General features: G+C 34.6%; 2 protein-coding genes and 1 pseudogene across 3 annotated transcripts; 1 reads left to right on the top strand and 2 right to left on the bottom strand.

Annotated features, from left to right (window-relative positions):
- Nucleotides 1-959: 959 nt before the first annotated feature.
- On the bottom strand, nt 960-99,196 carry ARIH1 (ariadne RBR E3 ubiquitin protein ligase 1). 2 transcript variants are annotated; one of them, XM_039856540.1, is made up of 14 exons: nt 98,523-99,195; nt 63,629-63,696; nt 43,009-43,153; nt 35,973-36,065; nt 35,407-35,462; nt 24,341-24,407; nt 22,917-23,023; nt 20,641-20,683; nt 20,067-20,138; nt 17,197-17,327; nt 13,611-13,668; nt 6,450-6,710; nt 5,359-5,471; nt 3,528-4,359 (listed from the first exon to the last, which is right to left on the bottom strand). In XM_039856540.1, the coding sequence occupies exons 1-14, from the start codon at nt 98,883-98,885 to the stop codon at nt 4,275-4,277; spliced, it is 1,662 nt and encodes a 553-aa protein (XP_039712474.1). In that variant the 5' UTR covers nt 98,886-99,195; the 3' UTR covers nt 3,528-4,274. The 2 variants fall into 2 exon arrangements, with proteins under 2 accessions (XP_039712475.1, XP_039712474.1); XM_039856541.1 differs by lacking the exon at nt 63,629-63,696 and having other exon boundaries at nt 960-4,359; nt 98,523-99,196.
- Nucleotides 99,197-136,496: 37,300 nt separating this feature from the next.
- On the bottom strand, nt 136,497-140,244 carry TMEM202 (transmembrane protein 202). The gene is made up of 5 exons (XM_039856546.1): nt 140,164-140,244; nt 139,673-139,928; nt 138,019-138,168; nt 137,558-137,689; nt 136,497-137,101 (listed from the first exon to the last, which is right to left on the bottom strand). Exons 1-5 carry the CDS (start codon nt 140,242-140,244, stop codon nt 136,830-136,832), a joined length of 891 nt encoding a protein of 296 aa, XP_039712480.1. The 3' UTR covers nt 136,497-136,829.
- A 2,516-nt stretch (nt 140,245-142,760) lies between these two features.
- LOC120597828 (NADH dehydrogenase (ubiquinone) complex I, assembly factor 6-like) lies at nt 142,761-143,322 on the top strand (annotated as a pseudogene).
- The last annotated feature ends 857 nt before the right edge of the window (nt 143,323-144,179 follow it).

Genomic DNA, 144,179 nt, shown 5'->3' on the forward strand with positions numbered 1-144,179 from the left:
CGTTTACTATCAACTATCACATGTGATAGTCTTCTCATGAGGACTGTTCCAATCAGTAAGATGAGGGCTATTCTATCTATGGCTGGTTTCTTGATTAGGCAAAACACAGAGCCACAGTAGTTGCAAACTGCAATAAATTAAAGATTAGAGAAACTATATAGCACTTCCCTAACAAACAGTAGCAGCTACAGGCATTTATATATAGTTTTTGATGTGCTTTAAAAGTATAACACCATAGCCAATAACCACCTTCCCTGGTACTGAATGCTAGGTCATTCTGAAACCAGATTAAGAAAATATACTATGTTAATGGAGTCCCAGGGAGAAGAAATTGTAAAATTTGGGGCAGGTTACTTAACCTCATTGAACCTTTCTTTTATAAAACAGCAATTTTTACACCACTTGCTTTAGGTGGTAATTTAAGTTAAAGTGCTTTAAAAAGTGATAAATTAAGTCTCATAACTATAGATCCAAATAAAACCAAATTACATTGTCCTAAAATATGGACTTGGCTAGACTACCAACGACAAAGATCTCCAACCCAAGACCTTCTTTAAGGCAACTCTCCCTTCATCCCTATGGGAGATACCAGCTTCTAAGAGTAAGCTAAACGGAAGTAATGTAAGTTTTGAGGTTGAGAATGACTTCTAAAATATTTTATCTTTAAGAAATTGACAAAGATCTACTAAGTATCTAACACACATCACTTACAACATAAAGAGCAATCTAAATTCAAAATTCAAGACACAGAAATCGAAAAACTTTCAGAAAATGCTCTAAAGGCTTCATTAACCAAGTTAATTGTTGGGGATAGTCTCATTCACAGTTCTCTGCAAAGAAACTGAACAAAATCTTGACATATAAAGTAGGAAGTGAGTAAGGCACATAATTAAGGTGACTGTTAGGCCACCGGTATGTCTTTTTTTTTTTTTACTATAAAAATAAACATAAGTAACTAATGGAATAACAAAATAAAAGTTTATTTTATTAGAATTAGGAATGTTCTTTCCCTCTGGGCAACCTGAACAGTCCAGTTACAATGAAAATCTAAGAACAGTTATTTCCACAGCAGAGGGTGCTCTATGCACAAAATTACAGGGTTAGGAGCATTTAATCAATTTTACCAATCTGATTGTCTCACCAACCCGCCCCCTCCCATCCCCCAAGTGCTCTATACCGGGATTTGCAGCTAAAAGAATTAGTTACATCAAGTCCTTTTCTCTCTTGTACTAAATTTCAGTTCCTAATCATGGCCGAATCACATTATACACTGCAGATTCAACCATTTCAAATCAAGTCTGTCAATCTTGGATCTGTTATATATATGTGTGTATGTATACACATGTGTATTTAATATATTTATTTAAACACACATAAAACACATACAATCTGGGTCACAGCAAATTACACAGAATTTAGTCTGATGATATTATATGCTACTCAATTTTACCACTGTGGTTTGTGTCCTGAGCTTTGGATCAAAATTTTATTGTAAATAATTTAAAAGTCCATCTATTGCTCAATGAATTATTCAAATGAAGCATGCACTTTTCAAAAGACAATGTAACTGCCCTCAAGAAGACAGGGAGACCCTGGTGCTTACCCTGAATAGAGCCCTCTTGATAGACTTAAGTAAGTGAAATGGGGAAGCTGTCTTACAATATGGCTTGCCTATCCCAGCTGGGGTCACTGAAGCTACTAATAATGAAAGCAATTAACTCAGGGAAATCTGTCAAATATGGAGATAGTTGTTAAAAGCTTGGAAGTAGAAAAGGCCAGTTCACCTTGATCCATACAAATTAGGGAATGCACCCACAACTGCAATACCCTCAGGTAATATGCCAACACTGAATCTAGAAAGCATGTCTAAAAAGTACTCTTCTTCCACGGGTAGGGGCTGATATTACGAAGTGCACACAGTTTTTGGATACTTGTTGCAAGGGAAATGTGTAAAGAGGATTTATGACACTCAAACTTAGATACTGCAGTTAATTGGTTAAGATTTTTTAAAAAACACCACACATACACAAAACATTTTAAGGGAGCCACATATATCTAGATAGCAACTCTGGCTGCTTTTCAAAGTTACCAGGGAAAGGAACTTACTCAAACTAAAAAAAAAAAAAAAAAAAAACCTCCTTAGTTTTGATAAATGCCTTTTAAGATTGATGCACTCATTTAAAATAAAGTCTAATGGATGATGGGGGAAAGAGAATAGAAATAGAAGCAGCAGATACCAAGTTCAGATCTGCACCTGAGGTGACAAGGGAGAGAGAATAAAAGGTACAGGTAAAGTTGATCCTAAAGCGACAAGTGGTTTAAGGAAGCAGCATAATATACTCAGCAAACATTCACTGATTTCTGATGGGAAAAGAACAGTTGCAAGTACATCTCATGTAACAACCTTTTCTAAAAGGAAAAGTAGGGTTGATTCAGCAAAGCCTAACTTAGGCAAAAGGCCAGAGGAAAGTGAACCTACTTCCCAATGGAGTAATAAGATGTACAATGCAAGGGCAGACAAAGCTGCCTCACAAATGGTAAACACTCCCTAGGCGCAAGACATTTAAAGGAAGACAAAGAGGTCCTCAGCCCAAACTGGTATTTAAGATTAAGACCTCTTAATATAGTTGCCTAGTTCACTCTGCACTCCTGTATAAAACTGAAAATTTAGGGATGCTGACCTGTTGAAAAATATCACAGGCAGAATGGCCTAAACAGGTATATAGTTAATAAAACCACCACCATCCTTTACTTTTAACATAGCTCTTAGTAGAAATCTCATAAAAATGGACATCACAGCTAAAATGCATTATTAATTCTCTTATCTGCTGACAATAAAAAAGAAAGTCAGTGATTTCTGTTTAAATGTGCTAGATGGAAATATCATGTTCTAAGGGTGCTTGCCTTCAAACTGGAACCCACAGCAACACATACAAGCAATTTCAGTATCTGCCATTTTAAATTCACAATCTGAAACTAAGTGAATGGCTATTTATTTATATTTATATTTAAAGCAAAAACATTCTATTTGACACCCTAATGTAAAGAAGGGGTGAGAGAAGAGCCATAACTAAAATCTTAAAAGGCTCAAAGCAGCAATTAAAGAAAAAATTTGAAATGTTTCCTCTGGATGTGATAGGGAGCCTAGGAAGCCTTCGCCTGTGTGTGTGACATGGGCAAACGAAGGTGTAAGTAGATGCATGAGGCCACAAAGGGAAATGAGGTTGGGGACTGGGTCATTCTTGAACTGCAGCAACAAAGCTCTTGTTGCAGCCCTTACCAGGCCAGAGCATTTAGTCAGTGCTTGACCTCCCTGGCCCTGATCAAGCACTGGGAATTCAAAGCATGAGGCCCAAGGCCAGCAACAGACATATGAAAACCAGAAAGGGCACAGTAATCTCAGGAAAGGGAAATCAAAGAGCTCTAGATATGTATTCCAGAGGTGCTAAACAGACACCTTTTTTATCCCAACCCTCAACCCTGGAAAGATAAAACTGAAAGAAAATGCACAGCAAATAGACATAATCTTGAAGATTTTTAAAGAATAAATATTTTTTTTGTAATTAAACATTATGCAAACACGTGCCACGCTTGCTTTGTCCATGCATATGCGCTATATACAATTTTGAAAAATACTGTGTTGTCCTCTTGTTTTAAAAGTCATATACAAAGTTGTTTTTTTTTGTTTGTTTTTTGTTTTTTTGTTGTTGAATTCCTCTTGCTGCCTATCCCCTTCCCCGCCCCAAGAATTTTCTTTACAAGGAACTAATTATCAATCACTCATGACCTTGGGGTATGAGAGAAAGAGAGTCAGTCTGTGTGTGTGGGTGTATCTGTATATGTAGGTGAGGAAGGGGAAGAGGTCCTCTACCAAAGTACAACAAAATGGCTAGTTTGGACATGAAAAGCAGTTGTCAAGGACCAGTTTTAAATTTTAACTGTACTACACTTGGGAAAAAGAAAAAGAAAAAAAAGGAGTCAGCTTTGAGAATGAAGCTACGTTACAAGTTAAAGTTGGAGGGCTTTTAGTGTGTCTGTCACACTTTTGTTGGCGGCCTAGAATACTGTTGTACAATGGTTTATCTACCTTTTTTTATTACAATATAATTTACTTAAACTTTCCGTTAACAAAACAGAATTCTGGTACTACAGACCAGCAGTGTCAGAATAGGCTTCATGCCTCCTTGTTTGTGTTTGTTTTGTTTTGTTTGTTTTAATTGCATGAGCACTCTAGATGGTAAAGTTTTCAGAGTTCATTTTATGCAGGGCCATTCTCAGTCCTCAATGTACTCCCACAGATCTTTTTCATAGCCTTCATGCACATGCTGTAACAAAACCCTTCGTCGACTCTCACAGTATCTGTAATTAAAGAGAAAAAAAGGTGTTAGCCTCCACTAATAAAAAAAGAGGAATTTATTTATTTTTTTAAAGGTACTCCTACATTTTATCCAGACTTGGAATTAAGGACTTATTTTTAATAGCACATTTTCAGGTCTTAATATAAAGACACAACAAACTATTTCTAATTTTAAAAAGGTATTTTTCAAAAGTCATAATTCCCACTTTGCGGTACTAATTTTAGAACAATAAAATGTCAGAAATTCCTAAGAGCCTTAGAAATCATCTGATTCAATCTTGCCATTCTACAGATGAGCAAAGTTTCAAGAAGTAATTTCAAGGGTTATTTACTCACATCTTAACACAACGTAGTAGCTATAGTTGGCTGAGGGAAGTAAAAATATTACTTAGGACTAAATCTCCAAGTCTTCCAAATTCCCAAAAGTTTCTACTACTATTAAAAAGATATAAGTATCTGCCAGGAAACAACTTTAGGGGAAAGACCTCCATGTTGAGAAAGCAAATATTTTGCATTTTTAGCTTAAGAGGTAACATATCTTCAGTACTATCTACCCCCTGGGATAAAGTAAGTATCTCCTTAGAAAAAAAAAAATCCAATAAAAATTTTAAAGAAAGACTGGGTAGCTCAATTGTCAACAGCCATGACCCCCAGGATTCCCAGGCTATGACCAGGATCCTAATCGCACCCCTCATCGTAATGGCCATTCACCTGTTTTAGGCTCTTCCTTGCAGGGCAGCAACTAAGTAGAAAAAGCTAAAAGGAAGAAATGAAATCAGCTGGCAGGCCACACGGCTGATTTCCTCTGCTATACTTAACTAGCACCACTATCTGCAATTTATTGTCCAAAGGACAGAAGTAAACTCTGAGAAACATGGCAGCAGCTCAGTTATTGGAAATGTTAAATTCAAGTTTCACTATCACCTGTTATGCCCACTAAGGCATAACAGACCACCAATGGCAGAAACTTTTGCTCAAAAGTTGTTTTTAAGAAGTCTCACCTGTACTTATCTTGTACTTTCTGCTTTATGTCCTGTAGAGAATCTTGTGAAATATCTCGTTCGAGGTAGCCCGAAAGCACCTCTGTGGCATTCTCTAGATCTGCTTGGTTATTCTGTAAATGAAGAACGAATACATAGTAAATACTGGCTTCAAAAGAAAGCTAAAAGATACAACATCTTAGCTGCTTCCTTGTCTACAGACTACTCTCAACACTGATTCCATAATTTTCCCAGGGGGTTTTAACTGCACCTGTAAAGCTCCACTCTGCTTTTGCCTCTAACAACTTGTTCTCTCTTTTCCAGGACAATTTGTTAAATGTCAAAAGAACTAAAGATTTACCCATTAACCTCTGGAAAAACATTAAGGACAATTTGAAAGGACATAAAAAGTCTTCAGCAATCTTCTAGTTCTGAGAACTGCTATTTGCTAAAACCAAAAGGAAAATGAGTAAAAAACAGAAACCCATTCTTGCTTATATCTGGCTGCACTCACTTCCTATAAGAGAACACTGTATGAAAGATTAAAATTTTGTTATCTTTTATTACTTTGGCTAGTTCCGTACATTTACCCATCTAAATTCCCATCTGCTAGTCAGTGTTATCTATCGACATCAATGTTTCGTGCATCTATTTTAAATGAACATCTCTACTTGAAAAACCTTTACTGCTAAAAGCCCCCTTTAGTTATTACTTCTCCACCAAAGGTAACTATAAACTCCTAATGCCATGTATTAGTTTTACCTGAATAAAGGCTTTTATTGAGAACTACGATGTGCCAGGTGCTATATAAACAATATACACGAACTGTTTCACTTAAACCTCATAACATCCTAAAAAAAAGTGATGAAGTCAAGATTCAAATTCAGTGCTGACTGCACAGCCTGCATATTTAATCGCTAGCTGGCTATAACAACATGTTTGAATGTAGTTTAGGAAATATCTAAATCTCATATCTTTCTAATACTACACTTTTAATCCACATTTTCTGAGCAGATTGGAACCTTTAAAACTCTATATATCTTATTTATGAAAGACCAAGTAGTCCTATGACAAAAGGTGGAGTTTTTCTCCCACTCGATAATTATTCCTACCTCAAAGATAATGGACTGGTTATTCTTTTTGAGGTAGAAAGCGAAGACATAAGTGTACATGAGTGTGGCACGACACTGGCAGAGGACATCAACTGCTTTCTTCAGGAACTGCACCTCAATCCAGGACATGTTGTGCTGTTGCATCTCCTCCATTTTCTGTTTCACCTGAGCATACAGTTTGTGCTCAAAGCGTAGACTCTGCATGTGGTTCATATAGCGATTACAGTAGAACAGGTACCTCTGCAGGGCTGCCCTAGATCTCTGTCCCATTAAGAAAAATTAATATCACATTAATTATATATACATAAAAGCTGTTATCAAATTTACTGATGAAGCAGTATAGGAATTTGGCTAAAATCAGGAAAAAACAGACATCTTTTGCTAGCTTTGTTATTATTTAATACTGCTTTGAATATCCTATAGCTGTATTTTCCAATACAGCAGCTATGAGAAACATGTGGCTATTTAAACTAAAATTAAAAATTCAGTTCCTCAGTGCTCAAAAGTCACATGTGGCGAGTAGCTACCAAACTGGACAGTGGTGATAAAGCACATTTCCATCATTACAGAAATTTCTATTAGATATAACAGTCTGCAAAAAGCTGTAATACAAGCAAGAAGCATCAGTGTTTTTTAAAGTATAAAACAACAAAGAGGCAATCAGACATGTAACTTCTGACACACTGCAAAAGTAAGTATACAGTTCTAACAGCTAAGTGTTCTGTGTCCTTCCCACACCCCACCCCATCAAACTCAGTGTAAATTCAAGCATCTAGAATTAACCATCAGCTTCAGGAAACACAGGGATAGAAGAACCTATTTAATGACACAGGGCAGTTGAAAACAGTAAAATTCAGAATGTGGAAAATTCTACAGGACAAAATGACTTTAGTTTCCTCAACAAATAAATGGCAAGGAGGAAAACAAAAGGAAAAAAAGGAAGGGCTTAAAGATTAGAGAAGACTCATGAAATATCAATCAAAGCTACTTTGGGGTTTGGTATGGATCCTGATTTGAATCAACTATTAAAGAAAATTTATGAAATAAATAGGGACATCTGAACACTGGAGAGTTGATAATATTAACAAAGTACTGCTTTCAAAAAACATATAGTTTAATTATAAAATAATACATGTTATAATATATATAAAAACAATGATACATTGCAGTTATATTAATACAGCCTTTTAAAGAAACATGAAGTGTTACCAAAGAAACAATAAGATATCTGGTCTAGATTTGTTTTATATTATCTATCACACTGCAAAAAACATTCACATAGGTATCTCCCATTATACTATAAATCTCTAAAGGAAATACACTTTAAAAAAAGTAATCGTGTTATCTCTAGTACCTAATATGTAGAAAGTGATTAAGAAAAGCTTGTTAAATGCAACCACTATGAAAGGGTTTCTTACCATGTAGGAACATCTTACCACATTTCTTTTCTTTTACTATCCTCTTTCTCTTCCTCTCCTCATGCCTTAAAGCTAACAAACAGCACAGACACTACTAGGCCCTATGGTTGGTCTCTTGCTTAGAAATACTACCTCTGAACCACAGAATTAGCCAATCACATGATCCAGCATCATACGACACTAAAATATCTCAAAAAGCCTACACAAGCCTTGTTATTTCAAGAGTTAGGCAGGTAACAATCAATGCTTACGCATTGGAAAATTATGCCCATTATATCTAATCATTATTAGATTAAATATATTATATATTATACACATTCATAAACTGAAAATTATGCCAATTATATCTAAAAACATAACATGTGGAAAGTAATCTGCCTGACATTCTATCTCCCCCGAAAACACTAATACTTTCAAGCCTGTCAAACTCCCAACATGACATGGAAAACTTAAATTACCATATTAAGACGTATAGTATTAGAAAATTTGATTTAATACGACCAACAATTCTGAAACAGATTCTTACTAAACTACCTCTAAAATTCAACATGAAAGAAAACCTATAAATAAGACCAAGTTTTAAATCAAACACTAGAATCTGGACTGAGAAATGCAATCAGTGACCCGAAAACACTTGGAAAACAAAGAAAAAAACCTGACTGCTTAGAATAGGGGTAAGCAAACTCTGGCTCTCCAGCCAAATCCAGCTGCTGCCTGTTTTTGTAAATAAAGTTAGCTTGGAACAGTCTTACTTGCTCATTTAAGTCTAAAATTTTGCATTACAAGAGCAGGGGCAGAATTGAGTAATTGTTAACAGAGATCACAAAGTCTGCTAAACTGAAAATATTTACTATCTGGCCATTCCCAGAAAAGTGTACCTACTCCTTGTCTAGAAGATAAGAAAATTCAAATATCCACCACTGTCAGCAATGTGACTTAGTATATTAAGTCAAAAACTTTCTACAACACAGGTACTCCTTTCCAAGGCACTCAAAATACCACCAATTTCTTTCTGGACTGTGTGACAATCCTGTACTTTTTAAGACTACAATTCCCTGTAAACACTAGGCCAGAGTACAGAAGTGTTGGAAGTGAGGAAAGTATAAGCCAGATGAATATGCAATGGTGTGCTCTATTCTAGAAGACATGGCTCCCCTGAAATAAACAAAGGCACTCATATGAAATCTTTCCCTGCACACCCACAGAATCAGAAGATTCTAATTTAGTCCAGCAGATGTGAAATACAAAAATAATACATTCTGGCATCTAAAATCTAGACAATAGAAACTACCTTAGAAGCTATGCCCAATAATCCACTGTCTCTACAGATCTCAAAAGAACTCTAGAGAGGGGAAAATATACTGTAGATGATACTTTGTTCATCCCTCTTGTGACCAAATCAAAGTTGTGATACAAACATCAAGCGAACAGCAAGCAAAGTAGCCTGGGAACTAGATGAACAGAAGTCCTACAACTAGGGAGAGAAGAAATTACCCTACAATGGTAGAAGGCAGGAGAGGGCGAAATGAGGTTGCCCCATCTGGACTGGCTGAGTGGGACAGAGAGGTTGCAGATACTTCTTAAAGGGGCCAATATCCATGAGCGGATTTTTCGTGGTGATGGACCTGCTCGCTCTGAGCACTGGCACCCGAATGACTGCTCAGGGAGCACCAGGGACTTACAGGGGCACACTGAGTTGCGGGAGCAAGGGCCAAAGGCAAGGCTCTCTGCCAGGTAGAAGTGCTGGCAGAATCCATTGTTCCTCTTGAGCCCTCCACACTTGTAGTGTGCAGACTCAGTGCTGCTGCCATAGCTGAGACATATCAAACTGGATAACAGAGGTCGCCCCGCCCAGAGGATTCTCTGAAACTCCACCTTCCCAACTCTGTGGCTCCATCCAAGCCACATCCAGGTGTGTCTTCAGCAAGTCCTGTGAAACTTGCTGAACAGCTCCAAGACCCTAACTGGTGGCAGCCGATCTCAGTTTCTGGTGTGGTTTCTTGAGGCAACTATAAGCACACCATCTGTGGATTGCTTACTAAATCTTAACAGGTGGCCCTGGAGGGGTACAGGCTAGGGATAAAGCAGCTGAACCCCTCTCAGGACGGTGCCATTGGAAACCTACTACACCAAGCCGCACTAATAAGACCGAGACTTAGAAGCTTTGCTTTGTACATAGAAACAGATACAGAAAGGCAAAGAAGTAGAAACCATATGAGAGAACAGAACAGACATCCAGAAATAATGGAGTCAAGCAAATTAACAGATGCAGAGTTCAAAACACTGGTTATAAAAATGCTCAATGAACTTAGGAAGTGTAGATGAATTCAGTGAGAACTTTAACAAAGAGAGAAAAAACATAAAAATGGGAAAGGAAATTATAAAAGGGAACCAGTCAGAAATGAAGAACACAACTGAGCTAAAGAGTATACTAGAAGGAATCAACAGAGTGAATAAAGAGGGTCGAACCGCCGATATAGAGGATAGAGAAGCCAAGGACATGCAATCAGAATGGCAAGAAAAAAGAAGCCAAGACTATAATAATAATTTAAGGAGCCTGTGGGACATAGTAAATGTAAAAATATCCATGTCATAGAGGTACCTTAAGGAAAACAAGAAGTTGAAAAGCTATTTGAAGAAAAAATGATGGAAAACTTCCCTAATCTGGTGAAGGAAATAGGCGTACAACCTCAGGTAGCTCATAAAGTCCCAAGAAAGAGGAACCCAAAGAGGCCCACACCAAGACACATCATAATTAAAATGCCAAAGGTTAAATACAAAGAGAATCTTAAAAGCAACAAGAGAAAAGCAGTTAAGGGAGCACCCATAAGATTGGCAGTTGATTTCTCAAAAGAAACTATGCAAGACAGAAGGGCTTGATAAAAAAATATTTGACGTGATGAAAACCCAGGATCTATAATCAAGAATACTTTATCCAGCAAAGCTATCATTTAGAGTTGAAGGACACAGAAAGTTTCCCAGACAGAAATAAGCTAAAGATATTCATCAACACCAAGTCAGTATTATAGGAATTGCTGTTAGAGGGACCTCTTTAAGAAAAAAGAACATGTATCAAAAACATGAATAAAGAATGGTAATAACTACATTCCTATCAACAAGTACCTCAAATGGAAAAGAATGAACTGCTCCAACCAAAAGACAGAGTGTCTGAATGGATAAGAAAACAAGACCCCTACATATGCTGCTTACGAGAGACTCACTTCAGACTAAAAGACAGACACAGACTAAAAGGAAGGTGATGGAAAAAGATATTGCCTTGATGGACCTAAAGGGTATTGCACTGAATGAAATAAGTCAGATAGAGAAAGATATCACATGATTTCACGTACATGAGGAAACTAAAGAACAAAATAAACGACGAGAAAAATGAAAAACTCGTCAATACAAAGACTATTTTGAGGGCTACTAGATGGGAGCGAGGTTGCAGGGGACGGCAAAAAAGGGCAAAGGTATTAAGAAGTACAAATGGATAGTTACAAAATCGACATGGAGATATAAAGTGTAACATAAGGAAAATAGTTAACAATGTCATAATAAATATGTAAGGGAGATAAGGGATACTAGATTTAGTGGGCGATCAGTTTGTGAGTTATATAGCTCTCTAATCACTATGCTATACAACTGAAACTAATATATTTTTGTATGCCAACTATAATTAAAGAAAAGTCATCAAATTATATAACATAAATACGAGCAACGAGCAACTGTCTATTATATTTCAAGAAAGCTAGGGGGAAAAATGGGATTCTACCAGTACTCAAACAAAGTTTGGGTGAGGCCAAGGATAATCCATATATTTTCTCTGTTGGCAAATACTGCATTTGGCTAGATCTAGCAAGACTACTCCTCATTGGATATGTAAAAACTAAAAGCTCACTATAGTAATTAAGAAAAATATAATACAGCATAAGGGAAAAATAATATTTCTCTGTGGACGCAGAAGAATTATCAAAATTACAAAACAGTTTTAGGAAAGTTTATGGTCTCTTCAATATGATTTAAGATAATCATGACTACTTAAAACGGAAGCAGAAAGCCATAAGGGAGAAAAGTCTAAGATAAAACAAAAACAACAGAAGGAGATACAATGACAAACTGAGCTAAATAAAAAACACAACATTAGAATCAAGTCCAAATGGGAGGCTAGGAAAGCATGACTATCACTGTAGAACTTTTATATCAAAATTACATAGGGTGATTTATTTCAAATTAAAGTCTAAGTATTAGACTTGATGTGACTAGGGGTAAGGTTGTGAAATGATGTGGTCTAAAAACATCATGGAATTTAAAAATATTTAAAAATCTGATGATAACCTAAAAAAAAATCAAAAACACTGTGGATCATCTGAATGAACCTATAACTGAAAACCTAAATTTTTATTTCAGGTCTTACATTTGTGAAATGGCTAAAACTGGCACCAAGCAGTATTACTTTACCTATATTAGGTGAATGAGAAAAAAAATAAGTGATGAGAATGTATCAATAATTCTAATCAAATCAAATCAGGAATGACAGTTTGCAATAACTGAGATATAGAAAATTGGTGAGGGAACATGTGGTCATATGGCACTTAATTAAAGAAAAATAAATTACATTAAATTTTAAAAAAACAGCTATAACAGTCTATCAACAATAATTTAATTTCAGCTAACAACTTGTCCGTCAAAATAATTTTAACTCGAGTTTCACTGGTTTTGTACTTCTCTTAGTTTGGCTGTATGGCTGTACAAAAGCCTAAGGGTTTATAGCTGGTTTTATGTTTAAACATATTTAAGTAATAATATAACGAATATAATTTAAATCAACATCGGAAATTGTGGGAATTTTTTTCCCTTTTAAATAAAGGACAACAAATGTTGTGAAAGTCTGTGAAACACAACTCATTATTTATAAATACAAAATATAATTGTCCAGTATTTTAAAAAAATCAGACATAGAACTTTCACTTCTAACAACATGACAGACTAGGTTATATTATATATGTTCTTTTGTATTTATGGCATTTTTAATTAGAAATAAATTTATGGTATTTTAATTTGAAATAAATCTTAAAGGAATGTTAAAAAAATGAAACAAGAAGAAACTGATGTTTTGGATTGCAAGGAAAACCATTTGAAAATATATTTGGGAGAACTGGGGAATTTCAATGTGGAATGGATGAATATAAGGAATTCTAGGAGTCTATAATTATGATAGAATCACCATGCTGAAAAGAATTCATTGTTGAAATCTAATCCACACCTAGTGTTTGAATCTCTTGTTAGTGGTTGTTCCCTATAATGTAATAGAATTCTCTACCTCCTGAGGCAGTACATTCCAAATGAGCTCACCTATAATCATTCGAGCTTCTTGATGAATGAGGTTAAAAAAAATAAAAATAAAAATAAAAAATAAGACTGCATATAAATTATAGCAGAGGTATTTAACAAATATTATTCTCTAGTCTCCTTGCTGGGGAGGGAAAATCTTGACACCACAACTTCTGAAACCTGGAATTGTGCTACATGAGTAGATTAATTAAAAGAAAGCAAACTAACCTATAAATAGAAATGCTCCCAATAAGCATGTTGGGTGGATTCCCTTTCTAAATGACAGATACCCAGTATTCGCTGGAGTATATTTCCACGAATTTCTTAGAATTGAAAACTCTGCTAATTCATTCCCTAATAAACACATAAAGCACAGCCTGTTCAACTGTTACCCCAAAATAGATGTACTTACCTCCTGTGCATCTCTTGCTGCCTTTGCATCATCCTCATTATAGCGGTTACAGTTGTACCTTAAAGTAAAGTAAGAGGATTCCATAAAGCCATAAATCAATGAAAAGGGAACAAACCACAGAATTTTAGCCTGGATTGGAGATTACCTAAGAACCAATATTCTCCTTTATACAGATAAACTGAGGTGTTAAAATACCCAGGGTTCTACCATTATGATAGAATCACCAGGCTAAAAGGAACTCCGTGTTCTTGAATCTAATCTACACCTAGTGCTCGTTTCTCTCTATAATAGTGCATCAGCTCTCTATCTAGTAATAGGGAATACCTCACCTCCTGAAGTACGAGATAGTACATTCTAAATCGCTCACCTATAATCAGTACAACGCTGTCATTCCAGAACTACCATTTACTGACTGCAGTTTAACTCAATTTTTGATGAGCTCACATCACCTCCTAGGCTATTATTTAGGCCAAATAGTCCCAATTTATCCAGAGTTACTTACCTTTTTATCTTCTCTTTCATAAACCAGAGAACCAATAGTTAACAGACTACTATGTAATAGATGCTGTGTTATTTGCTCTATATATTAATACTTGTGCAGTTTATAAAAGTCCCTGAAAACTGAATGATACACAAAACAGGTAACAGAGGAAAACCTGCCCAGAGTGGAGATGATTAAGATTGACATTTCCTTTGCCTTGCTTACTCTATCTCTTCTTTTATGGGAGCATCCATTATGGAAACAGCTGATATTTACTGAGTGCTTACAATCCACTTACTAAGTACTTTGAATATACTATCACATTTAATTCCCTCAACCACCTTATGAAATGTGTATTATTATTATTATCCTCTGAACAGATGAAGACCTAAGTTTTGGGAAGATAAGTAGAATATTCAAGGTTGCAAAACTAGAGTTTCAGAGCTGGGAATTAAATTCATACGTGTCTACCAACTGAGACCCATGCTCTTCACATGCTGTTGTCATGTCTACAGGATCTTTTAACAGTGATCTTCGTAGAACTAAAGAAAAGCTTTTGAGTTTAATTTAAACCTTGTTAAACTTGATCCACTGTTCTAATCTGTCGAGTTCTTCAGGATTTTAATGGTCTATATATTTAATGGGCTATATTCAATAGCCTTCTTTGATGTTACCCCTAAATGCATGTAAGATTCTCATGTTAGTTCAAGAATGTCATCAATAAAACTGACCATAAAAGGAGTATATAATTTATGTGGGGAAAAAAAAAATGATGAGGACAAAGCTTTTCGGCAAATCATTAAAGCATTTCATTAGGAAGACACAAATTCATTTCATTAACTGTACTCCAAGAAATAATCATTCGATTAATTCCAAATATCCCTCCCTGTCTATACTCATAGCCTAGGCCACAAATTCTCAGTCCCCACTGAAATACCTTGCTGATATATATAAAACATTCCCTAATTCATCACCCTAATAATACCATCCTAATAATACCATTGGTTTGTAGAATCAATCACAAAATCTGGAATTACATTTTGTCTGCTACCAGTCTTTGTTACCTCTCTTATCTTCCAAAATTATTCAGAAATAACCAACAATGACTCATCGATCTCAAGTTTTTAAAATAACCTAGACCACAATTCGCCTAGGTCAAGAGTTTTATTAATTCCCCCCCGCCGGTTTGGGTTCTAATCCTCTTAACAATAACTGTGCTTTCAATTAAGCCCAAAGATCACCTTTCCTTGCTCTCTACTGGTAACTATTAATACCTCTTCTTCCTACCTGATATATCCTTTAAATTTTTCCTTTTGAGGCTTTTTTAAAAAAGATATTTATAAGCCTCACCTCATTCTGGGCTTTAATCTGTCAACATTATTAAGAATATTAAAGCCAGGAAAGCAAACAGGGTTCACCTATCCTTTTAACTCAGATGACTGATAGTGCTACTTGGACCACTACTTTGAGGATTCTGAGGCACTTTCAGATTTGAAGAAGAAAGTACAGCATGGTTCATCAGCAATGTTAGTCATGGGTAAAGGCAAGACACAAGCAACATTTCTGACATTCCTGGTCCAAGTCAGTCTGTATTCTTCTGTATCCATCATTTGTTTCACCCTCTTTTCAGTTTTCAATACAGGTCATTTAAAATTTAAGTTGTGATCAGAGATTACCTTACACACAAAAATGTATCTATTTAATAACACTTCTTCTCCATTTCCTCTCCTTCACCAGCCTTCTTTAAAATACACTAGAGTGAATTTAGTTTCTGGGAACACTAATCCTCCAGTTTGCCTTCTTAAAATTCACAGTGTCTGTCTGGCTAAAACCCAAACACCATTCCTTGGCTCTGACAGTTGTAAAATCACTTTCTTCCACTTAACCAATTAGTTTTTACCTGGTTCCTAATTAATTTCAGACAAGTAATCCCTCATACCATTCCTCTAATGAAGTTAATGAAAGTTCCAATGAAACTAAAAGGGAAGGCTTGCCATTGTCTTAAGTTCTGATCCTCACCTTATCTTGAACCTGCAATTTCTTCCCCTCCCATCCACTTCTTACAAAGTAGCCACATTTATGAGATAATGTATATAAGAAACAAAATACATCATCCAAATAAGATTCAATCATGTCACTCCCTTAAAATTCATCTGATGATGTCCATACTACTTTAGGTCCAAGTCTACATTTTCTTTTCCTATTCCCTACAACTTATGAGGGGTCACACACTCAAATGTCAATAGGGGACAAGGCAGGTAACTCAAATTACTGAAACAGGCCATTTGAATATTATAACACTCGGAAATATTTTTACTTTTACTAAGAGGTGTGCTAGTTCCCATTTTTCTCAAAATTCAAGGCATCTTCAGTCTAACTTGCACTTTCCCAAATTGATAAGAATATGCATAGAGCAAAGGTATATTATTCTACTAAATGTGATTAGTACCATCATGATACATGCAAATGCCTTTAAGCTTCAGTCATGGGGAAACACATCAAACTGTAAAGAAAAGGGCCCCATCTAAAGGGCTACTACTAGTCAATTCCAGGTGACTGCTGCCAAGCAGAAATGCAGGCCTGTTCCTATGTTTCAAAGAGAAGCTAAAAATCTGTACTATGTTGATCAATTTTCCAATTTTCAAAGTTTAAGACAAATTTTTTGTCCCATGGTGGGCAAAGTAAGTAAAACACAACTGCACACTGGGTTTTGTCAATAGTCTTTTTGTTTACAACTATTGCCTAGAAAGACATATTAGACGATGCAACTCTTCTCCAAATAAGCCATGTATGTTCACATCATTCTACCTTTGCTCAAGCTGCTCCTTTTGCCCTGAATGTTTTTCCTAACACTTTTTCAACTAATTAACTCTTAAGTCCTCCTTAAAATTCATCTCACTTATTACCTCCTCTGTGAAATATGCCTAATTAATCCTTCTCTCTGGATTATCTTGCATATACTTCTAGCACTGATCATGCACTGTATTCATTTAGCTAGCTCCCAAGTTAGATGGTGATTTCCATGAGGTAGAAACCTTATTCATAATACGCAGCACAATCACATACTTATGTGAACATATTCTTCCCTTCATTTCCCCAACCTACCAGGCAGATCCATGTGGTTCCCAAGGGCCAAGACACACCCAGCAAAACTCTGCTTTACAGTTCTGGTTACGACAGACCATGTGATTACAACCGCCATCCTTCTCAATTGTGACATGGCATTTGGGACATTCCTATGAAGAGAAACTATAAAGTTGGTGTCAATGCTACACTAGGTTGTATTACTACCACTGAGGAAAAGCCAGTTCTAGATTTGGTTTATTTGTAAATACCACATTTATTGTGATTAATACAGGTAAAGCACTTAGAACAGTGTCAAAGAGTACTACTGTAAATGAGCTGTTATCATATTACTGGCTTTTAAAATATACAACATCTTAAGGATCTGTTTTAGTGGAGTTGGAGGACACAAACAATTTAAGTGCTTTTAACTATACATGTAGTAACAATAGTTTTATGGGAGGTAAAAACATTTTGTTCACATAAATATAATATACTCTCTGGTGTCATCTAGAAATAATTATTGAGTACTTCCTGTATCTCACTGTTCTCAGTGTTTTATATGCATTAACTCATAATTTTTAGAGAGGTGCTATTCCTTTTTCCATTTGTCAGATGAATAAACTAAGGGAGAGAAAAATAAGAAAGAAACTAAAACTAGTCCAAGGTCACACAGGTAAGCAAATGATAGCCAGGATTCAAACCCAAGCAATTTGGCCTCAAGAGTCAGGCAAGTAGCTACTGAATTTCTCAATTTTCTTCTGCCAATACCCTTGTCTTAAATTCTTCTCATTGTGGTCCATTTACAACGGTGCTACAGGGATCAAAATTTTCCCCCCCTAGTTTGTAGCATTTTCTTGGTTGCTACTGAGCCAGTTATTACCCTGTAGGCCTATTGTATTTTTCTTTGGAAAAATCGAGAAAATCAAACTTATTCATTATTTGTAATAAAACCATAAATAAGATATAAATCTTATATTTTTGCTGTATTTGTGTTTGATGTCTATAACTCCCACAAGGGGTGGGGGAAGCACTCATATTATTTGCACAATTCGACCTTTGTGAAACAGACTACACTGCACATAAACAATTGTAATTTTAAATATGTCAACATGGCAATTTTTAATTATACATTTTAAATCGAATTTTTGAAGTCACTCACATGAGAAATTTTACATTTTCCCAAAGAAGCAAATTCTAGGCCTAAAATACCTGTTTCACTCTACACTACTTAGTTATAATTAACCAAGTAGTATTAAGCTCTCAATATGGTTAGGATACCATCAACAATCTATAAACCACAATTAATAAATAAAAGCTTCTGAAACCTCTCAAGAGAAAAATGCTTGTTTCACCTCGAAACTACCAAGTAGATAAATTTGTAATTACAAATGGCCATTCTTCCTCAATAATCTACTTTCTAAACAAACTCAAACATATTCAAGCCTGTATTCCCTATTTTAAACATCTTTGGGGGCTGAGTATTTGGGGATTTCTCTAGGTGCGGAAAGAGAGCAAGATTTTAATCAAATGACTTAATGAAAATACAGCTGCCCTATTCTAAATACTAGTTTTATCAAGCATATTTAAGGATTCTGGGGCTTTAATAAACACATTTGGTGGGGAAATCTTCAATTTTTAAAAATGAAAGCTTGGCTAGGAAATTTTTTAAATAACAAAAGTAACCACTTTCTGACATTACATTAGGTTTTCATAAGTGTTATGACTTATGTTTAGCTGATGGTTTTAGAGAGCGCAAAAGTATTTATTTCAACCACACATTCCTCAAAGATGTGGGCATTTGTACTATGTGACAGGACTCACTGTTTCACTGCTAATGCTTTCTGTGATATAGAAATGAATACATGTTTTTTAAACTTTTTGGGTAGAGCAGGGTACTAATGGTATAAAATCAAGTGTTAGCTTTCATCATTTAAGTACCACTTATTCTTATCATTTTGTGACAGTGATAAAAACAGTACAAAGCCATACAACTAACACTGGTCAAACAACTCAATATTCTTTAAAGCACTGTCTTCACATGTGAAAGGCAATACTAAAAATGAATAGAGCATGAATAACCTTATCATTCATCACGCAAGTCACTTCCTATATGGATGGGATATAAGACTGAATTTAATAAAAATTGAGTATTTATACAATCTCCTATTAAGAGACTGGCTGGTACACATTTGATATTCAAATGCTTGCTTATCAATGACAGAAAACAAGGGTACCCAATATTACTAACATTTAAAAGATATTTGTCTAGCATTAAAGAAGTGGTTCGTGGTCATAAAGAGATTAAATTTTGAAACTAGTATCCTGAGCAATGCACTTCAAAAAATAAAAAACAAAAAACAAGGGATACCCACATTACCCCCAAACTTTTATTTCTCAAGAGTCAAGTCTCTTAATAAATCATAGAAGTTTAACATGTTAAAGATATTACATAACAAAGTTACTCAATTATTCTGGTTGAATAATGATCTCAGGAATGATTCCTTAAAAGTTAAACCCTGCAGATTTTTAAAGGCAGAAAACCGAGCGAGGTGGAGTAAACTCTACAATACACTTGTATACTAAAAAACAGCCAAGAACAATATGAAAAAGCATTATATCAAATGCCAGGGTAGAAAAATTATCAGTCTTTTCTTCTATAGGAAGTGTTTTTCTAACTAAACTTCTAGAGTACTGTGCATATTACAGTATAGTATTCAATAAAATAAACTCAAACACTAAAATATAAAAAATTATTAATAGGCAATTATTCTGGAAAAAAACAAAAACCTTAATCAAGAAAAAGGTAAAACAAGGCCCTTAACTAGGTAAATGTAACTGCTTTTGCTAATGCTGATGAAACCTATCCTCATCAGTTCATTACCAAGAGTTTACAGAAGGAAAATACCAACCTTTGTGTTGGCTGCAATCCAATTAGAGGTTTCACTGTCATCATCACACTTTTTAATCCACTTCTTCAACCACTGTTTGAAAACAACAACTGTTAGGGTACAACAAAAGACTTCAGAAGTAGTAGATTACTTCAATACTTAAATGCAATCAAGCTTAAATATAAAAGCCAATGGACATCACTGGGTTTGCCTCCTTTTAAATGGAGGAAATCCTGTAGTTCTCACATCCACTATATACAAAATCCACCAAAGAGGACTTTCTCTGGCTGAAGCTGAATGGGGAACCTAGAGTTTGAGGAGAAGCCCGGCCCCAAGGTGTGTCATTCCCCTCAGCTAATTACAAAGCCTGACAAAGAAGGTGCCTTAACCAGGATTATCTTGATAATATATCAGGAGCTGACTTACTCCTAAGGAATGCTCCCTGAATATTTGGCAATGATCATCTGAAATAAAAAGGGCAAAATAAAATCTGCTATCTACTAATGGAAAAATAACAAAATTGTAGGCCGTAGTTTTCAGTCAAGTCTTAGAAGTGCTCTACTATGTTATTTAAAAATGAAAAGGCCAAACTTACCTTACACTTAACAGGATCATGCCAATTTTCTCCACAGTTAAAGCTGTTAAATGACCAAGAGTTAAAAAAAATTAAGTTCTTCCTACTGTAAGTATGTAAACAAACAAACAATTTTATGCTTTATAGTTCCTCAATATTTTCACCAGTTTATAGTAATTGGCAAATACAAAGGCAGGAACCATGTTTATTTTATTCTACAACAAATTATTTAGAATTTAGTATTAGAACCAGTGTATATGGGGGAGGGAATGTATGAAGAATGACTATAAGCATGAAGACATGCTTATGACAATTTCAATAAATGACTATCTAAGCAGCTACCAAACTGTTAAGACAAAAAAAAAAAAAAAAAATTTAGACCTGTATTTTTCTGATTGTTTTAAAATGTATAGTTGCTGCAACCATTTCTCAGTGAAGCCAGACTGAAATTATTTTCACTAATTTGAACTTAAATTTCAACCAATGCTTCATCAGCATATATTAAATCTTTTACTTAAATGCAGAGGAAAAGTCTGACTTTGTAGGGTAATATATAATTTAGTACTAATAAACTGTAAGCAAAATGCAGGAAACAAAAAGGCCACATCTTTGTTATGATCCAAAAACATGAACCTCAGTCCAGCAGAGATAAATTGTACCAAACAAGGTGTAAACCAAGAATGTGACTAAATATTCTCTAAGAATATAGTAATTGAGAATGCCTTTCTGTTTGCTAGGCACATGGTATATCCATTTGTTTAAAAAGTTTAAACTAAGAATCAACACAAATGTTTATGAAAAAGTAACCATGGAACCATGGCTGATAAATTAGCTAATCGATAATTTAGGAATGCCAAAAATCCTTGGCAAATGAGAGGAACAAAGTGCTATTAATTTAAATGAAGTCAGGATAATGGTTACTTCTGGAAAAGATGATGAGAATTGAGATGGAGAAAGGAACCAAAGGGTTTCAAACCTATCTGTTTTATTTCTTGATAAAAACAAATTACTAATTTTGATCAAGGTGGGTTGTAGCTACATAAGTATTAGTCTCTATGCTTTAGTCTATATTAGAAATATTTCCTATTAAAAATATATTTGAAAGTATGTATGGAATCAGACTCTACCCCCTCTCTACAGAAACAATAATGTATATTTAATAATTACCAAAATAGCATGTATTTTATACATATTTAATGTCTTTGAGTTTACCTGCACTTTCCGGAAATATTTAATGTTAATGATGTGTAAGTCTAATTCTATAGATGTTTGAACAAAAGAAAAGGATGGTATGGAATACCGATAAAATGTCTATTTGCTAGCTCTAGAGCCCGATGGCTTGACTGGCTTCTCATTCCTAAAAGGTCTACGAAGGAATGAAAGATCATCTTAACTCTCTGTCTGGTAAGTCAAATCTAGAATGCAAAGGCTGAAGAATATACAATAAACTCCAAGAACCCAGGTTACCAAGAAAGCTGGGGCCGGAGGAGCCATAGGAAAACTCTTAGTTAAAAAGCTTATCTAATTAACCATGTTTTCTCTTTCCAATTTTGTCTGCACATTTTCATTCCAGGAATAAGATTAAACTTGTCAGAGCAAAGGAAAAAAAATTTTAAAGTCCTAACTGTGTATTTTATTCCTAGAAGAGATAACTTGAAAACATAGCAAGAGTCATAAAGAAATGAAACATTTGATCATTAACAAGTACCAATTTGTTTATGGTTCTATTTCAGGACAATTTGCAAAGGTGCAGGAGAATAATATATGCTCCAACTCAGGAAAGGTGTTTAGATGATACAGAGTAGTTTGAAACAAACTAAGGGATATACATGTAATTTCTCTCTTTGACCATAAAAAGCTCTTCTAAGAATAAGAAAAGTCTTAACTGTATTTTATTCCTACAAGAGATAACTTGAAAACACAGCAAAAGTCATAAAGAAATGAAACATAATATGACAAATTAAGCAGTCAATCACAAAGGAGAAGAGCTGAGTTCTTGTCCCAGATCTACAAGTTTGTTTCCAATTAAGTTCCACTGGAACACACAAGAAAATGTGATTATAGCTGTATTTTTTTCCCATATATAAAATATATCCAAAAGTTAGTGCAAAAAGGAAAGAGGAAAATTATTTAAGATGTGACTTCGAAATCTAATTCTTATTTAAAAGAAATATACATTCATTTAAACCAACACCACCCACCTCGCTACCTGATGTAAAAAAATTTTTCTATTTTACTACCAAGAATAAATAGAAAAGCTATGTGTACTATTCCAATTTAAGAAATCACTTCTTTACCAAAACTGGCGCCCACATTTGCAGCGAACAGGTTTAGCATCAGGATATTGGACTTTAACAACATGGTGGCAATCTGGGGCAGGACACCACTTCAACAGTCGATTGCACTGAAACACAAGTTAGAAAAGAAAAAAATGACAGTAGGTAAATCAAGATGCAAGATTTCCTGGCACACCAAGCAATCATTTATATTGCTTCCCTAACACAAGGGGCAAAGGTGACACAAGCATATAAAAAACCTGCCCCCAATACTTCGTCTTCTATATGAATGCTTTTGAGTGCACTGTTTTTCCAGGATTATAAATCCTTTGAAGGGCTGGTTTTATAAAATATATGAAGAACTTCTTCTTCTATCTTCAAAATTCCACGGAGAAACTTGAAAAATAATTACTCATTATGTGATCAATTTGTTAATTTTCAAGGCAATTTTCAGAGGCACGATAGAAAAATATGCTTCAACTCAAGAAAGGTGTTTAGATGACACAAAATAATTTGAAACAAGCTAAGAGATATACATGTAATGTCTCCCATTGACCATAAAAAGCTCTTTTAAGAACAAAAGCCAGTTCCTAAACTATGACACGGGATGTGTTTTTGTTCTTCAAAAATAAACAACTTTTACAGCATTTTTGTTGTGGAAAAAAACATAGCTTGAAACTCTGCACCAGAATTCAAGTTTATTGACCATTTAAAAAATATATATTATTCCTAAAATATTGTTTTCTAAAAGATCTGACTGTGAGTTTAATTGCTAATAGAAATGAAAATTACTTTCTAGAGTTAAAATATCAAGTTACACTGGATGTTCCTATACAGGGGCTGGCAAACTTCTGTAAAGAGCCAGAAAGAAAAGATTTTTGGCTTTGCAGGCCAGAGTGGCTTCTCTATCAACTGCTCAACATTGTCACTGTAGCATAAAAGCAGTACAGAACAAATGAGCATGTTCTAAAATATCTTTATTTTGGAAAAACAGGTTGGCCATAGTTTGTAGACCTCTGTTCTGACAAAAGACAATCAATGAAAACATATAACTACAGCATTCATTATTAATAAAGTTTACTAGTAATGAAAGCTAAAATAAGCAGAGAGATAGGAGAATTAGAGTGCCAAAAATGATTAAACATGACATCATTAATAATCAGCTATAATTCTCTGCTAGGAATAAAAATAAAGGAAAAATACTATAAAAATAACTTTATTATCAAAGTTCAGGATCTATGAAGAGACATCTTATTGATTTGTCACATTCCTTTGAGAATAAAAGTGTTATGGTATGCTTCATAAATATAGTCCATAACCCATGTTTATGGTAAAGGTGTCTCTTACTGTCGAGAATATTTTTATATAAGAAAAACTAGTATTTCTATTAATAAACAGAATTCTGTTTACTTAAAAAAAGAAAGAAAACAAGAGAACTCACTTACCTCTACAAAGCTATTTGTTATTAAATGCTGATACTTTAATTTAACTTTTGAATCTGTGATCAGGCGCCTGAAAGCAAGAATAAAAATAATTCGGAAGTTTTCAGCCAAGAATATTTTCCATATTTATCTAATAAAATTTCAATGCTATGGCTATAAAACTGTCCTAGATTGAAAATACTAAAATGCACACAGACTATCAACAAATATAACTGTAGTAATCAAAACAGTAATTTCAAAGTTTCTATAGTTTTACTTTGGTAGATGTTTTCCCCATTTATCTTACATTCTAAATATTTTATATTATGATCAAAGGACTTACTAACTATTGCCAAATTTAGGCCCCTTTCAGAGTCTTCTGACCCTGATATTTTGCTTTAAGATTGTAATTCTTAGCCACTTTCCCTCAGATCCATTCTAAAAAATCAGTGTGTGAAGTAAGAGATATTGACAGGAATGTTAAGAAATGGATCCAGGTTTTGCTAACTATAATTTTGAGGGCCTTCTTCTGAGATCTCTTGGTAATTTACCAAAAATGCTTACTGACTGCAATCTGACTTCTCTTCTCCCTCTAGAACACACTATACTTCACGACGATTTCTAGAAAACACAGGAATCCACGAAATTGAAGAACCTTGAAGTTTAAGTTTCATTAACTTAAGCACTAACAAAGCCAGTAAGAACTGTATAAAAAATGCACATAGTCCAACCTCAATAAAATCTTTCAAATAAACAAGAAAGTTTTGTACAATCTGGTCTCACCTAATTTTTGAGCTTCTTATCGCACTTGCTCTCCCTTTCACAAGACCCCACCCTGTCCTGTGTCACTTTCAGTGTACTCCAGTCACATTGGTATTCTTATAAAATAATAAGCACCCCTTTCTCAGAGGCTTTTGTTAGAAAAGAAAAGGGAAGAATATTGTGTGGAGGCTCTAAGGTAGGATAGCTTAGTTTTGAACGCTGGCTTCACAACTTCCTAGCTATGAACTCAGGATGAGTTCTTTGACCTCTCCATTTTTTTCAGTTTACTAATCTGCAAAATGGACAGCAGAAATAGAGTTGTGAGACTAGAATAGTGCCTGGCAAATAGTAAGCACTCAATAAATATTAGATGCTGCTATTACTATTATTTTACTTCTGCTAAAATATAGTGCTACTCAAGGAAGCCTTTTTAGACAATTCCTCACCCCAGTCTAGATGCAGACTCCCTCTCAGTTCTCAATGGCACCTTATAAACCTCTCCTTTATAGAATGTCATAATTTTCATTAGACTGTTGTCAGTATAATCATTTAACATCAGCCTTCCTGCTCCCCTGTCCCCAATTAAACAATAAGCTCCATGAACGGATCTCTTGTATCTAGCAGACTGCCTAGCCTGCAGAAAGTGTTCAATATTTTTTAAATGAGTAAACCTCCATATTTCACAGATGTTGAAACTGAGGTCTAAAAATAGTGTGTTTTGAATGTGGTTCCATAGTGTAGAGCAGTTAGCACGTCTGCTTTACACGCAGAAGGTCCTAGGTTCGTGCCCCAGTGGAGCCACGGTCCACGGTCATGCCACCCTGAACAAGCTTAAGGTCTGATCTCGGAAGCTAAGCAGAGTCGGGCCTGGTTAGTACCTGGATGGGAGACCACCTAGGAAGACCAGGTGTTGTAGACGCAAATAATAATATAAATAATTTTTAAAAATAAAAATTAAAAATAAAAATAGTGTGTTTGGTGAGTCCTCAAAAAGTTAAATGCAGAGTTACCATGACCCAGCAATTCCATTCCTAGGTACATATATACTCAAGAGAATTAAAAACAGGTGTTCAGTAAAAAATATGCACACGAATGTTCATATAACACAAAAGTTTCCACAAAATTGGAAATAACCCAAATATCCAAGAACTGATGAATGGAAAAACAAAATATGGAATATCCATATAATGGAATATTTTTTATCCATCAAAAGGAATAAAGTATTGATATATGCTACAACATGGATGAACTGTGGAAACATTATGTTAAGTGAAAGAAGCCAGAAACAAAAGACCAGATATTTTGACTGTTAAATTAAATATCCAGAATGAGCAAATCTGTACAGAGTGGGTGTCAGGGTCTCTGGGGAGGAGGGAATGGGGAGTGATTTTTTAATGGATCTGGGATTTCTTTTGAGGGTGGTAATAATGTTCTGGAATTGGATAGTGGTGATGATTGTACATTATGAATATACTAAAAGCCACTGAACTGTACTTTAAAAAAGTTAAGGAAAGAATCAGACCCAAAGTCAAATGCGATTCTCAAACACACCTTACTTCTATTATCCATAAATGTGACAAACCCTAATGATTTCTTATAGCTGACTCTAGTCAAAGCAGCTGTCTAAGCCTTGTTTGGACCACCAGGACTGGTGAGAACAAAGGTCAGCCATGTAGCTATTAAGCCAAGATTATTAGGTCTTAGTTATTAGGCCATAGTTTATCTTTTAATACGGAAGAAAAAGAAAGTGATCTCCCATCCTTAAGAATAAGCATCTCAAGAAGGCAAATGTCATCCTGGCCATTAATAAGCTAATTCTCTTGACAAAGACCTGTTTGCCATCAGTGTTGAAAACAGTTATTATGCCAACTCTCATAGAAAAGGCAGTTCTTTATAAAGGTAGACAAAATGACTTCTACTAAATGTCTACTACACATTCTGAGCACAGCATCAGATGCATCTAACCACCTTTGTGTTTTGGGATAGTTCTCCGTTCTTACAAATGAAATAACTGGAGAGCTGTGTTTTGATACCAGGTGACTTTAAATACAAGGGTTTTTTTTTTAGTGCCAGGTACTAATAGTACTATACCTATGCTTACATAGTACCTTGAGCAAATCAAGAGAACTATGCTTCAATTTAGGACTAATGATAAAATATTTTTCTTTAAAAAGTGCCCCTCCCTGACATACAAATTATACTCAAGCATAAAGAAGGAAATAAAAATCACCTGTAACTATACCACTCAGGCAGAAGAACCACTCAGTATGTTTACAGATCTCAACTTTTTCTTTTTTTTTGGCAAACGTATGATACATAATTTAAAATAGACAACTTACTACATATAATTTTATATTTTAGTTTTTTTCACTAACATTATAGACATTTTCCAATGAATGCATTTATATAATTCACAAATCTTTTTAGTGGCTGTATTATAGTCCATCCTCCCCTACTCTTGGACATTTTGGACTGTAGGGTTATGACAATGTGATTAACATCTTTATAAGAAATCTTTGCTCAAATTTCTGGTCATTAAAAATATAATATTTACTATTATCTGAATTCATCTAACCACAATTAAAGGTTAAAATGATTTTAGGATTCATCTTTGGCTCATCTCTTTCTCTTACACCTCATATATAACCCTGACTCTACCTTGAAAATACAACCAAAATCCAACTGTTTCTCACTACTTCCTCTGCTAATATCCTGGATCAAACTACCACCATCTCTCACCAGAACTGTTGTAATAGTCTCCCAATCTCCCTGCTCCAACTTATAGTCTCTTTTTAACACCAGCAGTCAGAGCAATCCTCTTTGGCCATATTGCTCCTCTGCTCAAAATCTTCTAAGGGCTCTAAGAATAAAAACCCAAAAATCTTATAATGGCCTATAAGGTCCTATATAATCAGCTTCATACATCCCTTCTGTGCCTCCCTTCAATCTATAAGTTTACATTTATAGCTCAAAAACATTTTTTAAGTTTAAATTAATAGTTATTAGTGATTTACTCCTGTCTACTATACTTTGTTTTATTAACTAACAAAGCCATTTTATTTATCGTTTCAATGAGAATAGGAAATTATTTCAGTGTGAACTTGAGCGATGATCCCTTAAGCATTTATTTTAAAACAGACAGTACTCTATAGCTTTCATACTAAATTTCCTACCTAGAATATTAAAATAGTGCTTTTCTGTTTCATTGTGGAGAAAGGCTTGGGGCATTCAATTTACTCCACTACGAGACAGATAACTCTAAAATCATGCTATTAAAGCATTATCCATAAACTCTCTGTGGACTGCCTTAAAAAGAAATACAACCTTGGGGTAAGCAAAGATTTCTTAATCATAAATAAAAACTTATTCGCAAAAAATCATTGAAAGAAAAAAAAGAAGCCAAACATTGGGGAAAACAGTTGTGATACATATATCTAAAAAAAGACACACCAGAATATTTAAAGAAGTCTTATGAACTTAATTAACAAAGTAACAAAGTTTTAAGAATGGGCAAGTGTCTTGAATAAAAAGGAAAGCGCTTCACAAAAAGGAATACCCAAATGGGTAATGGAAAGGTGTTCAACATCATTATCCACCAGGGAATTGCAAATTAAAACCACAATGAGATTGCCCTACACATGCACCAGAACAACTAAAATTTAAGAAGCCTAGTGATACAAGTGTGGACAAGAACTAGAATAGTCATACGTAACTGGGAAGAACGTAGGCACAATAACTTTGGAAAACCATCTGGCTATATCTAGTAAAGCTAAAAATCTCACTTAAGAGTGTATACTCAAAAGAAATCAGTGCTTGTCCACCAAAAGACATATATAGAAAATACTCTTTGTAGGTTTTTCATAGTAGTCAAAAAAAAACCCCAAAAAACAACAACAAAAAACGAATCAAAAAACTCCAAATGTTTATCAGGAGAATGAAATAACTACATAGCAATAAGAAAAAAATAAACCCCAAAATATAAGATATATCTGACAACATGCACATCTCAAAGACATTAACTGAAGCAGATACTCATTTTTAAACATGCTACATTACTCCATTTAAATGAAGTTGAAGAACTGGCAAAACAAACTGATGGTGACAGAAGTCAGGACAGGTAGCAGAAGTGAGATGGATATTATCTGGGAAGAGGCATATAACAAACATTCTTGGGTACTGGGAAAGTTCTATGTTCTGATCTGGATGGTTAGTAAAACAAACATAATTTAAAAGCTAATGTACTTTAATTACTTTGCTGAATATATTTTAGAACTTAATAAAAAAGTAAAATAAAAGTCAATACAGAGCAAATTAAGCCTATTATAATTAAATAAGAATGATGTTTTTCCACTGTAAAAGATGCTCTACTACAGCGGTTCCCAACATTTTTGGCACTAGGGACCAGTGCTCCTATGAGAATCTAATGCCTGATGAGCTGAGGTGGAGCTGAGGCGGTAATGCTACTAGCACTGGAGAGTGGCTACAAACACAGATGAAGCCTCACTTGCTCAACTGACGTTCACCTCCTGCTGTGTGGCCTTGTTGCTGACAGGCCACAGACTGGTACCTGTCTGCAGCCCAGGGACTAGGGACTCCTGTTCTACTATACCGAGATTAACTCTCATTTGAAAGTTTAGTTTGTCTTTCTTCAAATGGTACAAACCACGTGAGGGTCTAGACAGCTTCACAACCCTATTCGTGATTTTTAAAATAATACAATGCAAATACTGATTTGGGTGAGTGGAATAGTCTTCTTAGAGCAGACAGACTTAAGAGGACTACATTTACTTCTCTCTGGATCCATTCAACTCCTTGGTTTTATGTAGTATTTATATAGTTATAGTATTATAAAAGTACTAACTTACAATTTTGTGAATAGATCTACTGACAAAATATGAAAGAATGTGTTCCAGAATAAAAAGAATAACTATAAAGTTCACAACATAAAGTATTTATGTATCAGAAAGAAATTAGGAGGTAGAAGAGATAAAGGTGAATGACAGCATAGAGGCACCAATCTCACCTTACACAACAAGGATTTAAGATATACTGCTTCAAGTTGATGGAATGAGAATGAAACAAGGAATAGCACTTAACTTATATTCTCTAATTTAAAACAATCTATTGGGGTGGAGGGAACGACTTCAGCAAGTGGAGAATTAGCCAGCAGAGGTATCCATTATCTATACCAGAATTGTAAGATCCATTTTTAAAAAGATCTTATATATCAATTAAAGCCTTTTAAAAAGCATAATTTTGCTAGAAATAAGTGACAATAAGTTCCTGTCCTTGTCTCTGTTCCTAAAATCCTTATATGAAAATAAATCATACATTTTTAGACATACCTCAAAGTATGTTGAATCAAAACATTATAATACAGATGTGTGCTAATACTATCAATGATTAGTCAATATGAGGCTAAGTATATACAACTTGAAGGTCATTGAAGATTTAATAGATACAAATTTACCTTTATCATCCCTCAAATTACTAGAGAGGCTATATGCAGTAAAATAAATTTAGGCCCTAAACTACATAAAAAACTAACCAATTGCTAGGATGAACAGAAACAGATGAACATTGACTTGATTTCAAGTGAAATAATTTGGAGAAATAATTTTATTAATCTCACAAAAGCATCAGGACAAATTTGAGACCAAGAAAAATTCTCAAAGTATATTGTACTTTTCTGACTTTGCAAATATAATTATATGAAGTCACTGTGTAGTGGAGCCCCACTTAGCCAAAAACCTTGATGGTATCGTGGCACGATTCAACCACTGAAGTTTGCAATCATGGCATATGCTTATGAAAGCAAGGGAGAATAATATATTTCCAGTTATTTATTCAAGGATACATGCTTATTGCATATCTATTCCTAAGGAATAAAAAGCTGAATCCATTGAATCACTAATCTTAAGAATGTAAGAGTCTGAGAAGCATTGAGAGTCAGTGAATAAAGACTTTCAGTGTAGTGTATCCAAGGTTAGAGCCACACATCCTTAATGGAAGCAAGCAAAGAATTCAGTCAACATAAATGGGGTATCTAGGGTCATATAGCTTATGGTCTAAGAAAAAATAAAGACAAGAATATGGACAATCACAAAAGCTAATAGTAAGGGAAATAAGGAGAAATTAAGGAGCATATAGTACATTTGCCCAAACCAAAATGAAAATTTAAACTAAAGCCTAAAGAATGACTAAGAGGATTAGTAGGTTAAGAGAACTGAAGAATAAAACAAGAAGAGAGTATTGCACGTAAGAAAGCCAGGAGACAGTAGAGAAAAAAGTAAACAAAATCAAACTAAAGCAAATGCAAATAACATGCACAATACTTTCAAGAAACCAAGTTCCACATGGCTAGAATAGAGAATGTGAGAAAAGGTGAGGCAGAAGATGAAGCTGCACAGGTGAGCAATATAAGACAATGGAAGCCATTTATAAAGAAGAATTGAAAGGTGATCAAAGTGGGTGTAAAGAAATTACTCAGGAGCCAGTTGCAGATTCCCACGTAAAAGAAGAAGATAACCTGGAACAAGTTAATGGCAGTAGAAACAAAGAAATGGATGGATTTAAGGGTAATTAGAATGTGGAATTAACAGAATTTGTATAAGGATGACTGGGTAATGCAAGAAAAAAATGAATCAGGGATATCATCAAGGTTTCTAATTTAGGCACATCTTTAACACCTAATATGTCATTCTTTGATGGTGAGAAGCAAGAAGAGTGAGTTTGGTGGTGGTGGAAGTAGGAAGGTTAGCCAAGATAAAGCCTGAGGAATATACATATGAAGATGCCTAGGGTGATATATGAGACCCTAGCTCAAAAGAGAGAATTGATCTGGAGATTTATATTTGAGAATTTCCAATAACGCCCACGAATAGCATATAAAGTGTACAGAGAAATAAGAAATAGTGGATTGGACAGAACCCCAAGGAGCAATATTTTAGGAAGAGACAGAAAAAGATGACCTTGCAAAGTAAATTAGAGTAGATCTGGAGTAGACATATAGGGTGGTAGGCTTAGGGGTAGGTGGCTGAGATGAAGGAGATTTTACTGGAAATTAACAAATCAGGGTATTAAAAGGCTAAGACAGTGGTTCTCAAACTTAAGCATGCATCAGAACCACACTGGGAGAGCTTATTATTCATATTGCCAGGCTTCATCACAAAGTTTCTGATTCAGTAAGCTTGGAGCTGGGCTTAAGAATGTGCATTCTTAAGTTCCTAGATGATGCTGATGCTGCTGATTAGGGACATCATTTTGAGAGCTACAGGGTTATGGGATAGAATGAACTATACACATGGGCGCTGAGAAAGAAAAGACTGAGCGAGGTTTAAGTACTATGAATAATTAAGTGGGAGAGACCAAAAACTCAAGTAGATAAAACCACAAAGGAATGTGATATAGCAAGATAACACAAGCCTCAAAGGATCTATGGATTGATGAAGTAAAGGAAAAGACATTTGGGACTAAGGGTGAAAATGACTTCACCTCTTGACCATAAGGTATATAGGGGAAAAAAGCCTAGTGCCAACCTGAGAGGGTTATAGCAAAATATGTCTTCAGGAAAGAACTGGGTTTCAGTTTCAATTCAAGTTCCAAATGAGTTTAATTCAAATTGAAACCAAAAAAAAAATTGTTAATCTATCAAATTGGAAATTAAAAAATGATAATACCATGATTGGGACAGATTATTTCTTTCATACTAAGAAAATTTTGAGCACATTTCAGTTAGTGGACTTTGAGATGAAACATTTACAAAATGCATTCTAATTAACTAACCTTTTAAATTCTAAAAGACATTATTTAAAATAAAGAAAATGGAAGATATATACCAATAGTATATCATAAATAAAGTAAAAAATAAAAATCTCTCTTCCTAACCCCCAACTCCCAGCTTATATATCACTGGGATATATAATATTCTCTTATGAATATTCTCAAAGTTTTCTGTGTCATGTACCAGGCTGCATGCATATCCAAAGAGCTAAAGAAACCCCGAAGAGGATAAACACAGAGAACCACATCTAGGTAATATCATAATCAAAATACCCCAAATCCTAACACAAAGCAAATCTTGAAAGCAGCAAATAGGGGACAACAATATGATTAACAGCTGACTTATTGAAAACAATGGAGGCAAGAAGGCAGTAGAATGACAAAGTGATAAATCTATTGAATGAAAACTCAAGTAGTATGTAAATTTGCAGAAATTGTCGAACTGCATTACAAAAGTTGCAACTGTTTATACTCCCTATTTAATTATATTCTCACTCACTTTAGATATTATCAAATTCTTTAATCCCTACCAATATAAAATGTAAAAAGAACTTTTTAAAAAAGTTGAGAGTATCTAATTTTGATTTACATTTATTTAATTAGGAATAATAGCTAATGTTTACGACCATTTAAATTTCTTTCACTGTAAACTGCTTGTTCATGTCCTCTCCATAGGATTTTCTTACTGATTTGTAATAGCCTTTATGTTATTAACCACATTTGTTTTAGGTGCTGGAAATATTTTCCCCATTTCCCATCTAGTTTCCCCCCAAATAAAATTTCATGAAAAAAGAGCATTCTAACCACATCTCACTGCCCAAATGCTTCCACACTCTAAACTATCCTCCACTATACCACCAAAGTTGTATCTTTAAAATGCAAATGTCATTACCACAGTTTTAACAACCTTCTGTGGCAAAACCCATCAAAAACTGTCAAACTCTTTTCATCCTCATTGCTGATATTCTGCTATTTTGTCCTCCAGCTACCACAGAATACTTAATAGAGAAGTTCATGACCTACTTGGCATCCCTTCTTTAACCAGCATTTCTCTCTCTACTCCCTCAACCCAAATTTTTACCTTTCATATTAATCCTTAGGTAAAGTCTCCCTGAACTCTTCAGGTGAAATACTTTGTTTCTTTCTAACGGTACTTTGTTTCTTTCTAACGGTACTTTGTACATACACTTATAAATAAAACTTAAACTCTGAATTTAGTTATTATGAATTCCTTGGGGAAAGGAAATGTATCCTAATTTTTTTGTTCTCCTGTACATAGTAGGCTCCCAGTAAATGTGGAATGGATGAAAAGATGGTGACTTATACTGATGAAATGTATTGATGAAACTGACATATTGATAAAAGAATACAAGAAAGCATCAAAGTATCGGAGGACAACTGGAAGGATGGTGGTACTTCAAGATGATACATGGCTTATTTTCACCATGTATCAAAACAACAAAAATAACATTTACTGAATAATAGAAACAGTATTAATACAGAGTTGAGAACAACAGTAAATGTATTTTAGTAAACCAAAGTAGATTGAGGTTAAAGTAGAATCAGTGAGCTTTATAAACTGTGCTGGTGGTCAATTTATGGTTTTACTGGGTTAAGAAATTTGCTCATTAAAGCCCATGGGCTGCTTTTACTTTAATACCTTCAAATCTCAATGCTTAAACACAGACATACCTTTCTACATAGGCAATTATCCAGGACTAATAATACAATATGTGGATTGTTCGGGCCCTCAATCTATCTATCCTCCTAGAGTTAAGTCAATTAAGTATTCTGAGGTTATGAAAACGGCACTGACCCAGAATTAAGAACTCTGGAATTTTACCCTAGGTTCAGAGACTAACTAGATTTATTTTGTCAAGATTCTTTCTCCCTTCAAAAGAGAATCTTTCGCAAGAATAGTTAGCCAACAGCCTCCAGCTTCAGTGCCTCTGGGATCCATAGGAGTGTTCCAGTTGAGGCCACATTCTCCTTGGGTAGCACCCAGTGAATGACTGAGCATGGCAGAGGCCATTTCTGCTTGTTGAGGCATTGCTCTACAGTCAATTTATGCGATGGAGCATCCCACAGGGCTGCCAGACGACTCTCACAAATGCATCACAGTCTACGTCTCTTCTTACTGAATCCTTCAGTCTTTCTCTCCTTTAACAGGTGTCAGACCTGCATCGAGGTCTGTCTGCTTCTGCTGCTCCTCTTCTTTACCCTGCACAGATGTTATCCCACAATAAATCTTTTCCCTTTTATCTCTACCTTGGCATCTGTTTCCCAGGACTTCAACTGATACACTGACATATCCTATTTTCTAAATCCAGGGTTTAGTGAAATCTAACTATCATGTATTGCCAAGTTTACCAAAATAGTGACTGAGCATTTAACCAAGTTACAACAGGCTTTTGTGCAACAAAGGAATGTAGATTAGAAAGTCTCTTTAGACTTTAAAAACTTCACCTCCTTTGAGGTGCTGAGCAAAAATTGGGTCAAACCAACTAACCAATATTCAACATGCAGAATCTATCAAAAATACTTACATAACTGTGTTGTCATCCACTAAGATATCACAACCATGAGCAGGACACGAAATAGTCTGAAAAAGATTGAAATTTAAACTATGTCTTCATTCAACAAATATTTACTGAATGCTTACCATCGCCAGGCACTTTGCTAGGTTCTGAGGGTACCTTTACATTTACAGGGTCTTAACCTTTCCCTTTCTATTAAAGGTAACATGTGCATGACTTTTTATCACCATAAGGTAACCATAACTGCTGACCTGAATATTTGGTTTTTCAATATAAAAACTGAAAGGCAAGAAGAGAGAGATCTGAAAAACCTGCTCAAAAAGTTTAGCCTGATATATACAAATGTTAATGCCCACTGAGAAAACATCTGAATTGGATCTTTAACTGGAATGCCACAATGTAAACAGAGAAAAGTCTCAATTATCTTATAGGTGTTTTAATCTAGAAAAAAAGTTCCTATGCAATTCATAATCTAGAATGCTTCTCCTGTCTATATTTGTGCAAGGGTCTAAACATTGTAGGAAAGTCAACAAAAACTAAATTAAAAAAAAAAAAAAAAAAAAAGGCATCTTTACCTGTCCCATGCCTTCCTCCATTATTTTGGTAGTTAAATATTCACTCCAGCACTGCATACAAAACTTATGTCCACATTCAAGGCCAGTGAAATACTGCAACAAAAATACATGAACTTTTAAAAGACATCAGAAAATCACTATGCATAGTGACTCAATAAGGCTCTACTATGTCATAATGGCTAAAATGTCCAAGACTAGATGGGGTCCTAAAATGAACTTTCAGGTGATGAATATAGACATGGAAATACAGTGAACACAAAACATCTAATGAGAAATGCATCTATAGTACATATTTATAGTTTTTAGGATAGATAACATTTTATTAAATATAAGACTATGTCATGTACCAAAAAACATATGAAAAGATGCTCAATATCCTTAGCCATTAGGGAAACGTAAATTAAAACCACAATGAGATACCACTTTACACCCACTAGGACAACTAGAATCAAAAAGAAATAACAACATGTATTGGCAAGCATGTGGAGAAATAAAAACACTCACAATGCTGGTAGGAATGTAAAATGGTGTAGGAACTTCGGAAAACACTCTGGCAGTTTCTCAAAAACTGAACATAGTTAAATTAGATGTACGACTGAAACTTACTGGATTTCGTTAACCAGTATCACTATAAAAAATAATTTTAAAAAAATTGAACATGGATTTACCATATGATCCAGCAAGTCCAACTAAGTACATTCCCAAAGAAATGAACACTTATATCCACACGCAAAGACCTGTACACAAATGTTTACAGTAGCATTATCTGTATTAGCCCCAGAGTGGAAAGAACCCAAAAGTCCATCAACTGACAAACGGATAAACAAAATGTGGAATATCCATATAATGGAATATTATTTAGTCATAAAAAGGAAACAGAGTATCGATACATACTATTTAATGTGAATGAATCTTGAAAACATTATGCTAAGTGAAAGAAGCCAGTCACAAAAGACCATATATTATTTGTTTCCATTTATATGAAAGGTCCAGAATTAGCAAGATTCATAGACAAAGTAGATTAGTGGTTGCCTAGGGCTTGGGAGGAAATGGGAAGTGACTATAAAAGGACACAGGGTTTCTTTTGGGGGTTTTGAAAATATTCTGAAATTAACTGTGGCAACAGCTACACAACTGTGACTATACTAAAAACCACTTTAAATAGTTGAATTGTATGACATGTGAATTGTATCTCAATAAAGATGTTACCAAAAATGTCATTCAAACATAGAACTTCATGGAGCTGCACAGGAAGCTAACCTAGAAATAAAATGTAGCTAACCTAGAAAATAAAATCTTATGGAAACCAAAAGATTTATTCAGATTGCTAAGAATAACAACATCATTTTGGTCTAATCATATATTACTTATATCGTTGGAAATACTATTTATTTGAGGGATGGTTAAATGAAGTATACTATATTCTGTAATGGGATATGAAGTGCTTTAACTTTAGAGAGTCTAGAGGACTGTATTTAAAAACAAACAGTGGTTACCATATTTCAGTTTAAGAATATTTGATATTTACTAAATTATTTTTAAGTGAACAATACAGGCTCATGATAAAAAACATTTAATAGTATGAGTTTATGTTGAAAAATGAGTCTCCCTTACCTCTATCCTTGTCCTCTACTTTTTTACCCAGAAGTAATCACTATTTGCAATACCTTACATATTCTTCCAGCGATGTTCTAATGTACATAGTACACACAGTAAGAGGACCACACTCTATTCTGCATCTTGTGGGGTTTTATTTTAAAAGATTTTAATGTATATTTAGGCTATTTTTTGTCTACTACTGCTACTGCATTGACTATATATACATATCTTTGTGATCAGATAAATATACTTTAGGACAAATCTGTACAAGTAAAATTATAATAGGTATATGTTTATAATTTGACAGATTATCACCAATCTGTTGAAAGAGGTTGTAACAAGTGATACTGTTCAAGACAACTTAGGTTTCTCACCCCCATGTCAACAAAGTATACTAACCATCTCTATGATCTTTGCTAATCGAACACGTGAAAATGAACCAACTTCATTAGTTTTGATTTAAATTTAAGTTTAAACTTCTGAAAAAAAGATTTAAAGCTCTATTTTTTTCCTGTGCACTCTTTTTAACTATTCTGCCCATTTCTCATGGGATTTTTCTTAATGGTTTAGTGTGGATTTTTACTCATTTAGAAAAAATTGGCCATTTGTAAGTACAGAAATTATTTTCTCCCAGTTTTTATTTTGAATATTCACATTTTGTTGCCATGCAGGTCTTTCTTTTGTAGTGAATTGTGTTAGTTTAAAATTTTATGGCTTCTGAATTAGTTAACTTTGATATAAGGAGTTAGGTAAGAATCTAAATTTCTACCTCAGATGGCTACCAAATTGTTCCAACACCATTTACTGAATAAACCACCTTATTTGAAATGCCTTCTCTATCATACACCAAATTCTCCTCATACATATATAACTCTATCCTATTCCTATTCATTTGTTGCTTTTAGGTTTATATCCCACATATAAGTGACATCATATGGTTTTCAACTTTTTCTGTCTGGCTTATTTCGCTTAGCATGATTATCCATCTATGTTGTCACAAATGGCAGTATTTCATTTCTTCTTATGGCTGAATAATATTCCATTGTATATATGTGCCACAGCTTCTTTAGCCAATCATCTATCGTAGGACACTTCGGTTGCTTCCATGTCCTGGCCACTGTGAATAATGCTGCTATGAACATTGGTGTGCAAATACCTTTTCAAATATGAGTTTTCAAGTCTTTGGGGTAAATACAAAGTAGAGGGATTGCTGGATCATATGGTAGGTCAATTCTTAGTTTTTTGAGGAACCTCTGTACTGCTTTCCATAGTGGCTGTACCAATTTGCAGTTACATGCGAGTTCTTATTTCTCTGCACCCTCTCCAACATTTGTTATTACTTGTCCTGTTGATTACAGCCATTCTAACAGGTGTGAAATGGTATCTCATTGTGCTTTTGATTTGCATTTCCCTAATAGCTAGCGATGTTGAACATTTTTTCATGTATTTGTTGGCCATTAACTGTATCCTATTCTACTGCACTGTTTATTCTTTTATTTGGCAGGGCTAATAATTCTTCCCCAACCCCGTCAATTTATTCTTCTTTTCCATTATCTTACAATTATTCTAGCTTTCCAAATATTTGTCATCCTTTTATTTCCCTTAGTATTTAAAGTGTTTTCATACGGATCTTTCACATTTTTTGCCAAGTTTATTCCTAGTTCTTTCATTCTTTTTGTGCCTCTTATGTTTTAAAAATTCCATTATATTCTCTAATTAGCTGTTATTTGAAATATGCTTATGAAATTAGATGTGAATAGTCAGGATTCAAAATTCTACATCAACTACATAAAAAAATGCCCAAAAGCAATGATGAAAGAAAATGTATCAGAGTCCTAAGACTGGTTTTACAAACCAAATGAAATGGAAAATATTTACCAAGTTTAAAATACAGTGTTATTCAGACTGACAATGATTCCAAAGCACTCACAAAACAAGTGAAGGTAAATGTTTGGGAAATCAATATTCTCATCCATTAAAAAAAGATCTGGGGAAAAAAAATTTTTCTCATTACTCCCCCACCAGTGAAGGAGATATGGCAATAAGTAGTTGCCAGATCACTAATGGAGAGCATTTGTTTTTCATGGTTAATGAGAAGGGGCATCTTATAAAAGACAAAATATAAGAGTCATATATCTACAATTCTAAAATGTTTTATTTATAATTTTATTTATTTTTTAACTTTATTTTATTAGTTTCAAGTATACGGTACATTGGTTAGACATTTACATAATTTATAAAACGATCCCCCTAATTGCTCTTTCTCTCCTCTGGCTCTCCACCCAGCCATTACATTAATGCGAATACATTCCCTATGCCATGATCCCTTATCCCCGTGACTATCTAACAACTACTAATTTATACTTCTTTAACGCTTCACCCCATTCTCCCAGCTTGCCAAATAAAAACATACACAGCCTCGTGTGCTTTATTCTTGTAAGAAATCCTTAAGACAGAGATTAAAGATCACAATGGTTACTGAGTGATGACTATCAGTAAAGTAATATCTCTACCTTTGGGACTTCTATACCAAAGCCCATATAAGATAAAAAGATAAAGAAAAAGGTTTTAATTCTTTAAAAGCTTCTTTTCAATAACTTTTCTAATTAAATAGGTAAGACTACACAAGATAAATAAGAAAAATAAATCACACGTGTGTCTAAAAATAAAGCAAAAACTAACCTGTGGTATAAAGACATACCCATTGTGCTCAAGAGTTGTGTCCTTAATACGAAAATATCTAGAGTTTCTTCCTGTCTGTCTCATTTCTCTTTTCCCTCCTTCTCATGTGACATATTTGTTCCATTACTAACTTGTGCTTACCTACTTGGTTCACTGAGCTTTTCCCTGACTCAGGGAATCAGATTATTTATTCATCAAACATATCCCTCTTTATATCATAAAGATGACTAAGAATACACTAAAAATGTATAAAATATTACCTAAAACAGAAATTAATGTTCCTGAAGAAAAACTGAAGGAACAGTAAACACTCTTAAAGGTTTCAATTGCCTCCTCCATTTTAAATACACAGCAACTAATGTCAAATGCACTAAGAATTATCTTTCCTCCATCAGAAGTTCCCCATATAATAATCTCTAAAGTTGAAGCCATTTTCTTTATAGAAACTGAGCAAATAATCAAAATATCAGTTCCCACCTCTGTAAAATGGAATAAGTTAAAAAGGAAGATAGGGTTGAACGTAGATCAGATGTTTTTGGTGTACTCAAAAGAAAAAACATTGAGGTGCCTCAGGGGTAGGGGATGAGGGATAGAATATCCTCACAATCTTTAACTTTGCTTTTATCTAATTAACAAATCTTATTCTTCGAAAATATAAATTATTTACTTCATAAAAATGAGCTATTGTAGCCCGAGCTATATTTCCTAGTAGAATGAGGAGTTAGTACATCTAGATCTTATTGCTTTGTTTGAAACAACATTATTATAAAGTTACTAACTGTTGCCCTAGAGTAGGGGTGGGATGGAAAAATATATGAACTTAAAAAGTGCTCCAAAGTCTCAGGTAATTGTTTTTAAAGAAGAGACCACCAGGACAAGTTAACTCCAAAGTGTTACATAAACCAAGCTATCAGAAGTATTTAGTAAAAAAAAAAAAAAGCCTGTTGTCACACTGCACTGTATAAAGCTAAAGTTGCTTTTTATAAGAGTAATAAATGTATTGAAGATATACATTATTAAAAGGTAAGTATCAGTGTTTGAAGAGAGTAGTAGAAATGGAAACATGGGAGTTATAGAAGTATAAAGAAATCACTCATTCAATTAATAATGTTTCACTGAAGAATCTTAGGTAACATTCTTTCTGAATAAGGCATTTTACTTATTTGCCGAGCTAACCTGTATAGTGCCTGTTGTGTTGACTGAATGAACAGTGGGTTTTCCATCATCAGTTACAAATGCAAGGAAAACTGACACTGCAAATCTCCAGTCATGATTTTCAATTCTAATCTGCTGAGACTGTTAGACAATAACAATGGCACTGAGAAAGTTACAGGGGATATTTGTAAGCAGCTGGTTTCAGTACACAAATTACATTTAAGATTTAAACCAAGGAGGAGCTGGCTATAATAGAGCAAGAGGAGAAATGCCAAAAAGTATGGCAAGGAAGCCTTTTAAACCTGGGACTGGGTCTTAGTATTATTACCTCTTACCTCACAGACATTTATAAACTATAAACACCATATAAATGTCAACTGGCAAAGAGAATGTTAAAGATAGATAATAAAATGGTCAAAACATGAATTTAATGTATTTTTAACAGCAGTGCTAATTGATTCTTTTAAATACTCAAGTTATGATTGTGATTTCAAGAGGGGGAACAGATAAAATTCTTAGGCTGAAAAAATTTGAAAGACTATCTTATTAAACCCAGTTGGAAGATTAAAAGAAAAACTGAGACCCAGTGAGTTTAAATGATTTACTACCCAGAGTCAAATAGCTAGTGTTAGAGCTATGACCAAAAATTTGGAATTTGGAAATTCAATTCAGCACAGTATCGACTACAGTAACTCACTGATTTTTCTGTTTCTCTAAGAGAACCTAATTCTTTTAAAGCTCTTTTCTAAGCTCTTGTACATGTGAACAAATTAGTTCCCTTCAAATGGGCCTCTTTAGAGATATACATATAATTTTCTAAGATAAATAATGAAAAACATCCAATATGTTAAAATATGTTAAAATGACAAACTTGGTATATGGTAATTGACAGAAAGAGCTGCTTAACAATTAAATCAGAGAATCTGAACAAGGTACTTATAATTATTGTAGAATTGAGTTATTTCTTAGATATCTGAAAAAAATCTTGAGGTAAATTCCAAGTAACTAAACATGTCTATGCCACAAATATAATTTTCCTATGGTTACTAATAAAGTAACACCTTCATAGGAAGGTTATGTTTATTTAAGCCTAAAATTTCTTTACTAGACATGCCAAAGTAAATCATCTAAATTCTACAGGTTTCAAAAGAGATATTTTCACTGTTACCAATCTCCACTAGAATGGATCTGTATAAATAAAAATATTGTTATGAAGAATCCTGAAAGCTCCCTAGTGAAATAATATTAAAGACATTTTACAAGAGTTTGATATATATTTTTTTAAAAAACAATTTTAAATCTATTTTAATTTGGATGAAAAATAATTCTCAATTATACAATTGTCCCACGGTGATAAAATTAACTCGGAAAAGATTTAGATGTTAACGACAACTTGGACAAGTTGCTACTTTAAAAAACATAGGGGAGGAGGGAGACAGAACAGGGTCTTATTCTTTTTCTTTCCTTATCCTTAATATATTGATAGATTACTGCTTTACTACAACCCCAGACTCCTAGGTCTTCCTTTGATTAAATAATGAAAGGTGATTTTTCCCTCTGAAACAGAGTCAGTACTAGCCTTAAACTACCAGATACTCACCGAGTTAGGGTAATTCAAGTAGCAGATCTGACAAGGCATATCCTGTGCTGATGACCTTGTGTTCATCTGGCGTGTTCGAGACTTTTTACTTGGATTAATTACATGACACTCAGCAAAGAGCTTCTCCAGGTTTCCATCAAAGTACCTGTATTATTTAAATAGAAAGGATGAGAGGAGAGCAATAGCACACTGTTAGAGCTCTCCCAAAACCTGATTTTCTATAGGGAAAAGCAATGAACTGAATTAAAATAAACCAAGATTATAACCTTTTTTGCTAAGAGGAAATGAGTTGAATGGAAGTATATATATATATATATATATGCAGATCGAGTTTTTGTTGCTGTTTTGATATATTTTACTTAGTTCTTATTCTGGGAAGTTAAGCTATTAGCATTTCAACAGTACTACAACTAAGTACTATCTCTAGTGGTACCTTATAAAGAGTAATGCTATTTTAAAAGGCTGGATTATATTTTATACAAGTAAATTCATTTTATTAATAATTTTAGTTACACCAGTTTAAATATATTAGCAAGTAAACCACCTACAAAGCATAACTCATCCCACAAATCATTTAAAAAATGAAATTATGCAACTCTCATTTTAGAAAATAGGCTTGCTTTCTAAATATTCATTTGAAATAATTTTTAATTTACTGAGAAAGGGGAGGAAGAAGGAAAAAAGCATATCTTAAAATGTTTCTGTATCAAATAATCTACATATTAGCTTTTCATTAAACATGTTATCTAAATATACAGAAGTAGTTCACTATCTAAAATATCAGGAAGCATGGTATGCCAAGTACTACCTATAGAGTTTCAACTAAACTGCAAAATTCTTGACAGAAGACAGTGGTAAATACTTGATATTTCCCATTAATCCAAATGAGAGACATGATCCTTGGCCTCCTTAAATATCTTAAAAGGGAAAAGCAATAGATTAAAAATTTTTTTTTCGATCTGTGAATCAATATAACCAGCAAAAGTATTAATGCAAAATCTGGTTATTTTTCAACTTGTAAAGACCAGGTTTCTGTAACTACAATGTTCTTTACAAACGGAAGGTTCTCAGGTTAAAAAATAATCAATGCTCAAAGGAGATTTCCAATATTTTTAATAAAGGTCTTGTTCTGGCTTTGTGCCAAAGCACTTACTAGAGCTCCAGAAAAATCACTCGAATGAGAAAAAAATCTAAGATTAATAAATCTCTTTTTATAAATATGTACTTTAACTACAGTATGTTTCAATAAAATGATCAAATTATCAATCAAAATGTCAGCACATTACATAAGGGGAAGTCATATAATGTTAAAGTTGTCCCTAATGGTTCAGTTAATCAAAGAACATGGAGCAGAAAATCAAATGTTTTCCTACAAATTTTATCCTTGAGAAAGCCAGGTTTTATCTGAAAAGTAAAAAGCATATCTCACATCAAACATAAATAGGTAAGCCAATTAAATATCTTTTTTATAAACAAATATTCATGCTCACAAAACAAACTTCTGTCATTTGAAACTTAACTACACAAAAGTAGTGACTCCTAATACTTTGGTAAACATTCTAGACAGCATTCTATCCATACAAAGCAAAAGAGACATGTGCATATAATTTCATAAAAATTATGAAAAAATGACTCTAGATTTATAACCTGCTTTCTTCATTAAACAATATGTAACAGACATCTCCGTCAATGAACATAGGTCTACATTTTTTTTCTTTGTTGTGTGATATTCCACTGCAGGTATGTACTATAATTTACTCAACCAATCTTATACTGAGGAACATTCAGCTGTTCCACATATAATCAATCCTAGACTAAAATCCTGGCCCATCTGACAGGGGAAAAAATATCTAGACTTAACTTGCACTTCTTTATTAGTGAGGCTGAATATATTTTTCTAAGAAGATTTTACTATTATTTCACGAGTTCAGTATGTAAACAGGAATAACAACTCGGTTTCATGGACAGCTTTCATATACCCAATTCTAATTTGTCTTTCACCCCTATTTAATGGTGAAATGCTGGTGTTTAATTGCCACTTCTAATTTATATGTAGGCAAATTATCGTGCAACCTTTTGTGATTTCTAGATTTACCATGGTTTTGAAAGATCTCTATAGCCAAAATTATAAAAATTCTCCCATGATTTAAGTCTTTCTTTTAAACTGTTTCCATTAAAACTGCTGATTCACATGGAAATTATTTTTGTGTAATAAAGCAAGAATTCAATTTTATTTTAAGGCTAACCATTTACTGAAGGGTGTTTCTTCTACTTCTAGGTCTAAATCTCACTTCCTCAAGTAAGTTTTCTTTGACAGCTCCTCCCATCCCAACCCCTACTAGCTAAGATTCCCTTGTGTTACATCCTCATGGTATTTTGTAGTCCTGACAACAATTACATTACTAACTCTGTAATCATGTTTTCTCTGCTAGAATGTAAATCCCATGAAGGTTATTTTATTATTGCTGTACCCCTGTAGTGTCTAGAAGAATCCCTATTTTAATCATTCAATTTATTTCTAAAGAATAACTGATGTAAAGAGTAACTTTTTAAAGATAAATGACAGTAATAAATCTGAATTTATGCTTTAGGCATATTTCTTAAAGATAGCACATACTGAAGTTTACAGCTTTTCGATCCATGCTAGAAGCTACGAAAAAACTTTCAAATACTGTCTTCATGAACAGAATGGGGAGTTTAAGAATACGCTCATATTGCTGGGCATAGTCATCCTAAAAGTCTTTTTCTTTATGCTCCATTTTATGAGAAATGTAAGACTTTAAAATTTGTTTTGCTTTTATTTTTATTTATTACACAATCTATCCCACAATGGCTCTGCTTTTACTAAACAACTTAAAATCAATACTTAAACTTATTTCTTAATTAGCCAACTTTAAATAATACATTGATTGCCCTTATATTAAATAAACCTACACTTAACCCTAGAGTTTTCGTTGGAACTTCTGGGAGCCTTTCAGTTAATTTTAAGTTTATATAATGTTTTCACTAATCAAATTGTTTTTACAATATATAGCTTTTTAAATAATGATAAAAAACACTTTTTGTTTCCTAAACTTGATTATCCTAATTACTTAGACATAATTCAAATGTTTAAATGTACTCAAATACTTGTGTTGGCCAAATCTTCCCCTCCCCCATGTCTTCTCCCAATATTCTCTATATTGACAGCATCCATTTTTTTTCTGATACCTATTGTTATTGAAGTCCATGGTCAAAACAATTTTCCTCTTACTTCAAATCCGTTTTCAACTGGCACATATATAGGTCTCATTCTTGAAGTTTAGTAGTTCTATAGGATTTATCTTAGCATTTAACTTTCTCTTTTGGAATGCCATTCTTAATTACTTCAAGATCCTTTAGTTAGTTATTAAGACCATCCTGCTTGATTTGTACCCAACTCAATTTCTGGTCATTTGTCTCCTGTGTCTACCATCTAATTCCTTCTTTACCCTTTTCCTGTCTCACATGTCTCTATTTTCCATAGTATCTGCTCTATTTCTTGCTGTTGTCAATGTGGTTTTAAATTCTGCAAGTAATAATTTGTCTTTTCATTTTTTTTCTTAGTTCTGTGAGCTTTCCTTTTCACCTTCTTTTACCACTTCATCTTTGATTCCTAATCTCACAGTCTTTTTTAATTTCCTTAAATAGAACAAAGAAATTTTTCCCCCCTAATTATTATTAAGGACTACTATGCTCAAGAACATGAGTGGATTCTTAACACTGTTTACCTGGTCACTATTTGAAAGTTCACTTAGTTTGTTGGCTTTTATGTACGTCCTTGCTTGTGAAAAACAAGCCAAAATGAAGAGAGATTGATTCAGTGTGTAGCGCTGCAATTCAAACACCCTGTTTAATGAGTTAACACAAATTCTCTCTGCTTCATTGACTTTGGTAAACAGTTGCAAAGCTTATCCTGGGACATTACTTCCCTCCATTCAGGCACCCTTTGCCCATCCTTTTGAGAAAACCATATTGATGAAAATAAAAACAGAATGCCACTGTGGTTCTTCCCTCAATTCAGCCCTTCCTCAGTGGGAGAAGGGCAGAATTAGTTTCCTAATCCCATCTCTCAGATGGCTTTGATTTCTCTAGATTAAGATTGTTAGAAGGGCAATTTGAGAAGATTCTCAAGTAGAGACTAGGGTTCTTTCTGTTCAGTTAGTATGTGCAAAAGAAATATAGTTAAGCAAATTAGCACTTAATCAGCCAACTTTCCAGAATATTTAGAGCTTAATTTTTCATTTTATTTTACTGCTAGACACAACAAGACAAATAATATAAATTAAATTACACGGCAGGAACAGTTACAGCCTAAAAATTATGGTTGTGGAGAGAAGAGACGTGGCTGAAAGGGTATATCACCACTTAGTGTTTCTTTCTGAATTCTAAATGACTGTAGAATTGCTGTTTGCATCAAAATCAATATTTAATTTTGCCATTAGAAATATATCTTAAAAGCTACTAGGGCTTCATACTTCATAAAAAGACCATTGTTGAAGAAGTACTTATTTTCACAACAGAATCAGAAAAGTAAAAATGTTAAGCTAATTTAAAGTTATACAGTGGGCTTTCCTACTGTATATTTTTAGGTTATCAGAGTTTAATCTTCCTTATAGGTCTTTAATGTTCTCATTACATATTTATACCAAGTTAATAATCTATTGCTATAAGCCTGAGAGGGAGCAAAAACGAACACACATATGAAAGTTTATAAACACACATTATACGCTATACATACATGTATCCATAAATAAACATATATATAACACATACTTTTACTTCTGAATAACCAAATAATTTTTATGTCAACATTTTCAGGTGGCATGTTATGGGTTCCAGACTTCAATTTCAAAAAACAACAAAACTGCCACAATTATTGTATACCTTACTTATAGTTCTGACAAAGCATTAAAAAAGATCTGTGACATCATCTCTTTTAGGTTAGAATTGTCATTTCAACTATATTTTGGACCCATCTGCCTGCTTCTAATGGTATAGTTTTTGCACTTCTAGAAAAGGTATATTTAAAAACCAAAAATGTCAAAGGAGCAAAGAAACAGATTAATTTATAATTCAGATGATTTAAATGAATCATTTGAATAAGAACTGCCATATTTATAAAAAGCAAAAATAATAAGGCATGAAAATGAGTCTTAAAACAGCAAAATAGAACAAGACACCAGACACACTAGGAGAGATTTTCCCCAGTCTTCATATATAGATATTAGTTTGAGCTTAACCCTCTTTCTACAGAAAGAAGCCAGTAGATATAGTACAGTATGGTAATATACACAAGTTATTAAACTATTAAGACTTTTTTTTAAAACTATAATTGTATGACTGATAAAAATTTTAAAAGGGCTCCTGAAGAAGAATATAAATTCTCATGCAAATAAAAGATTCACTGCATCCTTTGTGGTTTTAAAAACTAATTGTTCAAAAGAAGGACTAAAATTATGTAAAATGACTGGCACATATATAAACTCTACAAAATTCTAAAGAACCAAAACTAAGGACATAGGGATGGAAATCTTTTTTTTCTAAGGATGACTTTTGGACCTCATTTAAAAAAAAAAAAGGTCTAATGAGTCTAATGAGGACTTATACAAGTCTATAACCTGCTTTAAAAGTTTTGGGTTTTTATGTTAATCTAAGAAATAAATTTAGTTCACATTTTAATATTAATATATTATATGTGGTATATAGCTAAATAAACATACTGATCATGTATTGTTAAGGAAAAGTAGAATACTTTTTGAGATTAATATAAAATTTTCCCCCTATTGGGGAAAAGGTAACCTAATAATAAAAAAAAATAAAATCTCCTGAGCTTGTTTATTGCTCAGCAAAAGATCACTTATAAAGAAGCTACTAAATACTACTACTTTCAAGTTGTAGTCCAAAAATCTTATTGCATAATTTTTGAGAAACTTTCTGCCATTTGTTTCTCTATACTTTATCTTTTTTGTTTGAGCCACGATGAAAGGAAGTATATTAAGAAAACTAACCACAATGAAACAGAGGTAAGATAACTCCTAGGCTTGAATTAGCAAAATCATGCCATCTTCCAAAAAGGCTCCAACTCCTGTGACAAAAAAAAAAAATTTAAATACAGTTGTCTCTCAGAATCTTAGGTAGAATGGTCCCAGGACCCTCCATGGATATCAAAATCCTCAGATGCTCAAGTCCCTCAAATAAAATAGTGTAGTATTTGCACATAACCTACACACATCCTCCCATGTAGTTTAAATCATCTCTAGGTTACTTATAATGCCTAATACAATGTAAACACTACGGAAATAGGTGTTATTCTGTATTGTTGAGAGAATGACCAGAAAAAAGTCTGTACGTGTTCTGTACAGATGGAACCATCATAGGTCTAAATATATATTTTCCAATTAAAGAAAATATGGTCTCTTCTAGTATATGAAAACAAGTATCCTTTTATTCTTTTGATCATGATGTTTCAGTATATTTAATGGAAGTCTTCAGGTTGTAAATGTTGAGTCTTAAACCAAAATATCTTTAAAATCTAGCTATACTAAAACTAAGATTAAGCAATCAAAATACAAGACAGTATATAATTAAGATCCATTTTTAGTTTCCTTACAGATTAAGCAACTACATGTGGGAATTCTGCTAGCTAGAGGCAATGTTACTGCTCTGAAGGAAGACAGGGACACCTATTTGCAAAAACGATATGCTAAGTATGCAAGAGGTGGAAGGAGGTTCAAATGACTTAACAATGAATGCTAAGTAAGAATACAGAGAGAATAAGGAGATCCAGAAGGCATCATACAAGTTGTTCATGATGTACAGAATTGTACATAATGTCTGGGAGCGCAAGCCCAGAATGAAATATTGATGCTCTCTAAATTTGTGCAAAGACATGTATAGCTCTTGAGGAGCCTGGGGCCTGAACAGTTGAGGACATTCCAACAGAGTGTACAGGAATTAAGTACAGACATAGAGAATGGAGTAAAAGTATGGAAGGATTTCAAAAGTCAGATGGTATTAACTCATGTGGTAGAAACAACTACAAAGGTAGTGATAAAATGAATTGACATGACCAAAGTTAAGTTTAAGACAGATTTGATACTAGAGCCTAGGAAAACAGTGGGGCAACTGTCTTGGCAAAATTTCAGATTTACTTATAAGGTACCAAAGGCACTATTAATCCTACATGTCCAAAAATAAGCTGAAACTTCCCTTAAAAGGTTGTTCCTTTTCCTACATCTATGTATGTGTGTCTTAAAACTGTTTTTTTTTTGGTAATAATTCTGAAAATTTCATAAACATAAATGAACAGCTTACAAATTGTTATAAAGCGAACACCTGAGTATAATAACCAAAACCCAGGACAAGAACACTGCTCGTACTCCAAACATCCCTTCTCAGTTAACAAGCTCTTCTTTCCCCCAAGAGATAATCACGATCCCATTGTTCTTTATAGTTTTATCACCTAAATACGTATCCTTAAGCAATATAGCTTAGTTTTGCCTATTTTGTAATTCATTAAACAGAAACATATAGGAGACAGGTATTTTTTGGATCTGTCCTCCTTTCACTCAATATGATTTTTAAGTTCATCTACGTAGTCACTTAGCTCTATTTATTTTTCATTGCTCAATAGTTATTATATAAATAGACCATAATTATCTATCTACCTGTCTATAGATATTTGGGTTGTTAGTAGTTGGAGTTATTATGCGTCATGCTGCTGTAAACAAGCTTATAGTATACGACTTTCAAATAAGATATGCATATTTCTTTCTATTGGGTATACACCTGGGAGTGGAATTACTAGATCAAAGATATGCATATACATGTTAAGAAAAAAAATAATAAAATTCATTTTTATATTTCTTTCTAAAATCACTTAATATTAACAACTTATCTATAGGCTACTTTGGATTTCTTATGTACACAATTCATATAATCACTGAATATTAACTATTTAGCATCTCTCTTACAACAGTAATACCTTTTCTTTTTTGGTACACTACTGGCTAGGATCATCTACAGTATAATGCTGAACAAAAGTGAAGATAACATATATCCATGACCTGAACTCAATCTAAAAGGTGAATCTTTTCAAAACTTCAACATAAACTGGTATCTCTTACAGACGTTTTTATAGATTTATTAGATTACAGAAAGTTCTCTTTTGTGCCTAGTTTGTTAATAGTTTCTTCTTTAAAATCATGAATGATTATTGATTTTTAGTAACCTCTCCTCTGAGTCTACTTGTTTTTCTCTTTAATTTGTTCCAGTGACCAATCATATTGAAGTGTTTCAGGTTAAACCAATCTAGCATTCCTAAAATAAATCTGAATCGCCCATGCTGGATTATGCATAGCTGAAGTCAATATGCAAATATTTTAGGGTTTGGTTTTTTGTTTGCATCTATATACATGAGAGAAGCTGACATGTAATTTCTTTAGGTTTTGTTATCAAGGTTGTGATAGTCTCATGAAGGTGGGGAATCCCTTTTTTCTATTTTCTAAAAGAATATTAAGGTTAGAGAATATAAGATTGGACTACTGTCTCCTTAAATGTTGGTAGAACTTACCAGTGTACTTATCTGGACTTAGGATTTTTATTTACAGAAATTTTCGCTTTATAGTTATAGCCCATACAGGTTTTCTGTTTCTATTGTCAATTTAGGTAATTGGCAAATTTCTAAAACTTTGTCTATTTCATGTAAAATTTCAAAATCTGACATAGTTATTCACGATGTTTTGTGAATTTTTAATATCTGCAGGATTCAAAGTGACATACTTTTTCATTCCTGATATTGGTTATTTGTGACTGTTTTTTTCTTTATTAATCTCACCACTGTGTCAAACATCTTTTGGATTCTTGATTCCCTCTACTGTTTCTTTTCTATTTTACTAAATTCTGCTGTTATTTCTTCTTGTATTTTCTCTGAACTTATTTTGTAGCTCTTCCTTTGGACATATTTAGTTCATTACTTTCCTTACTTATGCATTTAAGGTTATAAACTACTCTTAAGCATAATTTAGTCTGCATTCCCCATTTTTCTCCCTTAATACCCAAATACTTGTTTAAATAACTGTATTTGAAATTTCAATCAACACTGATAGAACTTAAAATGTTGGCTTAAAAAAATACCAAGGCTAGGTACAATACAAAGTCATTTATATTAAAAGACAGCACTATTTGTGAATACATTTTCCATGAACATAGCATTCTAAGTTGGCATTTATTTTCTTTTAACCTATTAAGGTATCATCCTACTATCACTTCCACTGTTGCTACTGAGAAGCAGATGTTCTCTAGAACAGTATAATATATACTCTACATTTTTTCTCTACATACAGTATATATACACACACACTTTCACTTTTTGAAAGTAATCTTTCTTGTATCTAATTGACTTTACAGTTTTCTCTATCTTTATTTTTACTGTCGTTTCGTAGTTTTACTATGTTGTTTTAAAATGTACATTTCTTTTCAACATATTTCATAACACCTTAAATGCTTTAGTACCTAAATTTCATGATCTTACCAAAAAGTGAAATGGGAAAATTTTCACATAACTCAAAATTTCAATCTTGTTGGGCTGTAAAGGGCTATCAATTGAAAAATACATTAAGATTTCAGACATGTCAAAATGTGAAAAACTACATCTCAGGATCAGTGAAATCATATTATAATACATGGGAACTGTAAGGCTTCTTGAATCTGACACTTTTCTCTTTTACCAGTCTGAAAAATTACCAGCCAATATATTCCGCAAATATTGCCTCTGCCCCATTCTCTCCTGTTTCTAAGATTTAATGAAATCTTCTCATTAAGTCTTCTATATTTCTTAATTTCTCTTGTGTTTTTTTCTCATCTTTTAGTGTACTTTAATTCTAGATGGTGTTTTGATTTTCTAGTACACTAAATCTCTCTTTACCAATGTTCACTCTGCTGTTAAACTAATTCACTAAGTTGATTTCCTTATTTTGTTTAGTTTTAGAAATTCTGTTTCTTTCAAATCTGTATGATAATTCATATTTTCTAGTTCCCTGCTGATACCATATCCATTTTAGACTAGGTCTGACAATTATAATATCTAGAGTCCCAAGTTGGTATGTTTTAATTAGAAAACTAATTTGAGAAAGTAGTTTGAGGCCTTAATGTTCTTTCCCTAGAAAAGATTTACATTTGCTTCTCTCATGTGCCTGGGTACATTAACAGTGTGAGACCATCTTAATCCAAGGTTTGAGATTTTCTGGGCCACCCAGATGACATGATTTTTAATAATTGAGATTTTATTGGTTGTTTTGAGAATAAGTACACATTCAATTTGCATACAATTCTTAATGTACGTACCAAAAACCTAAGTCTAAGTCATGTAGTTGTGATTCCTTTCTAAACAGTTATCCTGGTAAATTTCCAGCTTAAAATTTGGAGGCTAATTTTCCTCAGTAGAATATGAAGTACCAATATCTTCAAATGTTGATATGCCATCAAAGTTCCACTAATTCGCAATATTATATACACTACATAATCGAATTCTCAATCTTTCATAGCACATTAACAAAGTTACTAGGAAAATTGGATTACCATGACAAAGATGTTAAGCAGTACACAAAATTCTGACAGAGAGATCCAAGATCATGTTGTGGTTTTCTTTTAGAAACAATTCTACTGAAAACATAGGAACAGAAGTCATTTAAAACGCTCAACAAATTGGTACAGCCACTGAAAAACAGTATGGAGGTTCCTGAAAAAACTAAGAATTGACCTACCATATGATCCAGCAATTCCGCTACTGGGTATTTACCCCAAAGACTCGAAAGCTCATATCCGAAAAGATATTTGCACACCGATGTTCACAGCAGCGTTATTCACAGTGGCCAGGACATGAAAGCAACTGAAGTGTCCTACGATAGTTGACTGGCTAAAGAAGCTGTGGCAAATATATATAAAATGGAATATTACTCGGCCATAAGAAGAGATGAAATACTGCCAATTGGGACAACATGGATAGAACTCAATCATGCTAAGTGAAATAAGCCAGACAGAAAAAATTGAAAATCACATGATATCACTTATATGTGGGATATAAACCTAAGACCAGAGAGTAGGGGGGATGAGGATGGTGGGAGGTAGATGGAGAAAAAAATTAATTAAAATCATTTCTTCAATAAAAATAAATTTTTAAAAAAACGTTCAAGACATTAAATGAACGAATGACTAACATGCTTGTGTTATATATGGGATATAAGAACTACCTCCATCTATGGAATATTAAGCTAACACCCAAGACAATCAAAGTCTCCCATATTCATTTTTTTATATTATTATATATTTTAATAATACTCATTATTTCCTGGGTGTACCAAAAAATAAACAACCAGCAAATAATTTCACCTCTTAAAAACATTTATACTTTAAAAATGGAGTGAGGTGGAATTCCCTTCCTCTTCAAAATATTTCTAGAGCTACGAAAAAACTCGCATTTATAAAATAGTTGATAGAAACTCTCCACTGAATTGTACAAGAAGGGAGACAGGGACCTCTGATAGACATGGTGTATGACATTAATCAGACTTGGCTTCTTTCTCTCCTGATTCATCAGAGGCTGCACACCTCTGATTTTTAGTTTCTCCATTTTTTGCAGGTAAGTCTTTAGTTTCTTGGTTAGCCACTTCGGCCTGTTTTCCTTTTGCTACCCCTTTCCCTTTTGTTTGTACTTTTTGTCTGATTTATCCTTTCCTGCCACTTTTTTGGGCTTCATTTCTAATTTTACAAGAGCAAGTGTAGTTACAATTTTGCTGATCTCCTAGACTTGTCCTTCACCACTGCCTCAGTGGATACGACCTTCCTCTAGGGCATTGTGGGGGCAGGCCAGGGCGGAAGCTGGGCTGCTTGGCAGCTGCCGCTCCTCTCGCCACCTAAACAACCTACTGGGACCATGACCAGGGTGATGGGAGAACCTCTATCTTCAGTCTTTAGAAGAGCTGGCTGACCTAATCCTCACTCTGGGTGGGCCTAGGACTCCAATTTTTCTTCCCATGCAAAGGGCCAACAAAAAAAATCACAGCTTCGTCTTTTCTGGGTCAGCATACACTTCTAGGACAAAGCAAAGTGGAAGACTTGCTTCATTACTCTAGATTCCCAGATTCTCTTAGGCCTTAATCCTCTAATTCCTATTTTACTAATCCTTTGATGTATAATTTTTAAAAAGATGTTCCAATATTCTACCTACTTAGTGGATAGAATGGTCCGAATTAACAGAAGTTTCAAAAAGACTCCTATATTTTCTTAGTTAAATCTCTACTTTTATCTCTTCTATCTACATTTTGCTTTTAATTAGCTGTCACCATCCTAAGTCAGGCCAACATTTTTTTGACCTGGATTATTAAAATCATTTCCAATTGGTCTTCCTGCCTCCAATGGGCTCATATTGTTACTAGATTCCCTCCCCCTCCCCCTCCCTCCGCCCCCACAGTAATGCTCTTACATCACATTTCTCCATAAAACAGCCTTCAAAGCCTTTCCACTTAACAGGAAAAAAGTCCAAATTAATTTGCTTAGAATTCAAGGTCCTCCATAATGTGCTTCCTATTAAATCCATCCAATCATTTCCCTTCTATTTTTTCATGTATTCCAGCCACTCTAAGTCTCATTTCCATTCAACATATGTTCCTTAAACTTCCTCCACACCAGGAAATGTTTCCTGAACCTGAATTGCTCAGGTTTCTATCTCCCCCTGCCCTTCCAAATACAATCAAATGCCATCTCATCAATAAATCCCTTCCCAATTAAGTCAGAAATAACCTTTAATATACTCCCATAAAGTTTTATCTCTAAGAACCTTGAGGGTAGAAACTGTGTATGATACACTGTTGTGTCTACCTCTTCACCAAACTTCTGCTCAATATCTTACACATAGCTGATATTCGAAAAATCCCTGACATTTATGAAGTAGTCAAGTTGTACAAAGACTAGAGATAACAATGGATAAAATAAAAATACCTTCACATACCAGAAGTTAATTATGAAACAATATATTATTACTAATTTGGCTATCATAGTAACATAGAAATGCTAACTCTAGTACTCACCAAATGGGTATTAATGCTTCAGAATGAAAAATGGAAAGCTATTTTTAACACAGTCTGGAAAAGATTAAAATCTGTCTTCAATATTCTTTGATTACACCAGTCTGTTAAAAGTAGTGAGTTACTGACCACCTACATTTCCCCTTGCCTCAAACATGCCGGTTAATTTATTAACATCCACGTTATACACTAGTAACTAAAATGAGTATTAAAAATTTAATAAAATAGGCCTTTAAGAAAAGAAATACATTGCAGGAGAGAAGATACTGACTTTTTACTTGTTTCCAACCTGAAGAGCTTGATTCTGGGGGTTTTGCCTGTAACTCCTGCCAAACTGAAATCTAATTTACATCCATGCATAATTTCAATATAAGTTCTATTACAGAAAAGAAAAGCTAGAAATGGCTAAATTTAATTAAAATATTTACTTAACACTGATTACATATTAGGAGTTCTGTTAAGTGCTAGGAATGAAAGATGAGTTAGGATAACTCCTGCACAAAGAACTCTAATAGAAATGGTGAAATATTAAATCAAACATATATTAAGATGCAAAGGAATGATTAACTCTTGAGAAATAAGAAAAGCCATCTTAGCCATCTTAGAAGTAAAGCTTAAATTCTGAAAAACAATTAGGAAAAAGGGCAATAGGAAAGGCATCCCAGGCATGGGCCAATGACAGTACAATTTTAAAGATGTTCCCTAGAGCTGCGTAGCTAACAGCCTACTTTGATACCCATAGAAGCCCTGTGTCAGACAAAGAAATCATTTTCAAAGTCGAGGCAACACAAAAATGAATTTGGTAACCACCTTAAAAGTTTTACCTACTAAATATATGAGAATGGAAAGAAAGATATAAAAATAAAGATAAGATGTCAGACAGACAGAGCTGGATTTTTAAGAGTTGTCATAAAAAAGAAAGGGAAAGGACAACACACTTTCCCAGCCTTTCCTGCTGGGAGGATTCATACCTAGCAGGACAGGTTGACCTGACCTAAGGTTTATGAAAAACAAAGTAGTTGAAGAAGGTTCAATGAGAAGTTCACCTATCAATGGGATAAGGAGATATCCAGCTTCCAGAGGCTGCAATAGCAGAAGTACTAGTTGTGTGATCACAGGCCCAATATTGATGATATAAGCTGTGTGGCCTATGCCCAATGGCAACAGCAAGAGCGCTTCCACTAAAATAGTGAGACACAGTGATTTTGGCATTTTCCTGGCTGCACAGCTTTCATGGCTAATTCTCAGTCTTTAATGTCTTTTTCCCTTAAACCTATACAATTTGTTTACAACAGGAAAGGAAAAGAAAGTTCAAGACATGACAGATGAAATAATGGAAAGAACATCTCCCCCAAATGATGATAGGATCAAAGCCCAGACAGAAAGGTTTTGCCTTAAAGTAGGAGACCAGATATAGTCATAGCTGAACTTCTGAATCTCTGATTTGCGTTTTTCTTCATCTGAAGTAGCATGGTAAGAAACTAATGAGTAGAAAAAAGTAATCTATAAAACAGAAGAGAAATTAATCATGGTGTAAAAACACTGAAGGCTGGGTATGGAAGAAACAGTCAAAGGTCTGGAAAGCTGCTATGAGAGATAAAAGAGACTAAAAAGTTAAAATGTTTCCTTCTCCACCAGCCCTTCTTATCCCACACCTCCCTCATCAAAATTTATTTTTAAAAAGACTTTATCACTCATATTTCAGGTCAGGACAAATTTGTTTAAACTGTGAATTAGAAGTCTGGGGGCAAAGAAGAGGAATTATTGGCAAGAATTTACTTATACTTCTATTTTCCTCACTGGTCAGAGGCTCTGGCTCACTAATGAATAAAAGAAAAGAACATTGATATGCCTGGTATGTAGAAATGAGGAAAGAGGATAAGTCAAAATTTAAAATATTTTACAATTTTGACGAAGATAAGATTTATCTTCAAGGATGTTAAAATGAATAGAAATAATACTTGAACACATTCTATTATTATCAAGTGGGAAGCAAGATTTTTTTTAATGCTACATAACAAAAATTACTGGTCATACTGTCTACCTCTTGTGATTCCTGGGATTCTAAATAGTTATAAGATTTTTATACTTCATTTTGTTTATATACATTTAGTATCCTTCATTTTTATACTCAAGAATTGGGAGGTACATAGTGTCACTGAAACTAAGACTCCTTACATTCTGTTTTTGTTTGTTTTTTTTTTCCATTTTCCAAGGGTATTAAGGTGTACGTGTTGGGGGAAGGAACGGAAAGGGGCCCTGGTTTTGGCATTTTTTTTTTAAAGTTCTCAGGTGATTCTAATATACAACCACTTTAACGGTTTATCAGTTGATTCTTGAGTTCCCTAGGTAGGTGATTAATATTATCTACATAAAATTTCTCTTCCTTTCTAATCTTCATACCACTTTTTAAATTTTCCATGTATTATTTTATCAGAACTTTCAGTACATATAAAATGGTGGTGACAGCCAGTAACCTTGTTTGATTTTAATGGGCATGCTTCTGTTTCAACATTAAGTATAACTTTGCTGTAGATTATTAGTTGATACCCTTTATTAGCTGAGAAATTACCTTCTTAGTTTGCTAAAAATTGTTTTTTTCTAAATCATGGATTAATGCACATTATTATTAGATGCATTACTGGCATTTATTATGCTTACATTTTGGTTTCTCTTCATTAACTTGTTAAAAAGTAGAAAATGCTCTAGGTGAGTTATTTTCCCGCCAATGGTGACCTATTCTTCTCTATTCCTAGGAGAAATCCTATTAGACCATAAATCCAATTCAATTATTATTTTATTTATGAATTCAACAGCTATGTTCATAACGAAGATGGTTTTCTTATGTGGTCGTCTTTGTCAAATTTTGTAATCAGGGGTTACTTTGATTTGACTAATATGAATTCATGATCTATATTCTGAAATAACTTACAGTAGGACCAGCAGTCCCTTGAAGGTTTATTAGATAGAACCTGCCCATAAAATCATCTAGTGCTTTCTGGGGAAGAAGTATGTATCTTTTAGTATATTTACTACATTTTTCCATGGTTATTTTTCTACTTCTTCTTGGGGGGCAATTTAGGTAATTTCCATTTCTACACTTTCAAATGTATTGGTAAAAGTGGTATACAGTAATCATTTATAATTTTGAAATAATTTTCCTATCTGTAATTATGCATTATTCCCAGTTTTATTTGTGCCCTTTCCCCCTACTCCCATATTTGCCAAAAGTTTATTACAAGCCCCCTTCGAAATAGACTTTACTTTTTTTTAGAGCAGTTTTAAGCTCACAGCAAAACTGAGCAGAAGGTAGATTATTCTTATATACCCCTATACCCACACTTGCAAAACCTCACCCACTATTAACATCTCCCAACAGTGTGATACATCTGATACAATCAATGAACCTATGTTGATATATCATTATCACCCAAAGCCCATCATTTACATTAGGGTTCATTTTGGTATGGTACATTCTATGGCTTTGGACAAAAATATAGTGACGTTTTTCCACCATAACAATTTTATACAGAATAGTATCACTGCCCTAAAAATCCTTTTGGCTCTGCATATTCACTGCCCTCCACATCGACCCCTGGTAACCACTGTTGTTGTTGTTGTTTTTTTACTGTCCATAGTTTTGCCTTCTCCAGAATGTCACATAGCTGGAATCTTACAGATTGGCTTTTCATTCAGCAATACACATTTAAGGTTCCTCCATGTCTTTTCCTGACTTGAGAGTTCACTTATACTTAGCGTTGAACAACAAATTCCATTGTCTGGAGGAACCAAATTGATTTTTCCATTCACCTACTGAAGGGTATCTTGACTGCTTCCAAGTTTTGACAACTATGAATAAAGCTACTATGAACAACTGTATGCAGGTTTTTGTGTGAACCTAAGTTTTTAATTCATTTGGGTAAATACCAAGAAGGCTGACTGCTGAATTGCATGGTAAAAGTATGTTTAGTTTTGTAAGAAATCACCAAACTGGAAGCTAAATGGCTGTACAATTTTTCATTCCCTACCAGTAATAAATGAGAGTTCCCACTGCTCCACATCCTCATCAGTATTTAGTGGTGTCAGTGTTTTGAATTTTGGTTACTTTAATAGGTGTATAGTAGTATCTTATATTAACCAGCAATAACCTAATTATAAAAGATGTTAGTAACCCTTCATATGCTCATTTGACATCTGTATATCTTTTTTGGTGAGGCATCTATTCAGATTTTTGCCCATTTTTTAATTGGATTGTTTTCCTATTGTTAGATTTTAAGAGTTCTTTGTATGTTAGATTTTAGGAGTTCTTTGTATATTTTGGATAACACTCGTTTATCGGATGTCTTTTGCAAATATTCCCTCCCTGTTTGTGACTTGTCTTCTCATGCCCTTGTTAATTTCTTTTAAAAATCCATTTCAAACAGCTATCTTTTTATTTATGTTTGTTCTTGATTTCATTATGTTGTTTTAAAATATTCCACTCTCTTTGGGTTTATTCTGTATTTTTCTAACTTCCAATTTCAAAGGCTTAGTTTGTTTTCTGCCTCTTTTTCTTTTTATATAAAGATATGAATACTGTAAATTTCCCTGTACGTCTTCACCAGCATTCTATATTTAAAGTTGTTTTCTTTTTTGGTTTCTAAGAGTTATTCGGAAGTGTGAAAATAGAATGTATATATTTATTTTTCTTCAAATTTATTATAACCTAGAATGTGACCAATTTAAAAATAATATACTCTGAAGGGTACCACATACTAATACATATTTTAAATTCTATGCTTATTTACTTATAAACAGACTAAAAGAAAACAGTGTAAGAATAGTTATATGCCAAGAGAGATAATGGAGATAGCACAAACAAAACAACAATAAAGTTTTTAGAATGAATAAAGTCGGATACTGTTGAAATAAAAAATTCGAGATGGCTAAATAGCAGAGTGGATGCAGAGAAAAAGCAAGTTAGTAACAAAAATACCAGAAGTTTTAAATTTTTTCTGGTATATAGTATATTCATATTAGAATAAAATTCCTGATGAGTTAAAAAAAAAAAAAAGTTAGTGAATTAAAGGTAAACCTGAGGAACTTTCACAGACCAGAGTAGAAAGACAAAGATGACAAGTACATAAGTATTTTGAAAAAAATCAGACTTGGAAAAGAGATCCAGAAGTTTCAACATGTGATTAACATTAAAGAAATAACAGCTAAGAATTTCCAAAAACCAAAAACATGAGTTCTCCAACTTAAGGGTCCCAAAGGCTTCGTTTTCAAAACCTATCTCAAAAACTCAGAATATTAAGAATTTCTCTTAGGACACTCAAAAATTTATCACATCTGAAACTTGACTTAAATGACTATATTCTAGAGGGAAAAAACGTTAAATTTGGAGAAAACAATGGGAAGCAAGAAGACATTTTAAAGAAGTTAAACATATTGAATAAAAAAAATATGATCAAATGAAAATTTTAACTATCAAGCTAAAAGAAGAAAGGACAGAGAGGAAAAGTATGCTATAATTTTTGTCTTATGCAAGGCATAGATATAAATACTGCAATTAAATGTTATAAACTTAAAGTTTTAAGGATGCATATACAGATTTTAAGAGTGACCACTAGAAACACTAAAATATTTAACTCTGAAATTATTGTTGGGGGGGAGCGGGAGGAGAGAGGCAGGCAAGAAAACTTGATCAAGGCAAAAAAATAACTGAAGAAAAACATGGTGAATATAAAACACAACTTACAATTGCAGTAATTAAATCTATACATATTAGTTATCATAAAATAAACGGTGGCAGTGCTAATATCAGATAACGTAAGATATGATGTGAAACTCATTAAATGAGACAAAAATAGTGCATAGTGATTTTAAAAACACTAAAGATTTATAGGTACTCTATAACTTCAGAATATATAAAACAAAAATTGAAATTAACAAGAAACTGAAAAGTTCACATACACAAGTTTCCCAGAAGTCATCTACTTTTTAATTCATACTTACCAAAATTAAGCAGAAAATTTATTTGAAAAATGGTTTCAGCAGTGTCAACGGTGTTATAGAACAAAATTCAGAATGTCTTTGGAGAAATACATTAATAAGAAACAAACTGTAAATTACGTCTAATTCATTAGAAGAGTATCACATATAAACAATGAAAACTCTTCCTAACTGGTGTCATAAAATATGCCTGAAAATAAATATTACCAAACTTAAGAAGTATCACTGACTTCAAAAAAGATGGTGAGATCCATGGGGCTAGGTGGTGGGTTGGGGAGGTCACATTATAATCATACTAATTGTAAGGAACACTTTATTCTTCATGAACCCTGCGAAAGCTGTAATAGATAGTATGTGTTTAAGAAATCCCACAAACATGAGTTTGAGTGCTAACTCCTTGTGTAACGAAACTGAGATAAATATATTATGCTCTAAGCCTTAGTTTCCACATCAATTAAGTAGGTATAATAGTTTCTAGTCCAATAAAGCTATCGAGAGGATAAAATGAAATACTGTCTGGCACAGAGGGCTCAAAAATTGATTTATAATTGTCACTGTTCAATTGCAGTTGGGGTACAAGGTGTGAGAAATTGGGTAATATTCTTAGTATTATTTTAATATCTGTTTTACAGAGTACTTTCAATGTTTAAATCCAATGGGAAATATTTTCATTTATGTCTTACATTTGGGTTCTCAGTTCCCAATCACTAGTTGTAATTTTTTATTAAAATGAGGATTGCTAATTTTATTTTATTTTTTCTTTCTAGGATTGCTAATTTTAGACAGAATAAGGCTGAGAGAATAGAGGCTGTCACCCTATCACCTTAACAAGTACTCCAAATTTCCAATCTAAGGAAGAGAAAATGACTAAGAATGTCATTAGTACTGTCATTCTACAATCCCAGTAATTTCTTCCCTTTTAGAACAAGAAACATTTTCAGAGGAAAAATACAAAAAATATCCAAGGTAATAAAATCCTGCACTCAAACCAGAGAACTAGTTCAAACAGCCAATCTGGTGACCAGGATACTCTGATAAACTTTGTTTTTACTGAATGTCATTAATATACCTAACACAGCTTTAAAGGATTATGGGCAAGAAATTTTAAGTAATTAAAAGATCTATCAAGTGCTTCACTAAAACCTACTTTTAATTCTCAGTATTCAAAAGTCTATGTAACCAGAGGATAGGAGGTAGGGGGGGAGGCAGATAGGGTAAAAGAGGCCAATACGTGACGACATTGAAGAATTGAAAATAAATTAATTTTTTAAAAAAGTATAGTAGAAGATATTGAAGCAGAGCCCCATCTCACCTCCAAAATAAAACAAGAAACATTAAGTCTCAGTTCCCTTGACATTAAATTTATTGCAAAATTTACAGATTTATTAAAGCAGATACTGCTTGCACATTGGTTTGTTCACATATCAGTATATAAACCAATGTCCTACTTTCTTCTCATAAATTCTGTTCAATGGACTTTCTGTGTTACTTCTAAATACAAAGCTGATATGATAGTTCCTTACCTTTCCATTAGCTTCTCTTTATCCCAATTGAAGTGGCTAAGGAGTATTCTTGTGATTGTTGCTGGATTCTATAGGGGGAAAAAAAGTCATTTTAAGGTAAGAGCACTTCATTGACATTTAGTGAATTTTTAGGTTGAATTTAAATTTCTGAAACACTCCACCCAAGTTTCCCTTCCTAAGGTATTTCTTTATTTCTCTAAGAAAACACAAAAATTTTAATTATAAGATCAAAACTAATTTAAAATAGTAAGCCACACTAATATGGCAGGATTCTATAGGATTCTAAAGCAGAATTCAAAATAAGACAAAAAGTATTTAAATGAAAAATTACTGTATTAAATCAAGCAGAAATTAAAATGAACTTTTATGCCATTAAGATTTAACAGCTGCCACATCGGCACACTATTAACAGAATTTCAAATACCTTAAGTACTGAATAGTTTAAATGATTCCAAACCATTTTGAGTCCGATGATCGTTCAAAGATATTTAATAAAAATGACAAAATATCTGTACTGAGTAATAATTTATGGAGTGTAATCTTAGGTTATTTCATTTCTGAAAGGACAGACTAATGCCATGAAATAAAAACTTTACTGTCCCATATCATTCGATGCTGTCACAAATATTTCCATTTCCCATGAAATCAGTAAGCTTACCATTTGGGTAAGAATTTTAACTTAAAATGCCATGGTGCCTAAGAGATGAGCTAAGCCTGACTGGTTCAAAGACACCAGAGCTAGTTACAATGTCAGAGTCAGCTTATTTGGATTTCATGGATCATTTTATTATATCAATATTTCAAAAAAAGTTGCTGTGCATAAAACCTTTATTTCACCACAGACTACAGTATCAGTTAACTACTGATTTAGTTAAAAAATAATCCCATATAAAAATCATGTCATTAAAGAAATCTCTACCAGGTTTTCTTAACAATACCACTTGTCACAGGAAAATACACACATATTCATACCCTCAAAAGCCAAAGATGACATGGTAAGTCCTACCCATCTACCTACCACTCCAGGAACAATTTACTAATGCATCTAGTACTCCTAACTTAACCCAGACTTCCTGAAGAATCCTCCTTTAACACAGCACTCTAGACAGACAATCTGCCAGAGTTGTTTAATATGTGAAAAAAAAACCTATTATGTGATCCTCAATTATAATGTTTATTTGTACAGAATATATAAACACGGTCATGCCCAGCTCTTTCTTAGAAATGGGATTCAACAATTTATTAGAAAAAAAAAAAAAGAAAGAAAATTTCCAGAGTATGACAACAGGTTTTCACAATAGGATTTGTCTACCATTTAAATAAAGTTATTCATTTAGATTTAGGCATATGCAAAATAAAGGCAATAATCCTAACAATTAGGAGAATTAAATCTAGCAGTGTTCACTAGAATGGTGTGAGTTACTTTGTAGCACCAGATACACTATATTTTCTCCCACTAGATGGAGTGCTTGGGGGAAAATGATCTAAGAATTGTTAAGTCTCAACTTGCAAAGAAAAAAAGGGAGAGGAGGGCAAATGCCCTCTGACTTGTTGCGAGTGCCTTTTCTGTTTGAGTTCTAACATCAAAAACTGGTCCCAGCCACAGGTTTCCAAACCTGCTGTTAATTCATCAAAAATTACTGCAGTAAGTTGTTTAAAAACCTGGATTTCTAGGTTCCACTCCCATGTTTTTATTTATTAGGTTTGGAAGTATTACAAATGCAATAAGACAAGAAGAAAGGCATAGAGATTAAAAACAACAACAAAAAACCTGCTGTATTTTTATAGACTAGCAATAAATAACTGGAATTTTTTTTAAAGTATCATTTAAAATAGCACCTAAATATGAAATATTTTAGGTATAAATTTAACAAAATATGTGAAGTATCTGCATGCTACAAAATACTGATGAAGGAAAATTTTTAAAACCTAAATAAATGGAGAGATATACCATTTTTGTGGATTTGGAGACTCAATAAAAGTTGTTCCTCAGTATCCACGGGGAACTGGTTGCAAGACCACCCAAAGATACCAAAATCTGAGGATGCCCAAGTCCCTTGGTGTAGAACAATACATACAGCTGGCACTCTGCATTCACAGATTTCCAATCATGGATCAAAAATACTATTTTCAAACCTCAGACGGTTGAATCCTCATATGAAAAACCTACGGATATGATAGGCCAACTATAGTCAAAATATTAATTCTTCCCAAAATGATCTACATAGTCAACACAATACCAATCAAAATCTCAATACAATTTTTCAATAGATGTAAACAAATGATTTTAAAACTTATGGAATAGCAAGGAAACTAAAATAGTCAAAGTAATTTTCAAAAGACCACCACCTGACTTCAAAACATACCGTAAAGCTACAGTACTGGCAAAAGGATAGATACAGAGATCAAAAGAGTAGAAGCCAGAAATAGATCTACATAAATATGGCAAAGTGATTTATTACAAAGATGCTGAAACAATTCAATGGGTTAATTCAAACAGTGGTGAAATAATTAAGACATTCCTGTTTTAAAAATCAATTTTAACCTATACCCCAGACTTCATACAAAATTCAGAACAGATATACCTAAATGTAAAATCTAACACTATAAACCTTCTAGGAGAAAATCTTTGTGACCTTGGGTTAGGCAACCAGCTTTTGGAATGAAAAGACATGCCACAGATGGGGAGAAAATATTTGCAAATCATACATCTGACAAAAAACTTGTACTTAGAACATATATTTTAAAAATCTCTTAAAACCTAACAAGAAGAAAACAAAAAGCCAATTTAAAAAATAAGCAAACAATTTCAACAGACACTTCAAAGAAAATCTACGCAGAGGCATAAAAAAAGTATATGAAAAAATGCTCAATATCATTAGTTATTCGAGATACACAAAAGTGCTATGGAGTATGTGGTGCAACTGAAACTCACACACTGCTGGTAGGAATGCAAACGAGTACAGTCAAAAAGAAAAAGATTAGCAGTTTCTTATAAAGTTAAATATATACTTACTACAACCCCCATACCTCACTATCAGGAACTGACCCAGGTGAAATGAAAACTTATGTTCACCTAAAACCTATAGGAAAATGTTTATTAACAGCTTTATTTATACTTGGCAAATATTGGAAACCAAAATGTTCCATAACTGGGGTATGAAAAACAAACTGTGGTACATATTCATAAAATTAACTACAACTCAGCAATAAAAATACTATTGATACATATAACATATGAATAATCTTAAATGCAAATTTTCTGTGACAGAAGCCAGACTCCAAAAGGCTATGATTCCATTTACATGACAGGATGGAAAAGGCAAAACTATATGGATGGTGTACAAATCTCTGGTTGCCAGTGAGGGTTTGAACAAACGGGGAAGAAAGAGGGACTCTTATAGGGAATAACGATGGAACTGTTTTGTAAGTTGATTGTAGAGGTAGTATACAACTCTAGGCATTTGTCAAAACTCATGGAATTGTATACCCAAAAGAATAAATTTTATTGTATGTAAATTAAAATATAAATGTAAAATATTAAATTATAAAAGTAATCTAACCTGCACTAGAGTACCTACAGTAGGATTTCTGACAGTTAAAAGCATGAATGTCAAAAGGGCAATGCTGAATAGAAAAGAGATGTGAAATTATTTACTCTCAGGCACTTTACATACATTATTATTTCATTTAATCTTCACATCAATACTTAATGCAAAGTAGGTATTATTTACTTTTTACAGATGAGGTTAGAGAGGTTAAGTGACTTGATTCAATATAAAATAGGTAAATAGAATCTGAAGATTAGAGGGAATTTGTAAAAATTTATGCCTGTAGCATCACCTCAAAGATTGTGATTTAATTGCTCTAGGTCAGGGCCTGGTGAAAGGAAAGAATCTACCTATGTGCACTACCAAAATTCATAATTAGTTCAGCGAAAAGGCAATTCAAGCTCTTGGTTAAAAGAAAAAAGAAAAAAGAAAAACTTTCTTCATTCTGTTTTTATTGTGTTCCTCATTTTTTAAAGATACAAACAAACCAAACAAATATAGTTAATGAGCAAAATAACTATTATCAGAAAACTAATACTAGCAGAGGTACATTTAACTTTTAGGACAATAAAGCAACCTATAATCTCATATATCTTCTAGTCATTAGCTCTAAAACAACAGTTTCCCAATTTGGCTACATATTAGAATCTCATGAGGAACTTCAGAAATATCAATACTTGGACTTTGCTACCAGCAATTCTGATTCAATTGTTTATTGTGGAATATGGATATCTGTATTTTCGCCCCAAGTTTTCATCTAAAATTCACCAAATAATAGCAAAATGCAGTCAGAATTAGCAGCTACTATTCTAAACAGTTCCCCGCAATGGGGGCTCTGAAAAGTAAGGTATATATGTAAACTCCCATACGAATATAAAGTATAATATTTTAGTAATCTGAAGAAAATTACAGTCTAGGGTTACAGGAGCAGTGTTTGCTTTGAAAGTTCTCTTTTTGCATTTTTAAAAGGTGGGTGTAAATATGTCAACTGTCCCAGCTGAGGCTTAGAAATCAACGCACTATCAACCACTATCCTTTGGTCAAGTGGTTCTAACTTTGGTATAGCACATTAGAATCATCTGAGCAGGATGTGCAGGACAGACCCAAGCCAAATATATCAGAATTCTGGAGAAGTTAGGGAGATTTCTTAAATCCTAATTAACATACAGAGAAAGGCCTCCAAAGCCTAGCTTTTTATTCATTTCAGTATTTGATGTAAAAAATAATTAAATAGGTTACAGGCTCCATCTCAAAACTCAGTTTGACAATTTTCCTACACAAGAATGGGCTCGTGTTTCTAAGATAGTTTCTATCTAAGCTTAATCTATGAGTTTCTTAAGAGAGCTGCTGATAGCCCAAAATTTATAGACTATTGTTTTGTTATGCCTTCTTAAACATTAGAAACCCAAAAGCCATGAAGTACAAAAACTTCTGTATAGAAATATTTGTAACACCTATAACGAAAGGTAAATAAACAAACATACATGTCAATAAAAAATGGACAGTTTATGAATTCGCACAATTGGCTAAAAATAAGAAAACATTCAATCTCCTTAATATAATGAGTTTTTAATCTACTGCAATGGCTAAGATCTTTAAAAACTGGTAAGATCCAGTGACAAACATTTAGGGAAATGGCCCATAACAAGTTACTGAGATGGCGATTTTGGTGAAAACTTTTGTGAAAGCAGTTTGGTAGAACTGATCAAAACTCTAAATGCAAATGACCTAAGACCTAGAGATTCCACTTCTAGCAACCTACCCAACAAAAATACACAAGAGTAAAAGGGCAGGAATAAGAAATCTGACAATGCAAATTATTTGGAAACATAATAAAGCAAAAATAACCTACGTTTCCCCAAGAGACTATCTATAAATCATGCTGTACTTATACTTAATATAATACAGGAATATCTGCTTTATTGCACTTTGCAGATATTGTTTATTTTACTAATTGAAGGTTTTGTGGCAAGTCTGTGTCAAGCAAGTCATTGGTTCCATTTTTTCCAACAGCATTTGCTCACTTCGTGTTTCTATGCTGCATTTTGGTAATTCTCACAATATTATTATTTTATTTGTTATGGTGATCTGTGATCCATGATCCTTGATGCTACTATTGTAATTGTTTTTGAGATGCCATGAACTGTGCCCACATAAGATGGTAAACTTAATCATAAATGTGTGTGCTCTGACTGCTCCACCAAACCAGCTGTTTCTTCCTCTACCACTTCTCCTTCTTCAGGCTCTCTCTCTCTCCTAGGGCCTTCCTATTCCCTGAGACACAACAATATTAAAATTAAGCCAATTAATACTCCTGCAATGGCCTCTAAGTGTTCAAGTTAAAGAGTTGCAAGTCTTCCACTTTAAATCGAAAGCTAGAAATAATAAAGCTTAGTAAGGAAGGCATGTCAAAAGCCCAGATAGGTTGAAAGCTAGGCCTCTTCTGCCAGTTAGCCAAGTTGTTAATGCAAAGGAAAAGTTCTTAAATGAAATTAAAAGTGCTATTTCAGTGAACATAACAATGATAAGAAAGTGAAAGCCTTATTGCTGATATGGAGAAAGTTTTAGTGGTCTAGATAGAAGCTACGACATTCCCTTAAGTGAAAGCCTTATCCAGAGCGAGGCCCTCTCTTTAATTCCATGAAGGCTGAGAGAGGTGAAGACTCTGCAGAAGAAAGTTTGGAAGTAGCAGAGGCTGGTTTATGAGGTTTAAGGAAAAAAACATCTCCAAAACACAAAAGTGCAAGGTGAAGCAAATGCTGATGTAGACACTGCAACAAGTAATCCAGAAGATCTAGCTAAGATAATGAATGAAAGTGGCTACATCAAACAACAAATTTTCAATGTAGAGGGAACAACCTTATATTAGAAGACGCCATCTAGAATTTTCACAGCTAGACAGAAATCAATGCCTGGCTTCAAAGCTTCAAAGGACAGGCTGACTCTCTTGTTAGAGGCTAATGTAGCTGGTGACTTTAAGTTGAAGTCAAATCTCATTTACTATTCAAAAAATCCTAGGGCCCTTAAGAATTTTACTAAATATACTCTGCCTGTGCTCTATAAATGGAACAACAAAGCCTGGATGAAAGCACATCTGTTTACAACATGGTTTACTGAAAATTTTAAGCCCACTATTCGGATTCACAGCTGAAAAAGAAAAAGATTCCTTTCAAAATATTACTGCTCACTGAAAATGCACCTGGTCATCCAGGAGCTCTGACAAAGATGTACAATGAGATTAATGCTGTTTTCCTACACATGGACTAATTTTGACTTTCGAGTCTTATTATTGAGGAAATACATTTCATAAGGCTATAGCTGTCATAGATAGTGATTCCTCTGATGAATGTAGGCAACGTAAATGAAAGCTTTCTGGAAAAGATTCAACATTCTAGATGCCTTTAAGAACATTCGTGATTCACAGGAACAAGTCGAAAAATCAACATTGACAGGAGTTTAGAAGAAGTTGATTCCAACCCTCATGAGTGACTTTGAGGGGTTCAAGACTTCACTGGGGGAAGTAAAAGCAGATGTGGTGGAAACAGCAAGAAAATTAAAAGTAGGGCCTGAATATGTGACCGAATTGCTGCAATCTCATGATAAAACTGTAAGATGAGTAATTGCTTCTTATGGATAAGAAAACAACGTGGTTTCTTGGAATCTACTCCTGGTGAAGATGCTGTAAAGACTGTTGAAAGACAACAAAGGATTTAGACTATTACATAAACTTAGTTGATAAAGCAGCAATAGGGTTTGAGAGGACTGATTCTAATTTTGAAAGAAGTTCTACTGTGGGTAAAATGATAACAACAAGCACTGCATGCTACAGAGAAATCGTTTGTGGAAGGAAGGGTCAACTGATGTGGCAAATTTCAGTTTGTCTTATTTTAAGAAACTGCTACAGCCACCTAACCTTCAGCAACCACCACCATGATCAGTCAGTCAGCACCCAACAAGGCAAAATCCTCTACCAGAAAAAAGATTATGTCCTGTTAAAGGCTCAGATGATGGCTGGCATTTTTAAGCAATTTTTTTAATTAAGGTATGTTCATTTTTTTTGGACATATGCCATTGTACATCTAATAGACTACAGTACAGTGTACACGTAATGTTATATGCACTGGGAAAACAAAATATTCATAGGACTCCCTTTATTGCAATATTCATTTATTGTGGCGATCTGTAACCAAAACCACAATAGCTCTGAGGCATCTGTATTATGCAGCAATTAAAAAACCAAGGACAAAAGAGATCTGTATGCACTGACATGGAAGGATGAGAGACCAATGAGTAAAAAAAAAAAGTTATTGAGCAGTGTACAACATTCCAGTTACATATTTAAAAAAGGTAAATTTCTACGATATAGTGAATGTGCAATTTAAAAAAAGTTTCAAAGGCTATAAAAGCTGTCCCTGAGAGTTATCCTTGAGGACTGGTTTCAGAGTAGGGTGAAACGGTGGGGTTTTTTTTCTACTTTATGGACATGAATAGAAATTTAAAATATTACTTTTATAATAACTATAAAGAGTAATACAGGCCTTGCTATTCAAAGTGTGATCCACAAAATCACAATCAACTGAGAATTTGTTAGAAATGCTGAATCCTAGGTCCCAACCCACATCTACTGAATCTTCATTTCAATTAGATCACCAAATTCCTGGGTGATTTCCATCCACATTAAAGTTATGTGAGAGCTTCATATACTAAAAGTCACTAAAAGGCTTCAATATAATTAATACTTAGTCAATCACATACAATAAAATAAATTCTTTATGTATCCAAAGTTCATACAGTACCATAGGCAAAATGGAAGAAGAGTACTATCTTGCCACCAAAAGATTCTCTGGACTTGGATCAATCAGGATTTGGTGCAGGTGACAGAAACCACTATCTAAGTATTTTAAACCAAGGCAGAGTTAATAAAAGAAATTAACCGCTAGGAGGACTGAGGAATGGGGCTATAAAACTATGTCTATAGGAAATGATACAACATTACACAACTGAATCATGAGGAGCTCGCCTCAGTCAAATGCTTCCTGATAACACAGAAAGGTGAAGAACAGATGGCACAATGCTGTATTTCTGATACTGCAGAAAAACCTCACATCTTCACAACCCAGCAAAAAGAGGTGGGGCAGAAAAGGGAAGAAAACTGAACTCCTTTCAAATTTCTCACACACACATATATTTGTCAGCTATTTCATATCTAAAACCCTAAATGCAAATAGTTTGAGAAATAAAGTTTCTGGCTTTCTAGCCCAGTAGTACAGACGAGTGCTTAGGAGGGTTGAGGAAGACGATCAGAATTCCCAGATGATTTTAAAGCTATATGCATTTAAAAAGAATCTGTAACTAAACAATACTAATCCTTGAAATTTCCAGTTTTGAATATTTCCTTCTAAGCTGCTCTCAGAAGAAGAGAGAAAGGAAAAATTTTGAGGGTAATTAATGTTTTTGAGAGACTTTCCCATTGAAGATGATTCTTGGAAGATTTGGCAAAAATTTCACTTTCACTCACTACTCTTGGAGATTATTCAAAACAAAATTTAACACTGACAAGTTTTGACCAATTAGCTTTAATTCCATACATCTATGATACTTAATTCCAAATTCTGCTCAGATAAGCATTTGAACTACAAATGTAATTCTGATGTATCAAAACTTGTTAATGAATACACCTAGCCAACTACCCATCAACATCTCAAACAGGGCTTTGCTGTTCTTCACCTGCATTTTAAGAAATTACTTCTATGTCATCTTAAATTTGGAAAGTCAAAGATTTCACCTCTACAGAATGTCAAGTGTTTAATCAGAATTTAATAAAATAAAATGTTTCTGTAACTGTAAGGAAGGATACTAATACTGTGCATAATCATTTGATTTATTCTGTAAAAGTTCAACCTAAACCAATGGGGGTGGAGGATGGAAGGGATATAATTACATAAACAGTAGAAATAATAAATAAGGTAAAAATTCTATTTTACATTAGAAAAACAAACTCAGGATTTAAAATAGCACTTCCCCTACTATATGATTTAGCATCTACTTGACCAAGAGCCAAATCATTTCCAACAAATATAACTTAGTTTTAAACCACCAAGACCCATTCAGGAAAGATTTCCTTAGATCTTAAGTCTCCTGTCCATTCCCTGAAGGAGGGCAGGGGGTGGTGGTGGTATCTTATAAATTAAAAAGGGTAAAAACTAAAAAGGGTGAAAACTAAAAAGCTAAAGCCAAGAACCAGGTAACTTCAATTCCAAACTACTTTGGCATAATGGAGCTAATCTAAACCACGAATGAAGATTCTATATAGATCACCTCATTCTACTTTACTATTTTTGTGGTAGTTCATAATTGTAAGAGATAATTGATGTTATTTAGTAGCCATCTCAGTTATCTATTCATGGTCTCACCTCAGAGTTCCAACTGTCAAGCCCAAAATATTAGTATTCTACACAACTATTGGGGCACACACTGAAAGTGTTCCACCAGTCATAAAACCAAAACATCTGAGTGACTTCAGTGTACTGCCATTTCACTTAACACAACCACTAGCCATCTCTAAATTACCTAGAGATGGTATACAAAAATTAAATTAGTTCTGTAAAGTGAACTGCAATACCATTAAGAAGTCTTGCATGTAGTTACCTCTACCTCTGGAGGCACTTAGAAAAAAAGATACACATACATTCCCAACAACTTCTTAATAATGAATTTTAACAGTAATTGAACTAGCACTTTCTCAAACCATACCTTTTTACTAATATCCTTCCCTTCCCATCATAGCAACTCAAAATAAGTAGCAGGATTCGGATTATCATACTCTGTTTCTACAGTGCACACAATATTGAATATAAACATGAAATTACCTGAAAATCATAGTGCTTATTTAAAAAGTGTGGAAGTTTGATTTAAGTAAATTTGCATCTCACAAACTTTTTTCTTAGAAAAATTCTATAAGAAAGCTATTGTAAGTTTTTTAAAGCCCAAAAAGTAGTCATAAATCCAAATGATCTCGAAATAGACACAAATATACTCCTGTACTATTTTTAAAAAGTTTTATAACCAAGCTGTAACAGGACATGTACATCTTCAGTACATTCATTTGCCAATTATTCTCAAAATACACAGCTCAATGATTAAGAATCACGAAAAAGGAACCCGTGGTATACACAACCGGAATCTTCTTTCATGAAGGCTTATAATAAATTCTTGGACTAAGAACACTTCTATATACATTTACTGAGGGAATTTTACAGAATGAAAGTATGTATCACCTTTGAATAGGGGCTTGAACTAAATTATTTTTAATTTTTTAAAATTTAATGTATGTGTAGTTTCAGAAGTTAATAGTAACCTCCAGTTTAACAAGCTTCTTTGCCATATCTTAGTTACTCATTTCCGGTTCCCAGAGGCAACTATTTTAAATTCTTTTGGCTGTTTCTTTGGTATTTACTTTTATCATAAATGTTTATGTTCAGATATTTACTATCTTTCCATTTAAATATTATATATCACCTTCCTAATGTGAAAGTGAAGATTTAGCACTCCTACATCCACCCTCTCCCCAAACTTTCTTGTACAATCTTTCTCGTTTTTATTTAAGCCTCTATCCATTGTTTTTAACAATCAACAAACAGGGCTTTCAGAAAGAGAGGAGAGGGAAGGAAATTACCAATGCAGTATAAGAAGTTAGTTTCCCAAAGCTTTAAAAGGACACAAGTCTTCCAGATGAGAGTCCGCTAAGGGTCCACCACAATCCATTAGAAGATTCACACATATCTCTCCAGAACACCAAAGATAAAGAGAAAAGGCAGAAACTTAAAAAAAAAAAAAAAGTCATAAAGAAATGAGAACCAGACTGGTATTAGACTTAGTAACAAAGAGTAAAGAAGTCAATATCTTTCATAAACATTCCAATCTAGAGTTTCCCAGCTAGCCAATCTAGCAACCAAATTTAAAGGCAAATTAAAGACACTATCAAGGCCATGACGAAAATATCCTAGGAAAAGTTATGTGGGAGTTAAATTAAGAATGTATCCCAGTAAAATGAGATTAAACCAAGAAAAAAAGACACAGATCTAAGAAGCTGAGGTTCCAGTCCAGGAGAACGGTGATAAAAAGTTCATGGTTGATAGCTTTACAAAAGAAGAACATCCTAATTAGAGAAGAACAGGATAGAGGGCCCCAGGAGGAGCATAAACACAATCCAAATGACCTTGATACCAGAAGCACTATTGTTAGGAAATGTCCAGAACGTGACATTTGGCCCATTTAAAAAAATAATAATCTTAATATACTTATTGGATTGTCACTGAATGAAATTATAACCATAAACACAAACGCTGTTCAATAGCGTCATTTTTAAAATTTAAGCTATGAGCAAATTAAGACTTGGCAAAAGGACTCTGATAACAGAAAAATATAGCTGGCATAAAGTAGGATTCTCAAAGGTAAGAAAAGAGGAAATAAATAATGCCAAAAGGTACTATTAAAGAGAGGTACATTAAAGTTATAAATATAATAATTTGAAGCCATAATACCTCTTTAACATATGCATGTATTACTGTTTTTCTCATTTAAAAAAGTAGAAAGGATTTAAAAAAGCAATTCAGAGAAATGTTAAAACAACCAATAATATTTTATCACACTAATGAAAAATTTAAGACTCTTAATAGTAGTGTTAGCAAGGGTATACAGAAAATGATAGTTCACACACTGCTGGTGTAAAGATAAACTCAATAATCTTTTTTAAAAACAGTCTTATTTATAAAAACTGTAAATGTCTATACCCAAAATCCAGCAAGCCCACTCCCAACGTAAGGTTAGATCTAGAAAGGAAAAGGAAAGGACAAAAAGGAAGGAGACACACAATACAGAATTAACAAAATGTCCAACAGCAGAGAAAATGATAAACTCATATGGCCATATGAGAAAATACTGTACAACTGTTAAATCCACAGTATATTAAAACAAAATAGCAATAAAGTGGAAGTGGAGTAGGAAATGTGAAAGAGCACAAATACAACTCATTTTTCTTCTAAAATCATTTCGGTTGTAGATTATTTATTGACATAAGAAAGCATACGTTTAAAAAAATCAAATCTTAGGAAAAATTTAGATCCAATTAAACAGTTCAAATCTTCAGCACCTTAAGAATCCCTTTTCACAAAGATATAGATTAACCAAATTTTGTAAACCAATATGCATTTTTAAAAAGGAGAAACTGAAAAGTAGAAGTTATTTCTGAAATGTCAACAGTGGCAGAGACAGGATTAGAACAAATATAGGCCTCTAAAATTCAGAACTATTTTGCTTTACATTAAGTTGGACTGCTAGATTTGATCATTTTGAATAAATTATAGATTCATGACTAATATTCATTTCAACATAGTCATACTATAATAGGTAAAAAAAAAATGATTTATGATCTATTTAGACCATGAAATACCTAAAATACATCTGGAAGGAGCTAAGTATGAAATATGAAAGTAAAAAAATTAACCAAAAAAAGTTTCCAAGACAAAAGGGGGAGCCATCTTAAAACACCAAAGCATCTTGTTTTAACACTATTGAATCGAAATACCTCTACTATGGTATACCATGAAACTTCACTACAAACTACGTTTCCACATTCAAAAGGTAGTAAACTAATCTCCTCAATATAGTACAGAGTTTATTAAAGTGTTAACTACTAACATTAGACTTTTGGGCTGATTGAGGCTGTTGTTATTTAAGATACTAGGTTTTACAGTCATTTTGAAAATCCAGCAATCCTCACTGAAAACCAAATACAAACTTTTATCTGCCTTTTCATTGGGAAGCCTTGAGAAGCACTCTATTAACTTATTTGGAAAAACATAGCCCCTTCCTTTTAGAAGCCTAATAGCAAAGAAAATTATGCAAATTATCTATATTCAGCTATCTCTATAATCCCTAACTTTACAACCAATTATGAGTACTATAAACAACCTACTAGCACTTTACACCTTATATATGTCTTCCATTTTATTCAAATGTTTGCATTGTATTGCCTACACTTTTAAAACAAGTCTGTCTGTGACTTAGGTCTTAGGATTCAGCATAAAAAGGCTATTATTGCTCTCATTATAACCCAGCATTTTAAAAAAGCAAGCAAGCAAGCAAGCAAGCCAGGAACTGCTATAATTGCTATCGTTGAGCAAGTAAATGGATACAAATATTTAAATAAAAATCCTTAAGCTTCCTTATAGAAGTTAAAAAACAACCTTGAAACTTAAGATTATATCCATCAAAATATTCTAGAATCAAAAATATAAATAAATATTAACATATAAATATATACATATGGCACATCAATCTATCTTTCCTGCTGCTTCTCCCACAGGTTCACAAATGGGATCTTTTGTCACCACTGTTTCTGAAATCAACCAGGTTTATGAATCGATCAAATATCATCATATCTTACACATTTAAACAATTCTTCTATTATTAAGCACTTTTCAAAAAGATAGTGCCAAATGGCAATTCATTTTGTTGCCTAAGTGCCAAGTAAGTTTCTGGTTTAAAAAAAACAAACTGTGTCCTTTATAAATACATATGTTAAATCTGTCATGTCAGAACAGGCTTTTCCATAAAGATTTACAGGATAAGCATTATGACCTTAAATAATGAAGTACTTGCTGCCAACATGTGTGCGTGCATGTATGTTTAATGGTCCTTTAATGACTTGTCTTTGGAATGATTCTGTCCTACCTTTGCTGCTGCAGCCCGCCTGTCCTTTGCATCACTGAATTCATACTTCTGGAAGTACCCAATATGCACTGTAACAGACAGATGGACAGATCAATGGGCCACAGCGGCAAAGGCCAGATAGACAGACTTGATAAAAATTAAAATCAAGGTATATAAAGGGGAGGGGGGAACCAGAAGAAAACATATCTACCTATATTCTATAGTAAATTAACTGAACTTCACATCTGCAATCCTCCCAATACACATACCCAAATAAACTATTCTTAATTTCCATAATAACATCGACAGTACAAATACAGCAGGCACTTCTGTAATCATGCCACACAATTTCTTCAAATAGAGGTTGCTCTTTTAATATACAAAAAACTATCAAAACTGAAGGCTTCCTATGCCAAAATTAAAAAGTAATTACTACATGCAGAAATTTTCTACTGTAATGCGAAGGTCTATGTAATCAGAAATTACTGAATCAAAGTCATATTTCAGCATTTTACCATTCTACATTTGCCTATCTATGTAAAAATGGTTGCTAGCACCACATCTAAATAACTTTGGGGGCTTAAAATATATTATAGCGCCATTTAGATCTATTTCCGAGAAATAGTAAAACATTCTATATAAAATTATCAACGGTATCTTTAAAAGTTATGTAGAGTCCTCTTGTTGCCTCAAATCCATTCAAGCAAGTATTCAAAAAGTAGCTTCTAAAAGTTATTTTTTAAGAAGCATCTTAGTATCTCAAAATGTTGGCTTGGCTTAAGCTTCATCAAAAGCTTACATCCATGGAAAACCCATTTTAATTTAATCAAATATCTCATTTTGCATGCATCTAAAATACTATAGATCCATGTAACATATTTAAGAAACACTGAGGGAAAATATTTCTCCTTTTATTTCCAGGGGATGGAACCATTTACAAATTTATTACTGTAACCCCTCAAAAACATGAATGGGTATTGAAACATGATAATCAAATGTAATGCAGGATCCGTGACTGAATTCTAAACTAAAAAAAAGAAAAGCTCTAAAAGACATTAATGAACAAAACTGGGGAAGTGTGGATGTGGTATGTATATTAAATTTTCTTCTATCACAACTTTATTGATATAATTCATATACCATAAAATTCACTTTCAAAATGTATAATTCAGTGGTTTTGATTGTACTGAGTTGTGACAGTTGTGTTAACCATTAATTTTAGAACATTTCATCACTCTAAAAAGAAACCCCACATATCCATCAGCGGTCACTTCCCATTCTCCCCTTATTCAACACAGCCTCTGACAACCACTGATCTACTTTTCGTCTCTATGGGTTTGCCTATTTCTGGACATTTCATATAAATGGAATCATAGAGTATGAGGCCTATTATGACTAAGTAATTTCATCATTTGGTTTTACTTATCTAGGAAGGCCAAATTGAGAGCTTGCCATGGACCTCTAATAATCTAATAAGTAGGTTTCACTGAGGTAATGAAGAGCAACTATTAATCCAGGAAGTTAGTGAAATGAAGGCTGCTTAAAACTTAAACTACACTATTATAATACTTATTTTTACAGATGAGGAAAAAGAATTGAAATTAAATAACTGATACAAAGACATACAGATGATAACCAAATGTACTTACAAAAGATGTAATAATGGTAAGACTGAAACTGAACTTAATTCTGTATGATGCCAAAGACTTAACCACTAAACTATTCTGTCTCCTAACAAAATAATTCACCAATTCTCACTGATTCTACCTCCTAATATCTTGAATGCCATACCCTCCTTTCCATTCCTCCCTTGCTAACCTTACCATATATTTCTTGCTCAGATTATCGTAATAGACTTCTCACTATTCTTCCTGCTTCCTCATCTCATTTTGTTCTCATTTATTTTCTATACTGTCAGCAAAGTGGTCTTTCTACACACTAATCTTACATTAATTTAAAAGTTTAAAGTTTCACCTGGCCCAAGGGGCTAACTCCATCTCTCTTAGCACTATGCTAAAGTCTTTCATAAAATGCCTGCTTAGGTCCAGCACCTACCAAACCACTTACCAATTATTTTAGCAATATTCAATTCTTTAGTGTTCATTCAACATATCAGACCATTAATAGCTTCTCCCTTTGTATATTCTAGTCCTCCTCTGTTTGAAATGCCATCTCCAACCCTTTCTGCCTAGTGAGCTACTATTCATTTTTCAAAACCTAGCTTCAGACCCATTTCCAACAGGAGGATTTGTCAATCTCTCCCAGAAGACAGCATTAAACATTCCTTCTCTGATCTTGTAATTCTACTGTTGCACATATTGCTACACTGTAATTTATTTATACATGCCTCCTTAAAGAGCTTTTCAGTATCTATATTCTCCCAGCACTGTAGCAACTAAAGAAATAATAGTTGGTATAAAAAAAAAAAGTCAATTAAGTACTCAACTTATATACTGTGCCCAATTAAACTAAAGTATTATTTTTAAGAACCCATTAACCTCAGAATTGCATAAAATAATTACAACATGATATTTAGGGTCTTAAAATTGGGCAGGGGAGGATGGAGATTCTACATTTAAGAGAAAGGTATTAAGAATGAACATATTAATAATTGTGGTTGCTTCTAAGGGAAGAAACCAGGTAGTTAAGATATTAAGGTGGGAGTTTTTTTACTTTTTAATCTTTTGTACCTTGAATTTAGAGCCAAGAAAATATACATATAGTCAAACAATAACATTTTTTGAATCCTAAAAAAAAAAGTTTATCAACAGTTTAGAATACAAAGGCTATTTAAAACTTTTTTTTTTTATCAGAGATTATTGAGGAGAGCTCAGTTATGTTGGCCTCCGCTTGCAACTTACTGATTTTGGTTACACCGAATAAAGAAAATCCTGATTCACAAAGATAAGTGTGCACTGCAACTTCATATTATTCACTTAAACTGATCCAGAGCTTAATAAAGGTAGTAGAAAACATTTTATTCAGAGCTAACTTGTTAACTGTTTTTATCTTTATAAATGCAGAATCAGAGGAAATATACAGCACTCAAAACCCCAAAACTATTAACACAATAACATCGAGGTGAGTTACCTATTTATTCACTTGTTACAGCAAAACTTCCCAGTGTCTGTGAGGAGGGTATGAACAAATAGATCTGCGTTCGTTCCCCTTGTCTGGCATTTATCTAACTGAACAGGGTGCATGCACATGTGCAGCTGTAGGTTTATAACTTATGTAACTATGCTTGAGCAGACGTGCACAGGTCTGAACCCAAAATACCAGAACAAAATAATCTTCCTAATCAACAATCCACAAGAAGTAAAAAAAAAAGCTTTATTCTGGATTATGTACACATACAAAAAAAAGTGTTAGCCTGAATATAGTTTAATACACTGGTAGTCACCAATGTTAAATAATCTTTAAAAGTATAGAAAGGCTATCATGAAGAAGGGTTAAGACTGGGTAGGTTCAAGTAAAAAGCCACAGACAGGTATTAATATATGAAAGAACTCAAAATCAGATCTGTTCAAATATGAAATGTGCTCACCTCTATAAGCATCTATGGGGGTTTAAATTACTATAGAGGTTTTAAGACTAGGCTCAGGGACTACTTTATAGGGAGGTAGTAGTTGGTAAATGATTAATCAGGATAACCTTTTAAGACCCCTTTCATCCTGTTAATTTGATTCTATGCGAAACAAAAATTGTATTGATTCTGATACAAATAAAGATTAGACAAGTTTATGTCATCCTTAATTCTTTAGCTATTGTTTAAATGTTTTATTTTCATTCTTAAGGGTGACTAGAATATTTTTGTGAATTTTAAAGTCCTATTTACACCCCTTTGGCTTTACACCTGGGTAGAACGCAAAAATATAAATCAAGTTTCAGACACCATCATAGGACCCAGCTATAACTAAATTAATGTAATGACTTGAGATGATTACAGAAAACAGATATGATGTTTAAATCTAAAAGTCAGCGTAGTGAATAAAATTATATGATTTCTTCTCAAAGGAATATTATTTCCATATTAAATGACAATCTCAACCCCACTAAGTTTTTGCTTCATACGAACTTAAGTAATGAAAGGTAAAAACATTTCTTTATATGAGTTTAAATGGTACCAGTAATAAGCTCTGAGAACTTCACAAAAGAACAATTTCCTCATTATTTAGCAAAATAAGTAAAGTCAGCCATTCTCTCTTTAAACATATAAAGCATTTGTTATCCAGCATACCCACAACAATTTCACAATACTGTTCTTCCAGAATCTCTCAGTGCTTCTGTCAGAAGAATGGTGGGGCTTTTGTGTACCACTGGTCTCAGTTTGTAATTTCACACATAAATCATGAACAAATTTTACATAATATATACGCATATTATAACACAGGTCAAGTAGTGGAATTATTTTATGCTAAAACTTTGTGTTTTTAAATGCTTACACTGGACTAGAAAATAGTAAATGCTGTAATAGCAGTTTGGGCTTAAATTTTTCTTGCGGATGGTACATTTGCAGGCTAGAAAGTGTAAATGGGGCATGTATTAGACTTCTGCCTCTATTCCTCTCTTATTTAGATTCATAGGTCACAAGTCAAAGCCCATTAACTCTGTACGGGTCAATCTCCTGGGGCACAGAGCTGGATGGAGAAAGGTAGTCAGAAAATACCCAGCTCAAAAGACAATAACATTCATGCTTTATTTCTATTTAATGATATAAAATACTGATTTCTAACCCCAACTATGAAAAGCTAGGCAAGTTATTTAATTCTTCTTAGTCTCAATTTCCTTATCCATAAAACAGTAAAAATGCCATCTACTTCAGAAAGTAGTTGTGATGACTAACATTCCTTTAACTGATTTAAGAGCAAAAAAACCAGTATATTAGAGAATGAGAGAAGAGTTAATTGAGTGAAGTGGACAGAACAGGAATGTGAACAATTTGCAAATGATAAAAATAGGGATAGTACTAAGACTTATTTTTATCGATAATAAAATCAGTAAGAAAACTCACATTTAATTTTGACTATTCAAAGTGTTTATCAGCTATGTTCCAAGAACTGTGCTGGTAAATGGGAATACCAAAATACATACACTGATCCTACTCTTAAGGATTTCAGAGTCTATTTACTGGGAAAGTAAATAACAGATATAAGAGCTTTTTAAAATAAAAGTATTACAAAATTCTTAGACGCACTCATAGGGAAAGATTAAAAAAAGAAATGATGTTTAGGGTGGATCTTGAAGTACGAATAAGTTTACCAGGGGAAAAGCATTTGAAGCAAAGGAAAAAGCCCTACAAAAGTACAGAGAAAAATTTCATAGGGAATATAATTATTTTGCTATTTCAGAATGAGTGTGAAGAAATGGCATATAAGTATATAGGGGTTGAATTATGAAAAGCCTGATTTATCATGCTAAAGAACCTTTTTTCCAAATTTGCATCCTCTTGTAGCCTAGTTACTGGGACCCAGAGCCTCAGAACCCTTATGCTAAGTATGCTCCTCATAAACACCATTTCCTATTCCATTCCTACCTCACTGCTTATTCAGGAATGATCAAAGATCTGGTAAATTTTCTCAGGCCATAAATTAAGATCAAGTATGGCTATATCTGACACTGTCATAAACTGAATAGGATGACCAGTCTGTAAAAAAATACATTCGGAATTCTCTGAAAAATGTGTGGTGACCAAACTATACTACTCACATGGTCCCGTTTTCCATCATTATCGCCTTTGTCATGTTCTTTTGATTTTTCTGATTTTGCCAATGAGAGCCTTCTAATAACTTCTAATCACTTTTAACAAGACTCTACTTATTACACAAAGGTCAGTATGTTCCTTCTTTCCTAAATACCAACTAATCATTCTGGAAGGTAGGGCTTTCCTTAACCAAGCAGCAAAGAGGGGCCAACACACAACAAAAGTGAAACACATCAGGATTAACACTGTGTAAAATAACACTTCAAAAGGCAAACTGGTAAGTGTGGGGCTCTGGGTAATGGCAGCACATACATTAAAATCCTCCACTTTGAGAACCAGGCCAGGGCAAGTCCAGAAACAGGAAATAATTGAGACCAGGCTACACATGGATAAAAGTGGGAATAATGGGTCGTGAGTTACTGCATTTGTAATCAGGTATTTATTTACGTTTCTGCTCCTTCCTAGACTAGGAGCCATGGAACAGAAAGGAATGTTTTCCACCCATCTCTGTACTCCTACCGTCAAGCACATGTCCCATGGGGAGACATGTGGCCATAAAGATTGAGTACAGATATGGCAGAACATGGTGATAAGAAGATGTCTAGTGGTTTTAGGAACACTAAAATCCAAGAGGACCAAGTTCAAGATAGCCAGTGGCATTAGATCAGGTGGAAAGAAAGCTTTGGTCTTTTAGCTTCTTATCTTGAAAGCATTTGTACTAATTATCTTGTCATAACCTGAATTTTATAACTGGAAAAAAAACTTTCAAAGCCATCAAGTCCAAATCTTTTCTTTTGCAAGGGCAGATTCAGACTAGAGACTGATTTAGTCTAAAGTTACATATTTAGTATTATAAATAAGACTAGACTCTAAACCTAGACTGTAAGGTTACAAGAGTTTTATGAAATTTATGAAATGTGAATTAAATAGACAAAGTGACTGTTAGGTACTTAAGAGCTTTATAAATACTTGTCCCACATATGGAAGTTTTAAAATATTGATTTTGGTAAATCTGCTGTACTATGCAAGAGGCGGATGCTCTACTCTCAGTTTGGAGGGCTTTCAAGTTTACTTTTTATTACTCATTAAGCATAACACCATTAAAAAAAAAATTTCATGATTCTGGAACTAAAATCTAGCCTTATAGCCATATCCCTGTATCTTACCTTTCCTTTCACAGGGTATCTGTGGTAACCAGCCTCCAAGATGGCCCCAAATGATCCTTGCCTCCTGGTATCTGTGTAGTCCCCTCCCACGGTGAATAAGGCTGACTTGTGTAGTCAATAGGACATTGCAGAAATCACAAAGTATGACTTCCAAAGTCTAGGTAACAAAGAAATATGTATATATGGCATCTGTCTTGCTTTCTTTGATTACTTGCTCTGGGGGAAGCCAGATAACAGTGAGGACACACTCAAGTTTGGAGAGGCCCATGTGATAAAGAACTGAGGCTTCCTACTGATAGCCATGTGAGTGAGCCATCTTGAAAGCAGTTTTTCAGCACAAACCAATCCTTCAGATAAATGTGGCCTCAGCTGACAGGATGACCACAACCGCCTCGAAGACCCAGTGAGCTAGAACCACCCAGCTATACCACTCAAAACTCTGAAATAATAAATGTGTGTTGTTTTAAGTTTCAAAAAGTCACCTGTTGGGGTAAGCTGTTATGTAGCAATAGATAACTAACAAGTGACTCATCTAAAATCAGAGTCAATAGCTACAATAAAAGGTTATTTTAGTATTGTTTTCAGTATACAAACAAAGAAAACTTAAGTAAAAGAATTTGGCCTAGTCAAAAGTCCAACTAAAGTCTGAAAAGGTTTGGTACAGCAGAAAGAGCTAGTACTTTTAAAGGTCAAAAATACAGAGTTTTAATTACCTCCACCAGTCTTCTCTGAGAAACCATTTCTCAGCTTCTCTAATTTCGACAATTTACTTATCTGTAAATGAAGATAACGCTATTTCTTTGGGATTTCCTAACAAATTAATACCCATGAAAACACCTAACACAGTCCACTAATATCAGTTATTATTACCACTTTTGTCTATGTCTCAGTCTCCCTTACATAAAATGAGTAAATTAGATCTTTTTTTTCCACTCCAACCTGTAATTTTCCCAACTCTCAGATCTCTTACTCCAATCTTTAAAATGTCATACTTTCTAGCTGGAATCCAAGTTCAAAAGCGCATTCTACAGTTCACAAAGTGGTTGCTTGCTCCCATGGAACGCATACTTCTAAAACCCCCAACACATAACCCAGAGACTAAGGATATTCAATGATTTTTTAAAACACTTATTGTCCCCCTTCCAGGTAGGACAGAATAGCTAAGAGGTAGCATTCCTATCTAGAACTAGAAAAGCCAGATACTGTCCAGAAATGATCAATATGAAAGCAGTAGAGAGCTGCTGAGGCAACAAGAACTGGAGGAGCTGGTAATCTTACAACAGAAGTGGCTTTTACCCTGGGGCACTTGCAAGTTCTGAGAACTAGCAGACTGACAATCCACCACAGAGGGGTGCTACTTAGAGGCAGAATAGTAGCGCCACTAAAGATGTTCACTTCCTACTACTTGGAACCTGTGAATGTTATGTGACATGACAAGGGGGGATTAATGTTGCAGATGAAATTAAGGTTGCTAATCAGCTGACCTTAAAAAGAAAGATTATCCTGAATTATCTAGGTCAAAAGAATGTAATCAAAGGGTTTTTTTTAAAGTGGAAGGGAGCAAAAGTGGACATCAGAGATTTGAAGATGCTATGCTGCTGGCTTGAAAATGGAGTAAGGGGCCACAAGTCAAGGAATTTAGGCGGCCTCTAGAAGTCGAAAAGGGAATAGATTCTCCCCTAGAGCCTCTAGAAGGAACACAGCCTGCCAACACTTTGATTTTAGCCTAATGAGATTCACTTTGGACTTTTAACTTTCAAAACTTTAAGATAATAAATTTGTGTTGTTTTAAGTCAGTAAACTTATGGTAACTTATTACAGCAACAAAAGGAAACTAATACTGAGACTTGAAGAGGTATCTCAAAGAATGGTCAGTCTTCCCCTCAAGCATTTTGCTGAATCCTGAGATTGCACGGGCCAAGACTAAAAATCTAAAGGTAAAGCCTCCCAAAAGCAGAGTGGTGGTTCCAGCAGCCTAGGGTAACAATGGTTAAACTCTGGGACCCCCTAAGGGAGGGACTGCTGAGAATATAGTAGGTTCTTAGTTGAAGAATCTAAAGAGCCAACAACAGATTCACAAGATAGACTGAAACTGAACAGGGCTAGAACTCAGTCTTATTGGATTAAGGTGAGCATTTACCACTCTAACCACTAATCAGAAGGAAGTACAAAAATTTCCTCTGGAGGAATCTATCATTATTCAGAATCTCTAAAATAGTTTATACACAATGTATGGCATGCAATTAGAGTATGCCAAATGACAGGAACACATGACTGAAAACTGAGAGGAAAAAAAAGATAGGAAAAAAAGATTAACAGATCATCTGAATACTGCTAGTTAGCTGACAAAGTTAAGTGACAAAACTTTTAGTAAGTGATTAATATGCTGGAAAAAATACAGCAAAAGATGTAAAACATAAAAAAGAAGAAATCACCGGAATATTACCATCTATAAAAAATAAATGGAAACTCTAGAATTGAAATATACAATATCTGAAATTAAGAACTAATTAAGAGGTGTTCAACAGATCAGACACAGAAAACATATTTGAAGACCCAGAGATAAATCAATATAAATTATCCAAACTTAAGCACAGAGAAGAGTATAAGATACACAAAAGAGCAGTGGACACATATGGAACATAAAAACCCGAAAAGATTATAACTGGGTTTCAGAAGGAATAGAAATTAAAAAAAAAAAAAGGATAAAGACATCATCCCCACATATTGAAAAGGATCTGAAAACCCAAAACAAGATAAACACAAAGAAAACCATGATTAGAAACATTAATAATTTTCTTTCAGCCTTTCAAAGACAAAGTAAAAAATCTCACAAGCACCCATATCAAAGACTCATTAGCTTCCTCCTACCAGAAACAATGGAAGCCAGAAAATAATGGAATCTTTAAAGCGCTGAAAGAAAACTACCAACCTAAAATTATATACTAATATTATATACTAATAAAAAATATCCTTTAAAAATGGAAGTGAAATAAAAATATCTGCAATAAAATGTTTACTAAGTGCCTACGATGCGCTAGGTACTGTTTTGGGCAACGGGAGTAGAGCAATGAATAAAATAAAGCCCCTGCTCTCATAGAGCTTTCGTCTTAATCTAAGAAGTCTGAATATAAACAAAACGACAAATGCAATATGTGAGACAGGTATCTTTGCTAGTTCCTCCTTAAAAAAATTAAGCATCCAATCTCATTTCCAATCATCATTCCTCAACTAGTCATATCTTATGATTCATATTTCCTAGATTTTATTTAAGTACGGAACCTAATATTTCTGTTCATACTCCCCACAGCACCTAACATAGCTTATATATAATTATGTTTCTGATTAATCAGTAATAGTTAATTTATAGTTTATAACCCATTGCTAATTTATAGTAAACTCATATAGTGTGGTTAGTCTCATCTCCTGCCTGCAAGCCTACATTACATTTCCTTTATGTTCAGAAATATTTCAGAACATAAGAGTAGCAATTCTCAACCTATATGGTCTCAGAACTCCTTTTCAGCTTAAAAATTGCAGATGCCAGAGAGTTGTGTTTATATGAATTATATCTATCATATATATTAAAACTGAGAATTTAAAAAATATTAATTCATTAAAATAACAGTAGTAAACCCCACTGTTAATACAAAAACATTTTTATGAAAATATATTCTAAAAAATTTAGTGTGAAGAACATAATATTTTACATATCTGAAAGTCTCTGCTATCTGACTAGAAAATAGCAGGATTCTCATATCTGCAGGATTCTCATATTTGTTTCTGCATTCAATCTCTTACACATGTTATTTTGTTTGAAAAATAAAGAAGATATGTAGCTGGAAAAAGACAGAGCACTTTCAGAGCCTTTTCAGAAAACTATGGATGTTATTTTTGATATTACACCAAAATTCAAAAAGTAGTAGTTTCCTAAAGGCTAGTTACAAGGTAGAATTTGAAACCGGAGCAAAGAACTTTTTGTACTCTTATTATATCAAAATCCAGTGGCTTATCTTGTACTTTGAATGGATCATTTACCAATGCATGATTGGGAAATATAACAATTGGTCATTCGGAAAATATTGGTTCCTTATGTTATGCAGATCTTCTAAATGTTAATATAGTTTATTATACAATACGTTATCAGACGTTTTTAAGAACTAGGAAGCTGTCAGTTTCACAGCAGCAGATATGAGCTCTCCAAAACTCTAATTTTCACTTAAAAATTTTAAAAATTTTATCATTAGCAACAAATAACTGTATGCAGTTTCCCGGAAATGACAGGTATATTTCATTCATTTGAAGGAATATTCACCATGTTTATTTGACATTTGTATAAATTACCAGTTTGTCAGCCAATCTTTTGAGTAAGAATGGTGTTCTATCAAACAAACAGTTTGTTCAGCTCACAAATCAAACAACTGCACAAATATTTTTCTTTGAGACAACCACTGTACTTCAGTATGCAGCAGTGCTTTATGCATACCTCCAATTTTGCCACATAAACTATTAAGAAGATGTGTACTTAAAAAGATAGGATATAAAACTAGAAATTTTTACTGCTTTATCCAGGACAGTTAAGTGAAAATGGTATTTTTTACTGAGTGTGTGGCAGTGGAGAATACAACGACTACTAGTATAGCTTGGTGCCACTGATCTGATCTGTGCTAAGTAAGGTTCCTGTGGTTCAACCACCCATTGCTTCTGTACCATCAGTACAAACGACAGCATATTAAAGAAAAGCAAGTAATATCTTAGTATTATCATAAAGCAGTTTTACTTTCATGGACAATATTTTGAAAACTAATGTGTTAGACTGACTCGGTTGTTTTTAACATCATTGTCAGGTTATATAAAGTGCCAGTGAACTACATGCAAATAAAGTTTAATCTAAAAGGGTCACCATATGTTCAGAGACCTTAAAAAGCTTGTCTTCTTGGAATTTAAACACTTTTTTCTTGCCATCTTCCTATATGATTACAGTGGCATTATCTATAAACCGCAAAATAATTAGTGCCAGAAAAAAATCTTGTCTGCTTTCCTTTGGTTCACAGGTAAGGAAAACAAGGCAGTAAGAACAAACTTCAAGTATTTACTGAATTTCTACTATGTCAGAGACTGTGTTAGTGTGCTATATGCTATGGATGAAGAAGATTCAGCTCTCATCCCTCACATCTAGCTAGCTAGAGACACTTAGATATTGGGATGGCTATATTACAACCTCAAACATCGCATGAAGTGCTATGTATAGATAAGGAAGCACTGGAAAGGAAGAGGGGAGGGACCCAGAAAAAAGATATGGTAACATCTGAGTAGGGTCTAAATAGTACATCAGGCAGTAAGGAAGAGAAAGAATTTTCCAAGGACCAGCTTGAGCAAAAATAGGAAGACACAAAGTTGTGTTATAGTAATATATGTTAAGGAATTTTAAGTAGTGCAATGGGTGGTAGGAGAATCAGGAACAACAACAGATGAGACTGAAAAAAGCTGACATGATGGGGAAGTCATGAATGCCCTCTTAAGGAATCTGATGTAGACTTATAATGGGGTAGTGGGGGACAATGAAGTCTTTTTTTAGCAGGAAAATGACTACATTTGTATTTGGCAGTATAGCAGACTACCATACTAGAGGAAAGGAGGCAAAATAAAAGGCCATAGATTAGGATCATTAAGTAAAAAGGTTAGAGATAACAGAAAACAAATTTCAGAGGTAACTTGATTAAGGCTAACTAGATATGGGAAGTGCAAGGGGGAAAAAAAAAGAATAAAAGATGACTTTTAAATTCCAAGAATGATTAACTGGTAAGTCAATCAAAGAAACGCCTTAAGGAGAGAAGGCTGTAAATCTGGGTTTCAAATGGATTTCAGAGAAAAGATCTGTCCAAAATGTCATAAATTTCAATGTATCCACATTAGACATTTTTATGTTTAAGTACCTGCTAAGAATCAAAAAATATTCTCAGTCCCTAGAATATACTTAATCTCTAATTATATATATATATATACACACACACACACACACACACACACACACACACACAATTGTGATTAAGAGAATATATATTATCAAGTAATTGGAGTCAGTTAATATTTGAATTATGACAGTTTCAAAAGAGATATAGCAAACAAGCCTGGGGAGAAGTGACTGTGGGATTATAGCTATTCTTAGCATCGTCTAAACAAATGTCTTAGTACTAAGGAAATGTTACCTAATACTTCATTATCTGCTGTGTTTTCTGCCAAAAAATGTATTAAGTACCAGGTCAATTGTGACACTTCTTTTAAACGGAACATAGCAAAAAAGGAAAATGCTACTGAATAATGTTAACAGCTTTTTAAAAATTAAATCTGAAAACTCCCAGCACAGTATTTAACATTTCTCATTTAAATCCTTACAACCTTTAGTCCTTAATACCAGCATTTTCATTTTTAAAACTGAAAAAAAGGAGGGCTCTAAAAATTTAATCTGTCAGAGCAGCTGCTAGCTCAATAAGAACTCTTATAAGCTGCTTTCTGAGATACCTAACTACCAATCGGGCATCTACTATGCACCACGATACATCAAGTAATGAGACATTATTCAAGATAAAGCCAGATGACCACATATTGTTGGGTGAATGAGAATTTAGGAAAAAAGCAAAAATTTAGAAATAAACTTAAATTATATATGACTGTGGAAATCTGACTATAAAATGTGCTGTTCTTCTGGAACTGACTATTCAACATTGGCCTACATTTTAATTAGCTTGAACAGTTTTGTTTTGCTTTGTTTTAAATACATTCGGCTTTTTAAAACACTGAAAATAAAGCAAGGACTTCCACCACTATCTCTGTGGGCCCCAAACGATCCAGTCATCCCAGTTTAGAAGTATGACCAGAGATCATTCTCTCATCTAATAAGTAATCATCAAATATCAGCCTAAATAAATTTTCATCCTCCTACTTATCCCACCATTTAAAGGTAATAATTAAGCTATTTACAAAGTTACACAGAAACAGTGTCGAGATCAAAAGAAGACCCGAATATATTTTGTCAAGGTCTTACAAAAGTTATGGCCTGTGATAAGGTGCCTATTAAAAGAAAGACAGTATCTAATGTTAAACAGAGAAGTAGGCAATGTGCATAATCAAAAATATAGATTCACTGTCATAAAAGAAATGAAGAAAAGGGGATTAACTTCAGGAAGAAAAATTTTTCCGTCAAGCTTCCAGAACAATAATTACGTTAAAACTTTGTCTTCCTTGCATCCAAAAGGCCACCCTAGGAACAATGCATTTAAGGGAACACGGAAGCAGATTTTAATTCCATTAAAAAAATCAAGAGTTAAACACTGAAATGAGCTACATCACAAAATAGCTCACTGTCATTTATTTTTATTTATGCAGAGATTAAAATGTTAAGAGAGGATTCTTTACAGACATTAGGCAAGAACGGGGGCTCTCAACACTGGCTGTGCATTAAAATAATCCAGGGAAGATTTTTTGCTTAATGACAAAGCCTGGTTCAAACTCCCAGAGACCCATTTTTAGCCTGAGGTGGGACCTAAACACCTGTATTTTTTAAAATCCTCAGGCAAAGAAATCTGAGTAAGATAAGAGCACATTGATGTCAACATATTAGTTGTGATATTATGCCATAGTTTTGCAAGATGCTATCATTGGAGCAAAATCACTCAAGGGTATGTGGGATCTCCCTGCATTATTTCTTGCAACTGCATATGAATCTATATTTCAAAATAAAAAGTGTGATGAAAAAATCCCCAAGTGATTCTGCTTTGTAGCTTAAGTTAAAAAAAAGTAAATCAGTGGACTGGAGAATCTCGTATTTCTGCTAAGAGACTGCAAACTAGTCTTTTAATTTTAGCCACTGAAAGGAATTAGGAATACTTATCATTTAAAGGTATAATAATGCTCTGCAAAGACAAATACAAATAATGTATAGTTAATTCAAAATAAAAAATTCAAACTATGATGCCCTCCCATTAGTATACATATTGACTAGACAGATAAGCATTATACAATAGTTGTCCATTCACCTCTTGACCAAGCAAAACACATATATCAAGGTATGCAGCCTCTATGGGAGCCCCAAGGATCCCTACCTCCTCTTGAGTGTGGGCTGGATTTAGTTACTCATTTACAACAGGTAGAATATGGCAAAGTGATAGGATGTCACTTATGAAATGAAGTTATAAAAAGATAGTGGCTTCCATCTTGGAGGCTCTCTTTCAGACTAATTGCTCTGAAGTAAAGAAGCTATTGTGTTGTAAGTCACTTTATGAAGAAGCCTACATGGCACGTAACTGATGTCTCTGGCCAACGATCAGCCAGTGAAAATCTGAGGCCTGCCAACTGTCACATAAGTGACCTTGAAGGAGATCCCTTCCCAATCAAGCCTTGAGAACTGCAATCCTGGCTTGCTACCTTGGTTGCAGCCTTGTAAGAAGAGACCCTGAGACAGAGGCACCCAGCTAAGCTGCACCCAGAATCGTGACCTACAGAAACTGTGCAATGATAAATGTTTGTTTATAAGCCATTAAGTTTTGGGGTAATATGAGGCTAAAGAGAATTCATGTAGTTACCACAGGTCAAACCCAAAAGAAAGGAATCTAAACTGATGACCTCTGCCTATCCTATTTCATAATATGAAACCTCCAAGCTTCTGCAACTTATCACCAGCAATTTATAAACTCTTCTGCTTTGGCTGACCTCCCTATTAGGTAGGTGCACACCTTCTTCATTCTCACATGGTTCAATTTCTTAGTATGGCTTCCCATTCCTCTTTACTATCCATCTAAATCCTAGTCATCTTCCACATCTGAATACCTATTACTATCCACTTACCACTTACCTACTTACTGATCTAATAGCTTTGAGTGTCTAAATTCAAAGAGAACATGAACTCCTTCAGAATAAATCTTCTCATAGCAACACTTAATACAGTGCTGAGCAGCATTTACAGTATCAACAAGACCTTATATGCCTTCCAGTGTATTAAATAAAGAAACTCACTTATTTTTGTTTTAAAAAAACTTCCCAAGCAGTGGAGAAGGGTGGGAGGAAAAACCATGTGCTCCAACCTAGAACATGAGATGTCCTTAGTCTGGTTTGCACACTTGAAATAACTGAGTAAAGACCACCTTACCTGAAGGATAGCAGTTAATGATGACAAATTCCCTTCAACTCTATGATTTAGCCTAACAAGTGTTGTCCAGACTTTTGAAATTTTCCTGTCATTAGTTTCTTAAACAACTTGCCCTCCATCATTAACCCACTTCTGTAGTAATTCACAACTAGTTGTAACACATGGAGAAACACTGCTGTTAAATTTTAACTGCATCGGTGGTTCTCAAACTTTAGCTTGCATCGGCATCACCTGGAATGCTTGTTAGAACAGACTGCTGAACCCTACCCCCAGAGTTTCTGATTCATAGTACTGCCATAAACAATTCAACAAGAATTAAGGTAATTTACAACTTAGAGCTCATGGAGATCAGCTGGGAAAAGACAGAAGTTCAAAAGTAAATCACACCAAACACTTTAACAGCTTCAAAACACACACCCACAGAGTCTCTCTCTCACCTTCCTCGCCCTTCACCCCACTTTCCACCCAAACAATTGTTCATCTTGATATGCACACTAGAATTCAAATTCTTGGAAACAATGAGCATCTCCAATTAAGGATGTTAAACAAAGCATTAATGTAAAAAAGATCAATCTAACAGTTTAATTCTCGTGTTTTAACTTCCCAAATTAAAAACAAAGAAACAAAACAAAGCCTAACAAAAATTGAAGGTTCTAAGTTATAAATCTCCAGTGAGAAGAAAAGCCAGGGCTCCCAGCCAGTACACAATACACTAGAAAATACTTGCCTCTCAATCTATGCTTGAAATCTCACCTTAGTTCTTTAAATTAAATCTTTTAAATGAATAGGTGAAATAAAATTTAAATTTTCAAATCAACAGCCAACAGAAAATTTCTCCCACTGAGAGTCAGTTATTACTATTGTCTTTAAAGCAGATTACTTAGCATAATAAATCTTATACCAGCAAGACGCCCACCCACCTTTTTATACGTCCTCTCAGACCACTCACATCCAGCCCCATCCATGGTCCTCTCCCTCAGCACATGCTTTAAATTTGGTATTCCTAAGAGGTACTGCCCTCTACTCATTCTCCCTGAGGGTCAAAATCATGACAGTGCATGAACTATGACTATTCTAGTGGTTCAGAACTATCACTGAAGTGGCTAAAAATATATAGATGCTCAGGCTCCAACTCACACTTAACTAATGAATAACAATCTCTGGGAATGGAGCCCAGGGACCTCTATATTCTCCACTTCTATAAGCTCCTAAGGCAAAAACTATGCCCTCTACTTAAATGGTAATTGGAACAAAAGGCATAACTAACATTTGCTGAACACTGTTGTGGAAACAAAATGAGAAGTTTAAACATCCTTCAATTGCAGAATTGTGTAGTGTTTAACAAATTACCTAGCTATTCAGGCAATTACATTAGAAAACTACTTTTTAATATTAGCAATATTAGTTAAATACAGTTGGGTAAGTTAAAGGCTTTAAGCACTTTTCTATCACTGGTATAGGCTGGAATTAAAGAAAATCCTTGATATTAAAAGTTCAAAAAGTAAGCTAGGTAGCCACAAAGGGGTTTAATAAAATAAGACCAAAGTAAACCATAACAAGAAGCCAGAATACCAAGAGTTTTCAAAAACAAAACAAAACACTGTTCACCTATTTGACTACAACTAACCTGCAGATATCTACAAATTAACAGTATTTATCTGTTGTTGCCCAGAATTATTCTCCCAGAAAAGGTAATCAAATTCCCAAGGAAAGATCAACTTGGCCATCTTTTTACATTTGTCTTTTTCTCCTGAAAATTTAGTTTCAAATAGACTAATAACATACCTGATTTCATACTGAAAAGTAGCACGGGGCAGCAGCAGATTTAAATTTTTTAGAATTAACAGTAAGCTCTCTACTGGTTTTTAACTTAATAAACATAAAACTTATCGTCACATTAAACCAACAGTATAAGTGAAAAACCTAGACTGATATTTAAAGCCTATATGAATATAAAGAGGTCCTATAAATCAAGAGAAGATAAATATGCCAAAAGGGGGTGGAGTGAGCAAATGCAAGGGTAATTTACAAAAGAAATACCAATGTCCAATAAATATGTTAAAAGTTCATCCCTTTTTCAAAAGCAAATTCTATAAATGATTACCATTTTATCCCAAGTAAGCACCAATTGGTGGGAGAGAAAACTAGCATAACCTTTCTGAAAACAATATGGTAATGGTTCAAAATGCCTTGAAAATAAGCAAATCCTTTGACTCAGCAATTTCATTTATCCTAAGAAAATAAAACATTCAAAGATTTACCTATGAAGCTATTCCCAAAGAGGTTTATAAAAGCCAGAAACTAGAAAATACAAAGGCCAATAATATCAGACTGACTAAATAAATTAGCTTAGATCTATGATCATGTACGCACTTGAAAAATATTTACTGACAGGAGAAAGTTGAGATTCTTTCTGCTTTTTTCCTACTGGAAACATAAACAGAACATACAGTATGATTCTGTTGTCATTAAAAATAAGTATAGCTCACCCAGAGGGTCTGGAAAGAACTACAGTTCAAATTTTGGTGTATCTCTCTGGGTGGCAGGCTTATTTTGTCCTTTTCTCTTGCCTAAGCAGTTTCTTTCTTACAATGTGCATGTTATTATTACCTGTGTAACTTTTTAAAATCTATTAACATAAATAACCTATAACATTACCAGAACCTACTTTAGATGTGGTAAGTATACCACTTGGAGAAAAGATAGACTAGAATAAATCCTATCTTTTGATTTACTGATATTTCTAAATCTGAACTGTAACAAGGGAAAGTTATTTATACATTCAAGAATTCTTTTTAAATCCTTAAAACAGACTAGAAAAAGTTTTCAAAAATCAAGCATGGAAACATGGTAAAAGTAAGACACCTAAAGAAATCCCTACTATTCTGTAGGTCTTCTTAGTTCAGTTCATCTGAGTTTATTCTCTCTCCCCTAAACTAACAAAGAATGATGTCATATGCATTAGCTCTGTTTATCTCTGTTCCAAAAGTAACATAAAGAACTTGCAAGGTTTAGCCTTCTTGATTAAGACACACCTGAGAGCTGAGAAAGTTGGATGAGATTTAACTACATAAAAACAGATTAGTTAAAAAGTTAAATTATAAATATCCTTTTTAAAGCTAACTGAAATACCAATAAGCCAAGTAATAAGTTTGAAAACATCAAATTTTATACAGCTGCAAATATAGAGAATTCAGTGTTTTACTGTGAATTCTTTTGCTAGTTTCCTCAAAACAAACAAACAAACTCAATTTAGTGGTCTAAGAGGTCAACTGTCATATTTTGGGGATCAGAAAAAGAGCGGTAAAACTTATCTTCCTCCCACAACCCTTCAATTTCCTCCTTAGACTGCATTATCTATATGAAAATTTGAGATTTTCATTGTTTAGTAATAGCAACAGCTATCAGATTTTTTTTTTTTACTATTATTCGAAACACTGTCTTCAAATGGGTCTAAATAGTTCAATTTTCAAAAGTCTGTTAATCATGCAAAGTCAAAGACTAGGCAGTGACACACTGCTAATTTGCCAGCGGCTATTAGCCAACCAATTTTAAGAAGACAAAAATGTAATGACTGAGTGGCAATCGTACTTACTGCTCACGTATAGTTTCCTTCCGTGTAACTAGTGTTCTCTAAAAGTTGCACTGAATTGAGACTTCATTTTCATTCAACTGTACACTTGACCCCAATCATAACTTTTTTCCAAACAAATGGAAACTTTATTTTTAAAAGCTCAAAAATGCAAAATCTGACACACGTGGTTAAAAAATGTGGTTATCAACTTAAACCAAGCCTAAATTACCACGTAGAAATTACCAGAGAAAGGAGTTCAGAAGCAAAAAGCCTCTACTTTCTAACTCACAATAGAGTCTTGTCCAATATTAGACAATAACATTGCGCTCTGTTGTTTTAGCTCCAAGGCTGGGTATGCAATCTGCAGTAACTCTTTCGACAACTTCAAGTCATACGCTACCACCGGGAAGAGTAGGAGTTAGGTCTCAAGCAAATAGTAAAAAGATGCAAGCAGAGCCTCACCATCGGAAAAGAAGGCCCATCAGCACCTCTTCCGAGAAATAGTTCCCCTCCCCCACCTTTAAGTAGGCACTTAAGATCGCCAAGCAGATCCATTTCTTTATTAACGGGTGCCCACTTGGGGCAACCGTACACCAAGCTGCTCTTAGGCCTACTCTACCCCCTTCCAAAAGTGCTCAAGTAAGACCGAACGCTGGGGTAACCCTCTTAGGGGCCCAGTTCTTCCTGCTCTTCTCAAACATCGCCTTCGCCTCCGCCCCGCCCCTGTAGGCGCTCCTTCGGCCAGAGGAAGGACACCGGGCCCGGGGACAGGCAGGCATTGCCCGCAAGGGAAGTCTCCGGCCGCCGGAGGCCTCCGCCATAGCAGGACCTGAAAAGCACCGCCCCCAACGCACCTCGCCACACCGGCTAACCGGCGAACGTCTGCTTTCGACACCCTCTATCCCCAGCAGAGGCAGCGGAGAAGACAAGGCCGGGAGGCACGGGGCTAGGCTGCGCACCAGGCCCAGGCCTGCCCCTTGGGGCCGCTCGAATCTGCTCCCCTGTCTGGCCCGGTCAAGCCAGCACAGCGGCCACCCTCACCTGGATGACCTCGTTGACCTCCCGGATACATTCCACCATGTGCTGCAGAATCTGCTCGGCCGTGAGCACCTCGTAGCGGTAATCCTCCTCCTGCTCGTGCCCCGGCCCGCCGCCACCGCCGCCGCCGCCGCCGCCACCTCCGGGCCCCAGAGCGCTGCCGCCGCCGCCGCCTGTCTCCCCGCACAGCAGTCCGTCCCGCTCCCCGCCGACGCCCAGCCCGGGCTCCACCAGCTCAACCTCGCCCAAATCCAGGTTATCATCGTCCGGCTCGTCCTCATCCTCGTCCTCCTCGGCGCCGCTGTCCTCCTCGCTGCACTCTTCGTCCTCGTCGAACTCGTAGTTGTAGCCCTCGTCCGAGTCCATGGTGCGACGCGCGGAGGCCCGGCGGACGCTGGCCCTGAGGCGGGGAGAGGGCGGGGACGCCGAGGCCCCGGCTCTCGCTCCGGCTCCGGCTGATGTCCGGACGCAGGCCTGGCTCCGGCCCCGCGGGCCGCGGCTCCTCCCCGGGCGCGGCGGTTGGCAGTTGGAGGCTGGCGGCAGCGGGGAGGGAGGGAGGGAGCGAGGGGGCCGCTCGCCGCCCGCCTCAGTCAAACGCGGCTTTGCTCCGGCCTCGGAGAGAAAACAGACCCCAGCGCCACCTCCACGGCCGCTGCTACCGCTACTGAGCCAACAAAGGGGCGTGCGTCACCGCGTCGCGCTGCGTCGTCGCGTCACTACTCCTGGCGTCACCGCGCCCCGCCCCGCCGCCCCTGCGTGAAGTTCAGGGAGACCCCACGGCCCTTCCTGGCCCTGGGAACGCGGTACCTGAACAGTCGTTCTCTCGGTTCTGACGGTGGTCGCTCTATGGGCCAAGACCAGTGAACCTCATGCTTGAGGCAGATAGGGCCTCCTTGGCCCCGCGAGAAGTGCTTCTGGACCGCCCGAGTGGTTTTTGACGCAGGCCATAGGGATCCAGCCCCTTCTCTCAATCTGGTGAAGACTTCCGCTGTTGAACTAAAATTCCTGTTGCTCACGTTACTAAATGGAAATCTGTTTTATGTGGAACCTCTAAACTGTGGCAGGTGAACCTCATTTTAAGTAGTTCGTTTGATTCAGTACGTTTAGTACAGACTGCAGTGGTTTTTAAGTAGCCTATAATGACGTCATTTTAAAGAAGCTTTGCTTGAAAGCTCAACGAGCACCAATTAAGCACTGTGTAAGGGTTATATATATATTTTTTCTTATCTTCATGGATTCACAGTACCTATTTTATACCTTTGGAAAGGGGCTTGACCAAGGCCACAGAATACTTGCCCTATGTTAAACATTGGATGACCTAAAATATCATAAAATGCTTTATAATGCGCAATACGTTTTATATACTAGAGTATATAAAATGCATTTTAATACAACACAGTACAGGCAATAATAAAAATAACTGCGAGGACCAAATATAGCAAAAGATATAGTGTTCTTATGTTTGGAAATATGTAAGCTGAGTATTGACCCATGCTAGGAGTTTAACAAAGATGGCCTCAGGGAATAATAGAAGCAAAGCGCAGTAGGTGTAAAGTAGTTTAGTTTGGGGAACTTAAAGAGTAAGGAGGGTAAATGGCAAGATATCAGGAAAGTTAGGAGCCAGGACAGTAAGAGTATTTTATGCCATCCTAAGAGTGGACTTAAATCTTAGTAGGGCAGGAGGGCCAAAAGAAAAAAAAAAGTGTTCTGAAGGAAGAAGAGGCATAAGAAAGCTCCCTTTTGAGAAAACTTGAAGGATTGGTCAGATTGAAAATCATTTCAAATCTGAATCTCTCTAACTTCTTGTAAACCTTAGTGTTCAACCTACAGGTACCCTTTGGAAATTTTGAAAAGTTAAAAATTCCATTATAATGTATATAACCCTCTATATTGTGAGCTTTTAAATAATCAGATTTCCTAAAATAATCTCAGGATTTGCCGAGTAAAGCTTTTAACATCCATGCTGGTAGGTCTTGGTCTTTTGATTCTGTTTCTATTTAGCAATTCTGAGTTGTTGCCACAACTAGGGTAAGCTAAGGACACTAACAACCCTTTTCTCCATACTCCACCCTCATTGTTATATACCTACAGAAAATCAGCAATACTTATCAATATCCTAAATTCCTTTGCCATTTTTTTTCCATTGTTTGAATGAACCCTACCATTCATATCCTCCCCTTTGGTACTGGAGCAATGACCACTCTTGGAGAAATTCGTACAACAGCATGCATTCTATTCCAGTCAGCAATCACAACGGAATCCTCGACACTACCTAGCAATCCTGTTAAATTTTTCTGAATTATCCTCCCCATCTAGGCGGCTCTTTCAAATCTTCACCAGTTTTCTCAAAACCCCAACCTTGCTTATCCAAATCCTCTCAAAGCAGATGGCTTTACATCACAGAGAAAGTTGAAATCATAAGGATCAATGTGGCAAGCATACTAAGCAATGAAGAGAATGTTAAGGGATATAGTCAGAGAAGGCATATCAAAGCAGGGACCAGTAAGGCTGTGGAGGCCATCCTAAGAATTTTACGTCATTGCAATGGGAAGCATTAAAGGATTTTAAGCAGAAAAATAAAATAATATGATTGGTGTTTAAAAAAAATAACTATGGCTGCTTTTTGGAGAATGGACTATGAGGTTCTATGAAAGCAGGGACCAGTTATGAGGCTATCTCAGTAGTCCAGATGAATAATGATAATAGCTTGGGCTAGAGTTGTGACAGTGGAGATAAGTGGTCAGATTCAGGTATAGTTTGAAAGTAGAGCCAGATTTGCTGATAGCTTGACTGTGGGGTTGATAGAAGAATCAAGGATGCCTATTAGATTTGGGGCTTGAACAACTGGGTGTCATTTACTGAAGCATGTTAAATTTGAGATGAAGTAGAGGTATTGAATAGGTAGTTCTGTATACTAATATACAAAATGAAGATCAGGAGAAGTTAGGGTTGGAGATAGAATTTCACCAGAGTTTATGTCTACAGTGTTAAGGAGCAGCGTAGGCTAAAGGTTAAGAGCTTAGGCTTTGAAGAAGACAGAGCTGAATTTGCCTCTGCTCCTCCAGTTGCTGTCTATAACCTTGAGTAAATTACTGAACCTCCCTGAGCTTCACTTTGGAGGATTATAATTCCTATTCTTATAGGATTCTTTGTGAGCATCAAGTGAAATAATGATTTGAAGCACCTTACACAGTGTCTGGCACATAGTTACCTACTTAAAAAATTAGAACTTTAAAAACATGTCATATGTCACCATGCATATTGTGGGGAAAAAATATAGCCAATTGGATTTATAACCTTTTAATTGATTTTATTTTAATTATGCATGTATGTACATGGTCAATGTCATCCCCATTTTCTAGGGAAAAAAATTGGTCTGCTTTCTCAGAAACTTTCCATTATCTCATGACTTCTTATTTGGCTAATGTCATAGGAAATATCATAATGCTTCTGAATTTTGGGATCTCCTATTCATGGATATCCTTCAAAACCAGATTTTTTTTTTAGCAACATTCATTCCATTGATATTTTTGAAATTATCTTAGAATCAGGTTAGGTTATCATGCTATTTAAGGAAACCAGTATAACAACTTCTCTCTGGCCCCAAATTGGCCAAGGGATAACCCACATACAATGTTTTTCTAAATGACTTGATTGTAAAGGCATTGCCTGTGTTATTGCTTTCTCGGCTATGGTGATTATGGGGTAGAAATATAGTCTGTAAACAACAACAGAACGAGGTCCTTGAAAAAACCGAATAGGCAAGTTAATTCTTCCTTGGTGCCAAAAGAATCACTGTTGGTAATTAGGTACTTCCATTGTCCCCATGTCCAAATAAGGTAAAAAAAAATTAGTACACATTTATTAAATACTCATGGAGCAAAATTTCATAAATATTTTTATGCTCACCAAATGGTTATGAACGAAATTCCAACAGGAAGAATATGCAAGTGCTTTTCAAGTAAATAGAAATTAAAATAGCACTAGAATTTTTCAAGGGCAAACAATAGAACTATAAGTTATGGAAAAGCCTCTCGTAATGGCAGAACACAGAGTGACCAACCATCCCAGTTGTCGCAGAGCACGGATTTCCTTGGATATGGAATTTTCAGTGCTAAAACTGGAAATCGCGGGCAAAATGAAATGGTCACCTTACAATACACCCCACAAAAATTATTATATGATATAAGTAGAACACTGTTTCTAAAACTAAATGGAAAGAATTGCTTTTTGTCATTTTGTTTATAAAGTCTGTTTGAATGCAGTATTTTTTGCTTTTTGAAAAACTATTTTTGTTTTTCCTGTGTTTTATCAGGCAGAAGGTAAAAAAATATAATTTTAATTTTAATATAAATTTAATTTTAAATTAAATTTTAGCAAAAGCGAAAAGAGATACTAAAAAGCTAATTGAGTACTTTACATTTCTTTAAAAACATCTGTCTGTGTACTTCAAATTTTGTTACAAACAATAATTAAGTGTTACATCATTGTTAAGAGGTGGATCTTATCACACCAGTTCTGTGTGATAAATAATAATAAGACTTTGAGAAACTGAGGTTCTATGCCTCATTAGCAGTCTGAGAGAGATGGTAATAATCAAAAATAGAATTCGATTCCTGACTGCAGCCCTTTCTTTAAGATATCCTCTACTATCCTTCTAGAAAACAAGGTCTGTAGACTTTATTATTGAACCTGAGATTTCATACAACTAATTATCCATATTACATGTTAAGGTAATGTTGGAACTAGAAGTGGGGTACATGCCCTCAAACAGACAAAAGTCCAGATTGTCAGCATAAGCGTATGTAATATTTGTTCCTCTTGGAAATATGTAATAAAAATAGAGTAGTGAATAAATAGATGTATTATCCTCTATTCACACAGTAAAGTAATAGTGGACAACTTTTGATACATGACTTCTTGTCCAGAATTGTTTATGAACTGCTTTACATGTTGCTTTCATGAAAAGATAATTTACAATGTTGGATGCATGGTTTGGCACATTCACATGCTGAAGCACTAAACAGAGTTCCCATTTTAAAGAGTTTGAAAGGATAATAAAATAATTAAAATCATTATGTTATATCTAAATGTTATTAAAATGGAATAGTTCCAAAGAGTTATACCATAGTTATCAATTGGTATCTATTTTTACATAAAGCAAAGTCAGGATATGCAGACATTTTTTGTGAACAATAATAAACTGCATGTATAGCTATGAGCTTTAGTTTTCTTCTAGGTGAGTGTATATGGGAGGTTGCAAGTGGAGAGAGTCAGACAGAGGAATGTTGTACAAAGTGGATATTCTTAGCTAACTTTGAGAGGTACTATGGTGTGTCAGTTAGCACCATAGGCTCCACAACTACTATATATAATATTATATAACTTTAAGCAAGTTACCTAACCTCTTAAGAGCCTAGTTCCCATCTAAAAAAATAGGAATAATAATAATAGGATTTTCCTCATTGGATTGTAACAATTAACTGACTTAATGTAAGGGACTCGTTATATCATCATAAGATGCAGAAAATGTACAGTGTTTTGTTTCAGACCTGAGAATATACAAAGATAATTATTCAGTCACTTTTAAAGTAGTGGCCCTTTGAAGATACAGACCATTATTCCATTTGTCAAATTGTCGAAAATGTTGCTATGTTCTTCTGATATGCCTAATTCTTTATTAGTTAATGCAACAGGTTGTTCATTCACCAAGAGTATGTCAGGCTCTGTGCTAGATGTTGAGGAGACGATAAATAAAAGTATTTCAGCTCTCACGATGCTCAGAGACTACTGAGGGAAACAGACATATAAACCATTAATTACATTATAATATAATATGTACTGTAATGAAGTATAATCTGAATGTTAGGGGAGCAAGAAGATAGACATCTCAGTGTAGGAGGCAGACAGAGGTATCATGGAAAGCTTTTTAGAGGAGATGTGGTCAAACTGAGTATTGAAGGAAATATAAATGATGTTCCAGAATGAGGGAGTATATATAAATGTGAAATAATATGGTATATTTGAACTATGTCCTGTTTGGTCAACATGCCTGAAATTTAGGATGTACGTGAGATTATTAAAAATGCCCTTGTTCCTTCTCTGTACACTTCCCATATTCCTTTCCCCTTTCCCATTGTTTATTATCCTCTCTCCCCTTCCTCCTTAGGTAACTTGGCCAAAGCTTCTATAGCCTGCAAATGATAGAGTTAGAAATCGAAGCCCTGATTCATATCTCTGTTTCCAGAGTCTATGTTTCTCCTGCTATCCTTTGAAGATTTTTCACTCTTTTAGTAAAGTTTGTCATTATTTTCTTAAGATTTTTATGAGAGAAGCTATGTCAGGTTACTTGCTTTATTAAACTAATTTTGACTATTGTATCTGGATTATATGGGACAATAGGATGGGTGCAAGGAGGGAAAGATGTGCTCCACATTAATTCAATTAATTATACATTTACTGAATGTAATTGGACAAGAACCATTGTAGTAGGTATTATTGAATATACAAAGCAAACGTGACAACATGGATAAACCTAGAGGGTATTATGCTAAGTGAGATAAGTCAGACAAAGACAAATACCACATGATCTCATTTATATGTAGAATCTAAAGAATGAAACAAACAAAACAGAAATAGACTCATAGATACTGAGAACAAACTGATGATTTACAGATGGGAGGGGGCTTAGGGAACTGAGTGAAAAAGGTGAAGGGATTAAGTACAAATAGGTAGTTACAAAATAGTCATAGGGATGTGAAGTACAGCATAGAGAATACGGACAGGAAAATTGTAATAACTATATATAGTGCCAGGCAGATCAGGGGGATCAGTTCATAAATTATGTAAATGTCTCACCAATGTGTATACACCTGAAACTAATATAAAATAATATTGAATGTCAACTCTATTTAAAAAATAAAAATTAAAAAATAATTTAAAAACTAAAATTAATGGATATGTATGGAAAAAAAGGTTCCCACACAAAAAAGAAAATACAAAGCAGGTTAAATTTCCTACCCTTAAGAAGGTTACAATCTAATACAGAAAATGATACAGGAAGATACTGAATGCAAAATAACTCATCTATAAGGGGGAGGGGGAGGAGGGAGGTAGATGGGGTAAAAGGGTCAAATATGTGGTGACAGAAAGAAATCTAACTATGGGAGGTGGACACACATTATAAATATATATATATGCCTTACTGTTAAAATGTACAGCTGAAACTTACCAGATTTCGTTAACCGATGTCACCATTAAAAAAAAAAAATTAAAATAAAAAACAGCTTATCTACCAGCTATCAGTTAAGATTAATGCTTAGGAAGGTTCTCAGCTTTTTTTTTTTTTTTAATTATCAACCTCCTAAGGAAGCTTTTAGAGCTTTTAATCCTAATCACCTCCACCCATGAAATTTTAATACCACAGATATGCTGTATATTTATGTACTATATGTAGATCTGTGCTTTATACATAAAAAGAGTACTTTTTTTTTTTCACGCACACCCCCAAGAACCAATTTTTACCCCCTTGGGGGCAATATTCCCCATGTTGAGATTGTATATGCTAGGCTAAGCTATCACTTTCAAAGTCTAAGATTGGTAGTCAAATTCTAGTTTCAGAATTTTGGCAAATATCTACCAATGATTAAATGTAATTTAAAATTAAATTTCCTGAGTTAATAATAAAACTCATGGCATTAGGTCAAAAAAACAAATAATTTTGTATATTCATACCTGTGTGGCTGAGTTCAGGATTGCCACATTATGTGTAACAATATAGTCTGTGTGATGGGAAGGGGAGAATGGAAAATAATTTGAAGATATAACCGTGATGTGGTTGAAAGAAAAACTCAAGTTTGATCATTATTTCAACTTTAGCCCACTCTAATCATCTTAAACTCTTCCTGACATTCATAACTTGTACAGAATTATGTGTTTGTCCTCTTCAGTATGTAATTGCTTCTCTATGAATGCTTAATTCACTCACATGTTAATTTGTATACAGGCCAGAAGTATATACCAACCAGAAGATTCACAGAGTATATACATTCATTTTAGTCCTCAATCTAGAACTAAGACTACAAATGCTATGCTAATTTTTATTCTATATAGGCACTCTCTACAAGTCAGTTTATCAAAGTTAAAGTATCCTCCCCAGAAGAAAGTAGAATTCTCCTGGCCTATTTGCCAAGGAACTGAGGAGGATCTCTGGTGAACTGCCTATGAAGAACTGAATCCTTAACAAGGAACTGAAAGCCTTAGTTTAAAATCCTATGAGGAGCTAAATTCTGTCAACAACCTTGTGAGTGAGTTTGGAAGTGAATCTTTCTGCAGTCAAACAGCCCTGCCCAACACCTGAGATCCTTAGACAATGGACCCAGCTAAGCCACACCCAGGTTCTGACCCACAGATACTCTGAGATAATTTTTGTTGTGTGAAATATCTTCTTTTAAATGATCAACTATTCAATAGGTACCAAAATAATTGGTCAGATTCTGCTTAATACACACCACCTTAGAATTTAGAATTTAGCTCTTCTTTATAGCATTGATCAAAGTTGAATAACATCTCTCTGAATTGGTAAATTACATGAGGGAGAAGACTATTCCTGTCCTGTTTATTACTATAGACTACATATATAACTCAGTTTTTGATACTCAGAAGGCATACAAAATACAGTAATAATAGACCTTAATTTGTTTCCTGAATCATTCTTTTAACCGAATTAGATCCTTACCTCATTTCATATATCAAAATAAAATCCAAATAAATTAAATATTTAAGTCTAAAGAAAACAATTTGTAGATGAAATGTTGGTGAATATTTAATTGTCTGGGAGTGGGGAAAGCCTTATCAAGGATGGTACCAATAGCAATATCTATTAAGCAAAAGATTAATAGATTTGACTGCATAATTTGAAGCTCCCTTTTGTAAAAACAACATTATAAATAAAAGACAGACAAACTGGGAAAATATTTGCAACATATGTAACAAAGGGTTATTTATCTTTAATGTATAAAAATCTCATATGAATTAGAAACATACATATGTACATGTATTAATATATTTGGGGATAGACAGAGACATAAACTGAAATACAAATGACCCAAAAGGTCAACTTTATTAGTAATTGAAATGGAAATTAATACGATTCCATTTTCACCTATCAAAATGGTAGGGACTTTATAAAATGCTAATACTAATGGGAAAGAAACAGGAACAGAATGACAACTTCTACGAGTACAATTTGCTACAGCTTTTCTAGAGGACGATTTGTAAGCAAGAAAAATCTTTTGTTTTTTTTTAGTAAGAAAAATCTTAAAATAAGTATACCCTTCAATCCAGAATTAATTCTTCTAGTAACTTAACCTAAGGAAATTTGTACCAAACTCTGCAAAATGTACAAGGAAGGAAATGATTAAACAAATTATAATATAAAAATTAAAAAATTATGCTACCTTTTAAAATGATATTGCAGAAAAATACGAATTGGTCTGGAAAGATGGTCATGGTATGTGGTTAAATGGGGTGGGGGAAGCAGTTATGAAGCAGTGGTAGAGGTTGGTCCTATGGTGTATTGTGTGCACTCGTATGAGCGAGTTAAGGGGCTTTTTAAAACTTTATTATGTTTTCATTTACATATCATAAGGTTCACATTCATTTTAAGTGTACAAGTCAATGGTCGTAAATAAGCTTACAGAGCTATACAACTATCATATTTCAGTTAAAGGGATTTTTTTCTTATTTACCTATATTTTCTTATATTTCTACAATAAGTGTGTATAACTGGTAATTTTTAAAGTTAAATTCTTCCTTTACTACTGACTTCTCCAAAAAAAAGAGGCAAAATATAAAATGCCAAAATAATTATAATGGCAGTTAAAAGGTTTTCCAAAGAACAAAAAAGGTAACAAGCTAATACCCGTTAATTCTTAGAGGGATTGAAGACTCACAGAGATTGAACAACCTGCTTTCAGTTTGTATGTGTGCCTATTTGCAAAAGGGCTTTACTCTTTTATCCCTACCTGCCCTCTTTCTCTCTGAACTTGCTGATCCTCTCAACATATTTCAGCTTAAAGGAATAAGGAGTTTTAGTTCTGGAGCCCTTAAAATTTCTAACTCAACCTTAATTCTTAAAAGTAAATGGAATTAGACTTGATAAACTTAAGGAAAAATGAATTCAAGAAATAAATGGAAACATGGAATTAAAAAAAAAAAGTAATGGAATAGATTTGCTTTTTGAAAGATCAATATGTAATAACCAGTTGTTACAGCTTTGGAAACTATAGGATATGTACCAAGTAAACACTGATTTCTTGGGAAAAACTACAATGATCTTTCACCCTTAAATATCTTATGCCATCATTGAGATATCAGATCTAAAATGCCCTAAAAACAGGGATGAGATTTGAAATTTTCTGAAGTTTTATCCCACTCAAACACATTTTGCTTTACAAAAATAGAAATAGAACATATACCTATGTTTAACTGTTAGTATGTAAGCCAGTACTGGAATAAATATGAAAATATGGGAAAGAGGATGGTAAATGCCAAAGCCCTTCCATGTCAGGAAAAAATAAAATCCAAAGATACGTTTTTCACACGAGGATCACAGAATATTGTGAAATGAAATTCTAGTTATCTCTACTTCAAGCTCTTTATTTTCTGAATGAGAACATTAGAAGGGTTATGGTTTGCCCATAGTGGCATTATTAGCTAGTTAGTGTCAAAAAGCTTAAATCAAAACCCTCATTCTTTTTTCTTAATCTACTGTTTTTTTCTTTTAATTCTTGGTCATATAGGAGGCAGTATAATAGAGGCTCTGGAATCAAAGTGGCTTCAAATCCTGGGTCACCACATAACTAGCTATGTAATATTGGGTAAGTCAATTATTAATCTTTCTGGGTCTCATCTATTAAGTGGAAGAACTAACAGAATTTACTTCTTAGAAGTTAGTAAAGATTGACATATTAATATACAAACTGTTAATACAGTGCCCGGCACATAGTAAGAATTAAATAAACATTAGCTAGTTATTATTCAGCATAAATAAAGTATTTAAATAATAACATGATAGGCAGGAGTGCAACTAAAAAATTGTAGAAAAAAGGGTCAAAGAAGTTGAATTTGTGTGTGGAGGTGGGAAAAATAGAAAAAGGGCATGGGGTGGAGAGGAAAAGTATAAATCAGGAACTAGGATTGAGTTAGAGCAAGATAACTAGATGGAAACTGGACCATAGGAGAATTTTAAATAAACAATGGATTGAAATTTCTGTAGAAGTTTGGGCTGTGATGGAATTGGTAGCCTTAGGGTCTTAGTAGGAATAGGCTTCAAAAACCATGTTTTCTGAGCCAAGGTGTATGTGTATATGAGAGAGAGAGAGAGACACGTGGGGGGTGAGGAGGGGCGGTGGGGAGAGAGACAGAGGGAAAGAGAGAGAGGGCCGGAGAGAGAGACGGGGAGAAAGAGAGACAGACCTTCCTATAAGCATTCATTATATAAGAAAACTAATTCTTTATACTCTTAAAAAGCTAGCCTAAGTATGATGTGGTTTGTAACACCCAATCAAACAGCAGAAAGTTTGGTTCTGGAGTCAGAGCCAAAATAGTTTCAGGTGGTAGCTGCAGGCATACCTGTTTACCATTGGCAAACAAAGAAACTTTTTGTCAAAGTGTTTGTGGTATGGCCTTTTGTCACTGCTTTTTTCAGAGAAACTTGTTCAAAGTTAACAGAACAGTAATAGCACTCCTGAGAGTTCTATGGACCCCATCTAGAACCTTTCTCCTGAGATAACAATATGCATAATCTCTCTTAAACAGCAGCGTATTGGAAATTAGAATTTTTATAATGTGCGCTTGATTCCCCAGAATGTCCAGACAAATAAAATTGACTGGGTTTAGAGCTGGAAAGGACTTTAGAAGTCCCTCATTTACAGAAGAAGAAACTGAGCCTCAACAGAGTAAACTGATTTGCATGTCACCTAAGTGACCAGTAATAGAGCTGGCACTAGAATTGTAATTGCCTAACTTCTAGTGCAATGTTCTTTCTACTCTGATGGATTATTAACTTTATGTATATATAAACTGGTTTTTAAAAAACTGATCTAGGGGTTCCTAAATACTTCCCCAGGAATTGGTGCTAAATTGGCTGTAAAATATTATTAGTAGTGCTTCTTAGAGATACATATCTTGGACTCCATTCCCAGGATTCTGATTCAGTATGGTCAGGATATGGAATCTGTATTGTTAGAAGCTACCCAGTTAATTCTCTTGCTCATCCATGCCTAGGAAGTATTCTCTGGTCCAGCCTTTGATCAGATACAGCAATCTCATCAGTACTTTCAAATAGCTTCTGCTTGAATACCTCCAATATAAAGTCTATTATATAAACAAGTCTTTTACGGCATGATACTGAAATGGAGGAGGATGAGGATGGGGTTTAGGTTCTGTTTTAAACTTTAGAAAACTCTCCTCAGGCTTAGGCAGAGAAACAGGAATTCTCCACATATGAACAATCAATTGGGCACAGATAGTCAGTTCACATAATTTGGGGCTAATTAACAGAAACATGAAAAAAGGCAGAAGATCTGTTGAGTTCAATAGTGGAACCCAGATGGACTTAATGATTCTTTTCCATAAATTAATTCTGTGTCCAAAATCAGTTGAACTCATAGTTTTGGGCACTTAAGAATTCTCTACATACGATTCTTTGAAGCTAACCTAATCCTTAGTTATTGCTCCAGCACCAGGCTTAAGGCAGTCAGCACATAGCATTCTCATGGTGACTCTTATTGGTCTGATCTAATCAAACTGAAGGGAAAGACTTACATTCCATAGTAGGTAAGAGGTTTCCTTTCAACCTGTAAGTGAACAAGGATACATATTACCACTATTGCAGCTGGATATTATCATGTGACCAAGAGGGAATCCACTTGAGGGTGAACCCAACAGATAGAAGGACAGAGCTGTGAGAATTGCATGGAAATGGGGCCAGAACATGGTTGCACTTTACCCAAAGAGACCCTAACCACTAGACTTTCTGTTTTGTGAGATAATAAAATTTCATATTATCTGAGCCTGAGTCAGGCATCATTATGCAGCTGAAAATATTTTAAGTATACGTACATAAAAAATAGCAGGAGATTCAGCCTAACACTTTGTTTCAAAATAAGTATAATGTGACCAGCTCTAAACCCTCAAACCAATAGCAGAATTATATTTAATAATTTAATCAATGAGTATGTGACCTGGAGTCATTGGATCCCTAGCTTTATCACCAACTTTTTGTTTACATGGCAATTGTCCACCCACACAACTATAAACTTTTATTGGGAGGCACAGTCTAAGAAAGGCTTTCTAACCCCATTCAGTAGCTTTGTGTAGTATTTATATTAGTATCTACTTAACAATAGGTAATGGATTTGTATAGGAGATTTATGTATTTATTTAGCACTCACTATGCAAGGACTAAAAGAAAGGTGGGGCCATTGAGGTACAAGTGAAACTTGGGGGCTAATGTCAAGGAAGCAGTAGAAAAAATTGTTTTGAGGAAGAAAAAATAATCAGCCATTCAAGTGCTGCTAAGAGCTCTTTTAGAATGTAAAATGCAGGTGAGTAGGCAAGACATTCACACTGTAAAACAAAGGCACACTATAACACTAAGTTGCATATAGTAAATGTCATGTGAATTTAGTCTGTACGTTATAGCTCTGTGCTACACAAACTGTGGTCCATGGAACAGCAAAAAAAGCATCCCCCAGGAACTGTTAAAATTGCAGAACTTCATAACTCTAGAATCTACTGAATCCGAATTTTTTGTTTTAATAAACTGATGAAGGCTGGCATTTTATAAATTTGACCTGTTGGTATGCAATATGAATTGGAAAGAACAGAGGCTGAAGTAAAGGGACAGGCTTGATATTTTACCACTTCTCTCTTCCTTTTAATTGAAAATTTTTATGTATATATAACTTGTTTTATATACACAATTTATTTTTCATATTCAAAAACATGTGTATATATAGAAGTTATATATATATAATTCCTTTTTTACCTTTAAAACTTTGTATATATTTATATATAATTTGCATAACATGTATGAGTGCTTTATGTTATATAATTCTATAGGTATAATAATACATATAATTCTTTTTTCACCTTTAAAAATTGTGTATTTTTAACACTATTCCCTACTGATTTATGAAGAGATTCCTTATTTTTTTAAACAACTTAATGGTATTTCATTGACTGAATAAATGATTATTTATTTTCAGTATCTATGATAGACATTTAAGTTGTTACAGATTTACTTTTACCAGTGAATGACTACATGTGTAAATCATTTCCCTTATGTATCAATATATCTGTGGAATTAAATTCCAGAAATTGAATTGTTAGGTCAAAAAGAATAAGTACGTTTTAAACATTTCGACTGTTACTGACCAATTGCCCTCAAAAGAGGTAGTACCAATTTACATTTTCCACTCTAAGTGTGTGATATCCAAATTTTTAACATTTACCTATCTGATAGATGAAAAACAGTAGTACCTTGTTGTTGAGGTTGAGCATCTTTTAATGTATCAGGAACCATTTGGATTTCATTTTCTGTGAGCCATCTGTAATTATATGAATTGTCTTTTCACTTTTTTGATGGTACTGTTCGTAGCACAAAAATTGTTAATTTTGACGGTCTAATTTATTTATTTTTTCTTACATCATTTGTGCTTTTGGTGTCATATCTAAGAAGCCATTGTCTAACTCAAGATCACAAAGATATACTCTTAACATTTTCTTCTAAGAGTTTTATAGTTTTACCTCTTATATTAGGTCTATAATTCATTTTGAGTTAATTTTTTTGTATGGTATAAATGTATGGGTTCATTTCCAGACTCTCAGTTCTATTCCATTGATCTATATGTCTATCCTTCTGCCAGTGCCAGACTATCTTGATTACTGTAGATTTGAAGGAAGATTAGAAATTATGAACTGTGAGCCTTCCAATTTTGTTCTTTTTTTCAAGTTGTTTTTGGCTGTTCTAGGTAACTTGTGTTCCATATGAATTTTATAATCAGCTTGTAAATTTCTGAGGAAGAAAAGCAAGCTGGATTTTTAACAGGAATTATGTTGAAACTATAGATCAATTTGGCAAAAATTGCCTTCTAAACAATATTTTCTTTCAATACATGAACATAGACTGTCATTCCATTTATTTACATATTTAATTTCTTTCAACAATGTTTTGTAGTTTACAGCACTTCTTTTGTTGAATTCATCCCTATTTTATTCTTTTTGATGCTGTTGTAAATGAAATTGTTTTCTTAATTTTATTTTCGTAATGTTCATTGCCAGTATACAAAGATACAATTGATTTTTTTGTATTGATCTTTTATCCTGTAACCTTGCAGAGCTCATTTATTAGTTTGATGAATTTTACATATGAATACATCCATGTAATCACCAGCAAGATAACAATATAGTACATTTCCAAGACCCCCATCATTACTGTACTTCCCCAAAGATAACCACTGTTTTCACTTTCATCACTGTTAGTGCCTTTTGCTTGTTCTTTAACTTCGTATAATGCAATCATACCTAGGCAATTTTTCATGTCTGTCTTCTTAACATAATGTTTGTGAGATTCAGCCACGTTTTTGCATGTATCAGTGGTTCTTACTCTTTTATTGCTTTGTAGTGTTCCATCTGTATGAATATACCACAAAATATTGATGTATTTTTCTTTTGGTGGACATTTGAGTTGGTTCTGGTTTGTGGCTATTATGAATAAAACTGCTGCAAACAATCTTGTATGTGAATTTTGGTGAACACATGCATGTATTTCTGTGGAAATCTAGAAATAGGATTGTTCAGTCAGAGAACAACACATACAGAAAAAACCACAAACCAATCTCCTTCTTGATAGTTCAGGTCCTTTGTCAGATATTTTCTCCTAGTTGTGCCTTGGCTTTTTGCCTTCTTAATGGTATCTTTTGATGAACAGAAAAATGGAAGTTATTAATTTTAATGAAATCTAATGTATCCATTTTTCTTTTATTGTTAGCGTTATTTTTGTGTGTGTCCTGTTCACGAAATCTTTGCACACCTTGATATCATGAAGATATTCGCTTATGTTTTCTTCTAGAAGCTTTATTGTATTTAGTTCTATTCAGTTTTATCACACATTTAGCTTCATGCATCCACTAAAACAGTCAAGATGCAGAACAGTTCCGTCACCACAAAGATTCCTTCTGTTGTCCTTTAATCACCACAGCCCTTTCATCCTTCTCCCTCCTCCATTCCTAACCCTTGATAATGACTAATTTTTCTATTTCTAAAATTTTATCCTTTCAAAAATGTTATATAAATAGACTCATTCAGCTTATTAATTTTGAGGTTGTTTTTTACCACTTTAATTCCCTTGAGAGCCATCCAAATTGTTTTATTAATAATTTGTTCCTTTTTATTGCCGGGTAATATTCCATGGTATTCATATGCCACAGTATAATCATTCACTTATTGAAGGACGTTGGATTGTTTTTAGTTTGGGGCTGTTATGAATAAAACTGCTACAATCTTTCATGTACATGTTTTTGTGTGAATATAAGTTTCCATTTCTCTAGGATAAATGCCCTAGAGTGCAATTGCTGTGTCATATGGTAATTACATATTTAAGTTTATAAAAAACCTCCAAGCTATTTTCCAGGGTGGTTGTTTCATTTCACCTTTTCATTCGCAATATATATATGATGTGGTTTCTCTGCCTCTTCAACATCATTTGGGAGTATCCTATATTTTATTTCAGCCATTCTAATGGGTGCATAGTGATATCTGTGTTTTTTTAACTTGCATCTTCCTAATGTCTAATGATGTTGAATATCTTTCTGTGTGCTTATTTGTCACCTATATATCCTCTTTGATAAAAAAAAAACTGTTCATGTGTTTTGTATATTTTCTAATTGGGTCGTTCCATTTGTGTTTTTTTAATTGTTGAATTTTGAGAGTTCTATATTATAGATACTAGTCTTTTGTCATATATGTGGTTTGTAAATATTTTCTCCAAGTCATCTGTGGCTTTTGTTTTTCCTCTTCTTAATGAGGTCTTTCACAGAGCAAAGTTTTTAATTTTTCATGAGATAAAATTTATCAATTTTTTTTTTATTGATGCTTTTGGTGTCAGATCTTAAGAACTCTTTACCTAGCCCTAGGTCCTGAAGAGTTTCTCCTAGTTTCTATCCTAAAAGCTTTATAGTTTTACAGTTTATATTTAAATCTGGGATCCATTTTGAGATAATTTTTGTATAAGGTGTATAATTTAGGTTGAGGTTCAGTTCTTCAGCTACGAGATATCTAATTACTTCAGAACCATTTGTTGAAACGCTATCCTTCTTCACTTAAATTATCTTTGCACTTCAATCCAGTATAGTTGTGTTCATCTATTTCCGTGTCCTATATTTCGATCTATGTATCTATCCCTCCAACGACCCCATACTGCCTTTATTATATAGCTCGGTAGCAAGCCTTAACAGTAGGTAGAGTGATTCCTCCCACATTTTCTTTTTCAGGTTTTATTTTTGTTTATTCTTCAGTATTTTATTATTCTTTACTATTACGAATGTATTTTGTTATACTTTCTAGTTGGTTATATTACTAATTTTAAAATTAGCTGTTGCTTTTTGAATGTCACTCTTTCATCTATATAACTAATGTTTTTTTAAATTGGTTCTGATGGTAAGTTGGGACAGTGAGATGAAGAGGAGGATGGAACAACTGACACTCTTGAATGAGGCATCAGAATGGCTTCTTCCTTAGACCTTATCCAAATGTAGGCCATTTGAACTAGCTTAGCCATTCAGGAAGGCCTAGGGAGAATCCAAAGGCACACCTTGAAGAGGAAAGCAGTGAAACAAATACCCACTCTAAAGACAGAAAAGCTTTAGTAATTTCCCAGAAGAATGAGAAAGAAAATCATCACAGTTCAATTGTGTTTTGTCTTGTCTTCACCTACTGTTGGAAGGGGAAGTTGTGGAACAGTTATGCAAAATACTGCAAAGAGAAAGTGTAACTGAGGAAATTAAATAAACCTCTTTTCTAATACTAGGGGATGGACCATTCCTAAAAACTATAGTTTTAAAAACAATGTTTTTAAATAACTAGTTGAGCCCTTGGATCTCCATAGGGAGACCCAGAGATTATATTGGGAGTAAGGACTGGAGAAAGGTGAAATTTCTGTGTGAAAGAAAATGTGAGAAAAATCGATATTGCTTCAAAATTGAATAGGGCAGAAAAAATTTAAGAAGGACAAAGGAAAGAAGAGAAAAAAGAAAGCCAAGAGTTTATGACATAAGGCAGAATCTAAGGAGGAAAATGCCTGAGGAAGTTTTGTTTTTATTGTGCTTTATACTTTTTAAGAACAAGTTTATTTGTTTGTTTGTTTTAACATCAGTTTATTTTATTTTTTAAATAATTTTTTTATTTTTTCAATTGCAATTGGCATACAATATTATATTAGTTTCAGGTATACAACACAGTGATTAGACATTTATATAATTTACGAAGCGATCACTCCAATAAATCTATCATTCCATTGGGCATCATACATAGTTATTACAATATTATTGACTATATTTCCTATTTGGTAACTATTTTGTAACTACCAACTTGTACTTCTTAATCCTTCCCCCTTTTTCACCTGTTCTCCCAACCTTGCTCCCATCTGGCAACCATCAAAATATAAGAACAAGTTTATTTAAATACAACTTGTAGTTTTATTCTGTTTCCAAAAAAACCTTTAGGAAAGTCAGCTTCACAGAACTTCACAGACTTCAACAAAGACTTGAGTGATTTTTTTTCTCCTAGTTGAAGTCTATGTCATTTCTTCTTTTGCAAGAATGAGCTCATTCTTGTTTTACCACCTCTGAGCACTTTTCTCTTAAGCCCCTAGACTGAATTGGGTGTGCTGTGCCTTTTGTGTGCTATTAAAACTCCTATTAAATGCTATTAAAAAAACAGCCAAACATCTGATGCCTCCATGGTTTTTGGCAAAATTATGGGGGAGTTGAAGTTTGTCTTTATCAATCTCCCACATTTCTTTCTACTCTCTCAGTATCCCTGCCCTCTAGGTAACCAGCCCCTGCATCCTGACTGAAAGCTCTCAAAATTCTCCTGCCTTCTAGACTTTCTATTTACAAAGTTTCTTCTTTCTCCTCTCTCTATTATCAGAGAATCTGCTTAGTAGTTTGGTTATGTAATTATCTGATCAATTTAAGTAATCCTTGAATTAAGATATGACTAAAATTTTAACTATTCTCTTAGAAAATTTGTACTTTAAAACATCTGTCAATTCATATTTACCAGGAGGAATATCTTTTAATGCTTTCTGCCCTGTGCATCCTCCACTGTCTCTTGGTTCCTTATCTAATGTTCAAGAAAGTAAAATATGTAGAATGGAGATGGCATCATTTGTTGAAGCCACTTTTAAAGATGATAAAATTAAGGGCCAGAGAATTTGACTAACTTGTAAGAGGTACAGGCAGACAGCAATAGTAAAATAGTGACTGTTGAAAATAGGTTTTCATGGTTAAGTACTCATATTGCCAAACAAAAAACTAACTTCTGTTTTCAAAGGCCAAGTGGATTTTGTGAAACCATTTAAGGTCTCACCGAATTTCCCTGAGTCTAGATGGTACAGTCTCTCTCAGAGAGTCTGGGTTGTTTTGCCACCTTTTTTCTTCCTTTACTATTCCTGAAAATAGTTCAAAACAGTGGGAATAACCTACATATTTTTCAATGAAATGTCTAAACAAAAAACAAGAAGTGACTTGCCAAAAGTAGCCTTCAAAGTAGAAAAATGAATTTAATTACTCTGACTAGATTAAGTTGCCTACTAAAATAACCTGGGGTTATATAGATCAACAGGGAAAACTTCTCTATTGTTTATCACTGTGGCTGTAAACACCACTAGAGGAAATCTCAGAGTCTAGCTCGTCAATGAAGGATCTTAGACCAAAAAATATTTGTCAAAGGTCAGTCTAACTAATTAGAGGAGTGAGGACCAAAAGTAAGAGTTCGAATTTCCAAACTCAATGCTCTTTCCATTCTACCAAGATGTTTCATTGTGTGGTCATGGAAAACTGGAAAGGCTTGGTGGCCTGGACACCCCATCTATTGCCAGCCTTTCTAGTCACAGCACACAAAACTAATGTGGAAACTTCCTTTAATAAGCTTTCATCAGTATCATGTTATTCTAAAGTTGTTGGTGCCTTTGACCCATACAGATGACTTTCTTTCATCCATAATATTGACTGGTTTAATGAACAAGACATAATTTAGGGAAGGTTCAACAGAGTCATTATACTGTCATCTTCAGGTTACCTCTGATGCTCCTACTATTCTTCATACAGAACCACAAACCATCTTCAACACTGAAGGGAAACCTCTCTGCTAGGCCTTTGTTGTTTTTTTTAAATATATATATATATATATATATATATATATATATATATATATATATATATATCTGCCCTCTGCTACCATTTTAAAGCTAAGATTAATTTTTTCTCTTATCATTATTAGTTGAATCTCTGTCCCCATTATCCCTGTCTTCAGTCATTTTCTTTTCATTACCTTCAAGTCTATCGCTCTGCATATCACTAGTCATATTGCCTATTATCTCTGCCTCAGGTCTTGGCTCAGCTGTGTCCACTGGTTTTATCTCAGCAGCTAAACTTGCCTGAGTTATTAACCCATCCCTTACTACTGATTCATTTCCTATCTCTGGCTCTGTCTGAGTCCATAGGCCTCTGATTCAGCCTGAGTTTCTAGCATTTTGGGGGTCTGTCATACAAATGACTTTCTTTTGGGGTCTTTGGCCCTGTCTACATCTCTGACTGTGTCTGCACCCCTGCCTCTGTTTCAGTTCTTGATTGTCTTTCTGAACTTGACTGCCTTTCTGATGCCTGACTCATCCATGGAGAAACACCTACATTTATCTCAGTTAGACCCATTTCTACTGTGACTAAATTTTCTATCTTGTCCTTGTTGTGGGGATCACACAGAGATTTTGATCCAAAGGAGAAACCTGAGAACTTAGATGATTGAGTCCGGAGAGGAACACTAACAGAAAAAGAAAAGATCAGGGTCAGCATTGTGGATTAGTAATAGATAAAATCTCAAGTCATCAAACACCCTGAAGAATAGCACTGACTTAGTTATAATGGATTAGATTAACAATACATTTCTGAATATCCTGTTTATTATTTTTAGGGGCCTGGGATTAAAAATGTTGATCCCAGCTTTTCTGTAGTAGTGTTTCCCAGGGGTTATGCAAGCCAATTCATTGGGGCATAGGAAGAAATTAATAGTTTCTTTTTGTATTTTTAGCAGATTGTGTTTTAAATTCTATGACAGTATATTTTACAATATAAATGAATATATTAGTGACATAACACGTACTTTATAAATAAGCATGTATCTTTTATAATGCTTGCTAAAAAGTGTTTTACTAATAGAATATGCGATGCAATAATTTGGAGACCACTATTTTAGTTAATTAGTAAAAATATGTACATGGCTTAGAAGGATTAAAGAAGAGTTATACAGGCAATTAAGCAAGATGGGAGAGTGAAGGGCTTCTGTTTTGACTGGAATAAGGTTATCAAAGTAGAGACTATAAATAAGATGGACAGACTAGATAGCTAACTAGCTTTATAGTAATTTTCTGAGTGCTAGAAGAGCCTATACAATTTCTCCACCAGCCCATCTTAGAGACATTTCCATTGGGTTAAGTAATTTGGTAAAGGAAAGAGAAATGGCATAGAAGGGGAAGAAATACAAGGATTCCAACCTCATCATGTTGTACCTGAGATGAAACAGAAGATGGATATGCCCAGATCTGTGTAGGTTTTGCCTCATGGCCCTTTGGTGAGAGAAATGCTGAATCATATAATAATGAGGATGGTGGGGGCAGAGATGAGGAAGAAGGTGCTGGAGTATTTTGAGGTAGCCAGGGGAAGGGGAAAGGGAGAGGCTTGGCTGGAGCAGAGGTGACCTGCCCTTAAAGGAGGCTACACAGGACTAGGGAAGGGACCTAAGGCACAAAGGAGGATAGAATCAGGGCTTATCTTACAGTTAATGGAGTCAGACTAAGGAGCTAACAAGTGGGTGGCTTCACAGACACCAGTAAGGATCTTCTTCCCATCTCCTCATTGACATGTGGGATTCTTTTAACAAGGAAAGAAATAATTTATTCCACAATGAGAGAAAAGATGAAATTATAACTATACCCTTGAGAGGTATATTATGAGGTAACTTACATATTAAGGTGTAAATGACTAATGTTTCTTTTTCTGAGGGAAGTTGTGAGTGCAAAAGGTAAGAAATAGCACAAGGTCATTAGGCGTTAGCATCCAATAATTAAGGGACTGTGGCTTTTAAGTTGTTGGGGGAGTCTAGTCAAGACAAACTTGGGCAAATTTACCCTACTTGGATGAGCTGTCCTTATATGCTTGTCAATCAGGGAAGAAAAGTAGTGGGGTTGTGGGAAAGAAAAAGGAAGAGTGGCGAGCTGTGGGGGATCTGAGCAGATCTACCAAAGGTGGGGGCTCGAGGATTTGGAAAATATACACAGGGTGCCTTTGGTATGTGGCTCCAATAGAGATCAATGTGGCACAAGATCCAGAACCCTGCCAAGAGCCTCTGGTCTTTCAGCACGATGAGCTGAACCCAGTGTAAAGGGGACAGGCAGAGCAGCAGGACCAACATAAAGCCCAAGAGTCAAGCACAGAACATGAAGATGTAACTTAAGGTCCTCTGCAGGAGCTGTCGCTAGTAGGGCGGGATAGCATAGGAGTGGTGTATGCGGTGAGGGAGAATTGGCTGCAGTGAGGAGGGGAGGAGGGCATAAGAAAAGGCATTTCATCTCAGGTGTCTCCATTTCCAGTCAAAGAAGAGACAAGCCCTGGATCTTCTGCTGGGGGAATGCCTCCTGCCTCAATACTTCAGGGTGTTTTTCACCTCTGGCTCCAGAGCTTCCCACTGGTTTTTATTTTTTAATATTAACTTTTTCATAATATATTTCTTTTTCACCTGTTCTGTTTTTTAAAAAATGGAGTAATTTTTGCCTCTCCCCCATGTCACACAAAAGCTGTTTCCTCCAATAGGACCCCATGCTCTCCGCACCCTACAAAAGGCTTCCTCGCCCTGTATGTTGGATAGTCTGAAATGCTGGCATTGCAAACACTGTCAAAGGTCACCACATTTCTTTCCTTTCTTTCTATCTTAGTTTCTGGCTCACTGCTCTTCTCAACTGCTCTAGAACCTAACCTTCTTTGCCTTAACACCCTTTCCTGCCCCCTCTCCCCACCACAGGGAATAGAACACATAGTCAGAACAGAAGTCAGAACACATAATATGGTACAGTGTCACTGTCTTATTTGCTAGATCTGGTCCAATCCCTTTTTCCTGACCAAGTCTCTGCTCAACTCCAGACACTTAGAGACACCTGCCTGCCGAACCTGGATTTCTCACAGATTCACCACAACCAAGAGATCTTTAAGAAATGTAGTCATTCTTTTTCTCTCCATCCTCCACCCCCATCCTGTGCCTTTTTCTTATCTCCCACTAGTCAATCACAATGCAGTCTGCCAGTTCCACCTCTTTAATGTTCTCAAGGCAATCTTGTATTTCTATGTCTACTTCCTTAGAACATTGCTTTGTCATCTTTGTTCTGGATTTCTGCAGTTGTTTTTTACCTCATCTCTCTGCTATAAGGCTTTCTCTCTTTCAGTTTATTCTCCATAAAGTTACCAAGATTGATGGCTCTAAAATACAAATTTGATCGTGTCTCTCCTCTCCTTAAAAGACTTTCATTGCACCCCACTGCCATGAGGTAAAGTTCTAACTTGTTGGCATGAATAGGTTAAACCCAGCAAGAATGGGTTTCTGCTTGCTAACCAACCTCATTCAATCATTCAATACCTCCTCTGAACCAAATGTTGTATTAGGTACTGAGGATGCAGTGATGTGTTGGATATCTTCCATGTGCCCCTCTGGATCCACTCTCTCTCCTTGCTCAAGGAGGCTGACTATTGTGGGCTACATCAATGGGTTCCCCTGCCATTCAACTTCCGATTAGGCTTGACCAATGGCAGGAATGGGCAGAAGATCAGAGACCCAGAAATCAGTGTGTTTATTCACTGGTTCTATCTTTACCAGCTTGCTGAGTTTGCCTGTGTCCCTTTACCTAAGGTGGAACTCCTAACAGGCAGCCCTTTCCTTTGAGCCAGCTTTTTCTGTTCTGGTAACTGCTGCTTTTGCTTAGTGATCAGGCTTATGAGTGGTAATGACTTCCCACTGATGGCTTCCCCAAATCCTTTTCAGTGCAAAGACACTTTGTAAATATTCCCTTAACTCTCCCAGATTAACCAATTCGAGCAAGCCATCTGTTCCTTGCTGCATGTGGTCCTCACCGTCATGGAGAAGAAAGCCTATGACACCCAAGTTAATTCACTCCTTCCTTTTCTCCTCATGTTCCAAACAATTTTATTCTTTTTTGCAGTTTCATAACCCCACCATGGTCTATCCCTAGCACATAGCGAACATGGTATCTATCTTGCACATGCTATCTATCACACATCCCACCTCATCTTTGTTTGGGTTAACATTAGTCAAGATTCATTTCAGTCTAACTTTTTTTGGGAAGCCTTCCCTGAATCCAGCCTTCAGTCCCAAACTTTGTGCTCCTACAGCACTTTGTGTTTACCTCTTTCATAACTTCTATACATAATATTATAATTTGTATTTTCTTCTGTTCCATGAACTCCTTCAGCTGCAAGGACATATCCTATTCAGCTTTGTGTACTCAACATCTACCACAGTGCTTAGAACATAATAATGATTCAAGAAATGTTTCTCGATTACAATTGAAAATTAAAAAGATAAAAAGAAAAAAGTGGACCTGTGGTTTATAGTCTGACATGCAAAGAGCTCGAAAGTAGTCACTCCATTATAACAAGTAAAAAATGAAACAAATGGAAAAATCAGAGTAGTGAGACCACAAGGCAAACCATGGCCCCCCCAAATTGGAGAACTGGAAAGGCAAATACAGAGAATCACAATTTACTAGAGCAGAAACCTCTTCAGGAACCAGTGTAGGGCAGAAAAATCTAAACTGTAATTGAAGAATTGCTGGAGGTTTAGTGTGAATAAGTCTTAGAAATTAAAAATGTGAGAGTACCCAGTCATAGAGAGGTTCCAAGACTCTAGTGAATTTTACTTCCAGCAGGTTCTCTCAATGAATAATCAGAGACAAATCCCCTCATGCTTCTAGCAAAAGGAAGAGAAAAGGAACCAGTTTGAAATATGCAGAGCATTCTGTTTTTCTTAACAAGGCCTTCCTTAAAGAAACTATCTTACCAGAGCCTAAACTTTTGGGGTTTTATCAGAGTTTAACTGACCTGGAGAAAAGACACAACTCCAGCCTGCTCTAACCTTTCATGTGTAGGGAGGGAAAAGCCCAATTCAGCCCACTCTATCCATCTATCCCACCTAAGAGGGTTGGGAGGCCTGAGAAGCACTTGTGAAGTTCACAGTCTAGAGGCATAGGCTCATTAAAACACTGAGACCTAATTACAGGACTATTGTAATTAGTCCTGTAGTAAGCTCTGTTTACTGCAATTTCTTTTACCCGTACATCATGTCCAGCTATCAAGACAAAATTACGAGACATATTAAAAGGCAAAAAATATTGTTTTAAGAGACAGAGCAAGCATCAAAACCAGACTCAGATGTGGTAGGGGTGTTGGAATTACCAGACCAGGAATTTAAAACAACTATGATTAATATGCTAAAGGCTCTGAAGGGTAAAGTACAGAACATGCAAGAACAGATGGGCAATATAAGAAGGGAAATGAAAATTCTAATAAAAAATAAAAAAGAAATGCCATAGATCAAAAATACTGTAACAGAAATGAAGAATGACTGTGATGGGCTTATAAGTAGACTGGACGTGGCTGAGGATAGAATCTTTGAGCTTGAGAATATGTCAATAGACATCTCCAAAATGGAAATCCAAAGAGAAAAATGACTGAAAATATGGAACAGAATAATCAAGAACTGTGGGACACCTGCAGAAAGTGTACCATACACAAAATGGGAATATCAGAAGAAGAAAAAGAAACAGAAAAAATATTTGAAGCAATAATGACCGAGAATCCCCCCAAATTAATATCAGACACCAAATCACACATCCAGGAAATACAGAGAACACCAAGCCAGATAAATGCCAAAGAAGAAAAACTATAGCTAAGCATATCATGTTCAAATGGCAAAAACCAAAAGAAAAGAAAAAATCTTGAAAGAAGCCAAAGGGAAAAAAATCACCTTACCTATAAAGGAGCAAAGTATTACATCTGACCTCTCCCGGAAACCATGCAAGCAAAAAGAGACTGGAGTGAAATATTCAAAGTGTCAAGAGCAAAAAAAAAAAAAATCACCAACCTGAATTCTATACCCTATGAAATTACCTTCAAAGTGAAGGACACGGAAAGTGGATTAGTGGTTACCAAAGGGAAGGGGGAAGGAGGGAGGTAGATAGGGATAAAAGGGGTCAAATATTTGGTGATGGAAGGAAATTTATCTTTGGATAAATCAACCTATTCGATTTTATTAACCAGTGTCACCCCCAATAGTTTTAATAAAAACAAGCAAATACCAAAAAAAAAGTAAAGGGATGGAGAGAGATATACCATGCTAGCACTAATAGAAAGAAAGTAGTAGCTATATTAATTTCAAAAGTGCAGACTTCAGAGAAAGGGAAGTTATGAGGGATAGAGGGGTGTTACATAATGATAAAGGGGTCAGTACTCCAAGAAAACATAAAAATCTTTAAAATGTATGCACCTAATAACATAATATCAAAATACATGAAGCAAATACTGATAGAACTGCGAGAAGGAAACATCAATATCATAGTTAAAGACTTCAACTTCTCTCTATCAGAAATGGACAAATCCAGCAGGCAGGAAATCAGTAAGGACATAGTTGAACTCAACAGTACCATCATCAATCAACTGGATATAATTGACATCTGTAGACAACGTCATCCAGCAGCAGCCAAATACACATTTTTCTCAAGCTCATGTGGAGCATTCACCAAGATAGACCACATTCTGGGCCATAAAACACACCCTAACAAATTTTAAAAGATTGAAATCATACAATGTGTGCTCTCAGACTACAATAGAATTAAACTAGAATTCAATATTAGAAAGTTAACTGGGAAATCCCCAAATACTTGGAGATTAAACAACACATTTCTAAATAACATGTGGATCATGGCAGAAATTGCAAGAGAAATTTAAAAATATTTTGAACTAAATGAAAATGAAAATATAACATCAAAATTTGTGGATGCATTGAAAGCAGAGTTTAGAGGAAAATTTATAACATTGAATGCACATTTTGGTAAAGAAGATCTAAAATCAATAATCTATGCTCTCACTTTAGGAAATCAGAAAAAAGAAGATCAAATTAAGTTCAAAACAAACAGAAGAGGAAATAAAAATTGGAGCAAATATCAATGAAATTGAAAACGGAACTGCTTGAGAAAATCAATAAAATTAAAAGCTGATTCTTCCAAAAGGTCAATAAATTGATAAGTCTCTAGGCCAGGCTAACTAAGAAAAAAAGAAAGAAGACATAAATTATTAACATCAGAAGTGAAAGAAAGAACATCACTACAGATCTCATTAAAGGATAATAAAGGAATATTATGAACAACTCTATGTCCCTAACTTATAACCTAGATGAAACAGACTAATTGCTTAAAAGACACAATCAAGCAAAACTCATACGAGAAATAGACAATCTGAATTATTCTATATCTATTTTAAAACTTGTATCAATAATTGATAACCTTCCAAAACTAAAAGCACCAAGCCCAGATGGGGTCACTGGTTAATTCTGCCATACATTTAAGGAAGAAATTATACCATTTTTTTACAATCTCTTCCAGAAAATAGAAGCAGGGGGAATATTATCTAATTCATTCCATGAAGCAAGAATTACCCTAATACAAAACCAAAGACATCACAAGAAAAAAGCAGACCAATATCTCTTATAAAATAGATGCAAAATCCTCAACAAAATATTAGCAAATTGAATTTAACAATGTATTAAAAGAATTATACACCACAACCAATGGGATTTATGTCAGGTATGAAAGGATGGTTTAACATTAAAAAATCATTTAACGTAATTGATAATGTCAATGGGAGAAAAAAAAACAACAAGAAAAATCACATGATCATATCAATAAATGTAGAAAAAGCATTTGATGAAATCCCACAACTTTTCATGATAAAAACTCTCAGCAAAGTAGGAATAGAGGGGAATTTGCTCAACCTAATTTTTTAAAAATCTACAAGAAAAACCTATAGCTAACATCATACTTAATGGTGAGAAACTAGAAGCTTTCCCACTACAACCAGGAACGAGGTGAGGATGTTCTCTCTCATCTCTCTCACCACTCTTTTTTAATACTGTATTGGAATGCACTAATATAAGAAAAGGAAATAAAAGGTATAGAGATTAGGAATGAAGAAATGTAATTGTCTTTGTTCGCAGGTGACATGATTGTGTAGAAAATGCAAAAGAATCAAAAAAATTCCTGGAAATAATAAGTAATTAGTAAGATTGAAGGATATAAAGTTAATATACAAAAGACAATCACTTTCTTATATACCAGTAATGAACAAGTAGAATTAAAAATTAAAAACAATATCATTTGCATTAACAAGCCCTAGAATGAAATACTTAGGTATAAAGATAGCAGAACATGTGCATGACCTATATAAAGAAAAATATAAAACTCTGATGAAAGAAAATAAAAAACAATTAAATGGAGAGATATTCCAAGTTCATGGATAGGAAGACTCAATATTGTCAAGATATCGATTCTTCCCAACTGATTTATAGATTCAATACAATCCAATCAAAATGCCAGCAAGTTATTTTGTAGGTATCAACAAACTGATTTTAGTGTTTCCATAAAGAGGCAAAAAACCTACAATAGCTAATACAATATTAAAGGAGAAGAACAAAGGACTGACAGTACCCAAATTCAAAACTTCTTATAAAGCTACAGTAATCAAGACAACTGTTATTATAGAAAGAGTAGAGAAATAAATCAACAGAACAGAATAGAGATCCCAGAAATAGACCCCACATAAATATAGTCAACTGATTTTTTGACACAGAACAAAGGCAGGAGCAAAGACAGTCTTTTCAACAAATGGTGCCGGAACAACAGAACATTTTCATGCAAAAAGAAAAAATGAATCTAGACATAGACATTACACCCTTCCCAAAAATTATCTCAAAATGGGGCAAAAACCTAAGCGCAAAACACAAAACTATAAATCTGCTAGAAAATAATATAGAAGAAAATGGGTGACATTGGGGTGTGGCAATGACTTTTCAATGCAACACCAAAAACACAATTCCTTAAAGAAATAATTGATAAATTTGTATTCATTACAATTAAAAACTTCTGGTCTGCAAAGACATGGTCAAAAATAAGAAGACAAGCCACACACAGACTGTGAGAAAATATTTGCGAAGGATACATCTGATAAAGGACTGTTATCCAACATACATGAAGAACTTTTAAAACTAAAAAATTAGAAAACAAAAAACCTGGTTTTAAAATGAGCAAAAGACTTGAAAGTCACTCTGTAGAGAAAAATATGAGACCAGAGGTGCTGCAATGTATAAAACATAAAACAAACAAACAAACAAGTCACTAAACCTTTGAAGAAACAGGAAAATATAATCCATACTCAAAAAAAGCAGTCAAAAGAAACAAACCTCAAGATGACTCAGATGTTGCAATTAGAAGAAAAGGACTTTAAAACAGCCATTATAAATTTCTATAAGGATTTAAAAGAAGATAAGTTCATAATGAATGAACAGATATGTGGTCTCACCAAAGATATAGAAAATATAAAAACAAATCAAATGGAAATTCTGAAACTAAAAAATACAATAGCTAAAATTAAAAATTCACTGTGTGGACTTAGTAGCAGGTTGGAGGCAGTGGGGGAAAAAAGATATGAACTTGAATATAAGTTAATGGAAATTGACAAAGAAAAAAAAATGAAGGAAAGTAGACAGTGTCAGAGTCCAATTGGATGAAAAAAAATGTGTAAGTGGAGTCCTAGAGTGAGCAAGTATGGGGCAGAAAAATTATTTGAAGAAATAATGACTGAAAGCTTACCAATTTTATGAAAGACACTGATGTATGGATCCAAAAAGCTCAAGGAAACCCAAAAAGATAAGTACAAAGAAAACACACCTAAGCATTATAAATTCCTGAATCCAAAAATAAAATCTTGAAAGCAGCCAAAATAAAGCCATATGCCAGAGAGAAACAATGATATATATCTGACTACTTATCAGAAATAGTAGTCAACTATAAGATTTTTAAAAAGAAAGAATGGAGCCTAGGATACAATGGAGTGACTTTAAATATATATATATAAATATAAGTATATAATACAATAAATATATAAATATACATATTTAACATATAACATTATATTAGTTTTAGGTATATAATGCAGTGATTTGGTACTTATATATAGTGAAATAATTACCACAGTAAGTGGAGTTAACATCCATCACCACTTTTTTCCTTGTGATGAGAACTTTAAGATTTACTCTCTCGAAGGGGATTAAGAGGTACAAACTATAGTTATAAATAAGTCACAGAGATATAATGAACAGCATAGAGAATGTAGTCAATAATATCTCAATAACTTTATTCAGTGACGGGTACTAGACTTCTTGTGATGATCACTTTGTAAGATATATAAATGTCAAATCACTATGTTGTACATCTGGAACTAATATAATATTGTATGTCAATTATACTTTAATTAAGAGTTTTACATTCCAGAATAGGGGAAAAAAGATTTACTCTCCTAGTAACTTTCAAATATACAACTCCATATCGTTAATTATAGTCATTATGCTAAACGGTACATTCCCCGGACTCACTTATAACTGGAAGTTTGCACCTTTTGACCACCTTCACCCATTTTTCCTACCCACTATCCTCTGCCTCTGGCAACCACCAGTCTATTCTTGTACCTATAAATAGCTTTTTAAAAGAATTCCACAAAAAATGAGATCATTCAGTATTTGTCTGACTTATTTCACTTAGCATAATGTTATCAAAGTCCATTCATGTTGTCATAAATGGCAGAATTTCCTACTTTTTTATAGCTGAATAATATTCCATATATATACATATACTACATTTTCTTTATCCCTTCGCAATGATCATTTATGTTATTTTCATATCTTAGACATTGTAAATAGTGCTGCAGTGAACATGAGGGTGGAATAACATTCTTTAAAGTGTTTAAAGATAAGACTGTCCACCCAGAATCGTTCAGCAAAATTGTCCTTCAACAGTTAAGGTGAAATAAAGATATTTTCAGATGAAAATTGATAGAATACATTACCAGCAGACCACTAATACAAGAAATATTAAAATTTCTTTAGGCTGAAGAGACATACCACCAAGTGGTAACTCAGATCTATAAGAATAAATGAATATAACTGGAAATTGACATGACTGGTATAATTTAAAACTTCTGGCCATTAAAAGACACTGCTAAGAAAATGAACAAACCGCAAATTAGGAGAAAGATTTGCAAAACATAGATGACAAAGAACTTGTACCTGAAATATATATAGAACTTCTGGAACTAATAATAAAGATAAACAACCTAGTTTTTTAAATGAATAGAAGAATTAATGACAATTTACAAAGAAAGTTATGCAAATGGCTGTGGAAAGGTGCTCTTGAAATCAATAAATGTGAAGGAAATGCAAATTAAAACATTGAGATATTATTTTATGCCCACTGGAAAGGCTAAATTTGAAAGGATCAACAACATGTTGGCAAAGATGTGGAGCAGTTGAAATGATCATATATTGCTGGTGGGAGTGTAAAATGGTACAACTTCAGCAATTTCTTTTAAAGCTAAACATATATGCACACCTTATAACCTATAATTCCTCTCGGTATTTACCCAAGAGCATTGTAAACTTATGTACAGAAAAGGACTTTACAAGAATGTTCACAGCAGCTTCATTCACAATAGCCAAAACCAGAAACAACCCAAATATTCATGACTAGGAAAATGGATAAATAACCTGTGGTTCATGTAATTGAATAACTACTCAGTAAAAAAAAAAGAATAAACTACTGTGCACACAACATGAATGACTCTCATAGATGTTATGTTGAGTGAAAGAGACTGGACACAAAAGAGTATATATTTCCATTTATCTAAATTTCTAGAATAGGGAAAATCGATCTTCATCTTCCTCTACCCGATCTTCAAAAATTTTCTCCTTGTCTACATGAGCTAGCTTTTCCCACTTCTCTGACCTTATCTTATTCTATAGTACTCTGTGATTACTGCTCTCCAGATATACTGGCTTTCTTTTAGTCGTAAGAATGTCCTAAACTTCTCATAAGTGCTGTTCTTCAGACAATGTTTCTTCTCCTAGCCAAACTCTACTCTTCAAATCTTAAATTAAATATTACTTCCTCAGTGAAGCCTTCCCTCACACTCTACTTCAGCCTAGATTAAGTAATCCCTCAATTATACATTCACAATATTCTATACTTTCATTCACTAGTATTTAACACAATTGTAATTAAGTAATTATTTGTTGTATAATAAGCCTCCTTCACTAAATCAGAGAACAAGATATGCATTTGTGTTGTTTATCTGCCAGATATATTGTAGAAACTCAATAAATATTTCTTAAATGAATGAATAAAAGGGAAATGAGATCACAGGAAAACAAACTGGGACCCAGTTCTGAGTAGTGAACCTGACATGGACATCATATATCGATGGGTAAGGCTGTCTCAATGGTCCAAAGATGAGGCAGGCTCTCTCCCTGTAGGAAATAGCAAAGCTTCTCTAGATTTTCTGGTAGAATTTTCTCAGTGGTTATTGAGAAATAACTACTTTTTCTGACTCACCTCCATTACCATTGATGGAAGCTGAACTATGTCTCAAATGGAATCAATACTCTTTCACACTTCATTTTAGGATGTTAGAGCTGATCACAAGATGGGAAAAAAGAGTATTTGGAGCCAGATATTGTATAATGTTGTAGAAAACAATGTTAATTTATATGTATAGAGTGGTTGCAAATGGAATGTCAAGTCAGAAGTAGGAGTAATCTAGTTTCAACCAAGATAGATGGTGTCTATTAGTCAAGAAGAAAACTATAGAGTAGCATTTTGGGGGCAATATACCAGATGCAGTGTTCAAAACACTGGTTACAAGGAACTTAGGGGAAGAGTAGATGAACTCAGTGAGAAATTTAACAAAGAGATTAAAAAAACATAAAGATGGAGATGAATTTTAGGGAGCATTTTTTAGTTCTAAAAATATAAAAAAGTTTTAAAAGTCATTCCTTTTTTATTTAATTCTATTTTAATTTTATCATGGTCAGGAAACACAAGCTAATAGCCTTGAAATTTATTGAAACTTTCTTTCAGACATTTGGTCAAATATTCTAGATATAGCTGAAAACAAAATATTTCTTTGTGTTGAATGTACTATCTATATTTTATCCTATCTATTGAATTTTTTATTTCAATGGCTATATAGTTTTTAAATAATTAAAATTTTTTTCAATTAAAGTTGGTATACAGCATTATATTAGTTTCAGGTGTACAACATAGTTATAGACATTTATATAACTTTAAAATGATCACCCCAATAAGTCTAGTTCCCATCTGACACCATACATAATTATTACAATATTATTGACTATATTCCCTATCACAATGGCTATATTTTTTATTTCCATGATTTTTTAAAACAAGTTTCTTTTATTTAAAATAAAGATAGGGTTTTTAATCTTCTTAAAAATGAAATAGGATTTGGTTTATGCATTCTTAGACGTACAATGAATTACTTTTTTAAAATGATGGCCATCACACTCACCTAGAACATGTTCATTATACCCTTCTAATTTATGCAATAAAGCTCTTGAGATTTTTATTTTCAGTTCTAAGAGTCTAAAAAAGTATTCATCATGTGCATTCTTTTACTATTATTAAATTTATAGGGGTGATTGGCTAATAAAATCATAGGTTTCAAGTGTACAATTCAATAATACGTCATATATGTATTGCATATGTTTGTTTTTAGTTTTTCTTTTCTGTTACATTTGTTTGTTTAAACCTGTGCTAATACCACACTGTTTTGATTACAATAGCTTGACAAGTCCTAACCATATCAGTTAGGGTAAATGTCTCTATCTTATTTTTCAAAATTATCTTGGCTCTTTTGGGTTCACCACCCAAAGTTAAATTTCCTTCCATCACCAAATATTTGGCCCCTTTTACTCCTATCTACCTCCCCCCTCTCTCCCTCCTCTCTGGTAACCACTGAACTATTGTCCGTGTCCATGAATCTCTGCTCATTTGTCATATTTGTATGTTGCTTTTAGTTTTATATCCCACATATGAGTGAAATCATATGGTTCCCAACTTTTTCTGTCTGACTTATTTTCCTTAGCATGATAGTCTCAAGACCCACCATGTTGTCACAAATGGCAGTATTTCATCTTTTCTTATGGTTGAGTAATATTCCATTGTATATATGTACCATAGCTTCTTTATCCAATCATCTATCGAAAAGGGTACTTTGGTTGTTTCTGTGTCTTGGCCACCATGAATAATGCTGCCATGAACATTGGGGTGCATTTATCTTTATGGATAAATGTTTCCAAACTTTGTTGGGTAGATGCCCAGAAGAAGGATTGCTGGGTCATATGGTAATTCTATTTTTATTTTTTTTAAGAACCTCTATACTGTTTTCCACAGTGGCTGTGCCAATTTACCTTCCCACCAGCAGCATATGAGGGTTCCTCTTCCCCCACAACCTCTCCATCACTTGTTATTACTTGTCGACGATAGCCATTTTAACAGGTGAGAGATGGGATCTCATTGAGGTTTTGATTTGCATTTCCCTAATGACCAGTGAAGATGAACATCTTTTCATATGTCTTTTGGCCATTTGTATGTCTTTTTGGAAGAAATGTCTGTTCAGGTCCTCTGCCCATTTTTTTAATTGGATTGTTTGTTTTACTGTTGAGTTGTATGAGTCCTTTGTATATTTTGGATATTAGGCCCTTATCGGAGCTGTTGTCTTCTACCATTCAGATGGTTGCCTCTTTGTCTTATTGGTGGCTTCTTTTGCTGTGCAGAAGCTTTTTAGCTTGATATAGTCCCATTCATTTATTTTTGCTTTTACTTCTCTTCCCTTTGAGGTCAAATTCATAAAATCCTTTCAAAATCCAAGGTCCATGAGTTTAGTACCTATGTTTTCTTCTATGCTATTTATTGTTTCAGGTCTTTATTTCCATGATTTCTAATTGGTTCTTTTTCATTTAAACCTGTTCTTACTTTATTTCTATCTATTTTTGTTTTATAGTTTTTTTGTAATCTATATTCCATCATATATCTCTTTGTACATCCTAAGAATATTTAGTCTTTATCATACTATACTCCAAATAATCTGAAATGAATTTATAGTCTGATTGTTGACTTTGAGTTTTTTCTGAACTTTTTTTTTTTACATATTTAGAATTTCTGTTTGCAGGCACAAACAAGTTTTTTGTCACCTTTTTTTGCTTGTTTGTTTCTTTCTATGCTTATTCCATCCTGTAGTTCTGAAGTTTCCTTACTTTGGCCAAAAGCCCCAGTCCAGGGTTGGGTCTCAAAATATGGTATTTTAGATTTCCTGTTGTGTTATGTGGTCAGGGACTATCACAGACCTAGTTAATGAATCAAAGGGCTGCTTGGTCAAACAAGGTTGTATTTGTCTACTTTTACTTCTTTGGTTTGTAGTTCCAAATAAGCCACAGAACCAGTCAGTGCTTGGCAGTAGTCTTTATTCTGTTTCTTTTCATAAGTCCCTAGTTATGTGCTGCAGTTGTGAAGCTGGCTCTATTCCATGTCTTGAGAGGCACTGTTAGTCCTTTTCACTCCACAGGAGCTAGCTGTCTTCCTGCTTACCTCTGCTTAGAGCCCATTAAGTCTATGGCTTAACTTGAACAATAGCCTTGTGTTTTTGTTATTTTTCTGGTCAGTGAAATTGCTCGTCTCATTTTAACCTGGATTAATATAATACCTCTCTCTCTCTCTGTCTCTCTCTGTCTCTCTCTCCCTCTCTCTCCCTCTCTCTCTCTTTTTCTCTCTCTCTCTGTCTCTGTCTGTCTCTTCCTCTTCATCTATCATGCAATGCATGTGGAGTGGAGGAGATGTATCAAAAGGTCATTTACTGAGCTAACTTACGGGAAATACACTTAAACCTTTTAAGGAATTCTCTAGAAGCACAGAAATAGAGAAAGAAAATAGAGTATTCAGTTTCTAAAGGAACAATGAAATGTTGTCTCTGCTTATAAGATCATCCTCTGATAGCAAAGATGAAAACTTTGTTATTATTACTGCCTATTCTTCCCTAATAGCCAGGGTTTTTATCATTATTGTCTTATTATTTGGTATCTTCCACTCTTACTCAGGCCTGCTTCCTTCTCCTTACCCCACTTAAGACTTCCATTCCCTAAAGATTCATCAACACTCAGCTCCCTGTCAATTTAGTCATAAATTAAAGTATTAAAACCAAATTATAAATAAAGCTTATGAACCCAACGAATCCTTAATTAGTCAATATGTGGGGTATACTTCGTGTGTGAATGGCGACAGTAGGAAGAGGAGTTAGACTTGTCTACATGTCTATTCTTACAACCAAAGACCCAGGAACAGCCTGAAGAGCCTCTGAAATGAGGCCACTTGGAAAAAGGAGGCACCAGTCATATTGCCCTAAGATCACCTGCTATGACGAGAAGCTAACATGGAGAAAAGGGTTTTCTAAAGCAGAGCCAAAGTGAGGTGTGTTCATATATGTGTTTGTATGTGTGTCTCAGTGTATGAGTACACACAAACATGTCCTGCTAAATCTTGAGAATAAAAGCAGAAATATTCATCTATTGGGCTTCTGTTACCATCTGGAAAAGTTTGGGAATTACTGATCAGGGACTGGGATTATAAGAATTACATAATTGCCCGTGTCTGTTTTGTTTGTTTCCTACAAAGGTGTTACCAGTGACTCTTTATTTAAATCAAAAAGACCTAAGCGCTCATCTTTAAGAACAGCAAGGGGTGAAGCTGGGCACTGTAGTCCATTCCATTGCCAGGCTCGAGGTGGAGAAGAATGTACCTCAACCAATTCAGTAGTAGTGGCAGCTACTAAAGGAATAAAGGGCAAAATAAATGTCAGAGACTTTCTTCATGGAATCTGGTCTGGGTTTGAAAGGGATTTTTAGCCATCAAAAGATCTATGTAATTGCCAGAATCCTCCCCCTTTCTCTACTTACTTAGTCTTACAGGGTATATAAAACATGGAAAAATCTTTCAGTTTGGTCCACTAATATACTCAGGCTGAAGAAAGCCCTTTATCTTCATTTGGTTCATTAAAACATAATTGATGCCTAAGGAATCAAAAGAGACATAGTCTTGTCAAGAATCTGATGGAGGCTGTGGCCGTCTTCATAGAAAAGTACAAACGCAAGTTTTGTATAGAATTTCAGAGTTTGTGGATGCCTGGTTAAGGTATCTCTCAGCCTATGGAGAAGCAATGGGTTCACCTAATAGACTGTAAAGGTTTCAAATTACCAATCCTCTTAGGAAATGGAACCTCATGGATTCCCCAGAAGCCCTCCAGGACCTCTCAACACCTTTAGGTGATAAGTATTATTGTTATTGGTGTTCATTCCATTTCTGGTAACGATATCCAATTCAGACTCAACAATATTGTCCAAGTACCTTCCATCCACACATAACAAAGAAAATTGCAAACAGAATTAGATGACATTTTTCTCCATGGCCCATTTTAGTTCATGAGATCTTTGATGCCCAAAGAGATCTCTGATCCACACACTGCATCTATTGTTAGTTTCTTTCATTCATGATCCTAAACACTGATGCTTTCTTATAGAAATTTTTTTATTTACTAGGTTTTCATTACTTTATAACTATCATATATATTTTGGATCCAACACACACAAGACATTTCATCAGCTTTAATACTGTCTCCTTCAGTAATGTGGACATGATATTACGAGAGTTTTCTTAGAATCTGCACAATCATTCCCAACTCAGTAAGCTTCTCCCCCATTTTTAAGACAAATAGTTGAGTTTTCCTATCACCATCACATTTCTGTATTGGGTAGTTCTGCATTTGGTACTTCTACACTTGGTACTTCTGCATTTGGTAGGTCTGCATTTGGTAGGTCTGCATTTGGTAGTTTTTCCTCTCTATCACTTAAAAATGTCACTTCAGGCCTTGACCCTTCATCCTCAGTTGGTGGTACAGTAGTCACTGGACCGATCCCCAACCTTGACTTCTCTACAGGACTCATAGTGACATTTTGATCAAGGGAAGGAGCTCTGAAAGTTAGGTAGTTGAGGAAGGAGATGATCCCTAGGGGAAGAGAAGAATTTGAGGTGAGTTTCAATAGACACATGGCCTTTTGGCTTTTAAAATTCTTACTCATCTCTTAAGTAACTCAGTTCCAAAGGCCTCTTTTCAGTGAAGCCAACCCTATTTTTCCACAGCAGAGTTAATTTACCCTCCTGTGCTTTCATTCCATTATAGTATTTCTTACATGGTTAGGATAAAGCTTGAACCTCCTGGATTCAAATCATAATTACACTACTGTGCAGTCTCAGGCAAATCACTCAACCTGTCTATGGCTCAGTTAGTAGTATAACAGGTTACTAATTCCAGGTTTTCAATTCCATACCATACTGCCTCTTGATGTATAAATATTCTAAATATAGGAACAGTCAGTGCTTCTATTTCTCCTAGATTCTATCTCCCTTTCAAGAATTGATTTCTCTTTCCATCCTTATAGCATAAAGCAGGGGATTGACTCACCAGAAAACATGTTTAAGAAGACACTCCACCAGTTAACATAATAGGCCCATAGGAGATTTGACTCCATGGCATCCCTGGCATGCCAGGTAACCTGTGCCAGAAATAGGATGAGGCAGAGGAGCAAGCAGATAGCTAGGACCAGAAGAAAAGATGTCACAACCCATCAGTGTCTTCAGTCTGCCTTGACTACCACCCCAACTCTTCTTCTGCTCTAGATGCCGTATCTATGGCAGGATCAAATTGGGGGAATTGACCAACATGGGGGGAGAAAAAAAGAGGCTTCTACCTCTCCCTTGGCATGTCACTTAAAGTGTATTTTATACAATAAGACAGGGCAGGAGCTGTCTTGATGTAATACTGAAGAACAAAAAAGGGACAAGAGAAAGGATGAAAGACCCACAGAGAAACTTTGCTCCCTTGACAATTTTACCCCGGCATCACCCTGCAGTCTATGTTTGTACCTGAGATGAAGCTGAGCATGGATACCTTCAGATCCAAGTTGGTATTCATGTTTCCTTTTCTATGGAGGCAAAAGCTGAAGAGCAAGCTAAGGCCAATGAGTATAGTGAGAACAGAGACGAGGAAGAAGGCCCTGGAATATTGGAGGTAATCTGCCAAGGAGAAGAAGAAAGGAAAGATTCGGTTAGTCCAGTGGGAAACATCTCATGAGAAAAACAGATGGAGTCTTTGAGAAGGGAGTGAGGATTAAGGAGGATAAAGCTGAGCTTGCTATGTGGCATCCAGGGTACAAATAAGGATCTTCTTTCTCAGCGATTCATTAATACTGAAATCTCTTTACTAAAGATAATATACAAATAGTTGTGGGTATGTAAATGGAATTGCAGCTTAATTTTATGCCTATATCTTTAACTCCATTTTTCTAGTAAGTAAACCTCTAGATATACCTAATCATATTGCTTTGGTTATACCCATGTACATGGTCCCCAGTGTGTATGGAAGTGTGCAGCATAGTATATTACCATTTAAAAATCTGTTAATGTCATGGTTGAAAAATTCTCTCGTCATCCATTTGATTTGCCTTTTTTTAATGGTTGAGGTTAAAATAGTTTTTCCTATGTTCATTAGACATTTGTCATTTCTGTTTACAAATAAATTATTTGAGTATTTGTCTTTTTCCAATAATTTTAATACATTTTCATATATTAAGGCCATTAATCTCTTATCTTTCATACTTGTTGCATATATTTTTTCTAGTTTTACTTTTTTAGTTGAAGATGCTGTTGAATTGTCCGCCTAACTTTGATTTTAGTTTCTTCCCAAGATCTTGCTTTAGGATCCTGCCCCATAGTTCCAAATGCCCCAGCCCATGGCCAAATAACTGATGCTCCACCTCAGGGTTGGGCCTAGGTGCACCCCATCCCACCCTTCCCAGCATCTGGGGCCCCTCCTTCTCTGAGAAGGAGAAATAAATGCCTTACTCATGTATATTTTCTTTCATAATACCTGTTTCTTTGTGTAAATACGATGAAGAAACTGTTTAGTGTAGTTATGCCTTTCCTCTAATTCTTGGTTCTGATTGAAAATTCATGATTTGGTATCTTCCAGCCCTCAAAGCTTATTTTTAAATATTTTGTGTTATATTTTCAGATTTAAATTCACATAAAATTTAACATTAATAATTTACTCCAAATAGCTGGCATTTGTTATACTACATATATGACATACATTTAAGTTCTCTTCTGCTGTTAGCAGAAGAACAAGTTGACCTTGAAAGTTAAATCTAGCGGAGGCTGAGACACATTGCTTTATCTCTCAGCTATAATTAATCACTTCTTTTCTATTTCTGCAAGCCACATTGGAATACCAATCACATTGCTTCACAGTATCAGCTTATGAATGACAAAAGAGTTCTTCCTAGAGAGTAAAGAGAAGTTTCTCTCATAATTTGGGAAAGAAAACACTCTGGGGTAGGAGGGAGAAAGAGAAAGGGTACACTGAGGACACCAAAGAAAAGGATGGCTATATCCACAGAGATCCATCCTAGACTTGGAAACGTGAGGGCCAAAAGATCTTGGAGGAAGAAAGATGAAAGCCAATGTGGCAGAAAGCTCTGGAACTGTGGGGGGCTGTGGCATTTAATTTAGTAGCACTCACAGGGTGGCTTGGGTGTGTGGCTCCAGCACAGCTCATGGTTGCATGAGATCCAGAGTCCTGCATAGAGCTCAAGACCATTCTTGATCACCAGGAACTGCACCCAGTTCAGTGTGGACACGCAGATCAGCAGTAGGAGGCTAAAACCACATAGGCTGCCACAGAACATTCGGATGTAGATGTGTGTCTGATCCACTTGCTCCTGCCGCCTCTGGGGTAGCATCGAGGCACTCGGATCTTTGTTGGTGGGGAGGGTAGGCTACAAGGATGAGGGAAATATTGCCTATCCAAAAAGATAACCCTTGATCCCCAAGGTCTCCTCCTCCTCTCTACCTTGAGTATCCCCATGTGGGTTTGATTTGTGGTTATCTATCTCTACCCCTTCTATAAAAACAAAAAGATAATCTTTTCTCTATCTTTAGAACACTCTGACTAGGCTTCCTTTAAGTAAGTCCTCATCCTCCCATCTGACCTGTAGTCAAGTATCTCCTCACCCTTTGGTATTCCCGGTTCCCCTTAAGTTTGGGAACCTTAGGATTGTGGAAAGTCAAGACTAATTGTTCCTCCCTCTCCATCTTGGCAGCCAGTTCACTTTCTAACTGCCACGGAATTTGTCTGAGCACCTCCTCACACATGCTGGCAGAATCAAAAGGGGCCAGAACCTATGGCATCAATCCCATTTCTGTTTTATATTCCAAGTCTGGTCAGATCAGGGAGAAATCATTACACATGTGCCTGTATGTGTGATGATGCTCTTCCTTCTCCTTTTTCTGACTCCTCACAACTCCTTTATTAAACAAATTCTCAAATATTTTGTCGGCAGTTGCTGTGGGTCAGGATTTGTGTTAGCTCCTGGGACATAAAGATGAATAAGATACAGATCCCTAATAGCAAATAAAAAAGTGTATCTCGGATGGCTCCAAGATTCAATAGCTTGTAGTTATAATTAAGATTATATACATGATCTTAATATACTGATGTGTGTGTGTATCAGTAGCCCAGAATTCATGATCTTGCCCCAGCTCTAAGTGGAAAGCCCTAGGTGTATCTCGACAGGCTCATGAACCTGTCTATCAGCCATAGTCCTTCATGCAGCATCTACCCTCTTCTTCCCTTCTTGCTCTAGTTCCCTTTCTTTAATGCCTTCTGCTCATGAAGACATTTAAGGGGCACCCCCACCCCCACCCCCCGCCACTGCCACTGCTGATAGGGCTCACTGCAAAAATGTCAGTTACAGCATTGGCTGGTAACCCAAGAGGCTACCAGCCAATGCACTGAAAGCTACCATTCGAGATACTGCAGCAATGTTGGGTTCTACACAAGAGTGAGGAGAATGCCTTTTCCTGGTTCCACAGCCAGCAAAATTTATGCCCAGAGTATCCCAAAGTCCCCTTTTCTAACAACTCTCTCAGAGCTGTTGCTAACTCCTGTCCCTACAAGGGCTTAAAAATCAACCTAAGATGCTGAACAGGTGCCATTCTGTTCCACAGTGTGAATGTCCATTCAGATAAATGCCCAGCTGGATCACCAGCTCTTGTTTTCCACAAATAGATAAACTTTGATTCCCAAGTTTGGGCTGAATCAGAACACCCTATCACATTTTGCTAGCATACCTGTAATCCAAACCACCCCAACTTGAAACCTACTCTTTATTTCAGCTTGTGGGAACTACTAGCAGTTCAAAGTCCATGTTGTCCTCCTTCTGCAAAAGTGTCATTTGACTGTCTCTTCATACTTAGCCTAGTGTCTGGCAAAAATAGTATTTAATGTTGAATAAATGAGTGAGCAATACATTTTTTTTGCAATACATTATTATATAAAGAACAAAGGTTGATACAAAGGGCAGAATGGTTAACATTGTCAGAGGAAACTTGGGGAAGGTTTATTGCAAGAGGTGATATCTTAGCTGGATTTTAAAGGAATTTGCCAGGTAATTCAGGTAGAATATTTGATGCAAAGAGAATATGTATGACTCAAGACAGGAAGCTATGAACAAACAGCACGAGGTTCTCAGGGCACTAGAAGCAGTGTGCTTCTGCTAGGAACAAAATCAAAGGTAAGGGTTGAGGATTACAGATACGAGCAAGGGCTAAATCACAAAAAGTCTTCTTTGCCATGCTATGTGATTTGTTGTCAAGTTTCAATTGCTGGAGTACTCTAGCTCTACTGGCATGATTATAGGAAAGACTTTTCTATCTGCAGCAAACTGGATGTACAGCATGACTATTAGATATACATGTTGGCTAGAGAGCTAGATATAGATTTTGAATAGGCAAGCCTGCATTTCAGTACTTACTTAGTCCCAACAGTCACTGGCTAGGTTACTTTGGGAAATTTCCTCAAATTCAATGACTCTCAGTTTCTTCATTCTGACATTGGGATAATAATCATTCCTGTCTCATAGCAGTTTTGTGAAGATTAAATAAGATTATACACATAAGTCTCTTAATACAATACCTTAAGTACCCAATAAATTCTATTATTGGCGGCTATTGTTATTATTGATAAATATGTTATTTATATCAAGCAATTAATAAGTGCTCAGTAAATACTATCTATTTTAATTGTTTTTAATTGTCTTTCAAACTTTGCTTGAGCATGACTTTGGTACAGACCATCCTGAAAAAGATGAAATACTAATATAAATGGAAAGGATGTGTCACCCTTTACCCTTTCACTAGTGGCACTAAACAAGTACATTACTAAAGATGATTTTGTTATAATGTGCAATAACAGGTCATTTTGTGAATAGTGTCTGATTTGGTAAATGATGCAACTTTCTAGCCATTAAAAGAACGGGTCGGTCATCATTCAACTCTCAGACCTACCAAAAGGTAGGAAAGATGCTCTGGCCTGCTGGGAACTTGCTAGAGCCTGTGATACATATGACAAAACAAGCATTTATTCATACCTGGCAATATACCTGTGTATATTGCCATTCATCCACTTTAAAAAAGCAATTTGGGGTCCCCTGCCTATGTGGGCATCAGTGCCTCCAGAGCCCACGGGCAAGGATGGTGGCTTCAGGAACTCATGGGGTCTGGGAGGAGCCCGGCAACTCAGGGAAAATGGAAAGCAAAGTCTCCCATGCATGGGACTGAGAAGAAAAAGTGGATGGGAAACTGCTGTCAAAAGACATGATCTGAGTAAAAGATAGCTTATGAAAATCATTGAAGGAGAAAAAAATTGGATGACAAGGCATAGCATGATATTTAGGAACTGGAAAATTACACACAAGACTCTATTTAACTCTAGAAACATTAGGTATAATGGATCACAAGTCACATTGGAAACACAAGAGGCATGCCCTATCATGGTAGCAGAAGGGTGTTCCTTTCCTTGGATATTTGTATATTTGACAAATACAGCACAAGGTGTTTCACAAGAGGATTTTCTACAGAAGAACCAAGATTAAAATGTGAGAGAACTAATATATGTCATTGCTAGCTAGGCACACTTGCACTTCAGCTTCTAGGTCCTTCCACAAAAGTGTTCCTATGAAGGCATTTTCTGCTTCTCTTCAGGTTGCTCTGGAGGACTATTTAAAGAAAATTCAACCAGTTGATTTTGATATATCCCACTCATAATTATAGCAGAAGAACACATTACTTCCATTATCTTTGTATATTCAGTCATGGAGAAAAAGATATTAAAATAATTTCATGGCACTGGAAAAAAAGCAATTTGTTTAGAAGAAAACATGGAGTAAGATCTTTGAAACCTTGAAGTAGGCCAAAATTATTTTTTAACCAGGACTTCTGTGCACCAGAAGATACCATTGAAAGAGTAAAAAGGCAATCAGTGGAGTAAGATATTTGTAATACGTGTATCTAACAAAGGATTTGTAGCGAGAATACATAAAGAACTCTTAGAAAAAAGAGTAAAGTGTCCATATAACCACCAAAAGACATGTATTACAATGCTCATAGCAGTGCTTTTTATAATAATCTCAAACTCGAAACTACCTAGTTTCCCATCAACAATGAATGGAAAATTGTGGTACATTCATACAATACTATACAGCAATATGAGTAATCTGCAAGCACATGAGCAATATGGATAAATCTCATAAACATAATGCTGAGCAAAAAAGCTAAACACAAAAGAGTACATAGGCATGGTTCCATTCACATGACGTACAAAACAGGCAAAACTCATCTGTATTGGCAGAAGTCAGAAATACCCATAGGAGGAAGATGACTAAGGATTAGAATGAGACATACGACAGGCTTTTGGGGTGCTGGAAGCGTTCCATTTCTTGAGTTGGGCACTGATTACCAGAGTTCTAGGTGTATATTATATTTTAATAAAGAGTTAAGACTATCTTGAATATATAAATCAAGAATCTTAAAAATGTATCTTTTGTTTCAGTAATTTCATCTCCAGGAATCTATAAAATCAATATTATTATTACAGCTTATTTATATAATCTCTTATCTACTAGGAATTGTGGTAGGCGCTTTATATACATTAACTTGCTTTTGTGAATCAAATTTTTCCATTTCATTTC

Source organism: Pteropus medius, unplaced genomic scaffold, assembly GCF_902729225.1.
Source record: "Pteropus medius unplaced genomic scaffold, Ma_sr-lr_union100, whole genome shotgun sequence".
Lineage (NCBI taxonomy): Eukaryota > Metazoa > Chordata > Mammalia > Chiroptera > Pteropodidae > Pteropus > Pteropus medius.

Coding starts and splice junctions, on each gene's coding strand:
- ARIH1 (XM_039856540.1), bottom strand. CDS start 98,885: ATGGACTCGGACGAGGGCTACAACTACGAGTTCGACGAGGACGAAGAG. Junction 36,066..43,008: donor ACTTGAATTACCCTAACTCG/GTGAGTATCTGG, acceptor TTTTTGTTGCAG/TATTTCACTGGCCTTGAATG. Junction 13,669..17,196: donor GAACCACATGGATCTGCCTG/GTAGGTTGGGGA, acceptor CTTTACTTTAAG/GTACAACTGTAACCGCTATA.
- TMEM202 (XM_039856546.1), bottom strand. CDS start 140,244: ATGGAGAGGGAGGAACAATTAGTCTTGACTTTCCACAATCCTAAGGTT. Junction 137,690..138,018: donor CATGCTCAGCTTCATCTCAG/GTACAAACATAG, acceptor TTCTGGTCCTAG/CTATCTGCTTGCTCCTCTGC. Junction 137,102..137,557: donor CTTCTTAAACATGTTTTCTG/GTGAGTCAATCC, acceptor CTCTTCCCCTAG/GGATCATCTCCTTCCTCAAC.